Genomic DNA, 133,226 nt, shown 5'->3' with positions numbered 1-133,226 from the left:
CACCAGCCTCCCCATAAAGGCCTTCCCATTCCATATCTCATGGAAATGAAGTGGCTTCCCTCAGGTCCAGGGGGTCTTACTGTCACACTTCTCCCAGAGAAAGGCCTTTCTGACAAGTGAAATTAGTCAATACCAACTGGTGCTGCAATTTCTATCTCCACGGTCCAGTCCTTTGCAGAAACTTTATTTTCCATAACTCAAAAATAAGCATCCCTTTTTCTTTCTAGGTATTGTGCACACAGTAGTTGTGACCATCTCACTTGGAAATGAATTATTTTAAAAGCCAGGGAAATAGTTACATTATTCACACAAATTTTGAAAAACTTCTCTGGATTTCTGATCACAGTTGGATCATTTCCATTCATTGTACTTTCTCAGGAGTCCCTTTATCAGAATGGATGTGATCTCCTCCTTTAATAAATAAACGAGGAAGGTGTTAGCAAAACTATCAACCTTTCACAACCTTTTATTCTTATTTGCTCATTTTTTTTATATTTTATTTCTTTCCTTATACAAAGGGCTAGGAACAGTCTTAGAAAGCTGACCTTACCTTTCTTAATTTGCAGATGTTCACAAATTGTTCAATCTCACCGAATTTTGATTTAGAATATAAAAAATGCCTTAACATCCAGCTGTAGTAGTGTAAACAGCATCACCCTTTGTATTTCAAAAGAGATGCACATAGAAAGGATTAAGAGACTTTAAGAAAATGTAGAAAGATTGTTCTCTAGAAAGGAGGAAAATTCCCATAAGTCATATATTTTGGTTTCATATGTATTGTCCAGTCTTTAATTCTTGGTGTAATCTCCTTTGAGGTTAAAAAATGAGCTGAGAACATTGACAACAGACATAAATTATTGCACCTAATCAGTGTGATGGTATAGGTGCAAACAAGACTTTCTCAAAGGATACAGACCAGACACTTGAAATCAGGGTTATGCTCTGAATGGAGTCAGTTGACAAGAAAACGGAATAGGTAAAATAATGCCATTTTACTTAAATTGCTGACAGATAGAGTGAGCCGAATTCTCTCCATAACTGTCAAAAGGCATGAGTGAGAGATTGTGAATAATTTGGGGATCTTCCTGTCTGAAATAATATAATATGTATTTTATATTTTACATATAAAATATATTTATAATCCTGTGTAATAAACATGCTATTTAAGTACTTATATGGAAGCATAGGCTGAAAAGGAAGAATTAGATTAAAACAGTGAAAACTCAAAACTCGGACTTCTGCAGTTCTGCACAACTTTAAAATGTTCATTCAAGTCCAGTTTCAAGCTGATCAAATAGAACTACCTAAAACCAAGACATAGAAAGAAAACTTACTATGTGGGAGACAAAGTAGACTACTTTGATTTGTTTATTTTATTGCTAATTATTACTGTCTCCAGACAACAGGTTGCTGTTCACCCAGCTATTTAAGGTGACTAAAAACTCATCTCAGGGCTCCAGCTATTTATGTTTTAAAAAATACTCTCTCAGAAGAGAGATGAGTTCCTCCTTCTCTCCCTCTGCAGCCCCCATCTGTGGTTTCCACTGGTGCTTTGGTGGTTTTTCGCCTCCCATTCCCAGTTATTAAAGACCCTAGCCGAGTGCCTGGGAACATCTGTGCTGCAGCTCCCCTCTCCTCAGTGGCTTTGGATGAAACTATGAAAGCAAGAGATAAAGTGACTTTTGTTCTTCAGCCCCATCGCTTTAAGTAGTTTTGGTCCTACAAGTCACTCATAATTATCCCAAAGTCGTATTGTAGGAGTCTCTGCAATTTTTAAGACAAGAACAGCTTGTTTTCGTCAAGATCTTTCTCTGCACTTAGTGTGGAATAATGACAAGCAGGCTGTTCTTGTCGCAGTTGGTCAGTGAATTTTGCCAGGGAAAAGTGGTTTAATCAGAAAATGTGAGCTTCTTGGCTTAGGAATTATTTGTAGCAACTGGCTGAACACAGACTCTTGCGAAGCCCCAAGTATTTTTCAAGTTGTAGAAGCTTCAATTCCAGAGCAGCATATTTGAAGCTTTTGCAGCTACAGAGGGAAAATTGGTGGCATTTATTACCTTCACTACTGCTAGTCTGAAGTGGATAGATAATGAAGTTAAAGGAAATTACATCAATTTCACATAGTTATTGCTGAGATGACAGGCAGTGCATGGATTTTCCAAGGGAACATCACGCGTCTGTGAGAAATATCCATTTTGTGGGAAGTTGCAAAACACAAAATTGTCCACAACCTGGAAACTTTTCCAGTTCTCCATGAGTGTCTACTGCAAAGAAGTCGTTAGCATTTGTTCTTAACAAAAGTGTTCCTTAACAAAAAGAATTGGGAACACAACATGTAATCTTTGAGCTGCTACTCATTCTTCGAAAAATGGATGGTATTTTTTGCAAAGGCTCCAAGCGATGCATGGGCAAGTCTTCTCGGCATCTGTAAGAAGGTGGTATAGCAACAGTTGTTGAAGGAGAAGGAATGGAGAAGTCATCATGTTGCTTTTGTGGTGTTTACTTTTGAAAAATTGGAAACTGGTGAGTTTCCAAACATCCAGCGAGGAAGCATTTGCCATCCCTGGGATCTGTCTCCTGTGTCGAGAGCAGCGACAAACATAGGATTCATCTCCCACTGTTGCTAACTGTGTGTAAATACCTGGGTTTGGGGGATTTATAACGAGATCTCAGGAGATGAGTTATTAATTGCTATTACTCATTCGAACGGGAAGGTTGGTTTAGACGTCATGGTAGAGAAACTGCAAAACACTGCAGAGCTGTATGTGGAATTAAGGAAAGTGGTGTTGTGTGCAGTCCCTTGTGCTCAATTGAGTTTGAGCACTAATGATCAAAAGTGAAGGCCCTGACTCCAGCAAAGCACAAGTGTGATGTTCAGCTTGTGCTGAAACCTGTTCCTGTTGCCTCAGGCCTTATTTACCAGCATTGGGACCGGGGCAGCTGCAGGGGCAGCACAGGCACAGGGTTTCTCCAGCCTCCTGAGCATGGCCCGTAAAGCCCTGCATGGTGATAACAGTCAGTTATTCCATAGTCCATGTCTGAAGACATCACCGGTGTTTGTAATAATTGTGCATGCCCTCTGCTGTAGGCAGCAGGGCAGGCTGAGCTCAGTGCTTGCTGTTCCTCAGCCATCCTCGCTCTTACAAACAGATGGGCCTCGTGTGCAAGTCATGTCTCAGTCGCATATAGCTAACAAAAGCAACAATCAAAATCACCACTGCATCCTCAAAGAATAATGAGGATTAGCGTCTTGTCCAGCATGCTGTGAGGCTCATTTGCATTCCCTGGTCTGGCTATTCCCCATTTTTCCATTTCATGAAAGGATCCCCCTACACGTCTTTCTGTCCCTAAGACAAGAGAATTAAAAAGCTGTCATTGATGGATGGGGATAGGATCATCACATCTCCTTTATAAATAATTCTTACACATTGTATATTTCTGCCACAATTATCATTTAATTTGTGCCTCTTCAGAAAAATACACCAGTCGTCTCCGTGGTCGCCCTGTTTATCATCTCTGGCTGTGGGAGCCGGTATGGCCAGGTGCGAGGACAATGGCTGACTATTCATTTCTGTGCGCCAGCTGTTCCCCTCAGCATGCACCGAGTCTGGGTCCTGCTGATGACAACCCTGTTATGGCTGCTGCTGTGTGTTTAATTTTATTTTAAGAGCTAATCCAGACCAATCATTCTGCGAACGTGTCTAAGTATAGCGAGGAGTAGCTGTATTTCACAGAAGGGCATATTCCAGGCTTTAAATCTGTCATAGAATAGCTTGTAGCTATTGTATGTACGATTATTATCGTATAATTATCATTATTCTATGCTATGTATGAGCTTTTGGAGTACAGATTGGTATGATTATATAATACCAGGTAGTGAATCGCTACCCTTCTATTGGCATCCACCAAATCCACAGTATACCTCAGCCCTACAAAGACTCTTGAGCCAACAGGGAACCTGTTTCTTTGGGTCATCTGGTGACCAGAGGAGTCAGTCTGCACCAGGCAGTTTAGACGTCCTAGGACAGTGCTGCTTCTGGCTTTTTGTTACACAGACCCCCAGATGGAGAGGAGAGGCAATGGTGCTGCTATTGAGGAGTTCATAATGAACTGATAGCACAAGAAAGAACAGAGTATTTGCTTATTAAATGTCACAGGCTCTTTGAAGCCCAGATTGAGGATTTAGGCCCTAATAAATTGTTTTCAAGAGCATGAAATCTATAGTTTCCCATTTAAAAATCAAATAAGACTATCTGGATTTTCAGGGAAATTTTGGTTCTTGTTTCAAGTTCTGCTGTTCACCAAAACATTATCTGTGACGTTTCTGAAAATTGCTTTGAACAAGATGTTTTGTAACAAAACATGAGGTATAATTTACAGCTGTATGAAAACAATGCAAAAATATGAGAAATTAAACTCAGAAAATCTTTTCTTACCCTCGATGGTGTCATTCACAGATCTTTTCCAACTAATTGGTTTTATAATGTTTTTTTCAACTAACTGCTTTACTTTCAAACCTTTTTCATTCATAATAAATGGAGACAAACCAAACAGTCTTATAAGTATGGAAGTTACACTTAACTTGCATCAACGGACCTCTCTTTCTTCTCCCAGCTCAGTTTATTATATTATTAGTCAAAATTCCCCACCGAACAATGTATGTATGCCTCTGAGATTTCTGCTTTCTTCCCTCCAGCTGAGAGGAGGAATTTGCCAGTACTTTGACCTTTTTCTCTCTACTAATCTAACTTGAGTTGATAGATGTCAAAGGTAGCTTATTTTTTTCATGTTTTTCCCAGTTTTATCTGCCAATAGTCTGTCATTCCTTGTGTAGACTCAGGTGTTTGCAGAACTGTTCATTCTGTTCTTCTACAGACCAACAAGAGATGAATGGGATGTTGTAAATACAGTAACAAAACCCCCAAATAAATTAAACTTTGAGAGAGGTCACTCAGAAATAGCTTCAATTCCAGTAGATCATGTATTAGTGACTCAAAATCATGTATATAGCAAATTAAACTGGTAGCTCATGCTGAGATACAGAGATGGGGAATTCTGGGTAATTTTTGTGAATATTAACTGTCCTTCCAGGAGATCTGCCGTCTCTTCCCAACCATTCTGCATATTTATGGTGTGATGTTGAGCAAATGATCTTCTCTCTTTAGTTTAAGATTTCCCATTCATTAGAATAAGGACCATGATATGGCTGTCCTTTGTAAAATGCCTTGAAATCAATGGATGAAATCAAGCCTTACACTGAAAAATCACCATCAGTGTGCATTTATGGAGCAACTTCTAAGATCCTCAGAGTGCTATCCTGATATTATACAAAAATGCATGCATTAATTCAGGAGTATTCTAGTTAGATAAAATTGTCTGAAAAGGCCATATTTCCAGTTCACAGACAATTAGTCTTTTTTTTTTTTTCAATTCAGCTTTGGCCCAAATCATACAAAACTCAGAAATTATTAATATTTCCCACAAATGGGAAATTCCGAGGGGGGGGGAAAAAGTCAGAAATACCAAGGAGGATGCCTTCCAAAACAAATTACATTCTTGAGTGAATCCTACATTACAGATAACGGGCTCCTCAGGTGGGGACTAAGGAGGAAAACAAAATTTGTCTTACAGGATGCCTGAAGAGAACCAGACACTCCTTGTGTATTTAAAATACTGTTCCTCTTCTTTTTGTGTTTTAACCCTAACAGTTAGCCAAAATTCAAGGCTTTGTAGTCATTTTCTGTTAGAAAGATAAATTAATGATAAGAGAGAAGGGCGTCTTTGACATAGCTCCACTTGTTTACAAATAATGTACAAAATCTTGCTTCCTTGAACAAGGCAGAAACCAGCAAGCTGGAGACAGGTTCTCAGAAGGGGGTCCAGTGTGGCCATCTGCCAGCACTTGCCTCATTAAGATCCCAGGAGATTTTTCCTAGTACAATCTTCCCAATGCTTATTCACACATTATATTTGACTTTGTCACCTCCCTCTTGGACACGCAAGTTCTCCTAGGCTGCTTGCATGGAGGCACCATGAGGAAGCAAGTGTTTTATCTTGAGGTCCATCTCAAAGCCGCTGCTGCTGGGCACAGCATCAAATTAGCAGTCTGCCTCTGATAATTAAAGAGAAAAGTTGAAAAGGAGCTCTCAGTGCAATCTAAAGCTCAAAAAGGAGAAGATAAGAGAACCCCCAATGTACTTTCTTCATTGTAGACAAATACCATCAATGTGAGGGCGTTTGTTGCTCTGGGCCTTGCTGTGCTTTGAACATCTGACATTGGTGATTTTCATGAGCAGACTCCATTAGGTAACGATTCAGTACACTTCTGTCACAAGAAATAGTAGGGATGATGTGGACAGGATGGGGATGGGTGAAGGTGGTGAACAATGCAGATGCGAGCAGCATCTCCGCTTGGCACAAGTGTCACCGCCAGACTCAGCTTTATCACCATTCCTGTCACAGGCAGAAAGATTTCTCTTGCTTTAAGAAGTGGAATTCATTTTTTTCAACTCACAAAGGAAAACCAAATCATGTAGCACAGACTCTCACACCAGGAAATGTGCATGAACTTGGTGTAAATTTTAATTGTATGAAACTGTAGTGTATATATATTTGTTCCAGAAGCAAAAAATGTGCTGATAGTCAGGAAGGAGGAACTAGTAAAAATCGGAGAGGTCTTTTTCATTACCTACTTTGACATCATTCCTTGATTTCTCCAAGTGAGGCTGTGGACTCTGAGGTAGATCCTTAAGGCTCCCTCCCTCTTTTCTGTATACAGAAAAGAGAAGCTGACATTGGAACTTGCAGGGATGCCATGAGCATATCCATGGAGAATTTATTAAGGATAGCCCCAGGCACATGATCAAAAGAGCAGAGAGAGTGAAGGTGATGTTCAGTCTTTGGAAACATTCAGAACAACTGAAGTTTCTTCGAGGAGCTAAGCTTTTTTTCCTAAATTCCCTCATCTCTAATGAAAAAGAGTACTTCCGTCAGTTATCGAGTTTAGATTTAGATTGCAGTGTTATTCACTACTCTGTTACAAAAGATTTAACGTCCAGACCTATAATCCTTTGCAGTGAAACAGGGAAAAAAATGAAGTTACAGAATGAAGACCAGTTAATGGGAGTGTATGCATGAATGGCCTATAGGGTTTTCTCATTAACTGCTGTGCTGATTTATATTGTTGTCATCACAATCTTTTTGTATTATGCTTCATTATATTCAAAGAATATTGTTACAATTAGATTGCAATTTGTCTTCATGGGAGGCATTGCCTTCACTGAAGGACAAGCATGGTGCTCCTGGGCAACCTGTAATGCAGTTTGCCTCATACAGCTACCAGCTCATGTCCGCTGAAATTTCACCAGCATGCACAGGGCCAGCCCAGAACATGGGAATGGTTAACAAGGTGATTTCAAAGCACCCACTTCTGCACTAAGCCTTCAGTTAAAAGACAAACAATCACTTTTGTGTGGGACTAAAGACGGGAAAATTCAGGCACCTCCCACCTTGGTTCAGGAAGAGTTGAAAGCAGCTGCTGCTGCTGGGGTTCATGCTCACGCTGATAAGGGCAACCCAAAGACAGACTGCCCAGGGTGACTCTACACACATTGCAACTAATCACATCAGGCTGTGAAAACAAAGACCGATTAATCATCATTTCACCTTGCCAAGTAAGTAAATACTACTACCCTTATCCTACATACAGGAAAAACAAGTCATCAGGCTGTCACAGAAAGAGCTGGGGCCAGTGCCAGGACCAGGAAACAGGTATCCAAATTCTCCTGTGGGCTGTCTTTCATCCTGTGTCACTCAGGCAACAAAACTGATATCCCGCGGAGTCAGACTCCAGCTAGCTCCTCTGGAACAGGGGAAGGCAGCAGCCAACGTGTCCTGATGTCCATAGACCATTTGGGGCAACCAGAGCCTGGTCTTCACCAGGAGCACATTTCACTTCTTAACTTTTGGCTTCTTGTAACTTATTGTTAGCAGAGAGTAATTGTGGTCTCAAGGAGCCCCATGCCGTAGCTCTATGAGGTTCTGTTTGCTTCTACAGTAGCAAAATAGCAGGCACAAACCAAAACAGTGACAAGTTTTGAAGACCAGCTAATGTTTCATTTCCATTTAACTTTCAACATCTCGTACGTGTGCATACAAACAGAGATGCAGACTGAAAAGTTCTCATGAAAAACTAAAACTAATAGCCAGGACTTTCCTTAAACTTGGAGACATGACAATAGATGCTTCACAGATCCCATAGATGATTCTGTCCTTTCCAAAGGCAGAACAATACAAATGTTTTGGTCCCATTGTTATAACTCAGTTCATCCTGTAGACTCATTTCTTGTAGGCACAGGAGACTGCCTGTCTTGAAATGAGAACACGTGTATTGTTCAGCTTGCAGCCCTTTTCTTTCACAAAAGAATAAAGAAAGAAACTATAATAAATAATTAATTTTTATTTCAAACTTAGCAGAGAAAACAAGATTCTTGGCCAAACTGAGTTCTATGGGGGAGCTGACAGTTGATTTACCCTGCTAACAAATCAGTAATTCTCTGTGCTACAAAAGAAATATGTGGTTCACCTTGTTTGCTCTTGGGGTTGGTGCTGGTGCTGAAATCCCCTACTACTCACTCAGAAAGGGGTCCTTTTATCAAAAAGCTCTGCTTTTTGCACCACAAGTACTGTACGTAGCTGATATTTTACAGCCTTGAATGGGATTGATTGCAATGATGTGACAGCAGTGTGCTGACAGCAGAATTTAACCCCAGCTTGATGAGATAAGGCAAACACACAGATTTGTACTTAAATTCAGGAGGGCTAATATCAAGGAGTAGAACTCTGTGGACATTACTAGCTCAGTGACAAAACTCTGCTGATCCAAATTCAAGAGACTAGTCTCAAGGAGATTATTATATTAGGATGCTGGGAGAAAAGGAGAAGATTCAGAGGCTGAAGTCACTGGCCTAGCAGCAGCAATCAGAACTCACCATAATTCTGAGATTACAACAGGATGAGGTCTAATAAGGCCAAGTGTTGAGTCCTGCACTTGGGACACAACAACCCAGCGCAGCACTACAGGCTTGAGGAGTGGCTGGAAAGCCACCTGGCAGAGAAGGACCTGGAGGTGTTGGTTGACAGCCACCTGAATATCAGCCAGCAGTGTGTCCAGGTGGCCAAGAAGGCCAATTGAATCTTGGCTTGTATCAGAAACAGTGTGGCCAGCAGGACATGGAAGTGACTGTGCCCCTGTACTCAGCATTGGTGAGACCGCACCTCAAATACTGTATTCAGTTTTGGGCCCCACACTACAAGAAAGATATTGAGGTCCTGGAGCGTGTCCAGAGAAGGTCAACGAAGCTGGTGAAGGGGCTGGAGAACAAGTCTTAGAAGGAGCTGCTGAGGGAACTGGGATTGTTTAGCCTTGAGAAGAGGAGGCTGAGGGAAGACCTTATCACTGTCTACAACTACCTGAAAGGAGGTTGTAAGGAGGTGATTGTTGGTCTCTTCTCCCAAGTGTCAGACAATAAGATGAGAGGAAATGGCCTCAAGTTGGGCCCGAGGAACTTCAGATTAGACATCAGGAAAAATTTCTTCACCAAAAGGGTTATCAGGCACTGGCAGAGGCTGCCCAGGGAGGTGGTGGAGTCACCATCCCTGTAGGTATTTAAAAGATGGGTAAGATGAAGTGCTCAGGGGTATGGTTTACTAGTGGGCAGGTACAGTTGAGCTTGATTAAAGGTCTTTTCCAATCAAGCAATTCTATGGTATACCAGTGAGGACTCCAGCTATATGGGGAAACACAAGTGTGACAGAGTCAAATGAATATGAGGAAGAGACAAGGATTTGAACCTGGCTGGAGGAGTCCATCTCCAGATGGACCCAGCACATATATGTGCACAAGGGCAGAGGGGACAGATTTTGTGCCTGCAGCTGGTTAGGGAAAGCAACAAGCTGTGCTCTTTTCTTTCTAGAAAGTGAAAGGATAGCCTGTTCTGCATTTGTTTTAAAAAAGGAAAACAGGAGAATTTCAACACTGGGCCATTCTTATTTCACCTGTGCAAATACCTTTGTATCCATTGGCAACAAATCTGGAAGGTCCATCTGCTTCCAACGAACACGCCAAAAGTCACTGATCCAACCTCATGTGCTCTCACTTTATGTCCCCTCATTTTACCAAATCATAGAAAAGGAGGAGGAAGGAGAAATCCGGCAGATCTACTCATCTACTGTAATCCCTGAATGCAGCTTTGAATCTGCTTTGTATGGTGCCTGAGCCACTCCATTGTCTATAGACACAATACCCCATGCTGAACATGCGATTCTGTACAGCCCACGGAGAACAAAAAAGAGACAAGAAAGGGTAGTGACAAACAGAGACAGAATATAGTTTAGGGAAGCATAACATAATAGTGGCAGAGTTTGTGTTTTATGCCAAAGAAAAAATCCCACCAGTTTTCTTGGCTTTTTTACTGGAACCTACTGAAGTTAAGAGGCAGAGAGTAATTTTATAGACTCTGACACGTTTAGCCGAATGACAGAGCAAAAAACTTGGGAAATATCTTTCATTTTTGAATGTACAAAATAATACCTCTTGTCATTTGTATCAGTTTGGCTTTCTACATGCCTAAGATTTAAAGATAAATCTTTGCCAAACATAAAGAGTTTTTAGGGGTGTTAATCACATAGCCCTTTTTACATTGTGCAAAGTGATTTGAAATAATTGGGAAGCATTAATACCTTGCAGGAAGAGTTCCAGGCTAGAAGACTGCAGTTTGCAGCACTGCTAAGACACATAAGTCACTTCAGCTATGGTGGAATGGGATCATTTGAAACCATCAGGTTTGAAATTGGAAAAAAGATGTGATCTTGAAAGATTGAAACTGCTTTGAATACGCTGAGCTCTGTCCTACAGCTCTGAGTGAGACATGTTCAACAAACATCAAAGTACAAGCTGCACGATCAAATACTTTCTGCTGGAAAATTTCCAGTAAAACTTACCCTTTCTAGTTCTGCACACACTTAGAAAAACTGGGCTTAATTATACAGCAGTTTGCACTTGGTGTTATCACCTGCTGTTGTGCAAACTGAGCACAAACACCTTTTCTGATCAAGTAATGATTGTACATCATTTTGCCGTCTTTGTGAGGTGCAAAGCCGTGGTGAAAGAATGAGTTGTTCTGCAAGGAGAAAAAAGTTAGAGAGACAATTTTCTTGCTTCCACAAGATTGCCAGGCTATAATAAGCAGATAAAGAAGGAAAGATGAAGGACACCCACAAAACTGTGGAAGTTATATAAATTGGAATTAGAAAGACAATTGTAGTGCAGCAGCGTTGTTCCTATAAGCAACATCAGCTGTGAAACATTATCATCTTTACCTTTTTGTCCTCTAGCCTTGCTCACAGGAAGTCTTGAGAACTGGAGGGAAAACATAGCTTGCATCCAGTTTACTTATTATTTATGCCAGACCTGCATTTCTGCAGAGACCTAGTACTGTGCTAATAGGAAACATCAAGAAAGGAAAGCTCTAAAAAGGATTTAGGAACAAACAGTTGTAAATTGGTGATACTCAGTAAGATGTAATTACTGACACTGGATAGGACCAGATGTGTTCAAACATTACACTTATACTTCTAAAAGCCATTGTGTATCCATAGAGAAAACAAACACATTTCGAAGTTTACCAAACTTCTTTTGAAGAAGTTTCCCTACCTTGTGCCATGACTTAGGTCAGCAGTAAGGATAATATGAGAGAGAAAACTGGATTTGTATGTGCAGGTTGTCGGGAGTTACATATTTAGCTTGGTTAATATTTGCTGCTGCAAAAGACATCTGATCTTTTTGAAGGAGCCGAGTTGCTACCTCTGCTTCATAGCATGCCTTTGTAAGTCTAGACGGGAGTGGTGACAAGTGCTCTGCCTGCCTTCCATGAGGCTTCATTCAAGCTTGGATGACAAACAGCATTTTTCAGCTTGCTGCAGTCCTTCTGCCACCTGCTTTTGCACCACAAAGGTCCTGCCAAAATGCTTGAGCACGAGCCCTTCGAAAAGGGGAAGATGGAGTGTGCTACCAGCAAAAACTCTTACATGGATCCAGATACTCTGCTCATTTATCTTCCTTACAGAAGACCTGTAAGTATAAATGTTTATTGATATGGAGATAACGTTTATCAATATGTATATATATATGCTCGTACATACAGCACTTACATAATATGCTGTAGACTGAAGTTAAACACTCTAGAATTATGAGATCTTCCACGCTGGCTTAAGTTAGCTCCTTGTGTATGTGCAATGGAAGATAACAGATAACCTTTAATTAAATGTTGGGGTTTTTTTGGGTTTTGTTTTTTTTTTTTCACAGAGATCTTGTCATATGGTGAGAACAGCGATGATAAAAAGAAGCAAGATTGGGAATTAATGAGGCTCCTTGCTTCATTTGCTCCACCATGTAACGAAATGAAACTTCAGCACAGAGAAAAGGCTGGAGACTGCGGGAGAAAGCACAGCTTTCAGAATAAGGCAAGTGAACATTATAAAATAAAAGTAGTGTCCCTGCCACTAGTACAGATTTCCTCCCTGATTGCAACCACAGTTCCCTCACAGATGGTGAATCGACAGTTTAGACACGACAGAGTGGAGAAGAAGCGTATGGGTCAGTATAATATAGGCCAACATTAGATGCCTGGCAGCTCTGAAAATTAGAAAAGACTGAGTCTTCGTAAGAATAGGAAGGCACAGAAACAGGACACAACATCCAGAAGGATTAGTACCTATTTAATAGCCTAACTCTACATGATAGTTCTTCCATAACAGAAAATTATCATTTGGCAAAATTCCCCTTAAGCTCCATGCCAAGATGTGAAATACCCAAGTTTTCTGAAAGACCAGTAACTCTACTTGAAAACAACAGACAGTACTTCCGCAATTTTTCTTCCTGTTAGCCACCAGTACGTTAAATGACTTCATTTTGGAGGTGAGCCAAGGAGTAGCTTAGCAGCTTGTTAGAAGGAATAAACTAAAGATTCGGGACCATCTGCGTAGTGATCCTAACCAGGAGATCCCTGTGCACTGAGGATTCCGTCATCCATAGCACAGTGAACCTGAACAGTCCCAAATCTGTGCTTTGCTGTGCCGCATGTCCAGTGTGGCTTCCAGCCTATGTCGTGCTGCACAGATCCCTTGGCTGAGGAACAGACTCTGCTGCCTCATTGTAAGAGAGGAGCGTCTCACTTGGTACCAGCGATAATGTCACCTGTCTGGGCTTGCCTTTATCTGAAAAAGCAGCGAGAAGCTCTCCTGCAAACTTTCTTTAGGAATAGAGTTGTTTCCTTGTAAGGAAATTGTTTAATAGCTCAAGAGATCAAAACAGAGGAACCTCTCCTTGATGGTACCTGCCATGGGAAAGTCCATCTGGGGCCTGCTGATGCTGTGCAAACGTAGGGTGCTCACCATCTGATGGGAGATAAGAATTACTCCATCTGTGTTCCTTTCTTTATTTGATCTTATTAAAATGTCTATTTCATTAATCTGTTTTATGTTGGGCCTTTCTTACTGAGACCCAGAAAGAGCCCTGCATCATCTTTCTGTCTCTCCGTCTCTTTCATCTCACCACCACCCCAGGTGCAAAACAATGTCTTATATGGATTTTTTAAAAAAACTTTTTGTTGTATTTGTGGGAAACAAACTCTGACAAGAAAAAATCACCTGGAAAGATACTCAATTTAAGTTTAGGTGACACCATCATTTGCACCACTACATCAGTAAAGCAGATGTTACAGTTAGGACTAGGTTAGGTGTGCATAACTTGTATGATCAACTTCAAAGAAACAATACTTACTGTAGAGAGTTTCCATCAAAAGCTCTGGTGCTACAGTCACCCCAAACCCACATCTCAGAGCAGCAGGAGGTGGAGGCAGCATGCCCACCCCTCATACTGTGGACTGGCAAGTGAGGAGGAGCTATGTGGACACAACAATGTCCCCAGAGCAAAGCCCCATCTTGCAACCATGGGCAGGACTGGGCTGAGCACTCAACCAGACCTCAGCCTCATTCAGGACTTTCAGCCTGGGCTTCTCCCCCAGGATTACTGCCTTCCCACAGCAGGGGACTAGGTTGCCCAGCAGCCTTGAGCCTTTAAATCTGAAACACACCTCATGCTAGGTGTATTTTTTTTGAACAGTAATGTTAATGAGTTGAAATGGTAATATAAACCTCTGACATGAGACAAATGCATCTAGAATATGATCATATGTCCAAGCTGTGGTCATGGTACCGTCCAGTCAATCATATGATATCACTAACTACTGCGGTCATGAAGCTACAAGATCATGATGTTAAGCCTGAATGACTCACAAACTACCTGTGCTGGGATGAGAACATACATTAATAGTGAGTCCAGCAATGAGAACTGTGATTTTCACAATGAATGCTGCCTTGCTTCTATAGCCACAGCACATACATGGCTTGATCGCCCATTGACTCCTAAACATTTGCAAAAATAAAGGTCCTATGAAATACAGAAAGAGAAACTTGATGCAAAAAAAGATGTATTTCTCTTGTGGTCTCCTCTTAACAATTGAATACCCTCAGATTTTAAGTTTAACAAAAACTTTTCCCTCATAGTGCAGACAGTGGCCTGGAAATATGACCCATTCACAGCCAGAAAAAAATGAAGGCAGAAAAAAAGCATCTCAAGCATTCTTTACAAAAGAACTTGCCAAAACCTCAACTTTACATCAGCTTCTCGATGTTTTCACACCCTGACTCATAAAATGTTGAGTGTGTGGGAGAGGTAGAGTGGGAGTGAAGGGATGGCACTGCCATTTTAGAAGTTATTATAAATTAGATAAAATGCCAACTGTCTGCATTTGCCCTCAAGACATCATTAGCTGGCCAAGATTATTGCCATCATCTATAACTAACAATGCAAAGACGATTAGCTTAAAGAGTGCCATAAGACTTGACAGTAACACCTGCAGCTTGCAAGGTACAGTTCAAGTCAGGAGTTTTCCAGTTAGTTACAGTGCTGTTTCTTTTTCTGTTTGAAACAGAGATTATCAACATAGCAATCTAAAATATACACTTGTATGATCACTATCAGCCTGGATTGCAATAAAACACAAATTTGCAGTATCATTTACTTTGCATTTACTTCCCCTTGCTTCTGCTGAAGTGAACTGGTTTCATTTTCCCTTCTGCAGCAGTCCAGGGCATTTTTCACCCCTGGCTGTGTCCCACTGCCAGGAATGCCACGTCCTGACAGCACTCAGGCTGCAGATGGGAAGGTTTGACTTTCACATCCTAATCCAAAGCATGTTGTCTTTGGGTGCTTAAAAAATGTAAGGGAAGCACTTTGGTTACAGGCTTAAACTTAGTGATGAGAGTGGGACTGTAGTATTGCCATTTTTTTAACCTTTCATTTTCTGGGCTGCATATAGTTATACTTTGAAGATGAGATGTAATGTCAACAACAAAGCTGTCAAGAGCCTTACTAGTGCACACATCTATGAACAAGGTCCCAAACATGTTTCAGAGCTCTTTTTCTCACTGTGCAAGGTATATGAGAGGGAATCAAGCTGATGTATGGTACAAAGTTATGGTCCCTTCCAACTTGAGAAACTCTACAATTCATAAACTGTCAAATGTGTTTACAGAGAAGAAAACAATTCTGAGAAGTCTCACTACGGCAGTTCCCTGCTATCGGGCCAGCTGGCTGGGCTTCCCTGAATGTAATACAATACAAATGTAAGCACACAGAGCGTGCGTTGTCTTCCACAGCACAAAGTTAGACACAGGTTAGGGAATCCGACTCCTAGCTCTTAGCAAACTGTTTAGCCTCAGTGTTGGTAATACAGAAGCAAAGACCAACTTCCCAAGGAGCCCAAGGCAGATTTTTACACAGTGATTTCATCTCCTGACATGTTTTTCAGCACACCACATGCCACGCAAGGGGTAAGCATGCAGAGTCTAGCAGCAACTTGTGCTCACCCACTGCAGATGCTCCTGTGCCCTTCCAGCCAGATCAATTTGACAAGATAACAAAACATCTCTTAGTGGACTCTTAAGAAGAAAATTCCAGACTGTATTTCTGTGTAGGCATGAGGACTACTCAGTGGCCATACTTCCCAGCACAGATCCTGGAGGAGTTTAGGCGTGAATGTGTGCTGATTCCCCACGGACATAAATCTGGGACAGGTACTTTGGTGTACAGCACAAATAAAATGGTGGTACCTCTGGGTATATGAAGGTTCACATGATTTTAGGTTCCCAGCAAAGTTTTCCAGCCACCTCTTAGATGCCTGTGGACTTGGATCAACCCAAGTAGCTTGCAGATGTTATGAATGACACACTTAAATTTAGATTCGTAGAATCATAGAATGTTTTGGGCTGGAAGGGACATTAAAGATCATCCAGTTTCAACCTCTCTGCCATGGGCAGGGACACCTCCCACTAAACTAGGCTACTCAAGCCCCACCCAACCTGGCCTTGAACACTTCCAGGAAGAGAACATCCACAACTTCCCTGAGCAACCTCTTCCAGTGCCTCACCACCCTCATTGTGAAGAATTTCATCCTAAATCTAGTCTAGTCTAAATCTTCTCCCTTCCAATTTAAAGCCATTCCCCCTCATTCTATCACTATGTGCCTTTGTAAAAAGTCCCTCACCAGCTTTCTTGTAGCCCCTGCAGGTACTGGAAGGTTGCTATAAGGTGTCCCTGGAGCCTTCTCTTCTCCAGGGTGAACAACCCCAACCCTCTTAGCCTGTCCTCATAGCAGAGGTGCTCCAGCCCTCTGATCATATTGATAGCTCTCCTCTGGACCCTTTTCAACAGTTCCATATCCTTCTTGTGTTGAGAATTCCAGAACTGGACACAATACTCAAATACCGCCAAAGTCAGGTACTCAAACGTCACCAAAGTTACCTAGAGCACAATTACTTCCATCTTTGGATCTTTACTCCTGTGTCAACTGCTACATAGTCTTGAACTCCTGCTAAATGGTGGCAAGTGCCTTCAACTGCTGTTGCCTTTGTGTTTCTCCTTCCTGAGAAAACTGAAAGCTGATTTCCAAGAAAATCATACTGTGCTCCAAAATTCAAATTCATAAAGGAAGCTTTTTGAAACATTAGATACAGAGACAGATCCAGGCCTCCAGACTAATAAACACTGGGCAACAATACGTCTTCTATCACTAAAGCTTCACAGAAGACCTAAGTCTGCAAGATACAAACTCTCAATTATTCTGATGTCATCTTCTGAGGTATTTTGCATACTTAGCAAAGACCAGAAAATACAGCTCACTATATTCCCATTCAAACATACTGTGACTTACTGAATGTTTCCCCGTTGGTGACAAAATAGTCAGGTTTTGAGTACATATTGTAACAATACATATGCATAAAATGCATATACAAATACTTGGTATATACTGTTGTCCTCTCTGGAAAACAGCTTTAAGGATGGCAAGGTGGCTGTAAAGGCACTGAGCTTGCAGTGGTTGTGCAGGAATAAGCTCCAAAAAGGAGCAAGGTGGTGGACATAACGCTGCTATATTTGTGAAAATGCTGTACTGGAAAATGCTCAGGTCTGACTCTTGCGTATTTCTCTGAAAGCAGGTTTGATCTGGATCTGATCTGTCAAGACTCTGGAGCGTGTTCATAGATCACACTACTCCCTCTCTAGGTACCAGCCTGGTATTTAACCTCCCAGAGTCGCTCAGGTGCTCTGGCAGAGATAAGCATAATCTGCAATGACATCCAGGCTACCCCACAAGATAATGATTTTTCTGGTGCATTATTCAAAATACCTGCCAGGAGACTAGCTTCAGCTGCTTAAATATGCATCTATACAGCGCATTTGTGGCTAAAGCTGAACACAGAGTGGCAGAACTAAACTGAACTGCCATCCTCAGGAAAAGTTTATTACAACAATTTCACGTTAAGCAATTTGTAACTAGATCTTAAATACACCAGCTTTGTAGAAACACTGTCAAGCACTTACCCTTAACTAACTCATTCAACTGTTTTGGTTTTTTTTTTTTTGAAAAAGGAGTGCCTGGAAATATTGGCTAGACAAATTCCTTGAAATCACTGCACTGGAGCAACTGCTCAACCTGCTACTCATTTTCTTTGAGAATGCCATTTCAGATCAAAATGCTGAAGACATCTTGCCTTGAAAGTCAAATCCTTAGATCTAAGTTGGCATAGGTGTTGGACCTTTCAGCAAAGGCAGACAGTTGTTTTTCAGCATCACCTGTAATATCAACACTCTTGACTTGGACCCTATCTGCATGCATTGGAGAGCGCTAAACAGTTCTTTTGTCCTTGTCTTTTTCTCTGATATGTAATAATTCCACCAAAGGGGACAGTCTGGCTCTTTTTCATAAGCTTATTGGCCAGTTTCCAAAGTAAAAATTGGCTAATCTGTAGAGAAGCAGAAAAAAACCAAAACAAAACAGAATATTTTGGCATATATCATCATCTTTTGGGTTGCAAACCATACTTTTTGGACTGGGGGTTCATTTTCCTTCAAACTGCTTTGTTAAGCAATTCATGGCTCTTCATGGCTGGCTTTGGAATGAATCACATTCTTACACATCAGAAAAAGAAATCCATTACAGATTAAATATTCCATATTTACCTGAAAAGGACATGAACAAGAACATAAGTTTTGCAAAATTATTGACTGTGTCAGCTTCCAAGAGAAATGCAAGTTGGGTTTTCATGCTTCTTTTAAGTCCTTGCAACAATGACACAATTATCAGACAGAGGATTTTCAGGCAATTCCGAACATGAATTATTCTGCAGGGTGTAGACCAAACCTTTATGACTGTTCTTTCGTAATAGGTGAAGGTGATACAAATATATCATTAATGGTTAGTGTTTTGATATGGAGCCATAAGGCCAATCATGTGGCATTCATTGGTTCAGGCTGTATGATCTTAACAAAGGCTCTGCAACTTTGTGAACATGCTTAATAATCACTTTGTGCTGCTGAAGTAGAAGAGAATCACAGCCTATTTCTTAAACATCCAACTACTTTAAAATAAAACTGCCAAGTACTGGTGGCAATGTAATCCACTGTAAGTTTTCAGGATCTAAGAACTTCCTGCTCCTCCTACTCTTGTCCCTTCAAGGGTTTTCTGTGACAAAGAAACTAAGTAAAGATAATCAACTTTACACAGATATGAATGGCAGAAGTGACATTGCTGTCACAGAGAGAAATCCCTTGAACCGGAAAGAACAGTTCCACAAAGCTTTGGAGGGGAGATGAGAGACAAACAAAACACAACATGCATTTTCAAAATTCATTCCAACATGAGAGGGGCATGTAAAAGGTAACATCACATACTTTTCAACCCTTCCTTCACTCGAGTTGCCAGCAAAACCCTATGCTCACAAGAGAAATAGCTGCAAAGTTTAGATGTTACCACCTCTTGCCAGAGGTTATGCAAATCTGCACCTCAGCATCTTCACAGCTTAGACAAAACTGCTTTGAAAAGCATGGTGATCTACAGTCATCAGATTTTGCATGGAAACAGCTGAGGTGAGCACATACACTCCACCAGTTACTCTAACAGTCCCTGCAGAAGACCTACAGGGTTAACATCCTAAATTGTACCAACTAGATTTGCCTGCGGCTCATCTAACCTCCCTTTGAGGTTTTACCATGCTCTCAAAGCATACAGATGGAGACTGAATTAGCTAAGCTCCTCTTTTACTGATATCTCAGCATTGTTATAGGCAGGTAACTGCTCTACTGACCACTATTTCATGCTGTTGTCAAAGATGTCTGTAATCTTCCTACTTCCCAGCTGTCAGGAGAATGACTTGCTGTTTTGGAATCATTCGTTTTCCTGGTTGACTTACAAACTTACTTCACACTCATGACTGGCATGATGAAGCCATCATGGGGGACTGCTGGTTGTCCTACTGCTTACAAAACCAGGTAACACCTTTCCCACAGTTTGCTCTTCTACTATTGTGTCAAGTGCTCCATTCTTAAGAGAGGTGTGATCCTACACCTGTGGAACAATGTTAGCATTTAATTTTTCTCTGCAAAAAAGAAAATATAGACACAAAGTCATCAGTGCTTATATATAACATAAAGAAGCCTACACAATTCGGGGGCCAGTAGACACATTAAGCATTGCAGTGAGGGCACGTTCTTGGATATACATCCTTGTTCACGTTATTCCTCTTCTGCTTTCAGAAACAGAGGGAAAACTAATCTCAACTCCCCCAGTCACTACACAGTCACACTTCCCTCCAGTTGTTACAGATTTGTTTTAGTGCCAAGTTTCTCTGTCTCTTGCTACGCAGTGTTCCCAGAAGCCCTGAATCATGTATTAGCATTGTTAAGAGGGTAAATACAAAATAAGAGACACATAAAGGTCTCTTCATAGTTACATCTCAGCTCCAACACGCACTGAGTCTTAAACTTACTGGCACCTAAATTTTCAAGAGGCCCTTTCAGCACTTAAAAAGCTCTTGCAAACACACAGAGAAAACTATATCCTGGCTGAGGCAGGCCGATGCCCTCCTATACCAGAACTGGCAACTCAACCACAAAGCACTCGGTATCTGTCAGCACACTTGGGCTATCCAATGAAGCCAGGCAATGACTCAGGCTTTTGACAAAACAGAGGAAGAGGAAAAAACAATTGCAGTTGTCTGGTAAGGCAGAGCTGTCTGATCTTACCCCTAATGCAGAGGGCCTGGGTCTTGGTCCCCCTTCTTCACACCTGTGGAGCACAGGGGTGGAGGCACTTGTCAGCTCAGATCTGGAAGCAGAATAGTTGCATTGGAGTAACACAGCACTGGAGCCAGTAAGCTGTGCAGAACTCCTCTGCTTCTCTGCTCCAGCTGGCTTGGACCCAGACAGCTCAAGTTTCTCTGCATATCACTTCCCTGCTCTCCAGATTCTGGGGCCAGCACAGGCAGAGGCAGCCCAGATCTGTTTGCACACAGGATTCAAGTTGTCTTCCTGTTGCGCCAAGTAGAGCAAACAAAGATGAAAGGGGCAGCAGCTGGAATTACAGAGCTTTGTAGAGATTCCATAACCATGTGTGCATTTCCTGTATCTGGAAATAAGGAGACACTTTTCAGGCATTTTGCTCTTGTAAAAGGCTGCTAAGTAAAGGGAAATTCACACATCCTGCAACTTTAAGAGCTGCAGCTGCAAACTGGAAGTACAGAGCAGTAAGCAGTTTGCTCACCCACTGCTGCTTTCCTCATACAGCAATCCTTTCTCCATACTGGAGGAAGCATTTTTACCTTCTAAGAAGTAGCATTAAGCTAGGAAACAATCCAAAGAGCTTTTTTTTTCTTCACTCTCACTTTCCATGTGGAGTGATTTAGAGAAACTATGATTTCTGCAAGGAAAATAATCACAAACTGAAGCTGCTGTACTATCTTCTGGTTAACACTACATGAAAGCACTTGGGGAGCTCCTCACCCACTTCCTTCAAAAGTCTAGAGGACAAAAAATGAAAGCATATTGCACTGCCAGACATGAATCAGGTACAGCTATCATTCATAGCTTTTTGTGGTCACTTTGAAGGACCACCACTCTTCAACTGAATCATGCTACAAAATTGTGTCTCACTGTATAGTTATTTAACTATGTTCCTTACAAGAATTCTGTTTGTTTTCATATCAGAATGCAAGTAGAAAGAGAAACAAAAGCAATAAGAACTACATAAGTATGTGCTTTTATTTTATACTTTCATGGCACATTTTGATTTGTAAACATTAAACTACCAGTCGCCTTCTTCATATGTTGAAAATAACATCCAGACATTTGAAAGTATTACCTGAGAAATTTTTGTTTTTATAAAAGAGATAGATCTGGCATCCTTTACTTTACTCGCATACAGTACCATTTTAGGAAGAATTACAAAAAGGAATGTTTCCAAAATAGCACAGTTTCCTTTTGACTGTAAAGACATAGAAAATACATCAAAACACCTTGGAATGATCAGTCTTACTCAGAGGATTCGAGTCACTGTCTCAAACAATTCCACTAATGCATAGCTGAAACACTGCATCAGTCCTGCAGCAGCACGATATCAACGTTGTCATGAACGCCTTGTAAAAGTAGCTCCCCTTGATAAGTTACAATCTTCCGGCGTTTTGCAGCCTTAAGAGTTCCCACGAGGGCTTCAAAGAGGTTGGCACACTTTTCATCAGCAAAGAGCACACCAAATTTCACGCTCACTTGTCCATCAGCATCTAAATCAAAGATATAACAAGAAAATACATGCAGATTTTCATTCAGTTAGGAGATTACTGAGGAAACAAAGATGACATGCAGTTAGAACATTGAAAGTAAACCCCAGGTGTTTCCCTATTTATCAGTGAACATATTATGAATACTGATGATAAATAGTAGGCAGAACTCCTGTCTGGTATGACTTTCTCTTTTTTTTCCAATGACTCATATCAAGGACCACATATCTGCTTGTTTATTTTTACTGATGATTTTCTAAAACCTGTAACCAGTACAGTCTATTGAACCTCTTCAAAACAAAAGGAGGAATTTAGTTTTAATTATTTAAAATGTTAACTTTTTTCAAATTTTTTTTTCACTTCTAAATATTTAAGTTTCACATTGAAAAAAAAAACCTGCAATGTGAATTCATTTCTCACACAAAGCAGTAATTTTAAAATACATGTTAAGGTGAGCTAGGTTACTCTTAAAAGGCAGATGCAGTCACAGAAAATGCAAAATCTATGCATCCATTTAGGTTTTGAAAAGCATATGGAACTGAAGGAAATGGCATCAGAACTGAAATATATGAGCAGGCAGCACATCCACAAATTGCACAAGTATTTGTAAAGAAAGAGGCGTTTTAACAATGAAAAACAATCTTAAAAGAAAAGGTTACCTTCTAAGCCAGGTTGAGACCACACCTATAACACCTAGATTAGTTTTAGGCATAGAAATCAGAATACTCTGATGAACAGAATTGAAGAGCATGAATTCTGAAGTTCAGAAGTCATTAAGGAAGGAGGTGGGAGGAAAAGGTACAACTATCTTCTTTGATGGCTGTATCAATTACTGTAAGTGTGAAGAAAAGGCTAACTTCGCAATTGATTTTAGTAGGAGCAGGATTTCAGGCCTACGTCCTCTGTGCTGTAGAGGCTTAAACATTTAACTCCATAAAAGAACTACTTTAAAGAATGGGACGGACACAGGGAGTACCACACAGTCCAACATTAAGCATACATGCAAGTTTTCAGGTTACCTTAGGCTCCTGAATTAAATTTGCCAAGTTCATAGGTTGATATAAACTCTGTATGACATGTATGTCATATACATACCTGTATGTATAACATAACTACATCTATATGGTCAGAGATATTACAATACTTACTCTTGGTTCCCAACCGCCGAATCTCCTCAACTAAGAGGCTTATTTCATGTTCCACGTTCATTGTGGTCTAAAAAGTAAAATAAATTTTTAGAAAGTTATTAGGGGACCTGTGCCATCATGGCCTGTTCCAAGTTCATCAGGAATGTCACTGCACTTTGTAAATCGTTGGAGAAACAAGGCTACAGGATAATCTGAGATTTCAGTCTTGCACACAAAGAGCTTCCACACCTTCACATTTGAGGGGAAGTGAACAGAAACTACAGCCTTGGAACATTCCAAACATAAATACAACAAGCTAGTCTCAAAATATGAAATATGCAGAAAGGTCAGGACAAGATGGGTTGTTTGTTTTAAAGAATGAGCTTAGCCTTCCACGGAATCATAGCATCCTGGTAATGTCATAGGTTTAGTCCAGCTGTCAATGCCCTCAATAAAAATGGAACACCTTCCTTTAAATTCCTCTCTGGGATATGTGGTAGATTTGTGTTTTTAACCACACCACAGCTTTCCACTTATCCTGACAAGATATTGCAGACATCCAGATGGTTACAGCAGGTCTACACACACATGCCTGAATGGACAGTGGCTACTGCACACCTGCTAACGGCAGTGGAACTGACCAGAGACAAACTATGCAAGTGTCTCCTAAGAAGGCCAACATTCGTCTCAATTCATAGTGACCAAGGAACCGCTACATCACCAAATATACCCTGGGCATCTCTTTGCTTTGAAACACAGCAATGTTTGCCAGTGGGCACCAATGCCTTACGAGGAACAGTTTAGCCACATGCAACTTAGTAGATGGCAACACTAGTTGCACAAAACACTGGCTACAAAGCATTCATGGACAATAACTGCAGGCACCTGAAAGGTATTTTGGCACTTATGTTGTGCAAAGCTGCACCAACACAATGAAACCTTTAGACGTGAAAGTCCTTAAGCAAAAATTGGCATCAGGGTAAGCACAAGAATGCGGGCCCCACAGACAATGCAAAGCACTGCAGTGCAGCTTCCAGAGATGCTAATAGTATAGGCTTGAACAAAAGCTATGGAGAAAGCTTATGGAGCTGAGCACTGTCTGAAAAGGGCTCAGTGGACAGTGTGATATACTGTACTGTTCAAGAAACCAGGATTTCTCCACATATCTGATTAGTAAGCCTAGTTAAAAAATTGACATCTGGATGCATCTTAACTCTTTCTAAGAGCAAAGATTCCTCTCCCTTTTTTTTTCTGAGTTAAAATCGGTAAGAGTGACATAGTTCTACCTTCCGACTCTCAAGATTTATCCAACAAGCAAATCATCTTGTAACAGGGCCTGATTTTCAGTTCCCAAATCCACTTGGAAAAAACTGTCTTTTTAACATGGAAAATTGAGCCAACTCAGCATGAGCATGCATTTCAGGCAAAGCCCTGTCCAAACCACAATCTCACCCTTAACACATGGCTACAGGAAACACTCAAGTGGGTATTAACAGACTAACACATAACATTACAACAGGATGCGCTGCCTGGACACCACCTCGACAAAGCTGCCTTAAAAGGTCATGGCAGCAGGGCTGCAAAATTTTAATTGCTTTAGAGGAATTCTACAGGCTCTCGGATTTTGTTTAACTGAGCACTAAATAAATTGTTACAAGTCACTGGGGAAAATATGACCCACCTACCAAAAAGCTCACATTACCATTACTAATCTTTCACTCATTACAACGGCATTATTATCTTCTCTTCCGCTATGTTCCTTTAACTTTAAAAGATTTTGTTTGTTTAACTCTTCAAATCCATGTTAATGTAAAATTCTTTTCCCTCATACACATACACTGCCAGTTTAAATAGCAACATTTAGACTAATTTAAAAAAAAAAACCAACCTGCATTATTACACAACACTTTTGAGATCAGAGAACTGGAAAAGGAAGAAGTAATGCTGGGCATTCTATGAACACCTAAATATTTACTTTATATTGCCATACACTCGACACACCAACTATTGAAAGTGATCAACTATCAAAGCACGCCAACTATTGAACTCTAGCACCCATGATAGCAACACATGGCTGGAAGCCAGCAAGAGTTTTCAGTACGTGACAGGAAAAGCTGAACTTCTTTTTAGCAGCTGGAAGCTTACCAAGCCCATCTCAAGCACAAACACATAGAATCATAGAATCACAGAACAGTTTGGGTTGGAAGGGATCTTAAAGATCATCTAGTTCCAACCCCCCTGCCATGGGCAGGGGCACCTCCCACTGGATCAGGCTGCCCAAGGCCCCATCCAACCTGGCCTTGAACATCTCCAAGGATGGGGCATCCACAGCTTCCCTGCGTGACCTGTGCCAGTGCCTTACCACTCTCATGGTGAAGAAATTCTTCCTTATGTCAGGTCTAAATCTGCCCCTCTCCAGTTTATACCCATTGCCTCCAGTCCTATCACTACCAGCCTTTATAAACAGTCCCTCTCCAGCTTCCTGTAGACCTTTCAGGTACTGGAAGGTCGCCATAAGGTCTCCTCGGAGCCTTCTCTTCTCCAGGCTGAACAACCCCAACTCTCTCAGCCTGTCCTCCTAAGGAAGGGGGTCCAGCCCTCTGATCATCTTAGTAGCCCTCCTCTGGACCCGTTCCAACAGCTCCATATCCTTATGTTGAGGATTCCATCCTTTTTATGCTGAGGATCAATCACACCTCCGCCACCGACCCCTCCCGACACAGACCCCGCAGCCGATGGCTCCTCGTCGGGCTCCGTCCTTTTCTCCCTGCGGTTCCTGCCGGGACGGGGCGCACTGGACAGCCGGTCCCGCGGGGACAGCCGCCTCCCACTCCCTCTCCCCCGCCCCGCTCACCCGCTGCCGTCCCCACCGTGGCCAAAGGGCGGGCGGTGCTGTCCCGGCCTGCGCCACCGCCTCGCCCCGCCCCGCGCCCTGGGGCTCCGCCGGCGCTGGGGGCGGCTCCTCTGCTCCTGCCGATCGCACCGGCGCTCCTCCTTCCTTTGCTGGTGAAGCCACCATGAGGTTGTTAGGTAAAACGCTTTGCGAGGGCAGCCCTCCCGTGACTCCGTCTTTTGCAGCAGCTCAGCTCTGAGCATAAAGCGCTGGGTTCCTTTAGTCACTTTCTGTTTCCATACTGTGAGAATTAATTGATAAGTTTTGCTGCAGCTGGTTTATATGTTTAATTATCTTGTCATATAAATTGGTCTTGTATCAAGAGATAATATGCAGACAATCTCCAGACAGGGATAAATAACCTTAAAGAATAAACACTCTTAAAATGGCAAGAACTTCTTGATGTGCTTAATTAGAATCATAGAATCGTAGAATCACAGAATCACAGAATCATAGAATAGTTTGGGTTGGACGGGACCTTAAAGCCCATCCAGTTCCAACCCCCCTGCCATGGGCAGGGGCACCTCCCACTGGATCAGGCTGCCCAAGGCCCCATCCAACCTGGCCTTGAACACTTCCAGGGGTGAGGCATCCACAGCTTCCCTGGGCAACCTGTGCCAGTGCCTCACCAACCTCATGGTGAAGAAATACCTCCTTATGTCTGCTCTAAAATCTGCCCCTCTCCAGTTTATACCCATTGCCCCCAGTCCTATCACTACCAGCCTTTGTAAACAGTCTCTCCTCAGATAATTTGTAGGCCCTTCAGGTACTGGAAGGTCACTGTAAGGTCTCCTTAGAGCCTTCTCTTCTCCAGGCTGAACAACCCCAACAGTAACCCTCTCAGCCTGTCTTGTAAGTTGTAGCTTTTTTAGGTCAAATGATAACCTGTCTTAGGGCTGTGGAAATCTATTGATGTGTTTAATTGACTTGTGAGATGTAGTTGTCTTGGGTCAGGAGATAACCTGAAGGGAGTCTCTAGACATGGTTGCATAACCTAAAAAATAAACATTCTTCAAGAACTTACATAGTTCTTTGTCTAAAACTAGTACATACACCTACTGCTTTTGTAAGATGGGATGCCTTTTTTTTAAGAAGGGCATCTAATTCAGTACGGAATTGTAAAATAAAAATATTATTGTCTTTGCTTCGAAGACTTTGTCCTTTTCAATATTTTGCCAGTGAATCAGTGTTTCTCACAATACAATTTCTTCATAATCTCCATCTCCACTGGCTTCCCCAGGTGACACCATTCCGTATTGTCTTCTTATGCCCCCACATTTGTTTTCTCCTGGAAAAACAGTTATTTTTCCAGAGAAAGTGAATGAATTAGGTTAACATCATTTACGTTCGATAAATTAATAGAATCGTAGAATCACAGACTCATTGAGGTCAGAAAAGATGTAAAATCATCTAGTCCAGTCATCAGTCCAACACCACCATGCCTACTAAACCGGGTCCCAAAGTACCACATCATGTTGCAGTTTATGTAATTTTTTTGTTCAATGCCAAGTCCTTGCACTCCTTACTGTGGAGAGAAGGCAATTTCATTTTTTCTGTCTTGTATCTTGGTATTTGCTACTGCTCTTGTCTCTCTTGCTTTATCTTCACCTCATGGAAATGCTTCCATTTCTTCTCTCAAGGACATAGGCCGAGAGGTGCATCAACTCCTACAAAGCAACGAGGCTGTCGCTAACCCACTAAGGCTCACACCAAATGTCTCCAGAAAATTCTCACTGGCACAGCTCAAGGCATTGCCGTTCCCAGCTGTCTCCCCCACCTCCTTATCAGGCATGACTGCCTGTAAGGCACAGTTGGTGTGAGAAGCTATTTCCAGCCCTTGCGATTCTCATTTTCATGCATTAGTTCTGAAAGGGAGGCTGAGATCTCAGACTGTGGGCTGTGCTGGTTGGGTCTCATCCCTTACTACATTCTTCCATCCCTGATGTAAGGATGAATAAATAGCTAACAGCACCGTAAATCACTACAGCAAGCTCTGCTAGGGTTTGTTTGGCAGAATCTGCAGCTAGATAAATTGATTTGCACAGTAGAAATGGTGCCAAGAAGATCACATTTTTGTCACTCCAGGGATGTATGACTGGAGTCTAAGACCTTTGCTTTTGAAGGGATTTTTTTGATGTTGGTGTTTTTATAAGAAGATTAACTTCTCCTTAGAATAATCACTATTTATCAGCAAAAGAATCTTTGGTTAGTAAAAAAAAAAAGCAATGCTACTTTCTGTTCAAGGACCTATGTGTTCAGCAGGTGATAGCATATCAAAACATTTTCTCAAACAGATTAGATGTATTTAACATCAGTAAAGGGTGCTCTTTATTTAAAAGAAAACAAACCCTGATAGTTAGGAAAACAAATTAAGATTGAAAAGGCTACATTCCTGACTTGATAATGACTTTGATGAAACTTCATCTGTCTGAATTCAATCAAAAGACAATGGAGAATTGTCAGAAAAATGTAGTATCTGAGGAGCGTTGATGCTGTGAGCATATGATGGTATATGTGCTTAAATTAAGGCATACTGCTTTTCCTAAGATTTTCATTTTGTAGGCCAACACATAGGCTAAATTTGTAGACTAAATACTACAGTAAAAAGAACAGACACTTAAGGAAAATCTGAGATAAATCTTTTAAAAGAGAATCTAATTAGTATGTTAGGAGATATGGCAAGTATTCCAGTTATTTAGCAACATATAATAAAAGTGCTTATCTTCTGTTTTATTGTTAATATGCTTCCAGTTGTATCATGCACATACTCTAGATTTCTTAATTATCATAACACCATTACATTTGCAGAAATTATCTAGGCCTTTGCTTTGCGTAATGGGATTGTTATGGATAATCTATGTTTGATCAAGCAATAGTTCAGGACTTTCCAGACCAAAGATGGTATTATTATTATTGTTATTATTATTAAATAATACATGTTAAAAATCCTTTTCTAAGCCTGTTTTGAATCATAACCCCTAATTTATAAGAAGCAGATAGACTTATACATCTGAGAAAGATACCAAGAATCTGTAATTCCTTATCTTATTTTCTTTTAACCTTCCTTTTTTAAGGAAGTAGAAAGTATTTTTTTTATAATTCTGCCTTTTGAAAAAAAAGTGTCATATCCCCAGGAACATATCAGGAGATTATCAGAACACAATATGCTTTCATTACTATTTCTTTCATGGCACTTCCTTGTCAAGTAATATTAAAATAAGTCTAGGTAAATCAGTACTCAAACCCATCTGTTACCATAACAATTAAGGGAGCAGTGATGCTACCACCGTACGAAAATGAGCTGGGCAGCATCAGGTCTAAGTGACTGATTATGTCCTTACAGGGGCAGCAGCAGAGAGCTGGAAACATGAAAATTACAGAGATGGTAATTTTCAGTCATTCTGCTTCCACAAAATTACACTTGGAAAAAAAAAAGTAAATTAGTCCCTTACAAGCATACAGGACAGACATGGAAATACTGCTCATACATATTTCATATCACTGGTTAAGGTCATCATTTGACTCATAATTCATATTCCCCTTTCTGCAGTTACTTCTAAGAGTGCTCCCCAAAAGTCATGAGATTCTCTCTTAAAACAAACTACTCTAATTTGACCTTCCTTGGCAACTAACTATGCTGTTACTGTCCCCCCAGATGTACAGTTTTACATCAAGGCAGCCAAACAGAGGAATCATGCAACAAAAAAATTTTAAAAACATAGGCGGCCTTTGCAAAACAATATAATCAATGAAAACTATTGGTTGATACCCTGATTTCTCTCCTGGCTCCTGGCACTTACTTGAGCAAGTAATTATTCCATCTTCTTTGTCCATCATGTTCATGCTTATAGCTCTCCAATTGCTCATCTTATTTTCAAGCTGAAGAGCCATAGTTTTATTTAATCTCGTGTAAGATTAATGCCTTTCCATGTTGCTGATTCTTCTTGTGGTTCTTTATAATCTTTGAAATAATTCCACCTTCTTTTTTGGGATTGAATTAGTAGGATTGTCAGCATTTTTCAGCATGTGGGTATAGAATATACAAAGACATAATGATGTGGTGAACCTCATGAAGTTCAACAAGGCCAAGTGCAAGGTCCTGCACCAGGGTTGGGGCAATCCCAAGCACAAATACAGGTTGGGCAGAGAATGAACAGAGAGCAGCCCCAAAGAGAAGGACCTGGGGGTGTTGGTTGATGAGCAGTTAAACATGAGCCAGCAATGTACACTTGGAGCCCAGGAAGCCAACTGTATTCTGGGCTGCATCGGAAGTGGGACCAGCAGGTCGAGGGCGGTGATTCTCCCTATCTCCTCCACTCTTGTGGCACTCATCTGGAGTACGGTGTTCAATTCTGGAGGCCTCAGCACAGGGAGGACATGGACCTGTTAGAGTGAGTCCAGAGGAAGGCTACAAAGATGATCAGAGGGCTGGAGCACCTCCCATATCAGGACAGGCTGGGTTGGGCTTGTTTATCCTGAAAAGAGAAGGCTCCAAGAAGCCCATATAACAACCTACCAGTACTTAAATGGGGCCTACGGGAAAGCTAGGAAGGAGCTCTTTATCAGGGAGTGGAGGGATAGGACAAGGGGTAATGGTTTTAAATTGAAAGAGGGTAGATTGAGATTAGATATTAGGAAGACATTTTTTATCGTGAGGATGGTGAGGCAGTGGAACAGGTTGCCCAGAGAGGTTGTGGATGCCACATCCTGGTGTTCAAGGCCAGGCTGGATGAGGCTATGAGCAATCTGATCTAGTGGAACTTGTCCTTGCCCATGGCAGGAGGACCATTCTATCGTTCTGTTTTCTGTTTTGCTCTCAGTCCCAGCATTTTACTGGCCTTTTAGCAAAGTGCTTTGCACTATCCATGCTGGTTTCAAAAACTATTTCCAAAGTGACAGTAATGAATTGTTCTGTTACAAACAGATAGTAGTATTTCCCCCCAGTATTTTACTTTGCATTTCTCAGTACCATCAGCTGTTTTACTGTGTGATTTGAAACAGGATCACACAAACTTTGTCACCACCTGTGTTATCAATGACAGCTTTGGACAATGCAGGTCCAAACAGAGACGGTACTAACACAGCTCTAGGAACCTCTCTCCCTGGTGAAAGTTGACCATCAGCTTTACCTATTTGTCTCCTCCTTTGTTTCAGCTGTTTATTGATTCTGAATGCAGCCTGTCTTCTTACCTTGTGAGAAATTAGTTCTGTGAAAGTATTTAATATTTACAGTAAACATGTTGTAAACATCTATTGTAATAGTTTTTTCCAGAGACAGGCGTGTAGCAACACAGGCCAAGCTTGGAAATTGTAGCAGAAAGTTACAAGGCCATTAGCTAGGTGATAGCCATTTTTTCTGTTTTCCGGCATATATTAACAAAATATTCTCACTTCACCAGTTTATTGATAACACTTGCTGTTCTTGTTTTGTACAATACTGCTCTCTTGAATTTTTGTTGCATTATATGTGCCTGTGAATAGGCAGACATATGTACCACACCTACATACACACATTTTTCTGTTGAGATCCTCCCTAGCTAAAAAACATTAGGACTGCCACTGTGGTTTCAGATTTCACTGCTAGAAATAATCATCTTATCTGTCTTCTTACATAGTCCAGGTCTTTGTTTTTTCAACATTTTTGTTTCACTTGTTGATTTAGTAGAGACATGAGTTCCTGCCACCTGTGTCCATGTCTCATCCCTTTGCTTTAGCACCAGCAACTTATTCCTGTGCAAAGTGCTAGAAATCCTCCTTACTGTCTCCAAAGCTGGACAGAAACTAGAGTGCTGTGATTCAACCAGAAGTGCACGTATGTGTCCTGTCGTAGCCCAGCAGCATCACGTATCTGTGCCATCTGCCTGCCGTGAGTCACTTCTCTACATGGGTGTGCCATATTATGCAACCCATTGTAGGGTTATGACTCAACTTGAAGTTGTAAAACCACTTCAGCCCAGGCTAAAACAGATCTTTGAAAATATGTCTTTGCATGATTTAAAGATTTCAAGTGGTAGAAGATCTACTATGTTGCTTCTTCCTGTGCATTTAGCAACACCACAGAAGAAGTAAGATACCTTTTCCTAGAACAAGACAGTGTCTCTGGCTGCACAATAAGTCAATGCTGCTATAGAAATCTCAGGGAAGTAAGCGCTATTGAGAGTATGGTCACTAGAGATAGTCAGAAGAACGACAACTATATTGTTTAAGACAAGCCAATCAACCAGGAAAATAGCACTTTTGGAGAAGACTCCAAGGAGACCTTATTGCAGTCTTTCAATACTTAAAGCAGGCTCATAAGAAAGATGGGGAAAAACTTTTTAGCAGGGCCTGTAGCAATAGGACAGGGGGTAATGGTTTTGAACTAAAAGAGGAGACATTTAGACTAAATATTAGGAAGATTTTTTTTTCGCTGAGGGTGGCAAAACACTGGAACAGGTTGTCCAGAGTTGTGGTAGATGCTCCATTCCTGGAAACACTCAGAGTCAGGTGGAATGGGGCTCTGAGCAACCTCATCTAGTTGAAGATGTCGCTGTTTACTGCAGGGGGATTGGACTAGATGATCTTCACAATCCATTCCAATCCAAACCATTCTACAGTTCTGCGATTCTATGATCCTATGATTCACTCTGTTCTCTTACACACTCCATTTCCAAAGTATCTCCATCCTTTTTTAGCCTAGCCCTTAGTCTTACTTGGCTGCTCTTTCTGTCTTAAGTCAGCAGTTGTTTTAAGGGAGAAAATTATTTTACCAAAATTAAAAGCATCGTGATGTTCTGGAAAACTTTCCAAGAATGTTCATGTTAAGCCATGTTTTGAATTATTAACTGTATAGGCTCTTAGCTTCACTTTTCCTGTAACGACTGAAAAAAAACAAACTAAAACCAAAACAGAAAAACAAAAAACTCAACACTTTCTCCTTTTTTTCTCTCAGTGAGTTGAAAAAGTAACCTAGCAAAACGTACACAATTCGTTTAAAGTATTAATACAAGCAAACATGATAGACCAGCCTCAGAAGAAGAGAGACTACAAACATAGTGACTGCTGCACTTGAATGAGCACTTTCATTGAGGTAAATGGAGTGATTCATTTATTCTGTTACTTGCCTGCGTCTGTCCGGTAGAGGGGACTTATTTCAGAAATGACCCTTTTTGTTATCCACTGGGTGCCTCAAACAATGTAATGCAACTTCTTCCTAAACTAAGCATGTAAATCTTTACTACAGTTGAACAGAAAAGGGGATTAGTACTTAAAATCTTGATGTAAGCCGTCAAAATGACTTGCTCTACCCCTAACCTGAGAGCAAACTTCTCTATGGAATGACAGAAAGATGTTGTATCAGTAGAGAGTAAAAGACCGGGCCCATAATGTTAGTCATACAGCACGCACTGTAAAAAGAACTACAGGATGACCTCATCATGTGTCTGAGAGTAGTTACTTGAAAACTGTAAGACTGAACTCAAAACTGCCTTAAATATGCACAAAGTCAGAATTAGTAGGGGGTATATTTTGAGCTCGGTGATGCTTTTCTACACAAAAGGAAATGAAGTAAAGCATTTGGAGACAGACTGCAAAGAAAAGAAACAATACATGCATAGCTGACCGTACTTAATGTGTTTTATGGTGTTCTTTGCTGTAACAACTGAATATTTGAGAGGCAGGAACATGAAGACTAATTACTTTCTCATATTACTGGTATCAAAAACTCTCTTGTAGCAAGGAAACAGCAGTACATCTCCTGATTTCCAGACAGCATGGTAACAGCTGAATCATCGAGTCTCTCTGTCCTCTTGTTTGGTATGCATCATGAAAAAAACACACCTCCCCGTCTCCCTTTCCACTATAAACATACATAGATATGCTGACATTTGGGGACTTTTCAGAAAACCAAAAACATTGGCTTCACATAAAGATGTCAAATAATGGTAGCAGAGAGAGCAGTTACATTAATATAGAATTACTATTCACATCCACATTAAATAATCTAGGCGTGATATCTTTATTTATTAGTTTCATATGAATTTCTTTCCTAATGCTTAGGCATTTATAATGATTCATAACAGAAGAACAAGTCTTTTCCTGAAGAAAATCTTACTGAAATGGAACTGTGGATTGACATTTGTCAGAATGAATTTACTTAACACATGAAATCTTGTAATGGCAAAAGTTATTACATTAAATTTTTTTAGAGTGAAATGTCAAGTCCAGGCAAAGTATGGTTGACAGAAGGTTATAGTTGGTTAAAAACCATAAGAAAACTTTCTTTATCACTGGATAAACAACAGTTAACAATAATTCAATGCAACAATCCTGATTATAAGCATTTTTAGAGATAAGCCTGTACATGCCAGATTCTCAGATCAAAAACTGTGCTTAAGATGCACATTGGATCATTTGATAATTCTTGCAATTACACTGAATTTATACTGTATTATGAAGTCAACTACAGGAGCACTTTATTCATTCCTGCATGTGGGGAATTGTATTTTTAGTGTCAAATTTATATATAAACTACCTTTTAAGACTTCTTTTCTGGTTTTAAGATGCAATGCCAGCTCTAAAATCCAAATTAGGTTCAAATTCATAACTGATCAAACTTTATTACAAGGAAGCCACATGTCTTTAGATCTCAACTCATTTACTTTCATGCTGCTTGAAACTGCAACACAAAGCAACGATCAGACTCCCAGCACAGCTTCCCATAGAGCACTGCTAATAGTCTCAAACCGTATGCCGATTTCAAATAGGAGACAAATACCTACCAGGGAAGTACTATGAGAACATCAAATTAATTTACACTTTTAAACACATCATATGCTCTGATTACAAATGATATGCCAGTTTTCTCCTTTATCTAACATCTCTTTAAGTTTTATGAATTTTCATGAATTTTTCATCTGCAAAGTGAATTGTAATCGTGAATCTCAAACTTCTGGGATAAATCTTAGCCTTTTTCATTTTTCCTTGGGGAGATTTTGTCCAGGCATCTCTGACATGTTGGAGAAGCTTAGACTTACAAACATGGTTAAAGAAAATTAAGTATGACTACCTAATTGTTTTGTTCATAGTTATCCTATGTAATTGTGTTACAAAGATATAAATAATAACTGCTTCTCAAGGTGTTGTGATGTAGTATTTTGATGAAAATAGTATTTGTTCTCTGTCACACGAATAGCACATATTAATTCACTTCCCTTATGTCTGCTGAAGGAAAGCACAAAAGCTCTCTTGCACACAGACAAGTGTTTTCTTCATGAACTGTTACTGTTCCCAATGCATTTCCTCTGAATCCAAGTCTTCCTTATGTAAGTTTAGGCCAGTTTCAAGTTCCTTCTGCTATTAGGAACCAGCATATTACTCCATTTTAAAAAGTTCATCTCAATTTTGAATTTAATGGAAGCTTATAAAATAATATTAGATAACATGAAAATATGCTTGTGATGGTCTGCAAATTTGGCAGAAACAAGGCGGGACAGGTGAATGATATCAGAATTTACATGTTTTTGCTCTAAAAATCATAAATAACTGTAATTACAGTGCTAACAGGAAACAGAAATGGGAGGAGTAGTTTTATTTTTTCTTTACACAATTGGCTGCATCACAGACTAAGCAAAGTAAGTCAGTGTAGGATGAGGAACTTCCCAGCTACATAAACAAGGTCTGCATGTCCATCAGAGGGAAAAGGTACCAGTGGGCACAAGTATGCTAATTGGAACAAGGTTCAAAGGAATTGTTATACTAGCCATCTTCCTCAGGAGTACATTCAGGAGACATGAGGTTTTAAAATGGAAATAAAAAACAGAACAGGGACTTATTCTCAGTTATTTTACAGGGTCACATAGCTGGAGCTGTAGAAGGACAGTGGACAAAAGTCCTCCAGGTGGAGAAAAACTGGAGAAACGGTTTCTAAAACAGGGGCAACTGATCATTAGGTCAATCAGTAGATTGGTTCTGTCTAGCATGAGGGCAGCAGGCAAAGCCAAAGACTCCAGGCAGCCAAATTTCCCTCTTTCCTCCTATTGAATTGTTTTACTTGTCAGTGGAAGCAAAGAAGAAAAGAGAGCCAATGGGAAAAGGTAGTGAGAGCCTAACCTCTTGTCTTTTTCTTAAAAGACTGTGTTGTGACCTTTCATGCTCTAATCCTTTAGAAGACTTCCCTTGACCTCAGCTGGCATTTTGTCAGTGCACATTTCAAAAGAAAGACTGACCACAATGACACTGTTTAAAATGGCTTGTGTTGCACTAGGATGTACATCAGCCATGAAAAACCATTTATCTGCAGATGCTAGCAAATTAGGACTGCTGTGAACTGTGTAGATCAATCTCCCCGAAAAGTCAGCAGGCATTAAAGTAATCATTGAGTAAAGCGCTGTGGCTAAGATTTTGAGTAGGTGTTCAAATATCCCTAATTTTCAGGCAGGCTTTTAAATTGTATTACTGTCCATACACCTTACATCACTACTCATCTCACCAGATTTTTTTTACTAACTCTCTGCATGTACACATAGTAATGTCTCTATAGTAAAGAAGAAAGATAAATACCTTGCCTTCCAGAAGCTTCAATAAGCAGGTCAGAGATGACAAATAACTTTTAAATAGCTAAAGACACATGGAACAAATACTAGTTTTTTGGTCACAGCTGTAGGCTGAGAGATGTATAAACTAAAGTACCAAGGCTTTATTTTTGACCCAGTCCTGGCGCTTAACCAAAAATTCTCTCAGCTAACACAGAAAATTATTCTCAGTATTAACAGCTTCTCACAATTGCAAATAGTCATCAATAAAGACTTGGTACATTAGTTAATTGATTACTACACATCAGAATGTTTCCATCACAGAGGCAAACAGAAGGTGGAAAGACTAGTATCTCACACCAGAAGAAATGGGTACGGTTTTTTTTCTGTTCACTTACTTTCTAAGGAATCATCCTTTATTTCATTACATATAAACACATCCTTTATTTCATTACTGGGAAATAGAGTTTGTATGTGTTCCCAAGCTAAAAACTGACTGCACAGGCTATTTTTCTCACAGGTCAGATGTGAGGAAACAGAGCCATTTCACTTCCTTCAAAATCTCTATATAAAGAGAAGAGGAAAATGGGACCAGACCTATTGTTCTTACAGTTTCCTGCCTCCTTTTTCACTGTGCCTCATTCAAAAAAGTATGGGTCTGCCACTTTGAGTGCATCATCTCTATTTAGTGTATTTGGATATCTAATAATATATAAATGGCTCTCGTGGTACACAGACAATACCAGAGAAGACTTTTTTGATAAATGTTGTATTTCAAAGATAGCTGCTGCCTCTATTTTTCTTTTATATAAAATATAGTAGCCCTTCATTCAAAGTGTTCTCTCTCCTCTAGGATATAACAAGATCAAACTATACTAATAAATCTCAGTAAACTATTTTTGAGTTTATTTTTCTCAGCTCTTTTTCCTAACTCTTCAGTCATTGGAATGGCTGGAGTACTATGGTCAAATATAAATAAGAGAAAGGTCTGAGTTATGAAGTACGTTTGTCTCTCTTGGCTACCCTAGTTCCAGGCTTTTTGCCAGGGTTGCAACAATCCTCACTAGAATGAACTGGGAAGTGGTACAAGAAGTTTCTGCTCTTACTGAGTGATAAACTGTAACTGGAGGTGTGGGGAAGCAAGCATGAACCCACAGTATGGTCCCAGCCAGCCCTGCTTTGCTGTCCAGTGCAATTCCTTCTATCTGTACAAGATCCACTGCAAAGGAATTGCAGAGATCGTGCCTGAGCCTTGAACTCTCTCTCAGCCACTTATGAAAACAAGCACTACCCAGACATTTCCCAAAACTGGCCATGAAGAAACCTACTAGTAGATCTCTCTGTGGGTCAGGAGAGGAAGAGGAGCATGAGATAGCCTGATACTTTCTAGCATCTGTTCAAGTTAGGAGATCTGGGTTGCCACCTTAGCTGAGTAACAGCAGTGCTTGGATTCCTGCAAAGAATCAGCATTGCCTTTTATCACAACCGTTATTTGATCTGTTGGTATCTCTGAAGACAATACCAGTTTGGGACACAACCTTTCAGTCAGAGGGGCAACTATACATTCTAATCCTTTCCTTATGAAATTACTTTCTCTACAGGACGTGCAAACTGCTCTTAGCCTGAAAGAAGAGGTGCATGTGAAGAGTAACAATGCAAAGAGCTTGTTTTCTTCACCTTTTATTTCACCCTCCAGTAAAAGAGAGGTACATGCTTCATGTGCTGAGAGTATTGTTTCTCTCCCCTGTCACAGACACAAACTCTGGCAAAGGACTTTGCTGGGAAGCACACACAAACTAAGTTACATGAAAAAATGTATGGATAGCAAAAGATCCAATTGTCTCTCTGTATTAATGCATGTATATTCATTCTGTCCTGCTAGTTTCCAATACACTCATTTTATGATTAATTTAAAGAACTGTAAGATCTGAACCTTTTTCTAGAAGGAACAGGGACAAATAAAGTACTTGGCAATGATTCCACTTAAATTCAGGGAGCTGTAAGCACTATGTAGGCTTAGCCCAAATTCCACCAAATAACAGTCCCTCTAAAATGACTGGAACAGAACACGATGTTTCAAAATTAAAGAAATGTGATTTCTTTAGAACGTTTCCAATGTGTGTTAATTAAGTGTATTTCCACTCTGCTAAAATAATAGGTTTAGTTCAAATCACATTTATTGATTTTACATTACAGGACTGTCATTAGCATTTGCTGACTGAGTCAAGTTTAGCAGGAAGTTATGATGGTAAGAGCTTTGCTTCAGGCATTATTTATACACTAACAGGAAAACTACATTTTTCTTCTCTGACATCTCAAGTGTCTTAATTCAAACAGAAGAATTTTCAGTTCTGTGTATAATGTGCATATCTCACTGTCAAACTCGAAAAATGGGGTTTCTGTGAACAGCAATGGTACTGCAATGAAAATGCTACCTTATTTCAAAATCAATTTCTGCTCCGAAATATACTGATGCAAAAGAAAAGTTATACTCAGTGTGATGAAATTATTCTAGCTTTTACAACAATAGATGTAAGTTGGGGATGTGGAGGTGAGGTCAATGACCTAAAGGTGGAAGTGGGGGTTTGGCTGTGGGGGTCAGGGCCAGTGCAAGCTAGAGAGGCCGCCACAGCCAGTGGAGACCTCATCCCATGGGAGCTGCCTTCATCGGAGGCACTGCAGTAGGGCCTGGCCAGAGCTGTAGCCAGCCTGCATCACAGCGCTGACAGTCCCTGGCCATAGGCCACAGGTCCAGACCTCCTGGCCCTACCCAGTGCCCTGGCAGGATGGGACTTTTGTCAGCAAAGATAGTCACCTCCTGTCTTGTCATCATGTGTGGCTCCTGGCTTGCCTTGCTAATCCCTGACAATAAATGTGAATAAAGAGATGTAATTGGAATTAGATCTTCAAAATAAGTCAAGATGTTCAGAAGAAAAAGAAAAGGTTAAGAGAGGGGACAGGAAAAATAACATAAATGTTAGAAAATGTGAAGAAATTAGAGTCTACAAAACACATTAAACCAAAGCTATATATAGAGGCCTTTAATTATTAGACTCCTTCCTATAGCCACCACAGATGGAGCATACAGCATTCTTAATAATCCTTATACCTGACTCAAACATCAGAGAAATGTCCAAACAGAGTTGTTTTTAACAAAAGTAGCAGATTTGAAAGCACACTGGGGTGTTTTTGACATGGAGGACTTTAAGAAAAAGAAATAAACTAGATTATTCCTATCTCAAACAAATACAAGACACAAAGGGAGATTTACATTTTATTTATCTTAACATATCAAGAGCAGCCCACATCACCATGGAGAAAAGGGAAGGGATTAAAATCCTTGGGAAACGGATCTTAATGGAAAACAGCCAAAAGAACAGGCTAAGTCAAAATCTGACCAAGAAGCAGAATTAAATCGAGATAACAAAGTGGTGAATCCAGAATAGAGGAGGTACCAAAGCACAAGGAAAAGGCCAGTTTGAGTCTGAATCCCAATTCTGTGAGTATTGTGGAGGGTTGTATCGCTAGTGTGAGGAAGAAACATGTAGAAGGAGAGGTTAAAGGGGGAAGTTAAAATCCTTGAGTAACTGATCATAACTGAGAGCTGCTAAGGAAAGAATAGTAAGATTGAAATTAAAATATAAGTGAAATGGAAAAGGAAAGATACATTTATATATACAGCTAAAAGTAGAGAAAAGGAAAAGGCAGGAGGGGTATGTGTGTAATATGGGAGAGAGAGAGGTGAAATTTTGCTTTCAGTATTTCTTCCCACCTCATAACCAATTTCTGACAAATTCAGTAATATGCCAGAAGTTTCCTGAAGTAGCCATTAACAACCTTTCCAGATGGAGATCATTATTCAGGGAAATAATGATCCATTAGGAAGGGATAACATCCTCTTCCATCAGCAAGTTACAGTGCACATCCACAATCAAGGAATAACTGGAAATAGTAAAAAGTAAAAGAACAATGAGAACTGCTCAAGAATCCAGGGAGACTGGAGCTAAGTAAATAAAAGTAGTGAAGGAGGTATAAGACTGATTTCAAGACTAGCTGGAGCTTCAGTAAAGTAAATTTTAGGGCTTCAAAACAAAGATATTGAGGGACTACAAAGGTACCCCATAATTAAGAAAAAGTAATTTGAATAGAACCTTGTAATATATCAAAGCAGTGGTAATCAATATAAAATTTTATGAAGAATACATACGTTAGATAGTTCCAAAAAAGCACAATGAAAAGTTCAACTATCTTACCCTTCCTAACTGTACAACATCATAGAGTATATGTTTGTAAAAATGGATGTAGACACTGTCATGAATAATCTATAAATAAATATGGCAGCAAGACTAGATGGATTTATAGAGAGGTGGTATTTGACCAGATGCTCAGGGTTTTGAGGTGCTGAGGTAAATATGACAGGTCAAGCTCCTTTCAATGCATTCTTTAAAGGATTTCTTCTCTAGAACCTACCAAACACATATAGCTGTGCTGCAGTAAGAGTATGTGTCCCTCACCTTCTGAGATGTGGAGATGAAATCTCATGTAGAAATTTGCCAAAATGATAAAGGAGTAAAAGTTTCTCCTTTACAGTATCTTCCACTTTGATTGTTTTAATAAAAAAAGTTTTCCTTAAGCTTAAAGGAGCGATCAGAGAAAACTGAGTAGGCGCAATGGTGAATGATGTAGAAAAGGTCTCCACTGAAGAAATTTACACAGCGAGATAATATTATTAAATACTCCACAGATAGTAGATGTCTCCAGCCAGGATCCCATACATATTTCAGTGGTGACACAACATGCTAGGGAGGCTGCTGAGAACAAAGTTGTTATTTTCCCTTGTGGGATGTGCCTGCACAGAGGTGCAGGAGGGACCAGAATGACCACATTGTGGTGAGCAACAACATCACTTTACATTCCCTGTTTGCTTGCTGAACACTCCTTGCAAAGGCGCTTTCCTTGTACAAAAGGAAAAAACGATACCAGCCTTGTTGTTACTGTCTGCTGCTTCGCTCTGTGTGGAAAGAATGCTTTCATCCACCATGGAAAACCTCATAGCCTTGAACGTGGGCTGCCCTTTTGATGGAGAAACAATCCCAGCAAGACTGGTAGAACAGAGGGTAGGTGCTTTGAAATATGGATGCTGTTTTGCAGAAGGTAAAATCAGCAGGAGGTGAAATCTGACCATATGGCAAAACTGATGTTCTTCAAAATTGCACAAATGTGAACATCAGGGTTGGAGGGAGTTTGTAAACTGTAACACACAGAACATACATGCAGAAATTTACAAAAGTAGGGATACAAACATCTGTGAAATGGCTATATTTGCATTAAAATGTTCCTTCTATACAAAGGAAATAAGTATGCTTTTAGAAAAGCAAAGGGACTTCTTTCATTTGTAAGCATAACACCATTCTTAAAATATTCCTTTGTCTGGGAATAAAGTATCCTGCCTCCAAAGGTATCTTCTTTTTTTGAAAAGATCAGGCAGTAACAATAAAACAGCTCTAAATTCTGAGACAGCAGGATTTTTTAAACCTGCCATTCATTTCTAGCCTTAATCTACTTGTCTTTCTACTAAAGGATCAGGATAGAACAAGTTCCCATAACTCCTGATGAACTGCAAGTAAAGGAGTATATTGACAGAGACTGTAAAACCTGCTCCACAGCATTATGTATACGGAAGAATTTACAAAGGCAATGACAACCTCGGGGCCATTTTTCTAAACTTGGGAAATCAGGTGCAAGGTGGAAAGTAGACCCAAAAGCGAAAGTTATTTGAAAGTGTTTTAATACAAACAAAAAATAAAACTCCAAGCATATAGCTTACTTTAGTGCAAATTAGATAGTACATGGGACCCACTAAGTGTAATAAGAACTCGGAGATTCAGAGATGCCCTAGACATGGTACTCCTGCAGTACTTGATGAAGATTGGACCCTGTGTATGTGTATGAGTTATGTTTATTGTAGAAATTAGTCTCAGCATGTGTAACAACTAGTTTTTAGAAACCAATAGTAATTTCACAGATGAGAAAAGATACTGAAATCTCAGCAGTGTTTCAACTGGCATTTCCCTTAAATGGATAAAACTTTATGTTTTTCTTTAAGCAGCAATGAACGTACATATTTCTGGTCAAATACCAAGCTGTAAAATTATTACTCTTCTTAAAAAAAAAAAAAGTTTTATTGATATAGAATTTGGCTCTGATTTTAAGAGGTTTTTATGGGCAGCAAAATAACCTTGCACTTCTTCCTTCTGTGTCATTAGATTTAGCCTTCCTCTGACAATGATGATTTTCTCTGACTTTAATCTCTTAACAGGATGACTGCTTTGATATCAATATATGTCATTTTATAGTTGTTTCACAGAAAATACAGTAAAATTAGGCACCATGCGAAGAATAGCTTAACTCTTACCTATCCAGAGCTCTGAATTCTAAGAAGATATGTTAAAAGGAAAGAACAAAAGCCAAGAAAAGTTCATCTTCTCGCTCTGTTTAAAACATAAATCTAGGCAGTTAAATTACATTTTTAATGTACCAAAGTCTGAATCTATTATATCAAATGTGTATTGTTAATGATACATTTTGGTGGGTATTTTTCCATAAACCTTCTTCTTTGCATATCTAATCTATCACTGCTCTCAGAAATGCTGTGATACAGAATTGTTCAAATCAAAAGAACTAAAAATAGAAATATGTTTCAGCGTTTGGTTCCATCGCACTAAGAAGTGCAAAAAGGGGAAGCTAATACATCTTAAAAGCATGCAGCAATACTATTTTCCTCAGTTCATCCTTTAGCAAACAACATGTTCTCCAGACAAACAAAACAAATCCTCATTGAGGATCCACTGAAAAGATTTATTTTTTTTTAAAATCTCAGAAGATGCTAAGTCTGGCCTAATGGGAAGAGGTAATGTCCTGAACAGCAGATCCCTCCTCAGTCTAGAGGTTTGCAAGAGGCCTTTTACAGAGGAAGGGAGATCGCAGAGCCAAATGCAGAAACATCGTACTGAGACTCTTGAGGCGAAGATGCTTCTCCCACTGGTAGATCTTTGAAATTAGAAATTAATTTACTACATGTCATTTGTAGAATCATTGAACAATTTGGGTTGGAAGAGACCTTTACAGTCATCTAGTTCTAACCTCCCTGTCATGGGCAGGGACACCTTGCACTAGATCAGGTTGCTCATAGCCTCATCTAACCTGATCTTGAACACCTCCAGGAATGGGGCTTCCATAGCTTCTCTGGGCAACCTGTTCCAGTGCCATTCTTATGCTTTCTGCTCAGTCTTTGAACTAGCACAAAGCAAGGAGTTAACTTTATGTTATGGGAGTTGGAAATAAGACTCAACAACCAAATACCTACCTGAACAGCTTCAAGGTGGTGCTACTCACAGTGATAACCCCAGCACATTCCCCCAAAGCATTCAACTCTCCAGTAAGCAATGAGGTGACATTTTCGCATGATACATCATGGTTTTAGTGAAATATTCAGTTATTAAACTTAACTTCAGAATTGTTTGGCATTTGGACATGTGGGAACACTCCATTCTAGGCAACATCCTTCCTGTATTATTCCTTATGTCTTGTACAAATGGTTGCAACAAAGTGATCCTCATAATGTCAAGAAAGCTCTCCTGCTGCAAAAATGCAGATAATAAAATAGTAACTCAATTAAAATCATAAGACGTTCACATTACTTTTAGACGTAAAACTCAAAATTATTTTGACAATAAATGTTTTTTGGGGTCCTTACACTAACTTATGAAGAACTTTATAGCTACAGATATATACATACATTAATCTTTCAAGCTCCAGTGCCTGAACTAGCACACAATCATTGAACCTTTAAGAAGCAAAGACACCAGAACACAATCATCTGTTCCTAAGTGATTTAAAAACCTCTTGTACATATGGCTCTGTATAACTAACAGAATTGCAGTATGCAATTTAGCTATCAAGGAAAGGTTACATTTGTTTTACTTACATAGATACTGATGTGACAATAGCTCCAATTAAGTGATTTACAATGCTAAGTTGGCCATATCTAAGCCTATAAAATAATAATAACTAGATATAGTATTTAAAAGTTAATTATTTCCTAAGTATAGCCTACTTTGAGGCATTTTAACTAACTGAGAAGCGTGATTAATCTACATGGTTTCATCATTGATGTCATTTGGGGTTGCAAAAGCTTGAAAATGGTACTTTCTGGGAAGATCCTTTTGCCTGTTATTTTAACTATAAGCTAACATATGACCAGTTTTCAGAAACTTTAATTAGCAGCAACAGGTTATACTGTGTATTTGAAAGAGGAAGATTAATCTCTGCTTTAAGTTCTGAACATATCTATCTCAAGAGGCAGAAATGATGAGGTGCTTAAGGGAAGTAAAGCATTTGGCAACAGCAGTCTGGAAAGAGAAAAATTGGAAGAGTTGTGAAGGAAGATGAAGTGGAAAAAGGGAAGAAGGATAAAGTGAAAATGAGAGGATGCCTCTAAATATGAAGTACTGGACTGCCACTTCAGCAGCATTTAAATCAGATCAGGTAGTCAAAAAACATATAGCAGGAGACCATGGCATTCTGCATAGGCCCTTTTCACTGTCAGTGATGTTATGACACCCTCCAGATGCTGAAGCATTTTGGAAGGAACTTTCTTGGGGTACTGCAGTGAAAACATGGATTTACCCAGGGAAACACACCAGATCCAGTAAAATGAATCCAAGAAAGACACGCAGAGTGAGACTTCTGAACGAATAGCTAAGGGACCTCTTGCCTATTCTTTCTTGCTAGACTGATTACTGAGTTATTATCATAGAACTGTTTGGGTTGGAAGGGACTTTAAAGAAAATCCAGTTCCAAACACCCTGCCATGAGCAGGCACACCTTCAAGTCACTCAAAGCCACATCCAGCCTGGCCCTGAACACCTCCAAGGACAGAGGTTGAAGTCTGCTGTCTTGAAATTTAGGGTCCTGAACAAGACAATTAAGCACATTAATAAATTCTTGCAATTCGAAGAGAGTGTTTATTCTTTCAGGTTATTTATCCATGTCTAGACATAATCTGCATACTACTTCTTGATACAAGACAGATTTATGGGAAGGTTGGAGCACCTTCCATACCAGGACAGGCTGGGAGAGTTGGGATTGTTCAGCCTGGAGAAGAGAAGGCTCAGAGGAGAACTTATAGTGACCACCCAGTACCTGAAGGGTCTACAAGAAAGCTGAGGAGGGACTGTTTACAAAGGCTGGTAGTGATAGGACTGGGGGCAATGGGTATGAACTGGAGGGAGGCAGATTTAGACCAGACACAAGGAGGAATTTTTTCACCATGAGAGTGGTGAGACACTGGCATAGGTTGCCCAGGGAAGCTGTGACTGCCCCATCCCTGGAGGTGTTCAAGGCCAGGCTGGATGGGGCCTTGGGCAGCCTGATCCAGTGGGAGGTGTCCTTGCCCATGGCAGGGGGGTTGGAACTGGATGATCTCTAAGGTCCCTTCCAACCCAAACTATTCTATGATCCTATGTAGTTGCCTTAGGTCAGGAGATAACCTGAAGGGAGTCTCCAGACATGGCTGGATAACCTAAAAAAATAAGCATTCTTTAAGGAATTACACGGTTCTTTGTCTAAAACTAGTATATACACACCTACTGCTTTTGTAAGATGGGATGCCCTATTTAGAAGGGCATCCGATTCAGTGCTGAATTGCAAAATAAAAATATTATTGTTTTTGTTTCGAAGACTTCGTCCTTTTCACTGTTTCAGCAGTGAATCGGTGCTTCACTCCGTGGGGGCGGTCGCTGACAGCAGAGCCCCCCCAGCAGCACGGCCCATTCATTCCCCGCCAGCCCCATCCCTGCTCCCGACGATCCCCCCCCACCATCCCCACGCCAGCCCGCGGGGTCCCCCAGCAGCGCTGCCCCCGCCCGTCCGCGGGGGGCGCTGCCGCGCGCGCCCGCACCGCCCATCCGGCTCCCTCCCTTCCTCCCTCAGGGGACACAGCCCGCAGGCGGCCCCTGTAAGCCCCGCCCCTCCGGGCCTCGCTCTCCGCTCCGGGAGGGGAATGGGGGGGGGGGGGCGGCTCCCCCCCGCCTCCCTTTCCGGGGCGCGCGTGGAGGACGGGAGAGGGGGGAGTGCGTAAGGCGCGCAGGCGCGGGGCCGGAGGTGGGCGGGGCGGGCAGTTGAGTGGAGAGCGAGAGACAGAGGGGAGGGGCGGGAAGAAGAGATGTGTGCGCGCGCTCGCGCGCGTGCGGGGGCGTGCGCGCGTATGTGAGAGGGGCCGCGCTTCTCGCGCGCGGCTGTTGGCTGGGGCGCGCGGCGGCGGCGGCGGCGGGAGTTCCGTTTCCCTCCTCCCCCGCCACTCCTTCCCGCCGGGCTGCGCGAGGCGGAGGCGCGCGCTCCCCGTGAGGAGCCGAGCCCGGGGGGGGGTCCGCGCCGTAAGATGGAGGGCCTGACGCTGAGCGAGGCGGAGCAGCGCTACTACTGCGACCTCTTCTCCTACTGCGACACCGAGAGCACCAAGAAGGTGGCGTCCAACGGGCGCGTCCTCGAGCTCTTCCGCGCCGCGCAGCTGCCCAACGACGTGGTCATGCAGGTAATAAAAGAGACACCTTCACCCACCCGCCCCCCACCGTGCCGGGGCACCGGGCACCGCCCCGGCCTTCGGCGGGGGGTCAGCCGCTACGGTGGCTGCGCTGGTCGCTCCTGGACGGTCCCCTGTGTCCCCCCACCGCCTCATCCCTAAAGGGTTTGTGTCCCCTGCCCTTGGGCTGTTTGGAAGTCTCTGCGTGGCCCTGCCTGGCAACTGGTAGGTAAGTGGCTCGTTTTCGCCGTATGGGAAGAAAATCCGAAGCGTGAGAGTCCCGAAGCGTTTTGGGGATGCGAGGGAGAGGCGCCCCACTGCCTGCCGATGGAGAGCAACGCAGGAGGAAGGTCTGCGTTTATACCTTTGGGTGCTGCTGGCGCTAATCCGCTTCACCCGAGCTGTGCAGTCAGTTTTGGGCATCGCTTCCCATAAGGTATTAACTTACCTGTAGCCATCAAAACGTTTTTAAGAAAGAAAAATGCGGTGCTAAAATGACACGAGCCTGTACAATCGTAGAATCGTTTGGTTGGAAAGAACCTTTGAGATCATGGAGTCCAAATGTACCTGTCTGCTACTAAGCTATATCCCTAAGCAGACTTGCAAGATATCTGTGCTTAGTGTCACCACTAACTTCCCCAGACAGGTGACGTCTAAAAGGTGTAGCAGTAGTACAGAGGTACCAACGGAGAAAAGGGAAAGCCTGCTCTGATACACATAGTGTGATTATTTGAGGAACGTATTCCCTGTGAACTATTCTTACAAACGGCTATTTGTAATAACTTGCTGCTTCTGTGGTTCCCTCTGTCGTTGTTCAGCGCTTTAAGGTTTATGTAGTGTTTTGAGCTGCTTTGGGTAAAACTGTATCTGAAAAGCTGTGGTGTCTTTTAAGCAGTTTCATCCTCAGGCTGGTGAGGTAAGCAGCTCTTTTAGCAAAACATTAAAGTTACTGTAGCTGAAAATACAGTAAACAAACTTCAGTGTTCTGCAGTTTAGTATCAGGTTTCAGAAGAATGCTTATTCTTAGCTAGAGTTACTGTTGATGTGTTTTGGCCTTACTCATAAGAGCAAATTGGTTAGTTAAAAGGAGTTTGAGATGCAAAAAAGTGAAAGGTGGCTGAAGAAGAAATGCTTATTACTGGTAAAACTAGTACTCGATGACTTGCTAGACTGGACTTAATGGTAAGAGACTCAGTATGCTCAGTATTATGAGGGAGGTTTCTCAAGGGCCACCCACTGCTGCTTTTTGTGCGTGGCCAGTCAGTTTCAGAAAAACCTTCCCAGGGAAGAAAAACCTTCCCTTCCATTTCTTGTATTTAAAGTGTATTTTCCTTAAAACTTGTCTGGATCAGTGTAAAGATTAAAGTGGTTACTACTTTAGTGCCAAAGATTTTGTTTTGTGCTGGGGTTTAGTGCAAGGACTTGGAAGGACTTGGAAGTGGCCACAGGTTATGTCCTTATCTGTTGCAAAGGAGGATATTTTCTTGCAAAGTAGATGGCATCTCAAGGAGAGAAACTACTCGGGCATCATTCTGTGGGTTCTAAAGAAATTAACTGAAGAAGCAGACCTGGCTTATCACTGTAGTGATCTCAAGGAAAACCTTGCAATTAAAATGATAAACAAGATATTAGATTGCCTGAGTAATGAGACTGTAAATAATACAAAGAAAGTCATAATGCCCTCAGCGGTTTTACCCATTAGGAATATCTTGTGCAATCACTGTTGGTCACCTGTAAAGTTCCTAGTTCTTGTGTGGGAGAGAATCTAGCTGTTTAGGGGTTTTTATGTTCTAGAAGTATGGCTGTACTTCAGATTAAGATTAACCCAGGCATGAGTACGTTGGATGGGGGTTTCTTCCGAGGGAAATTGCATTTGATGCTTCGGAAGCTGTGACTTATGTAACTAAAACCTCAAGGTAATATAGCTGAAGAAATAAGGAAACAATGTGAAGAAGATGGAATTTTCTTTTGGCCAGATGGTGCTGTGTTCTTGCCTGTCCCATTGAAGCACCTGATGCTTGTGGGGAAAGGAACTTGGTTCAGTTACCCAATTCTTATATAATCCTGGAATGCAAGTGCAGTGCTAGCCATATGAATGCTAAGTACCTTTATGGGTGTGCAGAACATAGTACAAATTATCACTTTTCGAACTCCTGCGGACCAAACAGTCCTAAGGAACTACCTCAGAGTTTTTCCTCTTCAGTAGTACAGATCTGTAGATACCTTTGAATGATTGAGAATAGATTCTCTTGGAAATGGAAATGTGTGACAGTTGTATTTTTAGACCCATAACTTGTTTTGCTTGTGAATCTGTTTAAAGGCTGGATACATATCCAGCCTTTCCTGCGAAGAGTTATGTTTATGCAAGATAGCTGTCTCACAGCAGAAGTTAATACATGCTAGTTGTTCCTAATAGCTCTCATTTCTACCTCTAAGGGACACACTGCCAGCTGCCTTTTAAATGGGAATAAATGAACGTACATACAGCTGAAACAAAGCAAGAAAATGCTGCAGAGGAAAAGTTCTATGTTCACTTAATGCACATCTACAAAAGGACAGCCTTAGTACTAGGAAAAAAACACCACAAACTGTGCTACAACCTTAACTGAACATGTGAGAACACAACTTTTATTAACCCATATTTCTGCTTTTTTGTGCATATCCTTGAAATTGGCATTAAGGTGGAAGATTTGCATGAAACAGTGAATAAAAATATGTGCATTGGGATAACAAGTCTAGCTACTTAACAATAGTTACATGAGTCTTTAAATTGCTCTCAGGGTGTGGTTTCACATAGCAGCTAAACCAATCTGATGGTGAGTTGCCACTGAAGTAGGTGGTTCAGTCTTTCCCCCTTCCCCCAGCCATGTGCTTCTACATCTGCTTGCAAAGGCATTAGTGCCTAACCGATGCTGTTGTGTGCTGGCATCAGGGGCTATGCAGGCAGAAAATTAATCACATTTCTTTTTTGTTCATTTTAATACTGTATCAGCTAACAGCGGGATTGCATAAATGTGAGTACTGGCACAAGGAAGGAAAACTATTTGCTGATGGAGGAGAAGAGGAGAACTTCCTAGAGCAGTTGGATATTTCAATTGCGACCTAGCGTGGGTTTCATAGTAGCTTAAACCACTAGAAGCTGGAACTGCCTTATGCTGGCACTGACATTCACATGGACAGATAATCAGCTGGTTCAGGGAGCTTATTCAGCCAGAAGTTAGGGGGTTTTGTCAAGTTACTTTTCACTTGACTCAGCCACAAGAGCTCATGGCTCAGTTGTGTTTATCAGTGTTTGTGTTAGCAAGTAGTATGATATGACATGAGTGATGCTGATGTGCTGCTATCCACCCTGTATGTGTATATCAGAAGCTTTCCATTGATGAAGTTCTGGCCTGGTCCTATAGACTGAATTTTGGCTGAGATAGATACATTAGGTGCACTCCCAGAATGCATCTTCCAGGCTAGCTTCTTAGAGAAGAAATCTAGTTGTGTGTTCTGGAGTAGCTGCGTAGTATGAACCAGAGCAGTGAGGGTGACTGGGAAATTTGCTTTAAAAGCACATTTCACCTCTGTCCTAAATTGCTAATGTAGATAATGCTGTTGAAGTCAGTTCTTGGTGCCTCTGAACTGGTAGTGAAGTTGCTTTTGAAAGCTACAGTCAGCCAGACTATGTATTGTAAAGTTCATTACTTGTGCGTGGGATACAGCTGTCTCATTTCTTCAATTTATATAATTCTTTAAGTGATTTAATCACCAAACGTTTTGTGAACTCGCACTCTTCTCTTTGATTAGGAGTCCCAGAAACTTCACAAGGCAAGAAGCGGGTCACTTGTGCATATGGTACTCATTTGAAATTAATGAGTTCAGGCATCTTGCTTTAAAATACGTTGCTATAAAAGAACAAATATGTGAGTATGTGTGTGAATTGTCATCTTCAGTGTTGTCAGTGTACAGCAGTGTTACCTGACTTCTAATTTGGTGTTTAAGGCTTTGAAATGGTAGATGAATTGTACAGTTAGGCCCAGTTTCTTCGCTTATAATATGATTGCATTAGCCCAATAACCTAGTCTAAAGCAAACTTTTGGCTCTTGTTAGCCAATTTCAAGATTTTTTTTTTCCCCCCACTTCTAAGGAGTCTTTACAGACAGATTAGTTTTGATCATTTTATGTCATTGATGGAAAAAATTCCTACCTCTCCTTGTCTACCTCAACTCCCTGTCAGAGTTGGCTGTCTTTGCGTCAAAGGTTGTAAGAAAGTGCATATCTGTGATGCAGCTGCCTCATAATAAAGTCCAGACTCTTAGCGTAAAGCCTCATGCATCAGCTACAATTCCTTCACTGTGCAGAAAAATAGGTGAAGTGCAGACGTATGCTGCCGTTGTTCTTGGGGTGATAGCTTTTGGCAAGCACACAGAATGGTAGTTTCCTCAGATGCCAGAACTCATCTGTGGCATGCACTGCAATTGTAATTGGAATTATAATCAATAGACAAAACCTGGCAAAACAAAATTGTGAGTTCTTGATTTAAAATGTTGACCTTTTTGTTGAAGGTTGAATTTAGAGAGAAAGGGATCTAAGAAAATAGCAGCTTGTTCACAGTGATATTATTGTTGTGGTTAGTGTTTCAATGAATTTTCCTACGCAAAGACTCCCTGTTTATCAAATCATTGGTTTACTAAGTGCCAACTGCAAGTGGAAGCTGAGCCAAGGCATGCTTAGGATTACCTGTGTGGTGGTGATGTGGAGAAGACTCAACCATGTTTTGGTTAATTTGGTGAATTTATTATATTTTCAGAACCAGTAGGATAAGAAGTTAAATTCCTTGTACACTGCAAATCCTATGCCTTCCTTTCAGTGGTTTGAATTTGTAGTATATTTAAAAATACATAGCACTTTCAGATCTTTGGAAAATGTGTGCTGTGTAAAAAAAATTCCTGCTCCTAATACAGAACTTTATGTAATCTGCCAGCAAGCCCATGTTTTAAAAAGAAGTCATTTAATTGAATCCAATCCATATGTTTTGGGTTTATGTTTTTTTATTTTATTTTAAAGCTTACAGCTTTTCTTCATGACATTTTAAAATATCCTGTGAACTGTGCTTGGAGTTTTCTGCATAATTCTGGTACAAATGTTTACTTTAGTGATGTTCATAGGGAATATAGTGGGCTTCAAATTATTTTCTTTTTATAATTAGTTTGAGTACTATCATATCTCAGCAGCGTTTAGTCAGAGAGTAATCATTGTTTTTGAAACAAAAGGCAGGAAATTAATGGCAAAGTTTGAGGAGTGTAGGTTAGGACTGTTAGAGTTACATTTGTTTTCAGCTGGTTTCTCAGTATAATTGACTGGCATTCATACTGTATAGTCACTTATATGGTAATAATTCCTTCGTTATTCCGAATGCCAGCACAGTATTGAGCTAATTTCAAGTATTGCACTCAACTTTGTTTGAAAACAGTTTGGTTTTTTTAAAGTTCTTTTTAAGTGTGCCATCAGATGGCAGCAGGGATGATTAATATCCATTCTGACATGACTAAATAGAATTATAAAATTATACAGAAATATCAGAGCCTTTGGCAAATGTAGCTGTCTTGGAATCAAGCCAGCTGTACAAAATTGTGTACTGAAAACTTTTTTTCTGTAAAAATTGTTTTAGAAGTTGTGAGTACTTCACCCACTATCTGAAAAATCACAAACATACTTTCATCTTAGTCTAATAATCTTCAATACGTTTTATTGCAGAAACTGTGAAATTATAGAATTTTCTGGCAGTCTCTATGAATTTTCAATTGCATTTGCTGGCTTTCAAAATGTAGTCCTTATAGACAAGTTTCATACCTGCTAAGTCATAAATATTTGCCATTTGGGTTAGTTCTTGTAGAACTCGGTGTTCAAGTTGAAGTTCTGCTTTTTTGATTAAATGAGTTTGAAGTCAAAAGTGAATGTGGGAGCTCTGTGTTGTCCATCAGATTTTGCTTGCTGGAGTACCAGTAATGATTGGTGAAAGAATATCTTTCTCACTTGTTCTGTTTCATTTAGCATTTCTTTAGACTGTAAGGCTATTACTAAACCAGTGGTGTCATTCTTTCTAAACTAACTTAATGATTTGGTGACCATGTCTGTTACACTTGTTTTTTTTTTCCTACTGGGGGAGGTATTTAAAGAGTTAAATTATCCCCTGTGCTTGTTATAGGAAAAATACATCCAAGTTACACATGCCTGTCTGTGTATAGGAACTGTGTTTTGATAGGTTAAAGGATGTGGAAAAGAGGACAGTGTGACCTGAATTTCTGGAATGATTGACTTATGACATCTAAAATGCTCCTTAAGTATGGTAAGGGGCGATTAGTAGGCTCAAATACATCTTTCAACTTCAGTAATTCCAGAAAAGGTTGACCAGGACTGAGCTGTAGAAAACTTAACATTAGGTGCTAACTTACATTAAGCATTAGGCTTAATTTAATGGGAAAGCAGCGTAAAGTAATGGCTATAGTAGCTTCAGGTAGACTTGTATGGGAGTGTTCAGGAATAACAAGGCCAGATATTAGCAGTCCTGTTTGGCCAGGTTCTGGGCTCAGGGAATGCCTTAATCTGCATTTTACAATGGCAAAATGCCAGAAGCCTGTGTTTGTTCTTTGAGATTTTTCTGGCATAGTTGTGGAAGGTGAGGTGTAGAGAAAATGTTAAAATAAAAAAAGTAAAAAATCAATTAGTAGCAGGGAATGTCATTCACTGGAATGCTTTTTTATTATAAAGCAGATCTGAAAGGAATCAAAACGTCTAAATGAAGTTCTCTTGAGCATTTAGCAGTTAAGTAGAAATTTTGCAGGAAAAATATTCAACTTAATCCTGCACGGCAGGAGCATCTGCATTTAGAACATCCATGTGACCTCCCTTGCACTGTTCCTTATTGGAGTAATAATTTGAAATACTAAATATATTACTGTTGTAAAATATCTCTGCCTGCAGAAACTAGATGCTTTCTTGATGTTTATAGGGATGCTTTGGCTGCTACTATTTTTTTCCAGAAAATACAATCACTTGAGTGTTACAGAATTGTCCCCGAGTCTCAAATTGTCACAGACTGGCTCAGGCATTGAGAGTTCTTGCAAAAGTGTATTTCTTAATCTTCTATTGCTTGAACTTTGTGGCACCACGAGGAGAAAGGAGACAGCCTTGTTTTGAGGGCAGTTCTTAGTAGCCTGTTACATTAATATACCTTGACAAAAGAAACCCGTCTTAGAAGGGAAAGATAAAGAAGTTGGAGTTGCAAGTGCTCTTGATGTGTTCAAGTGTTCTGTTCGGTTGCATCATTTTAACCTTTTCTGCCCCTTAAATGCGAAGCACACAACTTTCTTGAGGCTGCAGCCTTCTGAGAAGTTTAGAGGGGAATGAACTGTTGCTTACGAGCCGCATATTCCCATGTATCTTCTGGCTGCTGTGGTGTTCCTTGGTTGTACAGTAGACAGATTCAATTTGATAAAAGAGCAGATAACTAACATGGCAACTTTTTACTGACTTACTGAGTGGAGTAGTCGTACTGTGTGATCGAATAGATGAGCAACGGTCACTGCTCAGGAAAGGGGGCAGTAGAAAGAGAGAGGAGCTATTTAGGTTAAGCAGTAATGTAAAATTACACTGGAAGAGGAGACAGGTATGTGGAATATCTCCTTTTTAAAGAAGCTTTATTGTGCAAGTACTAAAAACAGTTTGTGTAGGTCCCCAGGCTGTCTCTTGCTGCTTCAGATTCTTTTTTTTATTTCTAGTTCTTCTTGCTGCTTTATTACCACTACTGTTTGTAAGGTACCTTTTTCAGGAGCACTTACTCTGCCAGAGAAAGAGTCGAGAGAATCTTAATTCAAGGAAAGAGCAACTCAGCCTTGACATCTTTCAGCTATGACTGTTTACCTGGAAGGACAGTAGTTGCTTTCTAAGTGAGTGTGCATCTGGCTGTTTGAACTGTTTGGATTTTCCTCTGTTGGTGCTGTTAAACGTGTCAGAAAGGAATATGCTTATTTATTCTGCCCCCTTTTTAACGCTATTTGGCAATAATTTGTTTATGAGTTATAATTGAGTAGGACAGTCTGTTGCTGTAGATCTTTGGAGAAATGTTCTCTCTAGATCAGAATCTTGAACTTTGTTGTAGTTCCTTTTGGGGTGCATCTGCTTTATCTTTGTGAGTTGATTGATGGTGCTTACCGTGTACTGCCAAATCATGAAGGGAACTACTGACCTCTAGAGAGCTGTGGAACTCTGCATAAAAGGCTCTGCAGGTTAAGATTCATGTGTATGGCTTATAACAGCTTTTGCAGGAGCTCTTAGCAAGACCACAAATTTTGATTGCAAATGGAAAAATCAAAGCTATGGCATTAGGAAATGTCTTGAATAAGTGAGGCTAATCTACCATGAACAGTAGTGCTATTGGGAACAACAGGAGATGCTGCAGACCACTTTTGCAATGGGTTGAAGTTAGGAATGACCTAAAATATAACAGATTCAAAAAATAATGTAGTAGGTGAAAACTCTGTAGTTTTTTTCTTGTATGTTTGTGTGTGGTGTGCAACGTAATCACTTGTTAAGATATATTTGTTATGTGCATTTGTCATAAATCGGTTTCAAAGTTTCAGTGCCTTTAGCCTGCTGCTTTTCTGTAAACAGAGCAAAGGCATGACTCCAAGTCTGCCAAATCCTGCTTAGGGGGTGGACATCCTTGTAAAACAGATCCCAAAGTACAGGGGCGGAATTGTTCCTCTGAGGTTTAAAATAGTCATTTTTTGACCAGCTAATTAACGTCTTTATTTCTGATGTGATTATTTCTGAAATTTTGATTGAAACATGCATATGTTTGAACCCAAAATTACATGTGGAATGGGAAAGTTTGGTTCCAGGTATCTACAAAGCAATGATTGTTGGAGCTGATATGTAGGTTTTTCTTCTTGTTAGTGTTTTAGCAGTCTGCTTCCACTGTGGATACATGCAGTGTGAGAATCAAGGGCAGAAAAGTATTAGGAGAGGCTCAGACAGTAGGTGACTTGACTCTAGATGGTTTATTGCCAGAGAGTGTATCATCTTAGGAGTCCTCTGATGCTGTTGGTTTTATTTCTCTAAAGGCCTGTGTTCTGGAGCCAGGTTTGTGGTGTTGACAGATCCATATGCGTGGAACTGTCAGTAAAACTTAAAAGGAAGACCTTGTACTTTGTTGCATAACAAATAGTAACAATGTCCCAAATATACCCTGTGTGTGGGAATTCTTAGTATCAACTAATTAAGTATATTTACTGCTACACTTCTTAAGTACCTAATAAGATAAATGTATTAGAAGTAATATAATACTTACTGTTCTGCACATGAATATTGCCTACTTCACAGTCATTGAATTAAATATAGCAGTTCTTTTGCAAATGATCTTTGGATGAGTTTAAGAGTGTTTAAATGCTTTATACTTCTGTTCGGACTGAAACATAGAATTCAGAGTAATACTTGGACTGTTTCTTTAGTGTCATTTTTTTAGTGTCAGGTTTTTTTTTTTCTTGTGTGCCAAGGTTTATGGAGCCTTACGAAGAACTAGGTCAGAGACTTGACTTGGTTAAAAATAACTCATCAAAAGAAGGATCTTTGTCAGTTCTCTGTCTTGTTCCTGCTGCACGGTGCTGTCAACTGTTGCACCTAAAAAGCTACCTGTCAAGTGAGATTTCTTGGCAGAAAAGTTAAGAATTCTTGATTAATAACTAATCAGTATTGCTTTGTCCAGTTGATGATAGGTGAGAAATTGCAGTTAGAAAGCTGTCAGGCTCTGGTCTGTAATTAGTGAGACAGAGATAAGTGAAGTGATGGAACTTCATCTATTGAATAGTGGTTGCAGAATAACAAGATTAGAAGCTAGCAAGTTATGAGGAAAGAAAGGTATTCGAATCTAGAAAAAAAGCCAGGAGATTTTCACAGGTTTTCAATATGTAGTGATGTTCGGGGTTTTTAGTACTACAATAGCAATGATTAGGTGCTATTTTTTTTAAACTTCACTTGTACATCCCCAGATTACATGACACTGTAGAGATATGGTTCATTTTTGTTGTAGCTGAGATGAGTAGATTACCTGACTTGAGAACGTACCTTTGTAGGACAGCATACCCGAGTACCCAGTTGGAGGTTGTATTCCAATAAATTTATAATTCAGAAGACATCCTGTTATATCTGTAAGTTTGTAAAGAGCTTTAGAAGTCTCATCAATGAATTTCTACATATGGAATACAGAAATAACATTGTTGACGTGATGTTTTAATTTTAAACTGTGAATAAAAATCACTCTGTAATGATAGTTACATTTTTATAAAATAACCTAAAACTTAATGCAGGTTATTTTTAATTTATTAGCTCTTTTTATCTGAAGTAAGCCATAAGCTTTTGTTTTAATGTATTGATTGCTTTCAGTAAAAGGCTGTGGTCAATATGCATAGTAAAACTCGAATTCTGTACTAAATACTGAAGCACAAGTATATTCTTGTGGTCTGGTTTAACTCAAGTTTGTGTCAAATGTGGCAAAATGGGTGCTAAAACTTGTTTTGCACCTCTGGTCTGTGGTTTATTTATTATTTTTTATTTATTATTTATTATTGTTCCTGGTGATTGTTTCATTTAATCATAAAGTGTTTTACTGTGAGGGTGATCAAACCCTGGAAGACAGTGCTCAGACAGGTTGTAGAGTCTCCCTTCTTGGATATACTGAACTAGTATATATGCACCCAGCTGGTCACAATCCTAAGTGAAGTGCTGTAGTTTTGAGCAGGAGTTGAGTGGATTATCTACCGAGGACCTTTTCAAGCTCAACTATTTTGTGATTCTATGTGAGATTTCTTTGTGTTCATTAATTAAACAGAAAACCAACACAGTGTTACACCAGCAATACAAACATGAAAATTCCAGCCAAGTCACAATAGGACTGCTAGAAAACCTCAGATTAAGAATGTGGTAGTAAAACCAGGATCAAAATTTATATTCTGGATCCCAGTTCTTCTCCCTGGTTTGCATCAATATGTGATGTTTATTTAGTGGATAGGCTTGTGTTAATTTCCTAGTTCCGATGACCTGATACAGAAGGTCCTTCTTTGAGTTTGTTCTTTCTCTTCTCCTGTCAGCACAAGGTGTGATGTAACTTCAGCCATCAAGAGCCGCCTTAAAGTCTTGCCTCTTACCGCCCTCTGGTATGGAACAATACTTTAGTAAGTCTCTCCAAGCAGATCAAGTATTTTTATCTTTACAGTGTAGGTGGCTTGTATGTTGCTTCATTTATTGTTTTACTGTTGAAGTCATACCTGCTTTAATACTGTTGTACTTTTGCATGAGTAATGTTTACCGATAAGAGGCTTGATTTGCCTTGAAGAAGATCTTTGGGGCAGGGGGACTGTGGTATTTGGGAAGACACTCCCAGAGAGGTTGTCTGAGTTCAGGAAAGTGTTTCACCACATTTGATAGAGATGTGATTGTTTCCGCTTCACTTGAAATTTTTGAAGATTATCAAGTCTTAGGCTTTTTGGTTCACGAATCTTTCCAAATGTATGGATCTCTTATTTGAAACCTGTAAGAGTTAGAGGAGGTCTGCGTTGGAAACAGTGCCTTTTGTCAGTGTACTGCTTCCTGTGCATGTCTGATCTATGCCAGCTCCTGATGTTGTTGATGTTGCTACTTTGCAGTGTGATGACTGTGTGAGCAATTTTGTATTTTACAGCTGCTGCACTGAGGTTTTTTTTTCTCTTTTATCAACAGCTTCTAGTAATTTTGGAGCTCTACAGAGTTGTTGCCCTTAATCTGATTAATTGCAGTAGTGTGACCTCATGATCTTCAGCTCTAAGGACATGAAAACAGTCATGGAGCATTTTTGTCTTGAAGACGGGCCTATGTTTCTTGAAGAATTTTTAGGAAATTCCTTATCCTCTCTCTTCTTAAGAAGATGAAAGTCCTAAACTTAAATCTTGGAGAGCTAATCCCTTGAATATTTTTTATTTTTGTCCTGCTCCCCATCAGTATAACATTACTAGTTGAATGTTTAAATACTCCTTCACGGAGTTTTGAGTATATTCAAGCATGCTGTCCTGTCCGTCAATGGAGGAGTCTCCAGTGTGTGTTTGCGTTTACTGATTTTACTCAACCTTCAGTCATGTTTCCCATTGGATTATAGGCTGTTTGAAGCGGAGGACTCCTTTAGCTAGCTGTGGGTGCTTTTGACAGCTACTTGTTCAGCAGTATAAAGGCATTCTTTTTGTTAGTTGGGTTTCTTTTTTTTGTATCCTTAGCTTTTTCCTTTTCTTGATGCTTACATCTGCCATATATTCTATGTTTATCTATATTTACTTAGAATCTATGCTTATTTTTCCTTTCTAATACTTATTTGCCATGGTAACTTAATTATTAAATCTGTTTTTCACTGAGATTTTTTTAGTCTGTCAGTAGTGACTAGCTCCAAACAAAGTAATTTCTAGTCCAGCACTAGCTCTGAAATTGCTCAAAGCCATTACTGCCTAATGATTCCGTAGGCTCCAATACCTGCATCATTGCTTCCTTTCCTAAGAAACTTTTCCAGAGTCTGCTCAGTTATTCATCTGTCAGTGCTAGGCCACTGAATCCACAAGATTTTTCTGTTAAGTCTAGTCAAGGATGCATTGGATCATCAGTTTTCCAGGATATAGTACTTCAAAAAAAGGAATTGCACTTGCTGTCACGCTGGTTCAGGTTACTAGCTGTCTCTTTAATCTCCACTGCATTGGTTCTGCCAGTTATTTCAACTTAGTGCAATTATTTTTTGGCACTAGGTTTGGTATAGGCAATTTATTTTAATGTTTAATGCCTCAATGTTCTTATTGTTTGAATTGTCACCTAACTCACTCCTTTTCTCATGGCACTTTTTAAGGTCAAACCAACCTATTGAAGTTAATGTAATGGGAAAAAAAAAAACAAATAGCACATAATGTAGGACGGCGCAGACATAAACAGTTGATTTAATTCAGCTAACACTTGTCCAGCAAGATTTGAGCTGTCTAGCAACCCTAGAGCTGCAAATCCTCTTGGGACTTCTTTGGGACTGTTTGTCAACTTGCCACACCTTCCTGTGAAAGGTTTCACAACAACTTATTTTCATGATGTTCTAGAATGCTGGTGCATGGTAAGGAAACACCCAAGCAGCTTTTTCTTGAGCTGTATCTAGCTCAGCTGTAGTTGATAAACCTATCCATTTCTGTGGTTTTGCAGAGTTACTAAAGTCTATTTCCCACTTCAGTGGTGCTGAAGCATACAGATTGACTAGCTTATGGATCATGTGGTTCAGTTGCCACTATATGAAAATGTAGCTGACTTTTTTCAGTTGGAATTTACCTGCAAGCGCGGCTCCTGTGTCCTTCATAACTGTGTCCTCTGAAAGCTGGGAAGGAAGTCTTTCAGGACAGCTTTCTCTAAGCCCAGTCACAGTCCACCCCAGCAGTTAAGAAATTGAGCAGATGTGTCAAGAGACCACGTTTACTAGACATGGTCTTATGTCTGGTGGGAAGGGTAAGGAGAAAAAGTGGTGCCAGTGGGTGTAGATGAGACTGAGATTCTCAGTGCGTGCTCTGCATTGATCTTCACAGACAAGATCTCATGGGCCTCTGTGCCTGGAGATGTGATGGAGGAAAATAATTGTAGTACGAGAAGATTGATGGATCTCTGGAAATACAAAGTTCATGGAATTAGATGGGATGCTTCTGAGGATGCTGATAGCTAGGTAATGTCATTGCAAGTCAGATTTCTCTGAACAGTTGTGGAGAATTGGGATGAGCCTCAATGCAGTGGTGTCATGTACCTTGACTTCAACCAGGTTTTCACCATGGTGTCCTAAGAGTGTATTTGTCTCTCATTTGGAAGGTTACAGTCTAGATGAGACTGCTAAGTAGATAAAAACACAGTCTAGATCATTGAGCACCGAGAGTCTGATTTGGGATGTGTCGTGCTTAGAATCTTATCAGTGACCTTGCACAAGCAGGACTGCATCCTCAGCAAGTTTGCAGGTCTTCAGTATGGAGAGGTGTGCGGTCAGTATATTTGAATACATGGCTGCTGTCTGCAGGGGTCAGGATTTCTTAAAATTCTTAACAAAATACAAACCCACCTTTCCATTGTATGGAGAACACTAGGGAAGAGAAAGGGAATAAAGTAACACCAAATCTTTGTTGTATTTCTTAAATGACACAACATCTATGGTATTGTTTGGAGAACCTGAAGTTCTGCATTCTTCTTCAATGCTGAAATCCATGTGTATATGTGGATACTTCTTTGTATTCTGAATGAACGCTTTAGAGGTTTGTTTTATAAGTTAAAAGTTTAACTATAGCAAGCCTATATCAGAAAAGGCTGGAAGGAATTTGCAATTGTCTGGCTCTTTCACTTTTTATAAGTGAAAAACTGAAATTCTTCAGGGAGAAATTTGGGGGCAGACTATTTCTCTAACTTGGTCACTGACACATTGTTCAATTTTTGTCTAAGAATTATTTGAAAATCTTCATTTTGTGTTTTTTTTTTTTAATGTTGAATGTTAATTCCCTTTCTGTTGCAGTTTACTGAAGACAGACAATAGAGCTGTTAATGGAATAGCTAATAGTGATGTGGGATGTTTGTTTTATGCTTTCTTGGTGGTTTTGTGGGGGGTTGTTTAAAAAGAAACATGATCCCTGTTACTCTCTTACTGTATCTTGCATCTACTCTGTAGAACCTCTAAAACCTAGGTGAAAGAAAAGGTGGATAATTGACAAAAACTTACGTTTTAGCCTTGATTTTGCTGTTTGTGAGGAATCACATTCTCTGACTCAAATCACGTAATGTGTAGAGATTGCATGTGAAGTTATTACTGAAATATTTTATGTAGGAAGTTAAGAGCATTTAATTCAAGTCATATTACTTTTAAATGAATGAAATCGTCCCTGTAGAGTAGTTTGTGTTTTAAGTTTCTTTATACAACTATGTGTTTTGTTTCAGATTATGGAACTCTGTGGTGCAACAAGACTTGGCTATTTTGGAAGAAGTCAGTTTTACATTGCTTTGAAACTTGTTGCTGTGGCCCAATCTGGTCTCCCTTTAAGAATGGAAAGCTTAAATACAGGTAAATCACAGGACTAGGGGGAAATTGAGTTGATAAGCTGAACTGTTGTACTTAAATCACAGATTCTTGTAGAATAACCTTTTAAATTACTGCAGTGTCTTTTTTACACATTGCTTACTTAAAAAATTGTGGAGACTGAGTGTATTCTTACTCTGCAATAAATAAAAGGTGAAATACCTTGCTCTTATTGAAGAAGTATTGTGTTCGTCATGGGATGAAATGGACAACTGCTGCCAACTATTGTGTAGGTAGAAGTTTATTCTTTAAATTACTAATGTGAGAACTTGTGTGCTGAATCCTCTGGATAAAGTACTAAAAGGACTAACGTGAATTGGAAGGAAAAGAAGAATGTAGTTTTTCAGGCTTTTGTGGTTACTGGGTTTATGAAGCTGTGGTTGCAACAAATGATCTTTTCAAAAGTCACATTCCTTCACACTTGGCTTGACATTTTTCTCCCTTTAGTGCCAATGTAAAGATTAATGGTTTAAGGCTTTTCTAGTGAAAAGCCTGTTATCAGCCAAAACACCTGTTAACCAGCTTTTCAAAGGTCAGCTGTGATTTGGGTAGTGAAATAGGAACTGGAGGAAGACTTGCTCTAGGGAGATGGTCCAGAACAGCAGAATGATATGAGGCTGTACTGTAGCCTTCTGAGTGACATAAGTGGATCCATGTTGATCTTGCTCTATGAGATGAAAAAGGACTTAAGAAGGTGAAGTAGGGAGTTTTAAGATGTGGTAGCCCTTTGCAGCATAAGACACAACTCACAATTTAGCAATATATTTGGAGCACAGCTTTGCGATAAGGTGACTTCCATAGGAGATTTTATGTCCATAGAATGCATGTTACAATGTAATTTATGTATGCTAGTAATAAAGGAAAGCTTAGGAGGTTTTTATGTCTAAGGGATATAGATTAAACAGAGTAGTTAAGGAGACTGTTAAAACAATCTGATAGGCCTGAAGAATTTGCAAAGCTATAAAAAGAAGAAAGAAATCACAGAATGGTCAGGGTTAGAAGGAGACCTCTGAAGATCTAGTCCAACACATCTCACCCCCTCTGCTAAAGCAGGTTTTGAATATCTCCAGAGAAAGAGACTCCACAACCCTCCTGGGCAGCCTGTTCCAGTGCTCCATAACCCTCACAGTCAAGTTTCTTCTTGTGTTCAAGTGGAGCTTCCTGTGTTCCCATTTGTGCCTGTTGCCCCTTGATCTGTAGCTTGACACCGTTGAGAAGAGTCTGGCCCCATCCTTTTGACACCTACCCTTTAGATATTTATAAGCATTGATAAGGTCCCCTCAGTTTCCTCCTGCTAAACAGACCGAGCTTGCTCAGCCTCTCCTCAGAAAGATGCTCCATTCCCTTAATGATACATACTTTCACAGTTAATGTTTCTCCTAGGCTTGTACAAATAGTATGTACTACTATCATGAAGTTTTTGTAGCTTTTTGGAAAAGTGCATGCTTTCAGTCAATGTTTTGCTAGCATCCAAGTGCCTTTTTACTCGCAAGTCACCCTATGTTTATAAATGGTTTCCCTAATTTTCTTGAAGAGTGTCCCCAAATTTGACACTTCAGGAAGTTGTAACAGAATTCCCTAGGATAAGAAAGTTGGAAAAGGGACCTTCAGTTCTTAATATCCAATAGAACTGGGACTTCATATCAACAACAGTGGGATTTCTCATGAAATGTCTGTTGAAAAAGACAATGACTGAAATATGTGTGCGTAGCTTTTTCCAGGGTTTTTATATTCCTGTTTTTATTTGAACGTAAGATAACTTATCTCGAAGGAGCTTTCCTATTTAAAAAAAAACATCGGAAGAAATGTGAAGGAAGGAATTTAAATGAAGGTACAGAAGTAATTTCAAACTATAAAACATGTTGCCATAAAATCAGCAGACTTTGGAACTTTTATAATGGAATACCTTTTCTTGATTCATTACAATACTAGAAATAATTGTAATGATTCCTAGACTTCTAGGCATAAGTTCCTGTAACTGGTTGCAAACCTGCTAAATACAAGTACGATTGACAGAACGTTTATTTTTACCCTAACTGTTTTTAGCTTTGGCTGTCTGTTGCCTTGGTTGCAGTGGTTTCAGTCCTGTCTATGAAGTTCCTGCTACTACGATGATTCAAGTGTTGTTTTAGTATCTACTGAACAGCTAAAATACAGCAGGCTAAAGAAAATGTTAACAAGGATGTGGGCATAAACAGTAGAGAAGACCTTCTGATTTATTCAATATCGAGATTTAATTTCATTCCTAACAGCTACTGCATTTTTAGTTGAGGGGTTTCTGAATGGTACCAGGTGTTGTAGTGTTAAAATGACTTTTTTCTGCTGTTATGGAAAAGAGAGAGGTAAAAATGGCAGATTTCAATGGGCCATGTAGAAACTTAGTACAGCAAAACAAATCTATATTTATCTAGTGTTATTTTTAAAGGAGACAATGTGTTCCTCCTAAGCCCTCTTTATTTTGTAAAATAGTGCTAGATATCTCATGCCATCACCTGCTGATTGCATAGGCTTCCCCTATGTCAGTTGGATGTTCTAGTGTCTGTATTATCCCCTGTTCTGCAGGCATACAAATTTGCACTTGTATGAAATGACTTCTTCACTTTTTGACTGGCTGTAGTACACTGGTTAGGTCTGTGAAGTAACTTTCCCAGTTACATGGGGTACAACACTAGTCTGAAAATGGACATCTAGGAATGAGGAAGACATCGCACTTTAATAGTGTTTCCAAATGATGGGTAACCATAAATTTAACTAAGAGGCTAAATTGCATGCTCCTTTCCTGTAGTGAAAGCCAGTTGGCATGTTGAGTTGAGCTTTGTGACAGAGGCTTAAATCAGGAAGTTGTGTTCAAACTGGAGCATTCTTTAGTGCTGGATGGATACATAAAGATATCTATAGTTGTTGAACACTGGAGACAAATGACACTCTTGAAATGCAAATCAGCTTAATGTTTATGTAATGAACATAAACCAAAACACAACCATAGCTGTTTTATATAATAAACTGTGTGTTTTGATCTCATTTTATAGTTGTTAGTACCACTGATTCATTTTCAATACCAAAAGTAGTCAATGTAAGCAGTCAACAAGATAAATTACATTTGAGCCTTGCTTATAAGCCTTTGTTGTTTGAAAAATAATTTTCAAGTGAGTTGCACAGCAAATTTGCAATTTTTTTATTCACAGTGGACCAGTACAGGTTGTAGTTAGGATTCAGGAAAAAATGGTAGTAATCTTGCAGAGAAAAATGGAAGAGAGCCTCATTTTCATATCGGAATACTCTGAACTGTGATACATGAAGCTGAGAATCTCAAAGGATTTTGTAGAAACTTTGCTTTATAGGTGTTTGTAACAAAATGAGGCGATATTGGAATGTTCCCAGTTGCATCCCAGTAAAACAGGTAACTTAGCTTCTTTTGCAGAAAGATCTGCACAGACCTATTTAAGCAATAGTTGTAGTTGTTGCGATAGGACTAGATTATATTACTAGGTTATGCAAAAATAATTGCTATTTTTAACCATCAACTTTAAAACAGTATATCTCAGCTTAGAATAAAATGCATTTGTTGGGATAGAGGTCTGATGAGTAAGCTGGGTGAGATAGTTTCATAGCCCAGTCATTTGTGAGACATGCGGTCAGGCATTGTCATAGATAAGAATCGATCCTTCTTGACCAGTTTTGGATGAAGTCGCAGTTCTTGGTGCATTCTATAAATTTTCTGGAAATACTCTCTGCTGTGATGGTTTTGCCAGGATTCAAGAAGTTGCAATTCTACTTGCCAAGCACCAAACAGTGACCATAACTTTTTCTTAGAATCGTAGAATTGTTTGGTTGGATAAGACTTTAGAGATGATAGAGACTAACCCTATCCGTCCACCACTAAATGATATCCCTGAGCACCTCATCTACGGTCTTCTAAATACCTACAGGAATGGTGACTCAACTGTCTTCCTGGGCAGCCTCTGCGAGTGCCTCATAATCCTTTCAGTGAAGAATTTTTTCCTGATGTCTAATCTGAACCTCACTGGGTGCAACTTGAGGCCATTCCCTCTTGTCCTATTGCCTATCACCCAAGTCAAGAGACCAACACCTACCTCATCACAACCTCCTTTCAGGTAGATGGTGATGAGGTCTTCCCTCAGCCTCCTTTTCTCTAGGCTGAACGACCCAAGTTCCCTCAGCCGCTCCTCATAAGACTTGTTCTCCAGCCCCTTCACCAGCTTTGTTGCCCTTCTCTGGGTGTGCTCAAGGGCTTCAGTCTCTGTCTTGTAGGGTGGGGCCCACTGAACACAGTATGCGAAGTACAGCCTCACCAATGCCGGGTACAGGGGCATAATCACTTCCGTGTCCTGCTGGCCACGCTGTTTTTGATACAGGCCAAGATTCAATTGGTGTTCTTGGCCCCCTGGACACACTGCTGACTCATATTCAGGTGGCTGTCAACCAACACCCCCAGATCCTTCTCTGCCAGGTGGCTTTCCAGCCGCTCTTCCCCAAGCCTGTAGTGCTGTGCTGGGTTGTTGTGTCGCAAGTGCAGGCACAGCACTTGGCCTTGTTGAACCTTATGTATTGTTGGTCTCGGCCCATTGATCCAGCTTGTCCAGATCCCTCTATAGAGCCTTCGTACCCTCAAGCAGATCAACACTTCCTCCCAGCTTAGTGTCATCCGCATACTTGCTAAGGGTAAGTAAGTACCATCTGCTCATCCAGATAGTTGATAAAGATACTGAACGGAACTTGACCCAACACAGCACTAGTAACTGGCCTCCAACTGGATTTAACTCTGTTTACCAGTGCTCTTTAGGCCTGGCCATCCAGCCAGTCTTCTAACCAGCAGAGTGTGTGCCTGTCCTGGCTGGTGGTAGCCAGTTTCTCAAGCAGAATGCTTTGAGAAATGGTGTCAAAGGCTTTACTAAAGTCCAAGTACACTGCATCTACAGCCTTTCCCTCATCCATTAAGCAGATAACCCTGTCATAGAAGGAGATCAGTTTAGTTTGGCGGGACCTGCCTTTCATAAACCCATGTTGATGAGGCCTGATCACCTGATTGTCTTGTGTGTGCTGTGTGATAGCACTCAAGATGACTTGCTCTGTGACCTTCCCTGGCACTGAGGTCAGAGTGATGGGCCTGTAGTACCTTGGATCCTACCTGTCTTGTAAATGGGTGTAACATTTGCCAGCCTCCAGTTTAGTGGAACTTGCCTAGTCAGCCAGGACTGCTGGTAGATGATGGAATGGGCTTTAGTGAGCACCTCCACCAGCCCCCTTAATATCATTGAGTGTTCCTCCCTTAATACCTCTTTGGGAGGTGTTTTGGTGCTTCACTTCGGTCCAGCCATTGCCTGTAACACCATCAGTTGTTGTACAGACTGCATTTTTTTATCAGATGTCACGATACCATTAAGAAGCGGATTGCTTTTCGTTGCGCAAAAGCACAAAGCAGACTTAGTAACGACAGGGTTTTATTTTTGTTCAGCTTGTGGCAGCAATTTGTCAAAGTTTTTTTGGTTTTCTACTTTGGTACAAATGCCAAACAACCGTTGAATGGTTAATGTTTAGTAGTTCTGCAACCTCTCCAGTTCTTTTACATGGGTTTGTTTCAGCACTGCTCCTCAATTGAATATCCTCTCTTGCAGAAGCATGTCCACAACCTTCCTCATCTTCAAGGCTCTCATTTCTGTTAAGAAATCTTTTGAACCACTGTCAAGCTGTATGTTCATTGATAGTGCCCTGGCCAAATGCCTTGTTAATACTGCTATCAGTTTCCACTGCTTTACATTCCCTTTTGAACTTATAAAACAAAATTGCTCACGTTTGCTTTTTTTCTCCATCTTTAATTCAGCAGTGTAATATAAAAAAGAATAAACAGTGAGAAGAGAACCACTAGCATAAATAAGTAGAGCAAATTTTGCACTTCAAAATGGCATACTACATGAATACAGTTAAGTAAATGTTTAATCCAAAATAAGGCTCACGTCTTACAATAACAAAAATGGCAATTATTTTTGCACCAACCTATCAGTTTTAAATATAAACACAATATCAGCTCACTAAAAGATGATGTTGAATTTGTTTTGCTGATGAACCATTCTGTATGAAGACTCTGTAGTACTGTGGTATATTCAACATCATCTTATGAGTGCATAAATGTTAGCAAAACTAAGGAAAAAATCAGGTAAATCTGGATTATCTGATTGCTGCTGCATTTAATACAGAATTGTTGTGCAAAACTGTTAGGGAGCTATGTGAAGTCCTCATTGTATACCAGAACGTGGGTAGTATAGGTGCAGAAAAGGTATTTGCTTTTTTCGAACTGGTAGATGTAGGATTGACCATATCAGCATTTAAGTAGTTTTTTACTACAAAATAGAACTGTGTTTAAATTTTAAGCATCATGCTTCTGTATAGTAAATGACCTGCTCTCTTGTTTTAACAGTAAAGGACCTCCCTCTTCCCAGATTTGTTGTGTCAAAGAATGAACAAGAATCCAGACACGCTGCCTTGTATTCTTCAGATGCTGATAACCCAGCTTCGTATTCTGGTGTGATCCCTCCTCCACCTGGCAGGATACAAGTCAAAAAAGGCTCTGTGAGCCATGATGCGGTTCAGCAACGTACATCAACTGATCAACAGGTAAATTAATTTAAAAGATTAAACGAGACTCTTAACAACCACTTTGTGGCATAGTTGTAAGTTTGGTAGGACTTCTAAGCTTTGTTTTCAATGTAGTTTATTTTAGAAAAAGAATACTAATGTATGTTGTATAAGACCACCACATATGCTCCTGAAATACTTGCATGTAGGAGACACCTAGCTAAGAGGTCTTAGAATGTGTTTATAATACTGCTGGTAGTGGACAGAGTTGAGATGGAAAAGAAAATCAAGGTGGAAGACGTGATAGCAATTCAAGTTGTAATCATTATGATGTTAATACCTCATTTATTAGATAGTTCGCGTTGGCTTCCTGGCTGTTGAAACAGTAGTGCTGAATATCATGGAAGACTGGATTTCTAGTCTTTTAGCATGCTCCCATACCTTTAAATTTAAAATACTTCATTTGGAAATTTTTTTTAAAGTCTTATAGTTACTTTTCTTTGCCTTGCATTTTATTGTTCAGCTATTTAATTGTTAAGTAGAGAAAGCGAGAACCAGAAATAAGACAGAAGTTTTCACATAGCTTTTTATTGTGCTCTAATAATGAGAAAACCGTTTTTTTTTCGCCTGCTGGTTCTTCCTTCTGAAGCTACTGAATAAATGGAAACTGTAAAAGCTTACAACTCTGTGCCTCCTTATAATTCCTCATGTACTCTCTTTCCCCAGGGAAATCTTTTCCGATTGTATTTTCACAGGCAAGAACACTGAGTGCAAATATTAAATTTTACTGGGTGGGTGTGTGTTTCTGCATAACTGTTGAATGAATTGTTTTCTTCCCCGTGGTATGCTTTTTTTTCTGAGTTTGTTTTGTAAAGAATTGAGGAACTCGCAAACATCCCTTAATCTCTCTGGGAATCAAGAAATCACTCATAAACACTTATTAATCTCTCTGGGAATAATCCAGACTGGTCCAGGAAAAGCAAATTAGCAGAGGACATCTGTAATCGGTGTTCAGTTGCCACTTCCTTTTTCCCAAACTGCAGATGGGGGCTGCAATGAAAGGAGGGCTGGCAGTAGAACTGAAAATAACTTGTCGTTATCTAGTTGTGGTTAGATGTGTTTGCAAGAGCTCACAAGCGCTTCATGAAGAAATGAACTGCAGATCTCCTTGATCTAGAGATGGAGTTTTAGGGTAGTTGGAGTGGTGTTTTGTATGCCTTCATCATAGTATTGAGTTTATTTAGAGAACACTGTAATTCATTGCAGGAATCTGTACTGGTTTAACTTTAAAATAACAAAAAAAATCTGGTGTTTGAGGTCTTCAAGTTCTGGATTAAACAGCCATGCATTCACAAAGGTGCAGAAGCATCTGAATTTCATTTCTCAATCTTGATGATAGAAACAGTTTGGTGTCTCTTTCACATGAGACTGTATGGGATCATCTGAACAAAGAAACTCTGTGTAAGTCCTTTTGAGAGATCTGGCCCAGAAAACAGACTTGGAGCAAATGTAACAGACAACACAGCATTGACTCCAGTGGTTTTAAGCTGTATTCATGGTCCAGAACATGAGGGACGTATTGTCTGATTTTACACCCTATTGTAAAACTGCATTTTCTGTGGCTGATTCTATTTCTGACTGTACAGTGAATCTATTCAAGCAGCCTTCTTGTCTCAGTCTAATATTTATTGATTTGCTCACCATTTTGGAAAGAAGCAGAACATTTGAATCCTCTTAGGCTGAGAAAGGCGCTTGAGCCCAGGTTTCTCACTTAACCACATAAATACTCTAATTGGGTTATTTTCCAAAAGACAAATATGGATTTTATCCATGATTTTGTAGACATTGCTGATGCAGTTGTGCTTACTTGAGGATGCCACGCAGATTTATACAGTCCAGAAAGATGTTTGCATTGTGAATTTTCATTGTATGCAACCTGTCAGTGATGAGGATTAGAAAAGCTGAAGTCTGGGGAGTAAATTACAGCACGTCATTTTCCTAGGGGTCACTGTTCTTTCTGGAAGAATTTGGGTATCAAAGTCAATCAAAGTCAAACCTGGATATTTAAGACTTGGAGCTTGTCATGTAGTTGTTAATTACTCCGTTAGTGAGTTTGGGGTTTGGTTTGTTTTTTTTTTTCTCTGCTTAAACTGTTTGCTGGATTTGGTAATATACCTGGCACATCAAAATACATGGATTTCATAAAATACTCGGGTTGAAGTATTATTTATATGAAATCTTAAGATATCTTAATCTTCATCTTTAAAAATTGGGTTAATTTATGCAGAGCTTTCCATATTGGTGAGAGTTTTCATGCATGGGTTAATATCTTATAATTACAAATAATTTTTATGTAAAAGAATTCAGTATTGCTTATTAAAATGCCCTAGCTAAAGCTATATCTTTATTCATTTGGGGCACTTCCCCTCAATGAGCTTCACTTGTAGGCAGCGGGGTCAGAAAATGGCAATCAGGTTGTTTCCAAAGAGTTCATTTTTAATGTAAGCATGAGCTACATTCTGTAACGTGCTTTTTCTATCTGTAGTCATTTTTGTGGTGGTGTTTTTAGTTTATAATTGCTAAGTATTCTATAAATATAGCATTGTCCAGAAGTTTGTATCTTATTAATATTGTTAGTGTTAAAAGATGGTGACTGAAGTCATGCCTGGCTGTCATAGAAGCTGCAGAACTGATTCCAGGATTGGAATCTGGTGTCCAAGTGTGATGCAGAGGTTGATCAGGTACTGCTTTAGGATATTTTCTCCTGGCTAGCTACCTTTTCCAGAAAATTGGGGTAGCTAGTTTTCAATAGGTGTTGAGGCTCTTAAAAGCTCAAAAACATGTATGTGGCAAATACTTATAGGCTGACTTTTCCTATATCGGGTGTAAATAAAAATTACTCATCTAGCTATGTATGCATTAAACATAACACTGATACTCCAGATTATGTTGATTTATTGCTATATTGATGCAGCTATATGAGGGAACAGCTCAAATTTGGCCACTGTAGCAGTCAAATATTGATCATTTCAACTTTAACTATATGAGAAGTTGTGTGACTTTTTTTTTATAAGGCTTTGTCAGTAGTCCATTTCTGTTTGCTTCTGTTTTGTAGGTTGAACAGGTAATTCCAAGTAAAATATATCTGGTAGTAAATAAATTGTTCTGGAGCACTGGGCTGTAAAAGGCCTCTTGTGTCATTGAGTAACCCTCCATTAAAATGAATAATATTAGGTAATGTTTTTTAAAAGATGATCAGAGTTCTCTCTTGAAATAGCAAACTTGTATCCACACTGGCCTTAGTAGTAATGTAGTTGAATATTTTTGGGAGTATGGTGGAAATTCCCACTTACTTTACTTAGATTAGATAATACTTGTTCTTTTAACGACTTTGTCTTTAGTATTTGCTGCAGAACACTACCAATTCTTACTGGAAAACCATCATATTCACTTTTAGCTTTGTTTTGCTTGACAAAACAGTCCACAGTCTCAATTTCATCTCATAAACTAGTTACCGGTAATCCTCTTAATCCTTCTCTGCCTTTGATCCTATTTGAATTTATTCTTATGGAAAATATTTTATTAGGTATGTATTTCTTGTTCTGAATGAGATCTCACCAGTATTAATACTCTTTTGTGGGGTACTTCCTTATTACTGCGTGAGACATCTCATCTCATCTCATGTAACTTAGCAGCTGTGAATAAAGCAAATCTATCATATTTGACGTATTGTCATGCTCTGATAGTTGACCTGTCCATACAGTCTTCTATTTTAAACCTATTGATTTGTACAATGTACTTCAGTATAATTTCCTCTATGCAAGAAACTAGTTTGTTTTAAAACTCAGTAGTTTACCTGTGTCCTGAGAAGAGTCCATTTTTCTGGTGCCTCTTTACATTTGTCAGAATTCATCAGTGCGCCTTTTAGTGTGCATGAATCGTTACTTAGAGTATCAAATGAGGTCATTCCCCAAATCAAGTCGTTCAGGAGCATTATTGGAAACTTCATATAGTTCCCATTCTAATACGCTCCAGCTTTGCTGCTTCTTTAGCTAATTCTTTTGCAGCTTAGCTTCTTGTTGTATTGATCTCCACATTGCTGGAATTATCTGGTATGGCACCCACTGAAGTATGCTGAGGTTCGGGTTAGTTCAGTTCCTTTGTCTAGAAAATCTGAAAAATAGTATAAGACAACTTTTATAAAAAATTCCCATGCTGTGATCCCATTTGTTTGTGTGTTTCATTTTCTCCAAAAACTAGTCTTTTAACCTTTTGAACTGTTGAGGTTGGACTAATAAGCTTGTAATTGGCTTTCTCTGAAAGCGTGTAGTGCTGCACGTGGAGAAGTTCACATCGAACTTTAAAATGGTTGGGTTTTCAGTATGAATGCTATTTGATTACGAAAATGTGGGTTCTGTGATGCAATTACCATCTCTAGCATAATCTCTCTTCTCAACGGATCTGTTCCCTGACTGTTATGCAGGCTGTGTGGTATCAGGACCTGGATCACCACACCCTTCAAGCTACCCTTCGGATACCGTGTCTGGCTTCATAGTCTCTGGAATTCTCCTTAGGAGGCTTTCTTCTGGCTTGAGGTGTGAGATCCAGGAAAAGATTTATAATCTCATTTGACTCAAGTGTACTTGCAATGTCCTTTTGAGGCTGAGATCTCTCCAGAGTTGCTGTAGTGCAGTATTGTGTTGTCTTACACCAGTTTGCTTGACTTATCTTCACTAAGTTTCTTCTCTTGGAGCCATGTTGTATATCAGATTTTTTAATTAACATGTTATTTGGATATATATTGTATATGAAAATGACAACTTCTTACCCACTGCAAAGGCAGGTACTTTATTAATGTTAACCTGTATATAAGGACTGAATGACCTGTATGTAATTGCAGTCCCAATAATTCAATACCTACTCACTATGTTTTTCCCTGACTGCTTTTGAGTGGGAGTCAGTGTTTCTGCAGTCCTCCTCAGTCCTTCCTGGCTTGCATCTTCCTTCTTTATGCTTGCATCAAGCCATCAGTGTTTTGGCAAAGCCAATATATATCCAGCCATATATTTGCGTGTGTACATATAAATATATATATATACACACACATATGCACATTTTTAGAAGAGTAATTAAGGAGCTTAAGTCTCCTAAGCTTCTAGTAAGCTAGATCAATGAATACCATGAGTGGTATATGCAGTTGGCTGGGATTGCACAAGATGAAGATGGTGCAACAGTAATGCCATCTGAATTTAGTTTTAAATATTTTTGGAACGTGTGTTTTTTAATGGTGGTAAAGCTGAAGGTGTGGCCTGTTCCTCTTCCAGAAACTTTTGACATAAGATTTAATGACATGCTTTTGCTGTTCAATAATTTTCGGAGTCAGTAAGCTGAAGTTCCAAATCAATTGTGGGAAATCTGTAAATATTTGGAATTCTGATATAATGTTGACTGGAACACTGAGAATAACGGTAATTATTTATTATGCTTGTACTTCTAATGATCTGTTACCATTATTACCTCCTTTACAGAATCAGATGAGAACCAGGGGTAAAGTAGATGTTTAGGTGTATTGAAATTGATCAAACTTACAGTTTATTGTGTGCCTTGAGTATAAGGCCAAATGTTAGACAGAGACCTAGTGAATAGTGGCAGTTGTCAGCTTCTATAGGACTAGACAGCTTCATGAGGACTACATGTTAAGAGTTTTAATGTTCACGTGCAGTTATTAGAAGTAGTGAGTGGTTTCATCTAGGCAGACTATCATACATTTGTCTGTCAGGTTTTCTTCAGTACTTTTACAGTAATGATTCAGATGGTCCAGAAATATATAGGAGTAAACTAATAGTGTCTGTGACCAAGCAAAGCTTTCCCTAGGTTTACTCATGATATTTTGTCTAAAAATTCAAATACCTTTCAAAGCTTATTTGATAAAAATGGCTTGTATAAAAGTCAATGGAAGAGGCAGCTTTTAATTGTTTTCAGTGATGCATGATCATGGTTCTCCTAGCACCTGTAGTATATGCCAAGAGAGGTACATACAACCTCAGTTCTAGCTTCCAGTCTGTGAGTGGCTTTCTGGATACTGTGACTCTTCCTGCTCTTGCTCCTGTGTACTTGCCTGGGTATGAATGTACTGTCATCTAAAACAAATTCATTGTCAAGTAAGATGCTAAGAGGGAGAGCCTTCAGGCAAATTTCAGAGAGGCACGTAACTGCAACAAAAAAATTAACTGGTGGAGTTAGTGTCGAAAAACAATGACTTTGACTGTGCAGTCAGCTGGTCCCTGAGTTGAAAGTTGAAGTTAATCAGTATTGCTCCCAGCCACTTTGCCAATACATATGGACATCATTTAAATGCTTTGAATGGAACAAAATCTTATGGCCTAGGAACTTATTTAAAGAAATCTGACTTAATGATCAGAACTTTTGGGAAATGCTTTCCTTCACAGAGTCGACCAGGCTAGCCCTGTATCCTAGGAAATATGAAAATAGAGTGGAGAAAAAGGGAAAGTTTACATCAACGCATTAGGAAGTAACCAGTCATCATGGCCCTAACACTTTTCTGTTAAGGATGCATGTAGTTTTAGTATGTACCTTGCACGGGGAGGAGCTTATTTATGGTGTGTTCTTACTGACTTTTAGACTTTTGCAGATGTAACATTGATTAGAAAGCAGTTAGTGACCTCTGAATATTCAGTTAAGTAAACCAGTTCAGTATTGGCAATCATATGGAAGTCTACAGTCAGCATGGCAGTTGGTACTTGTTAGTGTATTAACAACTGTTGACATAAGTGTACCAAACTTTTTTTGTCTACTGCTGAAGACTTCTGAGATTTTTAGCTTTGTTTTTACTTTTCTGGAAACTCAAAATTCGAGCTTTGCTTTCTTGGTGTACTTGTTTTCACATACAGTTCAGTTCAAGTTGGGACATCTGGCAAACAGGAATTTCAAAAGATCTAGATATAGGGAGGAGATTACTTTCTACTGTATAAATACTTTGCATATGAATTATTTTTCCTTTGTATTTTCTTTGAAATTAAATAATTTGGTATTCTGAATGTCTCATGAGAACCGATTCTGGGTAGAAATCGCACAGTTGTGATTCTATGTTTTCCTACCTGTTCAGGGAGAATATAGTACAGTGTGGGATTAAAGAGAAACTTGAGCCTTAGCATCAGGAGCAAAACTACCTTGTAATTTGTACAGCAGAGAAGTATATCCTAGATGGCATCATTCTTTGAAAAAATTACATCTATGTTTTTGCATATTAAAAAAAACACCTGAATTGTCTAGTGATTTTTTTTTTCCAATGTTTAATTCTGGTTTGTTTTTTAAATTAAAGTAACTGTGAATCACTTGACGAAAATTAGGTATGATAATAAGTTGTACAGTAAGTAATCTTTTCTTTTGAGACCTGGGTTCAACAGTAACTTTTATTACAAGTGAAAGTGAGTATTTTAATCTAGTTTCTTTTATAACCAAGTCATTTAACTTGGTACTGCTGTTGTCTTAAAAATGCCAAGTTTAAAATATATTAGATGACGTTTGAAGTGAATGTGTCCAGAGCCAGTCATACTGTACCCAACTTCTCCCATTCCCTCATTTTAATAAGTACTAAAATTTTTACTCTCTAAAATGGGACTTTAACTGCGGTGATGGTTGTTCCTAGAAGTAATGGGTTTAGATAGACTTTTATGTATTTAGTTAATTAGTAAAAAACTTAAAAGGTTCCTTTGTTTTATTAGGAGTCCACATCTCCAGTTGTTTCACCACAGCAATCCCCACCAACCTCTCCACATACATGGAGGAAGCACAACCGCCATCCCAGCGGAGGGAATAATGAACGACCTCTTGCTGGACCTGGGCCTTTTTGGGCTCCATTTAGTGAAGCACAACCAGGTATAAATGTCTTCTGTTATGCTTCATCTGTAATCTGAAGTTGTGGAATTTTTAAGTATATTATATGAGTATAGGGCAGTTTATCTTTGTATTTTCCAATCCTGGAAACTTTCTTGGAGAATCAAACGTTCGTGTTGATGGCAGCACTGTGGAACTGTGGTCTTGCATATGGCAGATCCATTTTTTAGTGTGGTATGGGAAACACTTAGAGTTTGGAGGGATGGAGAGAGTACAGAAGTTTCTCAGTGGTAAGTTTTCTAACACAAAACTGACATCCAGTTGAAATTGTGCAGGGACTGTCACCGTACCCCAGAATGTGGAGAGCTCAAGGGAAAGCAGCAGACAATCTGTTGTTTGAACTATGTGTCTAGTAGATTAGGTGAATCACTAATACTCTTCACATTTTTTTGCTTTCTTTAGCGTGTATGTAAACATAACAAGCTACTGTTATCTCTAATCTGTCAAGGTAGAACCACTTGTTTCAGTAAGCTTTTCATCCTTTATTGTTCTTCATTTAACATGAAAACCCTCACTGTTGCTTAATTGTTGTGCTCAAATTACAACATCTTTGCTTCTTAATATCTCATATTTCATAAAGTTCTATTTCTTTTTCTGATATCTGATAGACTTACATTTGGGAACAGCAAAGCAATTCTAATTCAGGTTCTAGTTTTGACAATACAGCTAAATATGTTGCCTTTTGTAGGCTATAATTTCTGATTGAACTGTGGCTGGTTAATTTATTTCAGTTGTCATATTCCAAAATTGATCTGTTACCTTCCATTTTATAATCATTCTGTAGTTAAGGGCATCCATGGAGGACCAGGGTTTTTTATTTTTTTGTTAGAATTGGATGAATAAGGGAATAAAACTTATTTTTCAGTGTCCTGAACATTGTTTGCTAGTAAGTGCCTAAAAAATAAAGATCACTAGTCTGCTTATTACGTTTCTAATCACTTCTAAGTGTTCGGTCCAGGTATTGTGATTTTTTCAGCAATTTCTTTACTCTTGCATAGTTTTGTTGATTTGCTTTTCTTGCAAGATGGAATACAAGTTGTCTGGTAGCTGATTTCTAACTTGTGAAATTTTTTAACTTACAAAGTCAAGAACTCTAGGAAAGTATGAACTATTTCTACTGTTGAAGAGTTTGATATTGTCCCCTTAAAAATAAGGTTGTAATACTGTATTAATATTTCAGATTGACAGCGCGCTTTCCCTGTGATATCTAATGGATACATTTTTCAGCAGTAGTCTGAAAATATTTCTAAACTAGCTCAATACTCGCAGATTTTGTTCCATACTGAAACACATTTATAGTGTTTAAAGTAATTTGAAGATACTGTTATAGAAGAATTGTCTAATGGTAAGGATAGAGTGGATTTTCATGTATTAGTTTAAACAAAAATTGTCATCCTGATTCACTGTGGGTGATTCTTTTGTGCTGCCCCTGATTAATTCTTTGAATTTCAAATTTGTAGATAGTTTGTCATTCTCTTTTTCCCTCTCTTGAGCCTACTTTTTAAATATAGTATTTTGTAGAAGTATGTTCTGCTGACATTCAGGTAGGACCATGTGGACTGTGACTTAAAATCAGCACTGCAAGCTCATCTTGATCCTAGTGCAAAATCTTCTTGAGAAACCAGGTTATTTGCAAGTACATGATATTATTTGAGTAGGATTTAAGGCAGGACTATGCCATTTTACTTGTGATCCAAGAAAATTAAGAACCCAGGTCTCTGCTTGTGTTTTACGTTGTGAAACATTGAGGGTAATGGGGTTGCCAGCTGAAAGCATGGAACCTCAAGTGTGAAAACGTTTAAGCCTAGTAAGAACTATGTTGTTACCCTAAACCAGAAGGGCAAGAATCAAAACATCTTTTTATTTTGTTTGGAGAAGGATGTTTTTAAACAGGAAGATTGATTTATTCGTGGTAAAGACACTCCATTGCATTATCATACTTCCAGTGAGCAAAATTAAATAGTGCTTTCTGCATCAAATTGGGCTGTAGCGTAATTATTAGACAGTGACTCAATAGTTTCAAAAATCTTACACCTTGTCTTGTATCAGAAGTCTTGAGCACAACTTACAGCTGTAGTTCTCAATTTCTTAAGGAAGAAAACCTGTTCTTGTCTCAACAGAGCAAAAGAATTACGATTTTAAGTGTTTTGGCACTGTTGTCCAGTAATTCGGGTAGGATAGTGTAAGTGGTGCTTCATAAGTAGCTGGACACTGAGGCACTGTCATGACTTCAGCTCAGTGTGCTTACACATATGAAATCAGAAGCTAAGGCCTGTTACTGTCTGTCTTCAAGCCTTTTTGTAAGGGCACATCAGGAATTAAAAGTTCAGTGACATACATTGGTCAGTAGGGTAAAGTGAAGTTTTGTAGTTAATTTAGGTGTTATCCTTAAATGTTGGAGTCAATTCTATTAAAATCTGAGTCTATAAAGTCTTCCGGGTGTCTTTGGTCTAACAGTTTCATATAAAGTTGTTCAAAAAATCATGTTATGTCCCAATTCTTGCTTGCATCTCCAGTCTGAATTAGTCTTCATAGAATAATACAGTGGATGACTTGAACTCCTTGTAGGAAATGGAATTGTATGAGATGAGAGCCTTCTGTTCCTATAGTTACAGAAGATGGGGAAAAATACTATTACTTACTGTTAGCTTTTCAGCTCATTTTGCACTACAGGAGGATGTTGGTGACAAACCTGGGAGAAAGAGCCCCTTCCCCACTTCAAATAACAGAATCATAGAATCACTAGGTTGGAAGGGACCCACTGGGTCATCTAGTCCAACCATTCCTAACACTCTCTAAACCATGCCCCTCAGCACCCCATCCACCTGTCCTTTATACACCTCCAGGGAACTTGACTCAACCACCTTCCTGGGCAGCCTATTCCAGTGCCCAATGACCCTTTCCGTGAAAATTTTTTTCTGATGTCAAGCCCTAACCTCCCCTGGCGGAGGTTGAGGCCATTCCCTCTTGTCATGTCCCCTGTCACTTGGGAGAAGAAGCCAGCTCCCTCCTCTCCACAACCTTCTTTCAGGTAGTTATAGAGAGCAATAAGGTCTTCCCTCAGCCTCCTCTTCTTCAGGCTTCATGATAGCACTCAAGATCACCTGTTCCATGATTTTCCCCGACACTGAGGTCAGACTGACAGGCCTGTAGTTCCCCGGATCCTTCCTGCAACCCTTCTTGTAGATGGGCACAACATTAGCCAGCCTCCAGTCCAGTGGAACTTCCCCAGTCAGCCAGGACCGCTGGAAAATGGTGGAGAGGGGTTTGGAAAGGACATCTGTCAGCTGGGCAAGCAAGTCTCTAACCACCTCCTCTTGGATCGTGGGAGCCTCATTCTGCTCCTCTAACTCCTGGGTTTGTACCCAGGGGGAACAACTTTCTTTGCTATTAAAGACTGAGGTGAAGAAGGCAGTAAGTACCTCAGCCTTGTCTTCATCCCTTGTCACTGTTGTTCCTTCTGCATCCAATAGGAACTGAATATTCTCGCTAGTCCTCCTTTTCTTGTTAATGTATTTGTAGAAAGATTTTTTATTATCTTTCACAGACTTAGCCAGTTTGATTTCTAGTTGGGCATTAGCCCTCCTGATTTTTTTCCCTGCACAATCTCACTTCCTCCATGTAGGCTACCCAAGACGCCTGTCCCTTCTTCCAAAATAGTTGAGCAGCATGTCAGAACAGGGGCTGGAGATTATTTTTTATACTTTGTAGTCAGTTTGGAGTGGACGCAAAGTAGAGCTTTTAGGCTGATAGTATCCAAAAAAAGATTTCACTCTAGTAAAAAAAAATCTGGGTTCTTCTGTTCAGTCATAGGACCTCTGTTAGCTTTCTTTGGCATTACATCAAAGTTCTGTTTTGATGTCTGAATATGCATGAAAACTTGGAGCCCCAAACCATGCCTCTTTCGTGTCCTCATTGGGAAGGATTTTGCTTGTAGTTCATGAAATCAAGAAGCAGAAAACCTCGTGGATATAAGTGGAATATGTCTACTGTGCTAACAGTTCACTTGCGTCTTTAGAGTCGTAAGGTATTTACTGTGCTTGCAGAGAACTGAATAGTCCTTTGTCTCCTAGTTACTGCTTCAAGAACTGTTGATAATTGGCCTTGTTATAAGGGTGATTATTACCTGGACATGGTTATTCAGGGAGAGAAGAGCTCTACAGTTTTTTATCTTACTGCCAAAATTGTACTCACCTTCTGGTTTTGTTTGACCATGAATCGATAGCAAGGAGAGCTCTTGCTAGTTTATAAAATTAGTTGAAAAGTTAATTCTCTCTGAGTAAACTCATGATGGTATAGTTATTGAAAAGTATAAGCCACTCAGATGTTATTTAGACAGACCACTTCTTACAGTTACATTGGTAGCTTAAAGTGAGGAGTAACTTTTCTCCCACAGGAAATGAGATCATTTTCCACGAGTTATCACTGTGTTGACAAGATATTGAAGCTAGAGAAGGATGTAGAACAGCTTCAGGAATTCAAGTTAGATCTTCATAATTAAACATAGCTCGTTAGCCTTCAGCAGCTGGTTCAAATCTGATAATTTGTCTTAGGCCTACTCTCCATTTAAAGTTCTGTTAATGGTATTCTCACTGATGAAATTGCACAGATGCTGTTGAATGTTGTTTCTTTATAGGGTTACAAATCATAAACAAAAATACACTGATTGTTCTGAGTCTTCTCTGTGACAGTTCTCTTCTACTTCCCTTCTACCACAGTGCTGCCAGTCTGGTTTTGTAGTTTGAGAATAAAGTGAGGGGTGACTGTCTCCGATTCGTATGTCAAATAGATGTCGTTTTAGGGATTGAGAATTGAGCTGCTGGCTGGTGCATTTTATGTGTGTGTCCACAGTTACTAGTAAAGTAATTTTTCTCCAGTGTTCTCCAGCCTTCCCATCCTGTGTCCTAAAACATTGCATCATAGAGTAACAGGAACAGTAAAGCGAGTGTTCTTGTTGAGGTTATTTGAATAGGGGAGAAAGGAAACAGTTTCTGTAATACTTGTAAAGTACCTTGAATCTATGACAGCTTAGTGCTACTGATGTAACTGTCAAAGCAGGCTTTGGAAGAGGTGGAAGGGGGGTACAAATTAAAATGTACTAAGACAAGTTGTTGGGAGAAGTAAAGGCTGAGTATATGTAAGTTTGGTAGTAATAATGTCAGTGTCTGAGGGGCAGAGAAGGAGAGAGCCATTGTATCAAAAGTAAAATTTGAGGGTGGAGTATCAATAGCAGAGATGAGAAAGAATTGTCTGAATCTTACTGTCTATTAGCCCTATGTTGAGAGAGAGAGATCAGGTGGAGAAAGACAGCTTTTCTGCACATTTCTTTCTAGTGTTTTAGTTAGGTCAGCTACTGAAACCCCTCCCTGGCAAAAAGCATTGTCAAACTCTCTGCTTTTAATCTCAGAAATTTTGGATAGAGTCACTAGAAGCTCCAGGCCACATCAGGAGCTTCCAGAAGTGGAAAATGACTTTGGGACAAATGGAGTAGTTAGAGATTTTTCATCCTACTAAAGCTAACTTTTAAAAACAAAACCACACAAAACCACATTGGTATTGTTCTTGTATTTTGATGAAATTCAGAAATAATATAACCTCTCAAGTTTGCATATTTGACTTATCTCCTCCTACAAAAAAATCTTTCTCCTCCTGGAAATCCCAATTTTTACTCTATGTAATGCAAGATTAAATGTGTTGTGCATAGTTATAGCTAGTGTGTGTAGGAGAAGTGCAAAGATGAACCAGTTCTAAGCATTTCTTTCATTACTTCCTCCTAGGAAAAATGTCATTTATAGAATGAAAGAGTAATTACGTATTGCCAGATATTAAATATCAGTTTTATATACTAACAATGTTACTGTCACTTTAGATGTAAGCCCTCATTACACTGATTCTAGCTTTCCTGCACTCTGTTTACATCAGATTTTGTACTAGTAGTGTCATCAGTCTCCAAGAACCTGAGATTGTTGATGTTTGTCAGCATCATAAATAGATTTCCTATATATAAATTGACTGCTCACAGCAATATTTTCAGTTGGCATCCTCACAATAAATTCTTGGGGTTTATTGCTTCAATTGAGATCTTAGTGGTAGAATTAAAATTACGATTTTAGTGCTATATTTCTTGTTTGTGGGTTGTGTGAAGGGCTTAAACAAATTCACAAGTCAACCTGCCTTTCAAAAGGATATCTGCCTTTACAAATGAGGCAGAAATTCCTATCTAAATATAATATTATTTAACATAGTTGTGCAATAAGAGTAGATTAAGGTAATTAGTTTCACAACTGCTGGTTAGATCTAAGTTCAGGATTTCCTTTAGGAATCAAGGAACAGAATGGAGTCCTAGGATTCTTCTAGACTTATTCTAGAAGATTTGTTTTCCCTCTGATCTGAGTTCCCTAAATTGCAGCTGCAAATTAAAATTTAAGTCATTTTTAAGGGTTCTGTACATAGAGCCTGGGTGGCCAAATCATTCTATAGTTGCCTCATCATTATTTTAATATTAAGACATTCAAAATTGTCAGTACTTCAGAAGTAGAATATAACAAGACATTGGCCGAATATCAATTATTGTGTTCCAAGTAGTTAATACATAACAGATGTCAGTACTCTGTATGGTTGCCTTTTGTTGTTCTTGGCCTGTTTTTAAGAAACTGAGTTAAGTTAGTCTAGAAATACTGTGGGAACAAAATGTATCTGTGCCAAAAAGCCTGATTGAGAGGAATTTCCACACTAAAACCTAGAAAAGAAAAAAATTTAGTAACGATAACAATGTCTGCTAATATCACGTGCCTCTTTTAAATAGCTGTTTGTCCATATGAGTGCTCATTTCAGTTGGGTGAAAATGTGTAGTACGGTAATTCATTCAAAACCCATTAAATGAGTAAAACCCAATTTACATTTTACATATGTCACGATAAGCTTGTTCCCCACTTCTGTTGTCCTAGTGCAGATTTAAGCAGACCTAATGTAAAAAAATCTACAGGAGTGAGTTGTCAGAAGATGGACTTTGTCACGTTGGTGCAATTTGATTGTCATTTTCTTCACCATTCTACAAGTATACACCTCCCTGACAGGAGCATGTGTTTCAAGATTCCTTTTTTTTTAACTGCTTTCTATACTTACTCCGTTTTTTCAAGGTTGTCTTTTGAAAAGAAAATGTTTCTTCTGCTTTCAGGCTCATCTACTTCTAGTGATCCCATATGGTCTGGCCATTCACCACCACCCCATCAAGAAAATTGGGTCAGTTTTGCAGATACCCCACCAACCAGTGCTCTTTTAGCCATGCATCCTGCTTCTGTCCAGGTGTGACACTATTGGTGTTTTATTTGCTTCATTCGGATTGATCTTGCAATTCTTTTTTTTCTTATAATTTTCATTGCAGATGTTTGTTGTGTCTGTGCTGTAGTCTGTTCAGTCTTATTTGCCCAACGGATAATTGTTTCGTTAAGTTGACTTCATTTGGAATGATTAACTGAAAACTACCAGTTTAAAAAATGTCAGCAATTATGACTTTAAAACATTTGTGTTTAGCTTTTTCGCATATGTGCAATACATTTTTTTTCTGCTTACATACCTGCAGTCATTCCTATCCATATGTATTGGTGTGCAAAAATAAAAATACCCTGTCATTATCCTGTAGATGCAACCTGTTGGTTTCCTGCAGTTTTTAAACTCCTGCAAGATTTAACTATGCTTTACTTTTTGAAGGCAGAAAGTTGAGAATTCATAGAAGCATTTTAGGTAGATAATACTGAGGAAAAATATTTCATTTCAGGACCAGACAACAGTACGAACTGTAGCATCAGCTACAACAACAAATGAAATTCGTAGGCAATCAAGTAGTTATGATGACCCCTGGAAAATAACTGATGAACAAAGGCAGTATTATGTTAATCAGTTTAAAACCATTCAACCTGATCTAAATGGATTTATACCAGGTAAGTTTTTCTTTAAAACTACAATTGTGGGTGCAGTAGTTCTGTTACAAAGACTTTGTTGTTTACTTAGGTTTGTATACTATTTTGAAGAAAGTTCTATATTTTACTGATAATGTTGTAGTAAAGTCCAGTGTAATTCAAGAAAGGACTTTAAACTGATTTGCTCCTTTTTTCCTTCATTTAACCCTAGTAATTAGTGCCATTTTTCCCAAAACTAAGTGTGTGCTAAGTAGCTCATTTCCTTTACCATAACTTTAAGCCTTCTAATGATTTAACTTACTTCAAATATTAAAAATGGTTGTAATTTTTCAGGATCTGCAGCTAAGGAATTTTTCACTAAATCAAAACTACCTATTCTTGAACTTTCTCATATTTGGTAAGTGTGATGTGACTTTGGGAAAATTATTTAGAAAGATGACAGCTATCTGACAATCATCTAGGCATCTGCTTAATAGAAGGTGTTACATGAAATTTTACTAGTACTTCAATATGTTCAGTCCTACTCACATTTATGCCAATAGTATTTTAGCAGGCTTTGAGTCTAGGCTGGAACTATTTAAAAGGTGTTGATCTTTCTTTTGGTGTAGTGACTTCTGATCTGGATATTTTCCCACTTAAAATAAATCACATTTATTTAGTATACTTAGCCAAAAATCCAAGGCCAGCAATATTGTGTAGTACTGTCTTAGATGAGTTAAAAACCTGCAGAGATAAGTGATTTTAAATGAACTTTAAGCTTTAAGAAATGTTATGAATGAAGACTCATCATCTTTGAAGAATAAAGCAGGTAGCACTAGTATGAAGTGTTTAATAGTGTAAAATGAATTATAAGCTGCATTCTTTTATATTTCACGTAGCACAACTGAAATATGCATTTTGGAAATAAAATAACCTTAAGAAATTTTATTTATACTAAGTTTTCCTTTTTAGGGAACTATCAGATTTTGATAAAGATGGTGCACTGACATTAGACGAGTTTTGTGCAGCATTTCATCTGGTAGTTGCTAGGAAGAACGGGTATGATTTGCCAGAAAAGTTACCTGAAAGTTTAATGCCCAAACTGATTGATTTGGAAGACTCAACAGGTAAGACATGCTTCAACACAAATTTCTCTGTTTCCAAATGATGGCATAGTTGTTGCAGTATATTGTCAGATATTTATAGGTTTGTATGAGAGTTAGTCTGTATGAAGTAAAGCAATGTGCAAATTCTAGAAATTTTAAATTAGTGTGTGAATTGGATCTTATACTTCAGAGAATTATTTGGATTGCAGCAGCTCCCCTTAAGATTTAATACAGGGTATTGTGGTATTTGTAGATAGGTAATGTCAGCTTTTCAGAATGAGCGAAATCTGTCTGCATAAGAACAGCCTGTAGAAGAAAACTGCAGTGAATGAAAATGGGAGCATGAAGTCAGGCAGTGGTACAAATACTTCTCTAAGTGCTTATATTGTACATTTATTTTATGGATTGAGTACTGTTGATTGCATCTGTCTTGGCAGAATTTAGGATCTGCAGCTAAACAGAGTACTAGACTTATTTCCTTTTATGTAGGTAAATGTGAATATTTTCCTTTAAACTCAGTTTTATCTCAGTCAGTACAAGCTACCAAAGCTTTAACAAAACTCAAAGCAAGCTTGGCTTTTCTGTGAATTTGTTTTTCGTTTGGGCAACTGCAACAATGCCATTGAAAAAGCATCTGCCATGCTTTGCATCTTACACAATTATTTTTAACACCTAAAGCTTTCCGTAAGTGTCTTACAGGTGTCTTACGCATGTTTTGTGTAGATATTAGCAAAATTCCTTGAATTACAGGTAGCTGTGTAATCTTTCCACAGCAGTTTTCAGCCTTATCTTTTGACCTTGCGTTTAGCACTAGCTGTGCTGGGCACAGTTTTGGGAACATTGAGTCTCAGCCTGGTGCCTGGCTGTTTACAGGAAGTTTACAAGGCCTTTGCAATTTTGATGAGTTACTGGTTTCCATGTAATGGCTTTTTTCATGCTAGTAGCACCTCAGTCTCCCCTGGCCTCAAGATGGGACAATTAGTTCCGTTCTGGACTTCAGTGTTTTGGCTGTTCTCTTTAGGCTGTGCCTCCTGCTGTCCCCAGCAGCACTTTGGAACCATAATGGGTTGCGGGTTTTCAAAGGTACAGTTGATCACCAGTGACTATTCAAGTGTTTCCAGTTCAGTTTGACGATGGATTTGTACAGAATATTGAGCTGTCATAAGCGAAGAGTAGGCTACAAAGGTCAGCTCTTCAGAATCCTGAAAACAGTTCTTTTTTATAAGTGTAATCAGTTTTTGGTACAGTGTATCAGACGTTCTTGTGGCAGTTCATTTTCAATCACATATGTATCAAGCAGTCCTTTTAAATGGTAATTTAATTAAGCTGTCTTTCCTCTTGTGAAATATTTTATCTTGTTCAGAGTCTGAGTTATTTGTACTACGAACATATTAATATGTCTAGCTCTTATCAGTCATTCTTTCAACTGTTCCTGTTACTTACCTTATACGGTTGTAATCTGGCCTTACATTTTTTCGAGGCTTTTAATGCATTGCTTTAGCTAGTATTGTGGTATCTAGCAGAACAGAAGACACTAGGCAGGATTTTGCTGCGTTGTGCACAATGCTTAACCTGCTGCTCAGATTTACTTTACTGAATTCTCTTCTAGTTTGAACAGAACAAAAATAAGTGCTGCATTGTGAAAATTTGTGCAACTCTGAAGGAATGTTTCTGCAAGGAACTGTACTGTCTGAAAGCTCAGAAAACTGAAATAACAACAATGTACAATTACAAAGTGACAGCTGCTAGATTTATTCAATTTGCAAAATGTAGTGAATTGTTTTAGTATGGAGGCTTAAAATTTAAAAGGTCCTTCGAGAAAGTATCTATGGCAATGGATTTCTTCATCTCTGTTTTCATGTTTTTGGTTTGTATTTGCATGGATATACTGTATTTTCTTTAACCTTTCATATAAGGGATTATTTTATTCTGTAAGATAAATTTCCTTGCTGCATTTGATGCAAATAAACATTAGTGTGTTAGTGATTTTCTCATAATGTAAGAAAGAATTATATTTATTTCTACACATAATCAAAATCTAAAATGCTATTTAAAAGCTCAAGTACAGGGAGATTGTATGGTATGGAGTAATCTTCCAAGTCTAATTTCTAGAAAGATGTTCAAAATAAGAGCAGCACCTGATAGTGGCTTTTGTCTACTGCTAAGTACTTATGTGGAAAAGATGAAACCAAAGGGTATTTTGCACTTCTGATGAGGTTTGAAAAACTGTTCTGAGAATAAACTGAATGCAATTCATGGTTTTGGTTTATAGTGATTCCTGTCGTTTCAGAAGTTGGAGAACAGACTGGCGAGGTAGGTTACTCCAGCTCTCCAGCAGAAGCACCTCCAAGCAAGTCTCCATCAATGCCATCCTTAAACCAGACCTGGCCAGAATTGAATCAGAGTGGTGAGGTTAGCACTTTTATTAAGAGTTCTTTCATTACCAGTAATAACTAAACTGTGTATGCAACCATAATTCATTTTAAGTGGAGTGGGTTGTTGATCACACATTATGAAAAGGTTTACAAGACTATAGACACAGGAAGGTTCTTCACGTGTTAAATTGTACAAGGTAATGTTTTCCTTCTGATTTTTGCATCTCATTTATGAGATGAGCTACTGTTTATAATGTGCACCATTAATGATAATTAAGCTTTATATTAGTCATAATTATGACAGCATTTATGTTAACAGTTTAACTCCTGATTTTTTTCATTAAGGACAGGTTTTTCGTTGAGTTCTTTGGTTACCTCTGAAAGGCTATTTTAGCCAACGTTTTGCAAAAAACTGAGAATAAATTCCTGATGGATCTGGATAGGGAGAACTATTATACTGGTGATTTTACCTTCAAATATAAAATATCTCACCAGTATAATGTAGAGAAGTCAGTTCTGGGTTTGTTTCAGAAGCAAAGACTCAAAATTGAATTTGAAGCCAACTGTTGGCTTTATTTATTTAAGTTTTAAATTTTTGCTGTTATGTGTTGCTACTTTGTAGTCTTCTAGCATACACATTTCCTATATAGGCACTCTTGTATAGTAAAGGTGCATTTTGTCAGAAATTGAAGCTGAAGTTACCAAACAGGACTTTTAATGTAATTTTTTTCCCCACAAATGTCCATTGTTTAAGAAGCCTGTGAGGGATAGGTTCCTAGAGTTTTTCATTTTGCTCTGTTTTAATGTGTTTGCCTTTGACCTAGAATAAACCAGTAATTTATTCTAAGAGCTACTTCAGAGGCTCAAATGGCTTCCTGACTGTAAGTGTACTACAAAGATTATGAAGGCTTATTTTTCATTATAAGGGGGAGAAGTAGTGAAATTATTTTTTGAAAACTCTTTTCATTTAGTAATCTGAGATTTTCAAGAATAATTTAAAAGGTGTTCTAACATCTAAAATTGTTCTGTCGGTAGCTGAGTATTGCATTAGCTGATTGTCTTACTGAGGGAGCTTTTTCTGGCTTTCTTTATTAGACTTCAAGTGAACAGAAGATCTGTAGTAAAAGATTTAGATAAACCAAGGGAGAGTCACTATAAAACAGAAAATAAGCAAATTTTTAGGATCAAATTTAGGAGCAAAGGAAGTTTTCTTCCTCTCTCAGAAGAAGGACTTTGTGAAATCTACTGTTCCTCTTAAAGGAAAATCATACGCTCACAGTGATGTCCTTAACAAAAAATGTAGGAAATGGTTTATTGATTTTTAATTGTTTGACAAAGTGACTCTTGGACTGCTAGTAGGAAGCTCTGTATTAGGAGGGAAATTAGCAGGTACTCAGTTGTTGCTAAAAAGCTGTAAATGTATGCAACTGTATTAAAATTTGCATTGATGCATCCCCTCATGTTTTTTAATAAGGTAGTAATTGGTTACGCTGCATTGTAATTAAACAAATTCCTTTATTGTCCAATGCATTCAAACCAATCAAGTAGGGTAGCCGCACTAGTGGAACAAAGTCAATAATTCTGTCATCCACAGTTTTGTATTACAAAACTGACGGTCACTTTGGAGAGATAACATGGTATTTTTTTCTGAAAATCTACTAATAGTTTAAGAGGTTTGGAAAAGTTCTAACACTAAATATCCTACTAGATACTAACTATACTAAAATAAGAGTTGAATATTTAATGAATGTTCAGAGGTTTTTTGTTCTAACACAAAGGATTTTCTGATTTTTCAATTATATTGCTGTGCACGCTTCCTGCTCCTCAGCATTTTCTTTTCAGCATGAGTCAGGTCAAAGTCCTCAAGGTTTTAATGCCATGAAAAAATTTCTGGTATTACTACAGGCACCAGTCTAAATGTTTCCTCTTTGAACTTCTTATAACTGTCATTAACCAATGAATTGCTTGAAAAAGCTATGCATCTTTGGATCATCTGCCTTTCCAGGCAATTTCATCCCTGTTTCTTTCAAAACAATTGGTTACACTGTTTTTTTCTAGCTCATACTTGATTTTTAGACTCCATTTGCCAAGCTCAGTTACCGTAAGCTCACAAGTATGGGCCAAGGAATCAGTCTCAAACGTCAGAATAAAGAGCACTGTGACAATCCACCTAACTCTGGATACTACATGCTTCACATTCTCATCTATTCACTCATCACTTCTTTCTGATGTTAGACATCTCTTCCGTCCAGTCTCAAGGCTAAGCATTAAATTCCAAGAGCTTAAAAGCTGAAAAGCTGTTTTGGTTAGAAACAGTCTAGTGTCATGTGGTCATGTTAACTTTGTTACAGAGATTTGCTTTTGAGTTCACAATTTACACCTTGTTTCAAATGTCTTGGTGTTCTTTTAGTAAGGGTTCAGATCCCTGCAAGTTTAGTTTCCGGTGACCTTTTGAACATATTTTTGAAACATTTTTTACAAGTTGAGAAGACAAATGTTTTGGCTTCAGCTAGTTGGGATTTTATCATAGCAAATCAGTTGTATTGTCAATGCTCTCAAACTTTGCTGAGTTTGAGGTGCAGTCAGTGGATTCTTAATGTATGTGGCTTTCTCTTAACCAGGGAATTAGCAGTAACTAACTTCTGTTAGTATTTCAGGATGAAGCACAAATAGCATATTCCCCAGAGCAGTTAGGAGAAGTTGGTGTTCGTTTCTCTGTGCTCAGCTAGGGAGCCTAAGGACAAGTAATAAATGTCCTGCAGTTTGGCTTCAGAGGAGTAGAATAAGGTAAATTCAGCATCCATCTTAAAAAAAAAAAAAAAAAAAAAGTATTTCAGTATTGATCTTAACTATATCATAGGTGCTATATGCCTTATGGAAGTTTTGAAAAATTAAGGTACAGTGTTTCTGTAACCAAGTGGTCTGTCAATCTCACTGATAACTTGGAAGCAGTTGGCCAAGTCAAATCTAAAAGACTAGTGGTAGTCCTAAAATAAATAATGTATGCTTTATGAAAACAAGCAGCTGTGTAAATGGAGGATGCCAAGTCAGGGGAAAGGCTGGCGGAACTTGGCCATTAAGTGTATGACTTAGTAAAAACTGGCTAGCTTACCAGTTTGTATAGCTCTGAACTACTTGTGATGCTGCCCCTTCATGAAGGGGTAGACTGACACAGAGATGAACCATTTAATACAGGAAGCGGAACAGAGCAGTTAGGGAAACCTAACTGCTAGAAAGGTTTTATTAGACTTTGTCTGTGATGGGGCTAGTTTTGTATGGCTTTCTTTGGGGGGAAAAAAAAAAGCAAAACTCAACAGCCAACCCAACAACAAAACCAACAGTAAAAAGCCCCACCTCGAAAAACCTGTGTGAACAGTATCCCATAATCTTTGCCTTAAAGTTTAAAATGAGGAGATAAGGCTCTGTCTCAATGAGAAGCAGCACCACGTACAAAGGTACTTATGAGTTAATCTTTTTCTGAATTTAGAGTCAGCTGGTTGAAAGCAGTTATTTAGGAATTTCCGTAGAGTTGTTTCTAAAATAACTTTTTTTGGACTGGGTGCACATATAGACCATTCACCAAATGTATTCTGATGTAGAGGAGCACGTGACATTAGGTTGCCTAACACCATTTAGCTTGTCCTGTGTCTTCTGGAATCCTTTACATTGATTTGCTTGTAGAGATGGGACAAGAATATTATTTGTTTTCACAATTATGCTAACATAATTTTTGTCAAATTTTTTAGGCACTAAAAATTCTGTATTTGTAATTTTTGGTGTAGTATTTGAAACTTCGTTAATATTTACTTCTTGTTTTACCAAAATACGTCATTTAGCGTTCCTGTTGTGATTTATAATCTGGTTTCTGGATCATAGACTAATTTTTTGTCTTTTGATATGTTGTTGATCTAGTTGTGACTGCAGCTTGACTTACTAAACATGAGGACTCTTGACAACTATGTATTGATACAGCATGCCTATATCTATAAAATTTTTCAGGTTGACCTATTTGCTTTTAGTAATCAACAGTATGTTTGAATTTAATTCTTTGCCTTGACAGTGATTTAGACTTGTAAAAAAATTCTGTTTTACAGCATAGAATCACTTCTTGGGGTTGCACTGGCAAGCTGAACTGGTGTGATTGGAGTACTCTGCTCAGTGTTCATTTGTCTGTGATTCTGAAAGAAAATCAGTATTTACGAAATATGTTTGAAACTCAGCAGCTACAAAGCTGAGGAATCTTTCTGTGGAATTTATAATTAAAAATACATACAAAATGTGGCACTGATCTTCACAGTATTTGAAGGGCGTAACTAGTGTTTTATTGCTGTGGTTTTCATTTGCAAACATGAAATCCAGAGGTACTTTTGTGATTGTGCACCTGTCTCTTCATTATGAAATATGAACATAAAGATTAATATAAATGGATAAAAAAAACTTGGTTGCCCAATAATCTGACTGATGAAAACCACAATGTGTATTAGCATGCTTTCCAAGTCAACTGCTGTTCAGTGTAGCTAGAGTACTTTCCAGTGCAACCTCCAATCTACCGTGCTAAATCTCCTCAGTGATCTTTTGCTCCCATCTTTCTCATCATGCTGACTTCTCTCCTCTGTCTGTTCAGCAGTGGGAGACATTTAGCGAACGCTCTTCAAGCTCACAAACTCTGACCCAATTTGATTCTAACATTGCACCAGCTGATCCTGTAAGTCAATCACTTAGCTTGCTTGTTTGGAATTAATTTTATTAACACTGAATTTCCATTCATTGTATTTAGCTATTATGCATGATTCTGTGGACTGCTTTCTGGGAAATGGTGACAAGCTTCTTTATTTTTTGCTTATTTTAGGATTATAAGTTTTCTAGTACTGCTCATGTTTAGTATCTGAGTGCAAAGAAAATGCTTTTTCTCCTTGAATTTTGGTGTATATAGGTTTTGATAGCAGTGCTGTATTACACAAAGTATTTAAATGCTTTAAAAAAAACATTGTTTATAAGCAATGCAAGGGCCACTCCCAATGATAAACCAGCTCCATTTCAGGTTCTGTCTTCAGCATTGTTTTGGGTTTTTTCAAGTGCAGAGATTTATTTGCACAAACTCTTATGAGTTGACATTGCCAACTTCACTTAAAAAATGACTGGGCTTTAACGGGTGTGGTATTTCATACTCCTAATGTTTTTACCAAGTTACTTATTAATAAGGCTTTTAGAGTTTCTCCAGTTAAACCTGTGCAGTTCTAATGCTTTACTTACTGACGAATGCTCTGAAGGATTATGTAGTTAGATATCTTGACAAGCGTGGGAGCCAGAAATTCACTATGGAGTTTCCAGTTCTTCTGGTTTTAAACTTCACAGCATCTGACATTGAAACTCTTCTGAAATGCATTTAAATTACTTCAGTATTTAGTAGCTGCTTCCATCCTGCATTTCTTACAGATGGAATTACCACTGTTAGTGTCCATTTTAGTTTAATTAATTATGATGTTAGCGTCCAGTTGATTATATAACAAAGTAATGGGTGTGCATGATATGCATATAACTCCTTTTAGTATTAAAATAGTATTCTGAAGACATAATTTGTAAGTATACATATATTTTTAAGTATATCAATGCTCCACTCAAATTTAACACTGCTATTTACAGGAAATACTGTTTCTACATGCTGGAAGCTAGAATTCAAACTGCAGTGTTCTCTGTGCTCTTGAATGGCCCTTAGAAAATACTCAAAACAAATGAAAATGTCAAGCTTAAAGTGAAAAACAGCCTTTTGTCATCTGAGAGAGACTTTTTGGTTTGAATGTACTGTATTTTTATGTCTTAAAGAAGTAAAAATGATTGAAAACAGTTTGAAATTTTTTCTTGAGGTGTATATAGTTGCTTGACAATACAGAGCTATCACTATCTTGTCTTCACATAAGCTTGTAGTTTTTTACATAGACTTAGTAAATGACAGAAATCTGAAGTTTTGATTGTTTTTACCATACATGGATAATCTAAAAAGTAGAATAGTGATGATACATGGAAAACTCCATACGTAGCCATCTATGTGTTTTTGTATGTGTGTGTATAAATGGAAATTCAATGTAAATGCAAGAAATGTACCAGGCAGTCACATTGAGAAATTTTCTTACAATGCTTATACTTAAAGATTTTTAAAGAATGATGAGCATCTTTGGTGCTTGCTGAGGTGACAGACTTTGGGAATAAATACTTGAGATTCTTTATTTTCATATGAAAAAATGACAGCAAATTTTCAGTAGCACTATGCAGACTTCTTATTTTAGCAGTCTTAACAGTGATGCGTAGGACTGACTTATTGAACAATTGCTTTCCCTAAGTAGAGAATTGGCTTTCTTGAGCAGTTGTTAATAGCTAACTAAAGATTGTATTTGTAGACCAGTTCTTATCTTTTTGTTTGAAAAGCAGCTGCTTTGAAGGTAAAAGATAAGTGAGAAGAGTAAAACAGTACATTCATCCCCGAGTATGGGAACATAATTTGACTATTATAAGTGAAAGTTATTAACATGTTTTGTGTAAAATCAGATTTGTGATCTGAATATATAAAAATCCATTTAACTCTTTAAGATGTTTTTGTAGTAGCTGCACATTAGGTTACAGTAGAGGACTGAAGTAACTACAGCAAGAGTTACCTTTGCATGATAATCCCATGGGGGGGTATAATATATTCTTAAAGTGATAATTATTCCTAAAAGCCTGGTGCCACAGGAATGTTTGAGCTGTGACTAGAAAATGGTTTTAAAAGTTTATACTTGCAACAAGAGTAGTGCAATTCAGTTTAAACAGTTTTCAAAGCTCTTAATCTGAATGTGATTTGCTTGGTAAAATTGATGTACTTAACTAGTCAGAACAGATTAAACTTCTAATGCAAGGGTAGTTTTGAAACTTCTTGTTATTTCTAGGGACAGAATATAATCTGGGAACTTTTTTTGTGCTGTAATTGTCCCACCCATTCGTTTATGCTGAAAATAGTTTTAAAAATCAGCTGTGTCCATATTTTTAGGTTACTTGTGAACAAACATAAAAATTTTGAGGTATTTTTTAAGCTGTATCCGCACAGATGGAAAGGGCTGTCTATAAAGTACGTTAAAATGAAGTCCATTGTCTGAACTGCGAAGGAAATGCCCTAGTGTAAGGTCAAAGCCTATCTAGAGATATATCCCACAAGGTTTATTATCCTGAAGTTAGATTTTAGTATTTCAAAGACTGCTGAAGCTGCCTGTCTTAGACTACTGCAAAGTACCTATGTAATAGAGAATTACTAATACTTGTAACCTTCTGAAACATCCCTAAGTAAAGCCTTTCTAGGACAGGAAGGACCACCTCGAGTTGCACCGAAGAAGATTTAGACTAGATATTAGGAAAAATTTCATTACCAAAAGGGTGCCAGGCATTGGAACAGGCCACCCAGGGAAGTGGTTGAGTCACCATTCCTGGAGTTGTTTCAGAAACATGTAGATGTGGTGCATAGGGACATGGTTTAGTGGTAGACTTGGCAGTGTGGTTTACAGTTGGACTTGATGATCTTAAAGTTTTTTTTCCAACCTAAATAATTTTATGGTAAAGCTGAGGTATGGGGCTTTGAAACTGTGAGGGGTTTGTTTTTTGGAGATGCACTTGGAGTAACAGATATCTAGTATGTCAAAAATGGTGGAAAGCTGGTAAAATTCCATTCCTGCTTACAACCTGCTTATCTGTAGTAACATTTCTAGTGCCCTTTTAAAGTAGCATGCAAGGTTATTACACATTAGAAATCATTAGAGAAAGTTAAGCTTACAAAACTTTGGGTTTATGGGGGTATTAAATTCCCTGGCACTGTGTAAAAAAAAAAATAAATCTATGAAATTTCGTTGAGAAGTTAGACTTTGCATGGTATCAAAGACTTAACAGTTTAAAACTAGATGAACATCACTTTACTCTGATCTCCTCCACAGGACACTGCAATTGTGCACCCAGTTCCCATAAGAATGACTCCAAGCAAAATCCACATGCAGGAAATGGAGCTTAAAAGAACTGGAAGTGGTAGGATTTTTTTCTTTTGCTAATAAGGAAAGTTTAATACATGCAATCTTTTTTTCCTTCTCCTTAGATGAATATATCTAGAGTTGTAATAAGCACAATTAATGAGATTCTCTGAGTTAAGAGTTAGAGTACTGTTCAGATTGGTGCAGAATTTGAATTGGCTGTTTGCTGCAGTGAGAATTTCACCACTTATAACGAGGTCATTGCTTGGAGTAGTCTAGGAGTGTCATGATATAGATTTTAGTGGGGTCTCCAGGAGAATGTCTGTTTCCTTATTAAATACTGAAGGAGACGGCAAAGATGGAGAACATAGCCTGCATTGATAAAGCTTGTTCTACTAAGGTTAGAATACTGAGTTCATTATTTTGAAACCTGACAGCTTTTGGTAGTAGTATCAGGCCTTTTTTGTTTTTCAATACTTTGGGTAGCAATAAGCCACGTGGTTTGATAACTTCAGTTGAAGAACACTGGAGGCTCAATTTATAGGTATGTCCCAATATGCCAGTATTTGCTGGAGTCGTGTAACTCATGCACAGTCTTCAACTTGAGAATAAACAAGTATACACGATGCATTTCTTTTGAGATTTCCTTAGCCTTGTAAATACTTAAAAATTCCCAACTCTTGACACCGAGAAAGAGAAATTACACTTTCACAATGTAAAACTTCAAAATTAGTATAATTCATATGCCAAAAGCGTTAAAAAAAGTACATTTTTAGTCTTGAGTGCAACAATTCACCTAAGGGGAGAAAACAAATGTAAAGCTCTGTCATCAAAAATAAAAGCTAATTTGAATACATTTGTTTATTTAGACTTGTTTTTCCATCTAGATCATGCTAACCCTACTAGCCCACTACTTGTGAAACCATCTGATCTCCCAGAAGAAAACAAAATCAGTTCATCTGTAAAATTTACAGCTGGAAATACAGTTAGTAAGTATCAAAGTATTTCTGTGATCTCATTTTTTTTCCATTAATCAAAACGTAGAGCTGATGCATTCTTCAGTGAATGAAAACCTTCTAGATTGGAAAGGCTTATCTCATTTTAAAACTTCCATGAAAAATAGAGACATTTCTGCTATGAAGTAAATATTAGAAGTAGTAATTAAAGTTGTACTTACGCCACTGGAGATGCCTTCTTGCCATACGCATTCAAAAAAGTTAATTTTTGTCAGTTCTTTTCCCTTTTCCTATTTTCCTCTTTTAATCTTAGGATGAGAGATTGAAATGTGTGGAAAGTGGAACTGCCTAAGTAGCATTTGATTCTCCATCCTCAGAACTATGTAACATGTTTTCTGAAGAGTGAAAACCTGTTGACCACAATCTTCAGGCAATTCTTATCTGTTTTAGCTGCTAAGAAAATATTATAGACTTCCAGATTTCTTTTTTAGGTGCAGCTTTTCAACTGTTTATTTGCTTCTAATAGCCTTTTTGATTTTCAGTATCTCCTGTGTTCAGAACATTTGGTATTATTTTTAATTGATTAATCTGCTTGTATAATACTGAGAGAGGTCCCAGATTAGGCAGCCTGAATGAATCTCTGGAGTCTGTTTCTGAGATTTTTTTGTTTTCTTTAAGCTGAAAACTTCTTCTTTGAAGAATTCATTACTTTGAATCCTTGTCATTATTAGGACAAGTATTTTGCTTCGTAATACAGGAGTAATTTTGAAAGTGCCTTTTTGCAATTTGTTTTGCTTTCCTCATGAACTCTGTCTCAGTCTTCATTCTGAGCAGTGTCTTTTTCTGTTAAAGCAAAGTTTGGTTTTACTAGGTAGCATTCTGATGTAAAACAAAGAATGAGCAAACATGGTCTTTTAGGGAGGAAATCACTCCTATCTGCAGGATGTAAGTTCTAAGAGCCCTTCTGTCCTACCTATTCTGTATCCAAGTTTAGCTTAACCTTTGATAAAGGGCCTTTAACTGTAATTATACCAAGAAGTGTTCTTCCCTCAGAGGAAGAAAGTAGTGAATAAAACAAACCTTGTTGTAGTGTAACATAAAGCCACCCTGTAGTATCTCAAACTGTAGTTATCATGGGATGCCTGTCCCTTTTCTGAAGAAATGGGTTTTGTCAATATTGTAAATCATTTTTATGGTGAATCCTGAAGGCATTTATTACAATCTGACTCTAGGAAATGAATTTCTGATGCTTAAAAAACCACTAAGTCTTAACAGATTTTTGGGTTTTGTGCAGACTTGCTGTCTTGGTAATTAAATTTCATAATGTTTAGTGTCATACTTTAATAGTGTATCTGAGCACATTTGATGCAAAATCAATGTCAATCTCAATATTAATTCAAGCAAGTCCTTTTCTAAGTGTTTTTTCACAGAATCGTTTAGGTTGGAAAAATGTTTAAGATTATCGAGTCCAACTGTAAACCTGACACTGCCAAATCTAGCACTGAAATATGTCCCTAAGTACCACATCCACATATCTTTTCAATATCTTCAGGAATGGTGACTCAACCACTTCCCTGGGCACCCTGTTACAATGCTTGGCAACCCTTCTGGTGAAGACATTTTTCCCAATACCTAGTCTAAACCTTATTTGGCACAATTTGAGGCTGTTTCCTCTCATCCTATCACCAGTTACTTAGGAGAAGAGACCAGCACCTATTTCACTACAACCTCATTTCAGGTAGTTGTAGAGACCAATAAGGTCTCCCCTCAGCCTCCTCTTCTCCAGACTAAACAATGTCAGTTCCCTCAGCCACCCCTGGTAAGACTTGTTCTCCAGAACCTTCACCAGCCTCATTGCCCTCCTTTGCACGCACTGGAGCAGCTTAATGTGTGTCTTGTAGTGAGGGGCCCAGAGCTGCATAAACACAGTATGCAGCCTCACCAGTGCCCAAGTATGGTGAACAGGTGCTTCCCTAGTCCTGCTGGCCACACTATTTCTGATGCAAGCCAGGATGCTATTGGCCTTCTTGGCCACTCGATCCCACTGCTGGCTTATATTTTGCCAGCACATGAACCTTTTTAAAAAGTAAAAATTGGATATTTGAAATTCTATATTAACTGTATCTGTTAGGGTGTACTAATGATGCAAACCAAATATGAAACTTTGTACTTTCTTTTACTAGCAGATGGTTACAGCAGTTCGGACTCCTATGCTTCAGATCCAGAGCAAATTGGAAGCACTGTAACACAGCAACGGTCAGTAAAGTAGCAACTAGGATAAAAAAAAAAGCGTTTAAGAAACCTGTTCCGAGCTACTAGTTGTTTGACAACTAGCTTGTCAAATGATGGCTAAATAGATTCTTAACTTTAACACTCAGGAATCTGGAGGTGGTCTGTTTTCTTATGTGTTAACAATGTACACTTGTCCTGTTAACATGCAAAGTGAAAAAAAAATAAAAAATAATGTGCTCTAAGTTGTTTGGGATTGGCTGATGAAATGAAACTCCACATTCAGTCAGAAATCGAAAGACTTTCTCCTTAAACACAAAGGAATGTAAGTATAGGAGATCATGACGTAGCTTGAAACCATTGGTTTTGTACTCTTAAAAATGTGGCTTTGTCACATGAAAAAATGAAACATAAATTAGAAATATTGTGGCATTAACTCAATCGTTTTTAATGAAGGGCTTCTATAAAATGAAGGACAGTCGTAGGCCAAAAATAAATTAAGGGATTGGAGGAAGCTATGCAAGCACATAACCAACTGCATCCCTTGACATAAGAGAATGTGCTGTACAAGCTGGTGCTAATTGTTCCCATTAAATCTGCCGAAATAGGATTAAAAACCAGCTAGACCATTAACCGTCTTACAATCTGTTTCAAAGGTGAGTTTCAAAACAAAAATAATTAGGGTGACTTCAATAGCAAAGAAAGATTTGCAATCGCATCTCAATACGGCAGCTTAAACTTCTTTCCTCCATTGTAACTTTACAGCAAATTTGATTCTGTCCTGCTCCCATACATGTTGTTGTACTATCAGCATGGCGGTTTCAACATGTTCTTTTCATCTCTGGTTTTGGGTTGGGTTCTCTTACTGAACTCACTGAAGTGAGTGAAGCTTTCTGACGAGTTGCTGCTTTATGGCACAGGTAGCTTCTGTCCAAATCTGGCACTTCTTGTGGTGTCTACTCAGGAAATTTTTCTCAGACATGCTCTTTTTCTTCCTTTCACTGTTATCTCTTCGATCAATTGCAACTTTATCTATGGAGATGACATTGTCCTTAACCCTGCCATTAGTCCAGAGTACTTCTTATATTTTCAAGAAGCAAAAGCTTTTAAGGCTATGTCAGATAATTTTATACTTGAGGAGTGTCCTTAAAATACTTTCTCCCTTTTTTTAATCCTATTTGGGTCTTTTATACTAGACTAGCTAGGGGGATGTCCCTAGAAGTCAGTAAATTAGACTTGTATTTCGTCAGCTTGAGAGTTACACAGTGTTACAGAACCATTGTCCTGGAAAGCATATTAAGAAAGCAGATTTTTCTATTGCAGTAATGCAATTTTGTGTCTGGACTTACACATTAAGAAATTTCAGCTTTTGGGTGAAACTTGCATATCTTCCTAGTTTTAGATCTTTTCGTAGTTACAGAAGGATTTTACAACTGACTTCTGTAACAAAGACTATCATTTATGAGTTGAATGAAAGAGTAGCTACGTTCATGTCAATGGTTCAGTAAATCTATCTTGCTCAATTTGGACTAGTTAGGAAGTTTCTGAAAGCTGTTTTTAAATGGAAGCTGTACAAAAGTTCTGTACAATAAATCCAACTTAAAAGCAGTACGTTATCCTTCTGTCCTTTCTGAATGTATGTTTGATGAACTTGCAACAGGTATCCACTAGATGGTGATCCTACCTAAAAATGAGTTAAAATTTTTGAAGATGCTACTAAGTATATAGATTTGGAAAATATTAGGCGGAGAATTGAATAGTTATCTTGTATGCCAAGATACTCTTTAAGCTCCATAGACATGAAGCCAGGTCCAATAGAAACTTAATATTCTTCATATTCTTCTTCAGTGACATTGAACTTAACCCATTTAAAACATAATTAGGATCTTTACCACATCTTAAAATAATTTGCAGACTATAGCGACTACCATCTGGATGGAATTACCATGCTTAGGGTTCTCTGTTTCTTAAATGCCGTTGTTTGGGATGTATGTTATGGGCTTCCCAAAATAAAATTACTTGTGGTAATATAAGAATAATTTGGATAATGGAGATTTAAGAAAACAGAAATATAAAAACAATTGTGAAATCAAAGAATACCAGAAGCTTAAAACTGATTTTTCAATCTTCAAAATCAATGGTAATCAGGCTTTTTTTCTGTCTGTCAAACTTAATTTTTTAATTGCATCCTCTGAAGAACTTTTAATTTTTTGTTCCAAATCACTACAGAAGCTTATCTTTTGCAGATCACATTCAGGAGCATCTCCGGATAACGCTGCACCACCACCACCTCCTCCAAGGCCTCATCCTTCGCATTCTCGATCATCATCTTTAGATCTGAACAGATCATTTTCGGTTACCCCAGGTAGATAAATTGTATTCCTAGAGTATATTATTTTTCAGTGCATATATTCTTGAAGCAGACAATTTTTTCCTCTGAAGAAAGATTTAGAGTGGGTTTTAAAATACTGCTTCTGAATGAAAAAGCTGAAAATGTCAGTCTTCCCGTTTGAGTTAAAATTTGTACTCCACTTTGCTTAAACTGATAATTTAGAAGTAAATTCTGAATGCTGGCATTGTAGTCCTTCAGGTGAATGTGAGGAGCAAGTTCAGGAAATAACTTTTTGGTGATGCACCCACATGCAATGCATTGCATCTGCAGGTAAATTTTCAGGTGGAGTTTTTCTGGTATCAGATATATTAGAGATGGATGTTAAGTATTTCGCCTCAGAGGAAATTATTAGAGGTCACTTCTGATGCTCTGCATAAGAGTTTTTATTGTACTTCTTACTTGTCACTGCTTTTCAGTTCAGGATCACAAAGTACGAGAAAATGTTAAGACTGTATAATGAGGGAAAAATAAAACAAGGGCTAAGATCAGGGAAGTATGACCATGTCCGTACTTAGAGCGGGAACAAAGGATAAGATCTGTTATCCGATTCCTTGTTTTGTGCGTTTGCAAATTTGAGAGATGACCCTACAGTTGTGGTCCTCAATATGACAAGTTAATGAGTAGGTAAAATGCAAGATGTTTTCGTGTTGACGAGTCAAAAAATTAGATAGGGCTGTAGTATGAAGAGAAACCATTTCAGCCAAATGCTATGCCTCTTTTGCAGGACAGCAACAGGCTGGAGTTGTTGCCTGTCCCCCTGCAGTGCCTCCAAGACCACAGCCTTCACAGGTGATGTTGTCACTCTTGAAACAATCTCAAACTTGGTGCATCGTTTTTGTCTAACTCTGAATTTTAACTTAACTCTAAAATGAGTAGTATTGCTTGGTATTTTTTGAAACCACCAGAATGCGAATGTTGGCAAAACCTAGACTATAGCCAAATGTTAGCTGTTCCTGAAGAAAAAATGGCTCCTGGTAGAACCCTGGGAAGGGATTGAAGTAGAGATTGCGGAGGATGAAGTGGCTCTGGAGCTCTGAGTTGTAGAAAAGAGACCAAAGTTACGCTTTCATATTTTTTTACCTGTCCCTGTATAGCTAATAGGCCATAATACAGACTGTGAGAGCAGTCTTTCAGAGTTTTGCAAAGTAAGTGTGTCTTCAATATATGTCTGGTACAGGATATAGTTTTACATAACATGACTGCTTCCAAAAGGAGTGATCCCAGTTCTTCCGTTGTTGTAGACTTGGTGATCTTTGCAGTCCTGATCTGAGTCAGGTCAGTTTGCTGATTTGGTAGAAAACAAATCTTGCAGAAGTTTTTAATTTGTCTCAATGAACTGAATCCTTCAACTACTATGCAGATCTCACATGGAACAGATAAATTGCTTTTCAGTTGTCTTTCACCAGCAGCTACTTCTTAGAATCCGAGTTACCAGCAGTTGAAGTCAAACAATGGATCCAGAATTGTCTGCAAAGAAAGAGGATACAATGACAGCCATATTCCATACAGTGTGATCATATAATTGTGTTTCCCTATGGAACTAGACTGAAAATCTCTGTCAACCCTGATAGAGCCAAGCTGGACTATGTTACAGCAGAAACACTTGCTGTCCAATGAGTCTAGATAGTCCTACAGTGCCTCCATCTTTGATCTCATTCACTGTATAGCAGCACATGTAATTGAACTTCCTTATATCTTAAATATGTATCTGTTTTTATAAACAGAATGGTTGGTCCGTTTGTGTCTTGGATGAGATGTGCTTTGCCCTACTGACAAGACATAAATCTTTGACCACTAAAAAGGCAAATAGCCTTTAGCATTCTGTCACAAACTGTTGTTTGGTGAGATTCTTTGCATCAGATAACTATGTTAAGAACAATGTCACTAAATATTTTTGTTGTTTTGTTACAGGGTGCAGGTCCTCATGTGCATCGCCCAGTAGATGCTGAAGGCCTAATAGCTCATACCAGTACCTCACCTCAACAAATACCAGAGCAGCCAAATTTTGCAGACTTCAGCCAGTTTGAGGCATTTGCTGTTTCAGGTGCAAACGAAGAGGAAGATGATGAAATTGAAACACATTCAGAAGTCTTGCAGGTGGGTAGAAGTGACAATCTTGTCAATTCCTTAATACCAGCGACAGTTATGAGACTTTGTAAAAAAAAAAAAAAAAAAAAGCCTCAATCCACTTATTTAGTAGTTGCCAAACACCTAGGCAGAAAAAATTGTTTTCTTCTCAGCTTTCAATTGTAATTCAAAAGATTATGTACTTAATAGCATGTTTGTGCACAAACATAATTGTGTTGGTGCATTTAAGACTTAGCACAGGAAAAACCTTTGTGCTCCCTTTAAAGCCTACTTACTGGTAGGCTTTAAAGTTGTCTTAAAGGGATGGCTGTCAAGTATTGTAAGTATTTGGTGTATCACCATTAATTTTTTGTTCAAAGCCATTGGACAAACAGTTAAAATGACTAGAGCTCTGGCTTCCTTCTGTAATAGATTGTTAGATCTGTTTGCAAAACCTTGTTTCCTGCTACAGACACAGGTCTTAAAAGTTTGGAAGTTTATTCCTTTTAATGTCATAATGGCTTACTGCTATTACATGAATTACTTCGTGTTTTCCTTTGTAATTTGTAGCGTTCATCCAGATTCTGAGTTCTCTGGGGCAATTCTGCATCCGCAGTTGCAAAAGTACCTGCGGTGCTTTAAAGTTCTTCCAACTATGAGCAGTATGTTCTTGCTCCTTTAATTTGGGAAGGTCAGTGATGTAGAACTGTTTGAGCGCTCTCCATGTACCTCACTGCAAAATCAGCTATGTTAGCTTAAGCTGCCACTGAACACTGCTTAATTTAAGCTTGCTGATTGTTTTGCATTGAGGTGGGTAGGGAACAATCACATTGTGTTCCATTGGAGGGATTAACCTTTGGCAGTGACAAATAGATAGTAGTGGTAATGTACCAGCAGAAATAGCTATAGCAGTTTATCAGGCCACAGGCTCTTTTGTGCTACACAGTGCCTGAGAATGTTGGGGATTTGACTTTTTTCAGAGGTCTTCCAACATCCAGAGTACAATGCTTGAGAGCAGAGTACCTTTAAGTGACTGTTTCATCTTTTTTAATAGTGATTTTTAGATTTATTGTTGAATATATATGAAATTATTGACTCTTAATTTCTGTATCGGAAGACAGGTCTGGCTATTGATTCTGGAAGTACAGCTTCTTACTTACATACATCTTCTGTAAGATGCTCCCAGGCCAAAACGGTGTATGTGACCAAGATAGTTTTAGATTATTTTGCTCCAAAGCAGGTATTGTGTTTCAGCTTGTGCTTCTAAAGAAGGCTTGAACTGGACTTTTAGGTGTTAACTGTATTCATGCCTCAGAAATGTGGCATAGTTGTGTTTATTCCAACTGTTGCCAAATGAAATATTTAAGTAGTAGTTTTCTAAATATAGTTTATATCCCTTTAGGTTGAAAAGCCCTCTGATTCTGCAAGCTCTCTTAGAGTTGCCAAAGCAGATGGAAGAGTTGAAGACAAAGCGCCTGCTAATGTCCCCACTAGTGCGGTATGCATAGTACACTTGGAAGGAGATTGCAGTTGTCTGATGTATATGAAATTATGTCTGTTTTGACTTGCAACAGCAACTTTATGCTTCCACTCAATCCCAGTTTTCTTAAGTCAAATATGTGCTTGAAATAGGAATGCACATGGTTAGTTTTTGCATCAGATGATGTTCATGGTCAGCTTTATTTTCCAGACAGCAGAAAATGTAGATACTTGTAAGTGTTCAAACTTTTTAAACAGAGCAAAGCTTCTAGTGCAGATCTTGGTTAACAGTAGCTTTTTTGTTACAAACACATAAGTACTAGGGGGGAAGTGTGTTCTTACATGTTGTGGGTTTGCACTTGTCAGTTGCACCATGGTGTTTCTGCTTGCACAGTTCTTCATCAGTGTGTAGCAACTTACTGCCTTTTCACCACAGAGTAGGATTTAGTGCTTAAGGTTTTTTTCCAGACCGTATGAGAATGCAGCTACATGTCCATCAGAAAAGATCTGATGAGTTGTAAATTCAGTTAGCCCAGTAACTGGTTTTAAGAACATGTAACGCAATGGAGTTCCTAGATTATAATGCAAGTAAAATGCAGTTTGTGAAAATCAATAGGCTGTGTTTTCCTTTTCAGGCTAAAGGCACTACCCCACTTGCTCCACCACCAAAGCCTATTCGCAGAAGATTAAAATCGGAGGATGAGCTAAGACCTGAAGCTGAGGAACATACACAGAAAACAGGTGTCATAGCTGCTGTTCTTGCTTCACAGCCATCTATTCCTAGGTAACCCAAGAAGTGTATAAATACATCTGTTACTGGAAAGTTTACATTTAAACAGCATATGCACTTTCTATTCCAGGAGTTGCAAACAATTTCAGTGTGTCTGAATTAGATTAATTTAACAGTTCTAGTTTAAAGGTTCTTGTTTTTTAAACAAGATCATCCCAAAGCCTCTACTACTGGGAGACCTGCTAGAGATTTTGACTTTTTGGAGTGTGAACCCTTTAACTCCTGCAGTTATGTTGTAAATATGTAGAGGTATTAAGATGTAGTACTTCATTTTAAATAGCAGTTGCTATGAGCAGTCCAAAATGTACAGTCTTTGTGTCATAGCATGAAAGTAGACTATTACATTAGTCACTTTTAGGTAAATTATTGTGGTACAGTGTTTTGGGACCTCAGAAAATTGATAATGAGAAGTTTTTAAAATATGCTGCTGGCTGTTTCATTGAAACCAAGTATTTGTGGCTTCCATGCAAACAAGGTGAATCCAGCAGGGCAGAAGAGGGAAAATTAACAGTGTAACAAGTTAAACAAAAAATTTAAAAAGAGGTTCTTCTCACTGAAAAAGGGAGGACTGTAAATTAAATATTCAGATAAGCAATGAAATGGCTTAGTACAATAATTCTAATGTTTTCTCAGATCAGTGGGGAAAGATAAGAAGGCAATTCAGGCATCGATCAGACGTAACAAGGAAACCAACACTGTTTTGGCCAGATTGAATAGTGAACTACAGCAACAACTAAAGGTAATTCCATATTCTTTCTTTAAAAGAAGAGTCTGAGAGGGCAAAATGTCAGTGATACACAGTAATGGGCATTTCTGCAAACCAGTGATACACATATTGAAATCGAGGATATTGATATAAAATATGTGGTTGTTTTGTAGATCATAGAACATACCTAATTGTGACAAGCTTTGTGAAATTACAAAAGATGCTTTCACTACTACACATTTTTCAGCATACTGATTTGCTTTCAGCTACACTAAAAATAAAAGAAATCATAACTTAATATTAATGATTTGAGGTAGCTGTAATGGTCAAAAGATACTTTAAAAGCAGTATTGAGAAGAGCAGCTGAAGTGGCTTGGGTTTTTTTCTGAAGGAAAAAGAAAACCTTGAAGTCCTACTGAAACTATAAACATTTTTAAACAAACAATCTGGAATACAAAACTTCATCTTAATAAAAACAATAGTCATCTGTATCTAAGTTGACTATTATCTTGGATTTATCTGTAGGCACTATTTTAACATCTTTCTCTTGCCATCTTCCTTATGATATCTAATTTTAATTATTAAATTAATAAAAAAGCCACCTTAAACGTAAACATGAATTAGTGTGATGCTGTCTAAATTGGAAGATAGGCCATTTAAAAAAAATTATCAAGCCCAGATTTCACTTGTTAATCTAAGTTAATTTTTCACAGCCCAAATTTCAAAGAGGAGAAACTTGAGCAAAAGATGTGAGTTTACCAGTTTTGATCCTACAATTAAATGTTAAATATTCATTCTCTATGTACAGTCAGTAGAAAATCTTTCTTTTGTAGGATGTTCTTGAAGAGAGAATCTCCCTGGAAGTCCAACTGGAACAACTTCGACCCTTCTCTCACCTCTAAGCCTACTGCCGTTAACTGTGAATTTACTAATTTTGAAAGTGGTTTTGGTTTCAAAACCTATTTAAAGATCCATGCATCTAGCTCAGTGCACTCTATTCTACATTAAATGTTGTGGTTCTGTTTTGTCAATTTGTCCACTTTTGTATTTAAGTATTTTAATTTCAGTACAGAGAAAAAACAAACTTTTTCCTTGAATGTGACACTGCCTCTCACATTTTCTCTGGGCATCTGTGATTTTTGTTGGACTTGAGTTTGCAGAGGTTGTCGCCAAAATTTCCAACTGGAATTTTTTAGTCGTTTCTTTTTTCCTGTTGAAACGTCTGTACAGAAGAGGATTGCTGATCAGTTGACTTTAAGCACATGAACTCTGTTTGCTATGGCATTTACTTTATTGTGCCAGAAAAGAGGAAAACTAGTAATCTGTCATCAGCCAACATTACTTCCCAAGCTGCCTTTACATTTGGAAAGTTATTCACAATTTGAGAAAGCCTCCTCTTTGCAATAAACCAGCTTATTCAGGTTGACAGAGTTCTTGCAGGCTGTTTGCCATATCAGCTGGATTTGATTTTCTGGTTTTGTTGCATACATTATAGAGTATGTAACACAGATTGCCAGGTGTTCACATTTTATCCATTCATGATCCTGATTCAGCCGCATGCGTATGAAGATTTATGGTACAATTGGTAGTCTGTTAAACAGACCTTTCTCAGTCCTGCCTTTTGTGAAAAGAGTTGGGTGTGAATCTCCAGCATATTAATGACACATTACTGAAGCACCACCTGTAATTGCATGTTTCACACATTACCTTTTTAATAGCAGATCACATCCACCAGTCTTCACTATAACAAATTGTATTGTCGAGTATTGTGTCAATACCTCTATTGAACTTCTGATTCCCAGAAAAAAAAAACAAACAAAAAAAAAACAAAAAGGAAAAAAAAAAAACCCTGAAAAAGAACAGTTTGCCTCTTAGGAATTCTGGGGTACCTTCTGTCATCTTGTTTCCATGCCTTATTTCTCTGGCATATAGACAGGCTTCACTATTAACAGAGTTCCCCGAGTGTATCCTGCTATTCAGGTTGATGTACTGTATTAGGATTTGTTGTATATTGTATGATACACACCTTTTGATCTCGTATGTAAATTTGCATTAATTGCTGACTAACAGCAGATATTCTATTTAATGGCTTCTTCTGGCTGTGGGATCATAGATGTTTAACTGCATGGATTTATCTCTGCAGAATCAGAACTAGCAATTGTGTGATTTTTACACCAATAAAACAGCACAATATTTTAATTTTGTTGGTTCATCTTTACCTGGGAATTGAAAGTAATTCAAATACGGAGGAGGGGTTTATTACAGGTCTGCAGGGAATTTTTTGTAATTTTGTGGCATATACGAGGAACAATGAATCCTAATCCCTAGACCACTTTCCTCCATGATTTTTTAGCTTGTGGTTGGAAGTGATTAAGTTCTTTCTGTAATACATGGCTATATTCCTTTTGTTTCCTCCTAGAAGCAAATTTAATATAGTTGTAACTTATATAAAGTAAATGCTGGTACTTACTTGGGTCAAAGAAATGTATAGTTCTTTAGTCTTCATTTCTGGTTTGATTTCCTTGAGAATATCTTTCCAAATTGAAACTAAGTGGATCACCTGTTTGCAGCCAGAATCCTCAATGTCTCACTTCTGTGCTTAAATGAAATACCTTCAACATCTGCTTTCCTTACAAAAGGATAGCTCAAGTCTAATTTTTATGCTGAATATGCTGTTTATTACAGTGAAAAACTGTTCCTCTTTTTGGTTATCATATGCAGACTGGATAATTATGGTTAACTTCTGTTATTATAACCCTTCAGAGTTGTGGATGCCCCCTCCCTGGAAGTATTCAAGGCCAGGTTGGATGGGGCCTTGAGCAACTTGACCTAGTGGGAGTTGTCCGTGCCTGTGGCACGGGGGGTTGGAACTGGGTGATCTTTAAGGTCCCTTCCAACCCAAACCGTTCTATGATCCTATTGCAGATAGTGTACGTATATAATCCGAAGCAAGATTCCCTCTTATGAAAGACACAAATATCATAGTTGCATGACAGATGGTACTTTCTATTTGCATGTGAATGGATTAAGAAGTTATAACTAAATGGGCACAGAGGCTGCGTATAAGTTACGTTTCTACTATCTTGACAATTAGTAGATAAAGTGCCAGACTGACTCTGAAAAATAAGACATAAGGAAGGAAATTAAAACAAAAGAACACACAAAGCAAAACCAAAAAAAAATTTAAAAATCAATTGACTACTAACTTCTATTACAACTGCCAAGCTAGAAGAGCAGTGCTTAAAAAAGTGAAAAAACTGTCACTCACTGCAGTCAAACAATGTTGATTTCAAACCAACTGTATCTTGTCCATAGTTTATTTTAAAATTAAAAATACATTTTTAAAATAGAATTATTTTCATATTAATATTTAAATATTAAGCTTATGCTTATAGCAGCGGGATTCTTAAATCAGAATTAAACGTTTTAAGCTTAAATGTAAGAAGCTTGTGGCATGTATGTATGAATTTCTGTAACATCCATCCATATCTTTCTAGTAGAATGGGAGTTAATGTCTCAAGTGAAGCATTTGAGCAATCTGAATATTTGTCTGTCTGGCCAAGAAGTCTGTTTTTAAGACTGTTTGTGGATTGCTTTTAATGGATCATTCAGTATGTTTTGAACCAAATTTTCATGATCAGAAGAACTTCTAACTGAATAATTACTTATGTCTTAAGAACATCTCTGCTGATGATGTTCAGAAGTTACCTCAGTACTGTAATCCAACTTTAATCCCTTATAAAATTATTTCCTCGTCTTTTCCATCCTTTTCCATTTGTTTGATCTTGATCCAGCTACTTGATACATTCTTTTTTATGAACTTAGATTGTAAGCTCTGTGGGGCAAGGAATTATGTACTGTACCAGAGGTGTGCTCTCTGTGTTGCAAGTATAAACGTAGACTACTAAATAGTATGGAGTGTGATTCATGTACCCAGCTAGGATGGATGGATGGACAGCAGCCTGCATTTCTGAAACAGCCGCAAAATGTGTTTCTTTGGACTTTATGACTGGAGGAGCGTCTTTTCTTGCTGGATTTATGTTTCCTTTGTTTCTCCTACTAATGTGCCTCTTTCTTCATTTCACCTGCTTTGGAGTTGCTTTTTTCTCCATTCATTGCTTGTCTTTGGACTGCAGAGAAGACTTCCAAAATGCGAAGGTAAAAAGCTGGAAAGTCACCTTTTTTGAGTAGACTTAAAATACTGCTCAATGTAACTAGTATTTTAATTTCTTTTGTAATTCACATGTCCCTCATTTTACTTGCAGTTGTAAAGTACATGAATAGCACATGAACTAGAGGATCTCTTATTACTGAAAATGTCTTATGTGGGATAAACAAAGTTGAGGTCATAAAAATTTAAAACTAAAGAAAATAAATTTGCAACATTGTTTCTTCTGTGAGATGTCTCTGTCCCTTATGGATGAGGTGTGCTGTGTTGCTGCTCTATAGTTAGGGCAAAATTGTGTTACTCTCCTGGTTTCAGCTGTGTACAGAGTTTGTCATTAAGGGCAACCATACAGATGTCCTAGTCTGAATCCCTTTTTCCTGAAAGAAAAAGTAAAACAATTTCTCCTTACTTGTTCTAGTCTTAATTTCTAGTAGAAATGGTAATATGGTACAAAAATATGTCCCTCCCAAGTGGGTAATAATGCAATTCTTAATATATGTGGAATATTAAAAACTAAGTTGTGTACTTTAAATATATTTGCATGCTTAAGTTGCTTAAATACTTTACAAAGCAGGCTATGTGCAGTTGATTATTCAGCTATGCTCCCCAAAGTTCCATTTTTCAAGAAGTACAATTTAATTTCAATAGCAGAATTCCAGCATGTTTTCCCATGCATAATGATACTAATCCTTTATAATACAGCTCTCTAGAAGAAAACACATGGAAGCCAAGGACTTTATTCTCTGGTAACAAAAAAATTTAATGTTATGTTTTCTTAATAGTCTCTGAAAACAACTAACTAGAAGTTGCCTAGGAAGAATGCTAAAAAGTCTATATACTGATAACCGAATGAGACTACATGGTGTTGTCCTGATAATTAATACCAAGCAAAATGTAAACCTTTTTGAACAAGAGTCTTTGAATTAATTGCTTTTCTAAAGTGAGTTGTGTGTTTGAGTGACTTAATGCTGTATAATTTCCTTTCAATAATATTTCTTTAAATTGGCAAAATGAGTTTTAAAGGTGCAATTCGTGCTTTAAAGCTGAACTGTACACTGCTGATTGTACAGTAGTTGTACCTAGTTGTACACTAATAGTGTATTCCGAAGTGATTTTACTGTATTTTTTCCAGCTTACTGAGATATACGTGTTCAATGTCTTGCATTTGAGTTATTCTCAGAAACAGCCCGTTTCATTATAAAACCTAAAAATTCAGAATCGTAACTCTGCGAAATACTGTCTGTCATCTTGCAGCTATATCCAAAGTCTGAAGATGACTGTTAGTACTGTTTATCACACACTGCAAGCATATGATAGCGCAGAAAGAGACATGACTTCTCTTCCATCTCTAGTAGGGTCTGTTCTTAACGCTTTCACTTAGTGATATTAAGAACGTATCTCATCTGGAAGGCATCGAAATAACTCTTGTCCTTTTGACTCGTCTTGATTATGCATGAGCTAAGAAATGAAGACAATGTCATAAGTAGTGAAAGCAACATTCAGTGGTATATTGATAAAAAACAACCCAATATCTGGCAATGCGGCAGTTGAACCTTACATGACGGGAGCATTTGTTTCCTAGTCCACTGAGGAGCTCACAGACACATCTTGCTCTACAGCGTATGTAAACTCTTTGATATATCCCATGTAGCAGCAATGGTGGCTTTTGCTTTCTGTCATCTAACTTCAGAGGTCTGACTGTATTTCTCTCTTTGGCTTAAATAAGAATGAATTTAAAATTACAGTAGAGGGTGTGGTCCATGGTGTGGAGCAAGTTAAATGTAAGAAAAGGTATTTAGAATCGGGCATGTCTTCTGCAAGGAGCCTGTTGCCTTTGGTATCCATTTAAAAGGCACTTAAGAAATTGAAAACATTTGAAAGAACAGCTGCATATTGAGAAAGGCAGCACTAAAATCAATTATTTCCCATGACATGTTGCTGAGGGAGCAGAGGGTGAATAAGCATTACGGTAGCTGCTCTAAACTGTAAACATTTGTGTATGCAAACACTCGTTAGGGGCTTCTGAAGGTCTAGCATACACGATTGGCTGTGTCAGACTTGGCCAAAAGGTACGTATGGTAGGTAGCTTCAGCAATATATGATTTCTCAGCACAAATTAAAGGAAATACTTTGGGAACCGCTGTGGTATCTTATGTGTGTTCATTGAGCTAACATGAAGTTCAGCATTTAGTACAAAGTGCTGCTGGGCTTTACTTTGCAGATCTTGAACTGATACAAAGGCTGAATTCATTCTTAGGTACAAAAATATGTATTTCAAGGAAAAGATAATGAAATGAGCTTTTAGGAAGTTGTACTGCAAGGTATTCTATCAGAAAATGCAGAAGTGATGTGCCTTCAACTTGTTTTTTCCGCTATGTATCCCTGCCTTTGGAAGAAGAGTGCTGCAATACACAACAAACCCTTCTAGAGCTTCAATTGCGTTGTCTTTTACTGCCCTCATGAAGCAGCTTAGTCACTGTGATCAGAAAGAACCAAGAGGTCCTTTTGCTCTAAAAGCGAACTTAAAAGGAATATATTCCTTGGTTTGCTATGCACTTCTTATTTAGGGATAAAGTAGTGTTGAAATAAGAAACTGTGGAAAAGCAGTATTAATTCACATGTCATTTTCTCAAAATTAGGAGGCTGATCATTTTGGTGGATGTTATGATTTCTGCCAAGTTGCTTCCATAGGTGGATTCAGGAATCAAGAAACATGCTACAATTTATCCTCTTAGAAATTCTCATGCCAAAAGTATGAAATGTTACTTTGAGAATGGTTTTTTTTTTATCCTTTTTTTTTTCTGTAGCGTTTTCAAACAGTGGAATCCTTTGAAATTTTAAGACTTTTTTGCAAATAGCTGTGCGTGTAGGAAAAATTTTGCTCCACTTGTGGGAAAAAAAGAAATCATCAATTTAAATGGGGTTGCATTTCAACTGTTACAACACAAGACTGTTGCCGTCTGAGTTAATACACAGTAAGTACTGGCAAAAATGGAACTGAAAATACAGTGTTGATTCCAAGTTGGTATTTTAGGCTTAAAATTTTAATAAGGAGGGCTTCATGATGTATTGTTTTATGTATTACTTTATGTTCATGTCCTCACTTTAAAACCAGCAGTAAGGATAAAATAAAAATGAGGGCAAATAGATTGAATGCCGGATCCAAAGGGATCTTGCAGCTGTGTGTATCGGTATCTGTAGAATGTAGTGCTATTGTCCAGGTTGGGTACTTGATACTGTGTGCTTAATGATAGGTCTGAATATGTGTGTACCTGGTCTGCTTAAACAGGATTGAGACCTGCAATGATAGGCTTATGCAGAATAGCATATGATTTTGTGCTGCACCCACATGTTTGAATGACCATGCTGGTAACTTCAAAATGAACTTACTGAGTGAGACTTCCATTGAATTATGTGCAGTTCTCTGTTCTCGCTTGGGCATATCAGTTTACTGATAGACGTGAAATTGTGCATGCACGCAGCTTTCTTTCCAAACAAGTCTGTATTTTGAGTGCACTCCTGAAACCTTCAGTGAAAGCGTAGCCTTATGTAAAATCGTAGTGTTACAGTGCGTCTAATTGTTGTGAAGTTTCATAAAGTTAATGTTCTTAATACAATAATCATTCTTGGTTTGTGTGCATTTACAACCCACTTGTAGTTGTCTAGAAAACTTCAGTCCTGACATGGGGTCCTGTGGAATCAAACTTCTGTTCAAACTAACGCTTCTATCAAACAAGCTCTGAGAAATTCCTTTTCAATTCCAGCACAATAAACATGAACTTTTGAGGTTGATCTCAGCTTTATCCTGCAAACTACTGTGCGCAGGAGAAAGGATGTTGCCAAAGAAGTTTGTACATGTTTGAAGGAGAAGAGTGAACTTAATTTGCTTCTGGGCTGGTTTAGTCCTGGAAATGTTAAAAATTGTTATCCTGTAGAATATAAGCCAAGTTAGTTGGGCTTTTTAAAACTAATTTTACTAATCTAAAAACATTTCCAGCCTGCTTTCTCTTTCCGGAGTGGTGCCTTGCAAATGTTTGTAGTATTATTTATTCTTTTTCATTCTTGAGTTAGGAACTAACCCAGGGAGAGGTTTCTGGTGTTAAGATGCTCCGGGCCCCTATGAATTCAAGACAATAAATGTATGGCTTTGATTACAGATCTTGTTTGATTTGGTAGCCTGTTCATTAGGAGAAGTATTAATTTAAAACTTAATTTTTTGGCTGTGGGTCATGAGCCTGCAGCTCTCATTTTTGTTGTTATTCAGGATCCAGACATCATGCAGTTCACCTGAGAACAAGACCATCAATCAAAGGACATGGCTAGAGTATGATGTTCTATGGGGAGCAGACAGGTGCCTTTTTTGGATGTTTAATCACATTAGTAGTTTTAGAAGGAAAAATCTGAGTTTGCTTGCACAGGAATCCAGGTTCAGTTTTACTTAAGGCCTTTTTTAGAGCAAAATGGTGAGAATTGCCAGTTGAGAACCCCTTCCCTCTTCTTGTCTCCTAGCTTGGCAACATAAACTCTAGTGCTGCCCAGATGGAGTGTTGGTCATTGCACTTGGTTAGTCTTTTATAGACTGATCTTCTGACCAGAAACAAAATCTTTTAAGCAGCAGCAGGCAGTCTCTGCAAGTAGATTCTACATTCAGCAGCTACTTATCACAAGACCCTGCTAATAAGGATTCCAGTATAGGGAGAAGAATGCCTTGGTATCGGAGCCAGGGATAATTAATCTAACTAAATGTTACGTGAATATGTATAGCATGACAAAGCTGTTAATGTGAGAAAGAACAGATATTGAAATAACTAAGCTATTGTTTCCTGCAGATATTAAGAAATACTGTTTTACTTGAATCAATTTTATCTGACCAAGTTCAATTAAACCCTTACCTAAAGTCTGCTGCAGCTCCTGTTCAGTGTCATTCATGACTTCCCGTCAAGGAGGCAGGTGTTCAGTTGTTTCCAGAAAAGGAGGGATTTGGCACACATAGCAGTTGGTTGAGAAGACGAATGCCATAACCACAATTAATCACCCTTTCCCTCTTCTTTCCCTTGAGGTTTTATTGCCTGGATCAGGAATATTGCTTTGGTCAGCTGGGGGCCGCTCCCCTGGCTGTGTACTCTCCCAGCCATTTGTCTATCCCCAGCCTATTCGCTAAGGTGAGCTGGGGAAGAACCCTTTGCCGTCTGCTCTGTGTTTTTCCATTGCATCGCTGTGGTGGCACCACTTCTCATATGTGCATAGTTCCTCTGTCTGCAGTAGCGATAGGAAGTGGTGCCACCATAGTGATGCAATGGAAAATCTAGAGTAGGTGACACCAAAGCATGATGTACCGGCTCTGTAAGGGACTGTAGCAAGGGCTTTGTTGTGTTCCCTCCTTCTAACATATTCACGCTGTTGCAAAAGCACTTATTTTACACAGTTAAACTACTGAAGTGAGCTGGAGATTGGACAGGAAAAAAATAAATTCCCTGATACTGTTAAGGTAGAGTGGGAGCTGGTTTAAAGTTTGTATCTTCTTAATATTTTTTGAATTATGTATAAAGCTTGTGCTTACCAGTCCAAACATACATCTGTGCAAAACGGGTGTGATAATCATGTTGAAGTGCTGAATAGTAAAAAGAAACAACTTAGTTCCATTCTTTCCTCCATTTGAGGGTGTCCCATTTTTTGCCCAGCTTTCAAAATTACAGGGTACATTTCTAATTTAGCAGTGAAACTGGAAAAATTACCTTGAGGATTTTGGAAACACATGCTGTAGAGTTGTCTTCCAAGCAAATGCCCAGTAGAGTCAACACTTGGAAAATCTCCTACTGTTACTTCATGCTGTTATTTGTTAGACTTTTTCATTAGGGAGAATGAGTAGAGAGTCAGTCATGTCCTAACGTGCAAAGTTACAGCCCTGCTAGGCTAGGTTCTTTGAAAACGAAAACACACACACACACACACACACACACACACACACACACACACACAAAAAATTTTGGAAGCTTGGAGATGTTTTTATAACCCTTCTCAAAGAAGTAGGAGTGGTTGGTTCTACTCCCAGTCCAGCTCACCAGCAGTTCTTTTGGGTAAATGCATTTGCAGCAGTAATAGGGTATTCTACTATAACACGTTTTTCATTTGCTGTCGAAGACCCAACTTTTCTGGCAGAAAAAACACCTTCATTATTTAATACTGTGAGAATTTATAAATTTGGGCAGTTCAGCCGCTCTGTTTATTTTTATACCATGTCTTAGTGGGCTTCACAGCAGAGAAATCCTTTTCTAGTGCTGCTGTCATCTGGGGAACAAGGAGCTTAAGAGCATGCTTTTCATGTTTGTGAATTACAAATTACTGGTAATAATCTTCCTTGTCCACACTTTGGACACTTTTATCTTCTCCCAAGGTGGATATAGTGCAAGGGGCCATAAATTTCAGATGTGTGTGACAAAAGTTAAGAAACAGCTATCAAGTTTTTCCATTTCGGCCAAGCAACCTCGTGAGTGCTAGGCTGCTTCAAGAGGACCGCTGGTTCTAGTTTGTATCCTTTCTGAATCCATGACTGTAGGTTTAAATTAGATACGCTGAGGTACTTTCACAAGGTTCTGAGAACAACTGTTTCAGGACAATCGGGAACTTGGAAGCCTGGTACTTCCAGACATTGCCTTGCCTTAGAAGCCAAGCCTCTGCCAACTTCAAATTTTATTTCATGTTTAGGATAAAACACTCGTGGTTTCCGTTGAATTAAAGCTGTTGTGTTTTCCAGTGCATCTACTGCAAGTATGTCTGGTGCAGAAGACAAGAATCACTGCTGCATCATGAGACAAAGATGTCTTAGCTACTTAACCAGGATGAAGAGAGAAGTTGAGCTCCTCCATGAAGCTGTTTGTGCACCAAAAGCCAGATCACGTGAGCACAGATATTTGCATTTTTGATGCTGTTTCTTAAGTGCAGTGCACTCTGTTGCCCTTATTAACAATTGCATTCTGAGAGTTGCTTTGTGTTTTGTGTTGAAATTCCAGTAGTTTGAACATTTGGACCTTTGTTAAGAGTGATACAGCCACTTTCTTGGCTGCTGTATTAACACATAAATCTTTACTTCTTCAGAAGCGATGCTGGAAGGTGATTTAGAAGAGTAGGGTTTTTTTCCTGCAAGCTCTTAACAACTCTTAAAGAATAGGTACTATGGTAGAGCAACAGTAGCCCCTTCTCCAGAGCAAAGAAGCAAACATGCATCTAGCATGAAGTCCTAGGTTGGCAGCTACAAATTAAAACATGCTGGTTGATTGGCAGCCCGTTTGCCTTTACTGTCACAATCAGCAGCCTGTCACAACTTCTCACCGTGAGCCAGCTGAAGCCTAGAACTCTGTTTAGATTGTTCTGCTTTATTGGTTTAGGTCTAATAAAAATATCTGCTCTCTCTTTACAGCGCAGTTGTTACGTGGAGCCTGCTCTGGGGTCCTGTTCCCACTATCAAATGTTTTACACCGCATGCTGCCTGGTACTGCTGGGAGGTCAAGAGAGGATTTGGTATGTACTGATTCATATCAAATATTGTGTCTTCTTTTTGTAGTGAATGAAGACGACCATGATACTCAAGCTTGTGTTTTGTGATGATGATACGGAGATTGCACAAGGCAGAGATCACCAGCAGTGAGTTTGGTGGTGGTGGTGCTGGGCTGATGGTTGGACTTGATCTTAGAGGTCTTTTCCAACCTCAATGATCTTAGAGGTCTTTTCCAACCTCAATGATTCTATGATCATTCTTGTAGGCCTCTTGTTTTACCTACTGAAAGGCTGCAATAAGGTCTCCCCAGAGCTTTCTCTTCTCCAGACTGAATATCCCCAACTCTCTCAACCTGTCCTCATAGGAGAGGTGTTCCAATCCTCTCATCTTTTTTGTTTCCGCCTCTGGACCCGCTCCAATAGGTCCTCTGCTGAGAACACAGCGTTGGACGCTATACCAGGTGGAGTCTCTAAAGAGCAGAGGAGAGGGGCAGAATCACCTCCCTCGACCTGCTGGCCACATCTCTTCCAAATCTTCTCCTCTAAGACACCTTAGAGGAGAAGGTGTCTTAGAGGAGACACTGAGGTTCCATAGCTATCTCTTGGAGTGAGGCAATCTAGATCAGGTACACAGGGAAGAGCACCTTCCTTCAAACACCTTATCCATTTATCAGTGAGAGTTTAGGCCAGGAAACATTCCATGTTAATACCCTTCTGTCTCTATTAACAATTCTTCAGGAAACAAGATAATAGAAAGGGAGTTCATTTTACGCAGCCACTTACATACATTTATAATTACAAAAGACTTCCCACAAATATGTTACGGTAGACTTTTTTCTTCTCCTGCAAGAGCATGACATGCAATTAGTTTATTACCACCTAAAGAGAAGCTCAGTCTCTCAAAGATCTTGCCACAAAATTTTCTTGTATGACTCCAAAAGATAATGAGCATATATTGTTAACAGATTGTGTAAAAGATGTAAATGAGTATCCAGGAGGAGATAAGAAAATTTTAATGTCTTAAATATTTGCAATTAAAGCATTCTTCTTGCCTTGCGATTGCCTGTGAGCTTAAAGTGGTTCAAGAAAAAGGTGCTAATTCTTCTACAATTCTTAATAGCTGTTTGAGTAAGTTATTTATATTCATATCTCAAATTATACTTGTGTCTATGTACTTGCATAAACTGCTACAGAAATTTAGAGATCAAGACATCCAACAGACCACACATTCATAACTTATTTAAAAGATGTTTCAAGTCTATAAGCCTCAGCAGGGTTAGATGACAGAGCCAAAAAAGGAGAAAGACTTCTCCTACTCATAGAAAACCTTAAACTATAAAAAATACTGGTTAGAAGTGTTGTTTGGGACCAGTATGCACTACAGTGCTGCTATCTACTGCACTGGCAACAAGTTGCTAGTGAGGGTGCAGCTCTCCTCCTCAATCAAAAGGAGCTGCAAGAACGTAATTTTTCTTGTATAAATGCAGCTCTACTAGTGATTTTTGCCACCATAACAAGCCTCACGCACTGAGGCACAAGGCTAAAACATGCTGCTTTTTTGCTTGATTTTCAGAAGTCTGCACAGAAACAAGACCATCGTGCTGACAGGGAACACTTACTGTGCAGAAAAGGATAACTGCCCAATTATTGGTTGAAGAGTGGAAAAAAACATTGGCTTCATTTTGTAAGAAGCACATTGTATTCATTTCCTCCCATGCTGTCTTTGGATTTCACATCATCACAGGTACATAACCAGCAGCAGGCTGAGACCTGGAGGTAACTTTACCAGCACTTAAAACTTCTAGCAAGGCTCAACAACAAAGGAGGTAAACCATGTAAAGAACAAGACCATTCTAAAACGAAAAGCTCAACTGGGATCCCTACTGGTTTGTTAACCATTGAGATTTGCTTGATGGGTGAGACAGGGAACAATGGTGTTTGAGGCTGAATTTGTAGCCAGAGCAGTGTGGTGTTTAAATGATCTTTCTATCCTCAGCGGCACAGCGCAGACTTGGTGCTATGTGTGATTTCAAAAGGAGCTGGAGCTAATGGAATACACAACTCCATCTTAAGGGTGAAGAAGCACTTTCTCCAGCGATGCCAAATAGGCTTATTTTGTCCCGTGGCCATGCGCCCTCCTTGGGCTCATGAAATCTTCGCTCTCAAGTAGAAGGCTAAAGATTTCATTCCTTGTGCAGTAAGTATATACAGTGTGGAAGCTGACTGTATTACCTAAAAACTGAATGTAAAATAAATCTAGAACCAAAGGCATTGTTTGACAGACCAGGATAGAAGTTTTTGATCTCAAACCAGCCTGATTTTACCCTAATACAAACTTTTTTTCTGTGAACACAAAGATGACACCAATTAATACCAGACTAAAACACAGAAATTATTACAAAATTGCATATACCAGATTTATTGAACAATAACTGTTTGCCCGATTTTGGAATTTCACAATACTTTATCAAATCACATGGAGTGCTAGCATGCATGCTAGTTCTAATTTTGTGACATTTTAGGATTATTCAAGTAATCAAAACAAGTAAACTCTGCAAACATTCAGACTATGCAAGAACTATTTTCTTAACACAGCTGAACAGATACAACTTGTCAAAGTGTAACGTCAAGTTTTAAATGTTTTGCTTTGTTAACAATAACTTAATCTGTGGCATCACTGATCAAACACTGAAGATATAATTTGCAGATTGTCTGTGTACTCATCGGAAAGGCAACATCATCTCTACCTTCATAAAAACTGGAAAAATGCTAATGAACTTATATACATATATCACTTTCAACCACAGAACAACAGTGAGCAGAAGAAATGCACTCCTCCATTTCCCCAATATTTCAATTAAATAAGGCAATGATAAAAAGCACAGTGTCACAACAACCTACTCAAAACTCTAGATACAGAGTCCTGACATAATACAGTGCTTGAAGAGGAATGTGCAAAAATAAACGCTTGGATTTGCACTTTGATTGTTCATTGTGTAAACTAAAAGCAAAAACAAAATAACTGTTCCAGATTCCACTGTCAGGAAAAACAAAAGAAAAGCTTCTGGGAGAATCCAAATTGACAGAGCTGTTCTTTCATCCCGTAGCACTATTTGGAATATCTTGAGCATCTGCTAAATGTAGTTTTTGGCTGAAGCAAACCATTAAGGAATAACATGTTCACATATAGATAAGGTATAAACAAGATAGCAGTGTTACACCAAACTATGCTTAGTCCTATCACAGGTATGCACCAGTCTGGATTAATTCAGTTCTGTTAAGTCCTATGTGAGTTCTCAACCAGTAGATTAATCTTTCTCAGTGAGACTTAAGCACTACATACCTCCAGAATCAGCTGGTGGATCAAAGGAGATGGCAGATTATCACATTCCACTTGTGTTCTTTGTGAGACCTAGCCTTAATGAGCTTCCCACAGACCCAGAGAACGTATATACTTGTGTAGTATTCATAAAGTCCCAAACCAGAGTTCCACCTTCCTCAATGCACAGTGTGTAACATCAGAAATAGACTGCAGTATAAACTGAAAGCAACACTCCTCAACTGTATTCTGAGCTTATCAAAAGTGATGCAAACAACAAGCTAAGACATTCAGCTTTATCTCCTTCTGGGTGAGCTAAGAGGTCACTTTTGTTCAATTAGCAAAGCTCTGCTGAAGTATTTGACTCAACAGTATGACTGTAGAAGTAAAAACATCAGGTCTGTCCACTATTCACAGCAAAATCAGCTACATATATTTCTAGAAAAAATAACAGGATTCACTTATCAATGGGACAGAACACTTCTGAGTACTACAGAAGGACTATTATGTATGTTTGCTCAAGAATGTCACAGCAAGATGTAGGTAGAAAGACCCTGCTTCTCACATGCTCTGCCATTGACTGTCAACACATTGTCTTGAAGCGGTACATGCTAACTAACTAAATCACCATTTTAAAAAACAGCCTGTCTTAAAAGTGTTAAGATCCAGTCATTTATGTACTGGAAGAAATTAAAATCCATACTATATTACAGTACTAATTTAAAAGAAAGGACATTACTGAAGCTATTTGACTCCTGTAAAGAGACCATTTACTGGAGAAACATACTGTAGCAATAATTATAATGCAAACCAGTAATTTAAGGAAAGGATACATAGATGAATTCAGTTCTTCTAGCTGCAATGTAAGTGTAGGAAGTATCAGAAACAGCATTTCAATTAGCCAAATGCAACAATTATGCCGATATAATGAAACAGATGCATGAAAACAATGAAGGAAAGCATTGCGCTGAAATGTATGATTTTATTACAAAAAGAAAAGTAAGCCTGCACTGAATTCAACACCAACAGAGCTAAGTCCCAAATTAAGTTTAAGTCTGTCAGTCTCAAGAAATATAAAGAAATTCTAACAGTTTTGATTTTTATAGAGCTACACTAGAGAAAGGAGAAGCTGGAAGTGTAGAATGTACAGATGTAAACTGTGTGGTCTTCCCCCAGTGCAGGAGGATGGCCCATAGAGAAAATGGTCCTAGTTTCCTGGTTATCCTCACAGTTTACAGCTAGACTGCTCCACTCACTAAAACAAGGAGCAGCCTATAAAAAAAATCCAAACAAGGTACTGCATTTTCTCAAAACGAAGAGGACCACAGGGCTTATATTTTGGCTCATTACAGAACTATGTTTTCCTCAACTTGAAGACACTGCCCGCCCAGCAGCATTGTTTTCCTGAACACAGTGCTGCAGGCAAAGTTCCATGTGTTCTGCCTATCCAATACTTACATCTGACAGCAGCCTATCCAGGTTGGAGTCACTGGCTGTTTTTCTTTTGTCTTCAGGGAGTTCTTCCAGCTCCCCATAGAGCTCTAGGTTGAGGCGAGCAAGCTTCTCCTGCATACTCCGCACATGCTCCATTTGCTCTATGGAACATTCATTCCCTAAAAGGACAAGGGACAGCTTTAGATAAAAGAAACGTGAGAGAGCAAATGAAGGTGTGAAAATATAGCTTTTTACATCAGAGGAGGAATTTAAACATCAAATTTACAAGTTAATTTGCTTTCTCATTGATTTCTCCCTTTTTTACTACTGAAATTTCTGTCATCCTCTCTGGTATTATGCTGTACAGAACATGCTAACCTAACGCTAAATCTGCAAAAGCATATATGCAGCTTTCTAGGGAGAACATGGGAAAAAAGGAAGCAGAAGAATGTCATGTGTTTGAGAGTTGGTTTTTTTTGAAACCCTCATCAACTGTGGAGCAGTAATAATAGTAAGATGCTAAGACAGAAGAGTAAACTGGGTAAAATGCAACTTGAACTGGGTTCCATTAACACAGTAGACTGATGATAAGTTTAATGTGCTGCAAAGCCAGGTGCTAAATACAGTTACTACTTATTACTCCTATATTATCATAAATAAGTGACTTTAAATTTGGTATCTTAAATCCATATAAGCCAAGGTACTACTGCCTTTGGTATGCCATGCTGCAAGGAACAATGAAATGGCATTTGAATAATCTCACATCAAAGACAACCTTGTAGTAGGAATATAATTTAAAACCACAGTAAGATCTATTAAGTTATGTTAAATCTCATTTCATGTAGCAGACCAATATGACCAACTGGCACTTTCTGCATCCAGCACATTTGTTTGCAAATGTTACTATTGTATAGCTATGAAAACAATTATTGTATACAGACAATTCATGCACTTACCAAATGCCTGAAGTTTGCCAGAGTGGAAGTCATTCAGGAGGCTCAGGAGTCCCCTTTCCATTTCCTGGACATCTGATACATCTGTGAGAAAAGAATGCTGGATTGGTGCTGCTTGTGCCCCTTTTGCTTCACCTCCTGGAGGTTTGGCTTTCTCTTTTATTATACTGAAAAAAAAAAATTAATACAAAAAATATTACCTCTTACTTTCACTGAGAATCTGAAACATAAGGTAAGTATACATCTGGGATTTGAAAGTTAAATGGAAAATATATAATACACATTTCAGTCACTCCTTTTAACTTAAGAAAATGGATCACCCATTTTTCTTAAGAATAAAGAACTTGCTATCTTGACAATTTGCAAAATGAAGGATTCCAGCAAGCTGCTTTCCAACCAATAGTTAGAAACATCAATGGAGCACATGTATGTAATGGCCATCTTAATAATCTGAAGAGGACCATCGCCCAACAATGACACAGGGCACATGGGGCATTATCTGCACAAAATCACCCAAAAAAATCCACAAATTCCTTTCCAGCCAGAGACAAAACCCCTCAACAACCATACACCCCTCCTGTCACTAACACCTATAGACTACAACCAGTGTTGAAAACAACTTATAAACCTATAAAGGAAGGTGACCTTGCCTCTGGATAAATTTTCCTGGAACTCCTTCTTTCCACCTTCAAATAACATCCCACTTTTGTAAAACTTTCCATCAAAAGCAATCTCTCAGTACTCTTAATGCATAACAAATGGAACTAGTCCATGGCCAAACAAATGTTAACTATGCTAACAGGTCTCTACAGCCCCCTCTGCAACAAAATCATCAAAATTCCTGGATCCCATACATTTTTTTCTAAACATAAAATTTATTCAGAGCACTGTGTACCCATAGAAACTACAAAGATGAAAATGAATCATCGCTATAAACCTAGATGAATACACAGTTACCAATGAGAAGCAGCATAATTGTCTCTGACCCAGAGAGAGATGGACAGACAGACAGACTGCATCCTAATATAATTCAGGCAAGGGGCTGTTTTCATCCCCGATTTGCCCATCCATGTGTGCATGCTGCTTTTTCTCTCAAGCCACTGGCATGGCTGCTTCTGCAGCTTTATGGTGAGTCTGTTCAGAACTTGATTCAGTGAAAAATTATGACCCTAAAAATTAAACTTGAGAATACGATGGGATATTAAAAAAAATAATCACAAGCTTACGAAAGAGGCCTTATTTAATTAGTGACGATAATAGGGTTTACAGAATAGTACGCCCCACCATTCCCTTGAATACTCCATCCCATGCTCTGCAAGTCATAAATTCTCTTTCCTGTGGGAAATAATCAGCTTCTGTAGTCTATAAACATCATACAAGCTACATAGCCTATATGTTGGAACAACCAACAGTCCAACAATTTTCATATCCCATTCAACACCGAGTAACACATCTCAATTTAGGTTTAACTTTGGCTATTTCTCCTTCAATTTCAGACTTAAAGAAAGGTTTATATGCCAGAAAGGTCATCGTGTTTTAAAACCTGTATTATGACTGCTTGGTAAGCTTCACTTGAAAATTGAGCAAGAATGTCCTTTTCCAAAAACTGAAGAAAAAAAGACATTTTATTCTCTAGCCAATATTGTGGGCTATAAGAAATAGTGCATTCCAGAATAGTACTTAAGTAAACTGTACAGGCAGCTGCAGAAACCAGCAGTCTATTACACATTAATGATTATTATTTCCCTCAAAACATTAATACATTTTCCATGAAAAAAACAAGTACACTCTTTATATTGCAGAAATTCATTATTCATCAGACTATCTGTGCTAATGACAGCAGTTCAGTCTTTAATCTTCAGCTAATACTAGCACGTCAATAAACTTGACTGCCTCTCTCTAGCTAACATTTCCCTTTAAAATCACTCTTCGTTCATTCAGCTACTGTCTGCCACAGCCAAGAAATAGGTTTTCTACCATTCAAAAAAATTAGCATTCACAAACTGAAATGGATGTATCATCAATAACACACAAACTGCTCCAAAATGGTATTTTCTGAAGAGCTAAACGCCTCTCTCTGGTCCTAGGAGCTACCACTGCCCCCACTGATAGGTCCCAAACAAATAAGAAAACACAGAAATTCCAGTTCTATCTCATCCTTTTCAATTTACTGCCCTACTTATCAGTTCCAACCTCGCAGTCATGTCATATTTTTTCGTCCCTCAGAGCTGTACATCTGGGGCTCTGCTCTCTCCCGTAAGATGCCCACATTTGCCATATTTGATCACTGGGCTACTGTCTTTCACCAGTCACATCAGGTGATCTTCTCTTCAGCTAAAGTGTAATCACTATAAGTCTACATTGTGTAACATTTTATAAAACTAACAAGAATAGTATCAGCAGCTTATTTTTCTGTAAACTAGCCACTGTATTGCATTAAACAGCAATTGCTTTTCTAAAAAAAAAAATAATGTCATAAAAAATTTTTACAAGTCTGAAGCTCTTTCTTTTCACTCTGTCCCACCCAGTCTAAATGCCCTTTAGATCATCATCATTGGCAGGTTTCTGGCTCTCACTTCAACTGCGCTTGCGTAATGCTCCCGAGCTTACCGTTTTAACTTTGGTTTTTGGACTGGAGGCTGTGGAGCAGGATTTGAAAAGGCTGTGCTTTTACTGATAGGCACTGAGCTTTTCTTGGAGTTAGCAACCTGAGCAGGGTGACTGGTAGATGATTTGGGGCTCCTCCTCTTGATCTTCCTTTCTTCCATTTCTTCCAATTTATTGCAACTAGACTAATTTACTATCCTCCAAAGAGAAGGGGGGGGGGGAAGAGTAAGAAATATCCTTTAAAACTGGCAGTTACAATAAAAGCAAGGCAAAAAAACAAGTCACAGTGCACAGTTTCTTCAAAGATGAGCAGTCACTCATTTCTTCAAACAAGAGAATCCAGTTTGCAGGAGAAGCTGCCCAGGCCTGCCTCATCAGCAAAACAGGCAAGAATTAAAGTCTGCATCACCTTCAGCCTCAAAATGATCTCAGGCTTTGTGTCCCATGGATTACTGCTAGAAAACACTGAAACTACTCAAGTCAATGCCAATCAAAATACCGAGAAACCATGGTGGCATGAGGATGCTAACCTCCTTTAAAGGGAGAAGCAATCGCCTTGTCAGAACTCAGCTGATGTGGAGTTATTATTGCTATTGTATATGATACAGAAAATGCCAACAAATAAAGCTCTTTAAACTCATTTTGGAGTTTTAGAAAGCAAGCATCCTTTCTCAGGTCTGGGCAACATGCAGGAATGATGTAAATCAATCACATCCAACAAGACAAAGGCTGCTTACAGAATGTATTTCCCATTTACATGCATATGTATAAAATTTTCCCAGAAATCTTATGCATATTCTATTACTTTCCAGGGTCTGACTTTAACATTATGAAACTTTGCAACAGTCAAAACTCTTGCTAATTTGGAGCTGGCTCCAGCTCTCTGCTTGACCTTGGCTTTAAGTTAGATAAAACTCCAAACGGATGAGATTACAGAAAACACATCCGTTCAGCACAGAGCATACTTCACACAACACGCTATCATTTTCAAAGAAAGGACAGTTTCTGGAAAACACTTTTAAGGAAAACATGCTATCAGAGGGACATTCTGTCTAACTTTCAAAAACCACAACTGCTTAGACAAAACTTAACTGTACTGGAGCCAAATAAAAATATTCCACTAGTGGGTGCTACCCAATAATATACATGCTAGGTCACTGCAATTATGTATGCTGTCATTGGGTGACTCTTCCAATTCACTAAACCTTAAGAAAAATCTTAAATTTCAATTACAATGTCTTTATGTGCTTTTATAGTATTTCTGCCATCCCTGACAAATCATCACCCTAAAAAACAATCATAGACTAGTTTGGGTTGGAAGGGACTTTAAAGACCATCCAGTTCCAACCCCAGACCCAACTGGTAGGGTCACTTCCTACCAGATCGGGCTGCCCAAGGCCTCATCCAACCTGGCCTTGAAAACCTCCAGGGATGGGGCAGCCACAACTTCCCTGGGCAACCTGCGCCAGTGTCTCACCACTCTCATGGTGAAGAAATTCTTCCCTATATTTAGTGTAAATCTGCCCCTTTCCAGTTTATACCCATTGCCTCTAGACCTGTTGCTCCGAAGCTTTGTAAACAATCCCTCCCCAGCTTTCTTGTAGCCCCCTCAGGTACTGGAAAATAGCTACGAGGTCTCCTTAGAGCCTTCTCTTCTCCAGGCTGAACAACCCCAACTTTCTCAGCCTGTCCTCGCAGGGAAGGTGTTCCAGCCTTCTCAACATCTTTGTAGCCCTCCCCTGGACCCATTCTAACAGTTCCATATCCTTCTTATGTTGAGGACTCCAGAACTGGACACAATACTCCAGATGAGGTCTCACAAGAGAGGAATAGAGGTGCCTCCCTCCACCTGCTGGCCACGCTTCTTTTGATACAGTTGACCTGGGCTGCGAGCGCACATTGCCGCCTCACGTCAAGCTTCTCATCAAGCAGAGCCCCCAAGTCCTTCTCCGCAGGGCTGCTCTCAATCACAAAGGTCAGAACTACTCGAACTTTTAGAGCAAGAAAATAACCCCACACTCCCATAGTCTCAATGACACCCTTTCCTCGGGAAACTCCTTCTCTGCCCCTGCCCCGCCCCCAGCCCCACGGAGGCGGCAGAGGCCACACACCCCAGGGCCTCATCGCTGACCCCACCGCCTCCCGGAGGCACAGAGAGTTCCTGCTCCGCGCCGCCATTTTAGGAGCGCGGAGGGGCCCCCCCGCCCTGCTCCCTGAGGGGAGCAACCGCACCCCCCCCTCTACTCCTCCCCGCGGTGACCGTTAAACGGCCGCCCACGCGCAGTCCCCGCCCCCCTCCCCCGCTCCATGGCCCCGCCCCCGGAGCCGCGCGCGGACCCCGGCCCCGCCGAGCTCTCACCCCCTCCCCCCCCGGGGAAAGCGGCCAGGCTCCGCCACGTGACTGCGATCAATGCATTGTGGGAGTCCCGCCCCCTACCGCCGCTCCCACGGAGGGCAGGGCGGCTGCCGCTCCCAGAATGCCCCGCGGCAAGGGGCGGTGGGGGCGCCTCCGTTGGCGCTGGGAGGGGCGGGGGGGGTCCCTGCGCATGCGTGAAAGCCGAGCGCGCGAGTTCTCGCTGTGACTCTCTCTCCTCTCCGCGCGCGCAGGGGCGGGGCTGGAGCAGCCGTTAACGAGCGGAGGGGCGGGGCTGCCGGGGCACAGCTGGCACTGAGGGAACTGCCGGTCCTGGGGGAACAGCAGTCTTCAAGGGGCGCAGCTGATCCCAAGGGCGCAGCCAAGCCCAAGGGAACAGCAGCCGATTCCAAGGGGCACAGCCAATCCTAAGGGCCGCAGCCGATCCCAAGGAAACTGCTGATCCCAAGGAGGCACCTTCCAAGGGGCGCAGGCCCTCCCAAGGAGTGCAGCCGATTCCAAGGGAACAGCCGCCTTCAAGGGGCACAGCCGATCCCATGGGAACAGCTGATCCCAAGGAGGCGCCTTCCAAGGGGCGCAGGCGCTCCCAAGAGAACAGCAGCCTCCAAGGGCGCAGCCAATCCCAAGGGGCGTAGCCTATCCCAAGGGAACAGCAGCTTCCAAGCTGCAAAGCTGATCCCAAGAGCGCATCCGATCCCAAGGACGCAGCTGATGCCAAGAGGCGCAGCCGCCTCCCAAGGGCACAGCCAACCCCAAGGGAACAGCAGTCTCTAAGGGGCGCAGCTGATCCCAGGGGCCACACCCTGTAGTCCTCCGGTTTGCGCATGCTTCTGTGCGAAATAGCCGCAGCTCGGGAAGATGTGCCGGGCATTCAAGTGCACAAAGCCAGGAGCACTGAAGAGACGAGTGATCGCCAGAAATGCGATTGTTCATCGCAGGGGCATCGATGACCTCTCTAGAAATGCCGGGGAAACAAGCAGACCCTGTAGCTCTAAAATGTGAATGGTTAGAACCTGGAGAGGGGCAGATTTAGACTAGACATAAGGAAGAATTTCTTCACCATGAGGGTGGTGAGGCACCGGCACAGGCTGCCCAGGGAAGCTGTGGCTGCCCCATCCCTGGAGGTGTTCAAGGCCAGGTTGGATGGGGCAGCCTGATCCAGTGGGAGGTGTTCCTGCCCATGGCAGGAGGTCGGAACTAGATGATCTTTAAGGTCTCTTCCAACCCAAAGTATTCTATGATTCTATGAAAAGGGACGGCCGCTGCCTCGGCAGCAGGGGACGTCAGGCCCCGTGGGACTTCTGGAGCTGTGTCCTCGTCAGCTACAGAAGCTCGAAAGTCAATGGTTTGTGTAGGTTTGCAGCTTTAGTTTGTTTCGAGACGCGTCCTCGTCAGTGACTGGCCCTGTGCTCCAGGTGGCAGCATCCCTTCGCCCTCCGGAGCTCTTCTTTCCCTTGCCGGCGGTCGAGCTCTTTAGTCAGAAGTAGCCGGGTGGATAACGGGTCTGAATAACACGGAGGACCCCCTTTTCTGTCATACAGCTTCATCCCGGCGAGAGATGTTTCAGGGGTTACTAATCTCAGTTATATGAGGAGGCCCCTGCTGCCATGTTTAGTTTGATGCAACTCACTGTCTTCTCCAACCTTGATTCCCGTCTTGAGTAGCTGGCTTGCAGGAACCTAATTTTCAAGGCAGGCAACATTAACAGAGCATGCCTACCTAGCCTTACTAATTAGGTAGTTCACACACTCCCCTCTCCCCAAGTCTGTTTCCTAGTGCTGTCCCTATTGTACAGAAGCTCAAATAATTGCATTTCTGGTGATCATTTTTCTCTTCAGTGCTCCTGGCTTTGTGAACTTGAATGTTTGGAAACTTTCCTAGCTATGGCTGGTGGCTCGAGGCATTTAGCCCCACGTGACAGTGATTTGTTGCCTAGAGAGATTAATTTGTCAACTATCTCTACAATTCGTCTGTCAACCTGAATTTCTTCTGCTTGCAATGAGATCTTCGTTTTTACCTAAGCAACACATTGTTTATAACTGTGTGTTTTCTGCTTACAGAGCAGCCGTGAAGGGTGGTATAATCCACGTCACCCAGAGTGAAAACATTAGCCAAAAGCTTTACTGGTGTTTGCAAGGGCATGTCTTGATATAAAGCTATCGCATGGCTTTGCAGGTGTGCAGCTAGGGTGCCTCCCTACCTCTGTCTAGACCTTTTATGATACCGAAAACCTGATTCTCCAGTTCTGCCCTGGTCCTGAACCTTCTTATGAATCTTGAATTAGACTGAAGGGACCATTAGATGCAATTGTCTTATCAAGACTTTTGTGGGACACTAGAGTTGTGAGACTCAATGGCCGCTTAGGGGTGCTGTTAAAGGAGATTGCATTTTGCAATGACTCTTAGGTGAAGGACAGGGACCAAATGTCCACTGAAGGTTATTTTGCAGTGAAAGTAATTCCTTGCAGCAGGACACAGCTTGGGTCTGAGGAGCTGAATGGGTTCTGATACATTAGGAACAGTTTTGTTGCAAGAGATTTGTACCAGTGATACACTGACAGTTCACTTAGGGAAACAGACAATTTAGGGGTGTTTACATGTAAGCTACAAGTCTCTTAGGAAAACAAAAGGCTCAAGTGAGGAGAAAGAATTCTGTAACACTGGAGATAAATTATGCAAAAAGATAGTGGTACAAGACTTATAGGACAAGTATAGAAGCAGAAGCAGTTGTTTACCATCTTTTTGATTCTTTAATACAAAGGACTTCTGATATCAAGCTTGGCATGCATTGCAAGGAAACAAGGGACAGCAAAATTCACACAGGCTGTAAGCCAATTACGGATTTTCAACCATAGTGTTGCCCAAGCGGAATCCTCATTTCCACACATATATATGTGTATATGGGACGGGGGGAGTGTGTGTGTGTACAAAAACTGGAAAAAAAGCAAGACTTACAGACACATTTGTGTAAATATTTGGAAGAGTTGTGTGAGATGAATACTGTTTCTGCAACGTAACTTCAGAAATGTTTGTGTTCGTTCAGCTGATTTCTCACATGCTACATAAGCAAGTAAATGTACCCACCTTGCAGTTTGTATACAGAGGTGTGGTTTGTTTATTCTCCTGTGATTAATTATGTTCTCTGCATGCAGAATAAACCAAAGAGGTTTGACAGTTAGGATGGAAGATGACTAGATATCATTTGTTTTTGCTAAAGCAGTTGAAAGAGAAAGTCTTATGGACTGTTCTTAAATAAAGGGAAAAACTTCCCATCACCAATATAAGCATTTTTAAAATAAGATTACTTTTATAGTCAGTAAGCAGTTGGATTTCACAGTCAACTTTTCTTCAGTTTAATCTCTCAGTATGGGTGATCAAGTATACTAATTTGGTTACTCTTAGAAGAACAACGTGTGATTTCCCTAGGGCACCCGAAAAAGGAGGTACAATCAGTTTTAATACACGGGTGATGTTTTGCTCCAAGTACATTTCATATCACTGCACTACATGACATCGGAATTATTATTAAAATGTCTCTGTTACTTCTATAACTGATTTAGCAGGGCCTACAAGGGCAAATAATTGGGAAAACATCAGACTTTCTTGTGTTCTCATAGTGAAAATAATTTTATAGTGAAAAATTAATTTGCTATAGAAGATAATATTAAGAGCAAAGAATCAAAGGTAGTGTGATCTTGATTTGATACTCCAAATTCTATTGCAGATAACAGTTGCCAGGAATCAAATAAAGATATACATTCACCATGAGAAAAAAAGAAGTCTGTTTTCTATTATCTCCATTTAGCTGAGCTTTTGCGTAATTTTATGTTGTAGTAATGATTCACGGTCCAGAAGATACATTTTTCTCCCTTTATAAGATTTTGTTCTGACAACACCAACAAGCAGCACAG

General features: G+C 39.1%; 3 protein-coding genes and 1 long non-coding RNA gene across 18 annotated transcripts; 2 read left to right on the top strand and 2 right to left on the bottom strand.

Annotated features, from left to right (window-relative positions):
• Nucleotides 1–18,506: 18,506 nt before the first annotated feature.
• Nucleotides 18,507–26,260, bottom strand: ABRACL (ABRA C-terminal like). Its single transcript, XM_009557487.2, has 2 exons — nucleotides 23,379–26,260; nucleotides 18,507–22,233 (listed from the first exon to the last, which is right to left on the bottom strand). Exons 1-2 carry the CDS (start codon nucleotides 23,437–23,439, stop codon nucleotides 22,049–22,051), a joined length of 246 nt encoding a protein of 81 aa, XP_009555782.1. The 5' UTR covers nucleotides 23,440–26,260; the 3' UTR covers nucleotides 18,507–22,048.
• A 20,703-nt stretch (nucleotides 26,261–46,963) lies between these two features.
• Nucleotides 46,964–112,010, top strand: REPS1 (RALBP1 associated Eps domain containing 1). 13 transcript variants are annotated; one of them, XM_054061446.1, is made up of 20 exons: nucleotides 46,964–47,355; nucleotides 62,338–62,461; nucleotides 68,913–69,109; nucleotides 76,816–76,969; nucleotides 84,165–84,292; nucleotides 84,765–84,927; nucleotides 85,240–85,303; nucleotides 85,858–86,012; nucleotides 88,264–88,403; nucleotides 92,991–93,071; nucleotides 96,319–96,406; nucleotides 97,236–97,337; nucleotides 99,488–99,560; nucleotides 101,780–101,898; nucleotides 102,650–102,714; nucleotides 103,837–104,022; nucleotides 105,395–105,490; nucleotides 106,107–106,212; nucleotides 106,895–107,000; nucleotides 107,801–112,010. In XM_054061446.1, the coding sequence occupies exons 1-19, from the start codon at nucleotides 47,203–47,205 to the stop codon at nucleotides 106,972–106,974; spliced, it is 2,274 nt and encodes a 757-aa protein (XP_053917421.1). In that variant the 5' UTR covers nucleotides 46,964–47,202; the 3' UTR covers nucleotides 106,975–107,000; nucleotides 107,801–112,010. The 13 variants fall into 13 exon arrangements, with proteins under 13 accessions (XP_053917421.1, XP_053917417.1, XP_053917413.1 ...); XM_054061442.1 differs by having other exon boundaries at nucleotides 46,965–47,355; nucleotides 84,165–84,229; nucleotides 106,107–106,255; nucleotides 107,801–112,001; XM_054061438.1 differs by having other exon boundaries at nucleotides 46,965–47,355; nucleotides 99,491–99,560; nucleotides 106,107–106,255; nucleotides 107,801–111,999.
• Nucleotides 112,011–117,244: 5,234 nt separating this feature from the next.
• LOC128851633 (uncharacterized) lies at nucleotides 117,245–120,331 on the top strand. Its single transcript, XR_008448991.1, has 3 exons — nucleotides 117,245–118,032; nucleotides 118,553–118,653; nucleotides 120,203–120,331. It is a non-coding gene; the product is annotated as an uncharacterized LOC128851633 (long non-coding RNA).
• A 721-nt stretch (nucleotides 120,332–121,052) lies between these two features.
• CCDC28A (coiled-coil domain containing 28A) lies at nucleotides 121,053–129,425 on the bottom strand. Of its 3 annotated transcripts, none has more exons than XM_054061447.1 (6): nucleotides 129,302–129,425; nucleotides 126,946–127,135; nucleotides 124,339–124,502; nucleotides 123,407–123,561; nucleotides 122,782–122,804; nucleotides 121,053–121,780 (listed from the first exon to the last, which is right to left on the bottom strand). In XM_054061447.1, exons 2-6 carry the CDS (start codon nucleotides 127,101–127,103, stop codon nucleotides 121,726–121,728), a joined length of 555 nt encoding a protein of 184 aa, XP_053917422.1. In that variant the 5' UTR covers nucleotides 127,104–127,135; nucleotides 129,302–129,425; the 3' UTR covers nucleotides 121,053–121,725. The 3 variants fall into 3 exon arrangements, with proteins under 3 accessions (XP_053917422.1, XP_053917423.1, XP_053917424.1); XM_054061448.1 differs by having other exon boundaries at nucleotides 126,946–127,140; nucleotides 129,302–129,418; XM_054061449.1 differs by lacking the exon at nucleotides 129,302–129,425 and adding an exon at nucleotides 129,054–129,074.
• Between the last annotated feature and the right edge of the window lie 3,801 nt (nucleotides 129,426–133,226).

The sequence above is a fragment of the Cuculus canorus genome, chromosome 3 (assembly GCF_017976375.1).
Source record: "Cuculus canorus isolate bCucCan1 chromosome 3, bCucCan1.pri, whole genome shotgun sequence".
In the NCBI taxonomy this organism is placed as follows: Eukaryota; Metazoa; Chordata; class Aves; order Cuculiformes; family Cuculidae; genus Cuculus; species Cuculus canorus.
Note: the sequence above shows the minus strand (reverse complement) of the source record. Positions and strands in the feature narration are given on the sequence as shown.

Coding starts and splice junctions, on each gene's coding strand:
- ABRACL (XM_009557487.2), bottom strand. CDS start 23,439: ATGAACGTGGAACATGAAATAAGCCTCTTAGTTGAGGAGATTCGGCGG. Junction 22,234..23,378: donor TCGGCGGTTGGGAACCAAGA/GTAAGTATTGTA, acceptor TCTTTGATTTAG/ATGCTGATGGACAAGTGAGC.
- REPS1 (XM_054061436.1), top strand. CDS start 47,203: ATGGAGGGCCTGACGCTGAGCGAGGCGGAGCAGCGCTACTACTGCGAC. Junction 69,110..76,815: donor GTACATCAACTGATCAACAG/GTAAATTAATTT, acceptor TTGTTTTATTAG/GAGTCCACATCTCCAGTTGT. Junction 86,013..88,263: donor TGATTTGGAAGACTCAACAG/GTAAGACATGCT, acceptor TTTGGTTTATAG/TGATTCCTGTCGTTTCAGAA.
- CCDC28A (XM_054061447.1), bottom strand. CDS start 127,103: ATGGAAGAAAGGAAGATCAAGAGGAGGAGCCCCAAATCATCTACCAGT. Junction 123,562..124,338: donor TGGCAAACTTCAGGCATTTG/GTAAGTGCATGA, acceptor TTGTCCTTTTAG/GGAATGAATGTTCCATAGAG. Junction 121,781..122,781: donor GAAGAACTGAATTCATCTAT/GTATCCTTTCCT, acceptor GGTTTGCTTCAG/CCAAAAACTACATTTAGCAG.